The 111,787-nt window shown below is 42.7% G+C and overlaps 11 protein-coding genes across 14 annotated transcripts; 3 read left to right on the plus strand and 8 right to left on the minus strand.

The window, feature by feature from the left end:
• Positions 1-735: 735 nt before the first annotated feature.
• On the minus strand, positions 736-1,560 carry LOC141009075 (CD48 antigen-like). The gene has a single exon (XM_073481484.1). The coding sequence runs from the start codon at positions 1,558-1,560 to the stop codon at positions 736-738; it is 825 nt and encodes a 274-aa protein (XP_073337585.1).
• Positions 1,561-4,203: 2,643 nt separating this feature from the next.
• On the plus strand, positions 4,204-6,360 carry LOC141009429 (nuclear factor 7, ovary-like). Its single transcript, XM_073482056.1, has 2 exons — positions 4,204-4,328; positions 4,424-6,360. The coding sequence occupies exon 2, from the start codon at positions 4,441-4,443 to the stop codon at positions 5,833-5,835; it is 1,395 nt and encodes a 464-aa protein (XP_073338157.1). The 5' UTR covers positions 4,204-4,328; positions 4,424-4,440; the 3' UTR covers positions 5,836-6,360.
• Positions 6,361-11,135: 4,775 nt separating this feature from the next.
• LOC141009324 (E3 ubiquitin-protein ligase TRIM39-like) lies at positions 11,136-13,224 on the plus strand. Its single transcript, XM_073481874.1, has 2 exons — positions 11,136-11,264; positions 11,360-13,224. Exon 2 carries the CDS (start codon positions 11,377-11,379, stop codon positions 12,769-12,771), a length of 1,395 nt encoding a protein of 464 aa, XP_073337975.1. The 5' UTR covers positions 11,136-11,264; positions 11,360-11,376; the 3' UTR covers positions 12,772-13,224.
• A 7,085-nt stretch (positions 13,225-20,309) lies between these two features.
• Positions 20,310-21,134, minus strand: LOC141009076 (uncharacterized). The gene has a single exon (XM_073481486.1). The coding sequence runs from the start codon at positions 21,132-21,134 to the stop codon at positions 20,310-20,312; it is 825 nt and encodes a 274-aa protein (XP_073337587.1).
• Positions 21,135-22,961: 1,827 nt separating this feature from the next.
• Positions 22,962-35,322, minus strand: slc22a15 (solute carrier family 22 member 15). Its single transcript, XM_073481515.1, has 13 exons — positions 35,150-35,322; positions 33,881-34,015; positions 33,660-33,792; positions 32,644-32,808; positions 32,260-32,389; positions 31,775-31,835; positions 31,474-31,640; positions 30,691-30,831; positions 29,866-29,951; positions 29,000-29,108; positions 28,763-28,835; positions 25,547-25,705; positions 22,962-24,521 (listed from the first exon to the last, which is right to left on the minus strand). The coding sequence occupies exons 1-13, from the start codon at positions 35,231-35,233 to the stop codon at positions 24,477-24,479; spliced, it is 1,488 nt and encodes a 495-aa protein (XP_073337616.1). The 5' UTR covers positions 35,234-35,322; the 3' UTR covers positions 22,962-24,476.
• Positions 35,323-35,371: 49 nt separating this feature from the next.
• Positions 35,372-37,865, minus strand: LOC141009107 (T-lymphocyte surface antigen Ly-9-like). The gene has a single exon (XM_073481516.1). The coding sequence runs from the start codon at positions 37,741-37,743 to the stop codon at positions 36,625-36,627; it is 1,119 nt and encodes a 372-aa protein (XP_073337617.1). The 5' UTR covers positions 37,744-37,865; the 3' UTR covers positions 35,372-36,624.
• A 1,586-nt stretch (positions 37,866-39,451) lies between these two features.
• On the minus strand, positions 39,452-50,626 carry kif11 (kinesin family member 11). Of its 2 annotated transcripts, none has more exons than XM_073481275.1 (27): positions 50,478-50,626; positions 50,216-50,331; positions 48,785-48,914; positions 48,458-48,555; positions 48,265-48,343; positions 47,981-48,166; positions 47,552-47,676; positions 47,344-47,434; positions 46,939-47,084; positions 46,616-46,712; positions 46,395-46,490; positions 46,202-46,290; positions 44,893-44,980; positions 44,407-44,480; positions 43,519-43,633; positions 43,068-43,139; positions 42,374-42,509; positions 42,043-42,215; positions 41,832-41,957; positions 41,592-41,747; positions 41,270-41,409; positions 40,983-41,143; positions 40,778-40,896; positions 40,458-40,680; positions 40,203-40,372; positions 39,926-40,036; positions 39,452-39,743 (listed from the first exon to the last, which is right to left on the minus strand). In XM_073481275.1, the coding sequence occupies exons 2-27, from the start codon at positions 50,287-50,289 to the stop codon at positions 39,630-39,632; spliced, it is 3,189 nt and encodes a 1,062-aa protein (XP_073337376.1). In that variant the 5' UTR covers positions 50,290-50,331; positions 50,478-50,626; the 3' UTR covers positions 39,452-39,629. The 2 variants fall into 2 exon arrangements, with proteins under 2 accessions (XP_073337376.1, XP_073337377.1); XM_073481276.1 differs by having other exon boundaries at positions 39,452-39,740; positions 50,478-50,568.
• A 13,151-nt stretch (positions 50,627-63,777) lies between these two features.
• Positions 63,778-65,158, plus strand: LOC141009077 (early growth response protein 2b-like). The gene is made up of 2 exons (XM_073481487.1): positions 63,778-63,934; positions 64,104-65,158. The coding sequence occupies exons 1-2, from the start codon at positions 63,778-63,780 to the stop codon at positions 65,156-65,158; spliced, it is 1,212 nt and encodes a 403-aa protein (XP_073337588.1).
• A 5,034-nt stretch (positions 65,159-70,192) lies between these two features.
• adob (2-aminoethanethiol (cysteamine) dioxygenase b) lies at positions 70,193-72,463 on the minus strand. The gene has a single exon (XM_073482639.1). The coding sequence runs from the start codon at positions 72,374-72,376 to the stop codon at positions 71,615-71,617; it is 762 nt and encodes a 253-aa protein (XP_073338740.1). The 5' UTR covers positions 72,377-72,463; the 3' UTR covers positions 70,193-71,614.
• Positions 72,464-82,475: 10,012 nt separating this feature from the next.
• Positions 82,476-92,599, minus strand: znf365 (zinc finger protein 365). 3 transcript variants are annotated; one of them, XM_073482197.1, is made up of 7 exons: positions 92,468-92,599; positions 90,417-91,077; positions 90,006-90,315; positions 89,713-89,884; positions 89,266-89,312; positions 87,971-88,183; positions 82,476-85,192 (listed from the first exon to the last, which is right to left on the minus strand). In XM_073482197.1, exons 2-7 carry the CDS (start codon positions 91,066-91,068, stop codon positions 85,156-85,158), a joined length of 1,431 nt encoding a protein of 476 aa, XP_073338298.1. In that variant the 5' UTR covers positions 91,069-91,077; positions 92,468-92,599; the 3' UTR covers positions 82,476-85,155. The 3 variants fall into 3 exon arrangements, with proteins under 3 accessions (XP_073338298.1, XP_073338299.1, XP_073338300.1); XM_073482198.1 differs by lacking the exon at positions 92,468-92,599 and adding an exon at positions 92,291-92,332; XM_073482199.1 differs by having other exon boundaries at positions 82,476-88,183.
• A 1,545-nt stretch (positions 92,600-94,144) lies between these two features.
• On the minus strand, positions 94,145-107,170 carry sult6b1 (sulfotransferase family, cytosolic, 6b, member 1). Its single transcript, XM_073482196.1, has 7 exons — positions 106,802-107,170; positions 102,738-102,850; positions 98,346-98,435; positions 98,098-98,224; positions 97,253-97,347; positions 96,479-96,632; positions 94,145-95,082 (listed from the first exon to the last, which is right to left on the minus strand). Exons 1-7 carry the CDS (start codon positions 106,995-106,997, stop codon positions 94,955-94,957), a joined length of 903 nt encoding a protein of 300 aa, XP_073338297.1. The 5' UTR covers positions 106,998-107,170; the 3' UTR covers positions 94,145-94,954.
• Positions 107,171-111,787: the final 4,617 nt, after the last annotated feature.

Consider the following 111,787-nt stretch of genomic DNA (forward strand, 5'->3'; position numbering starts at 1 on the left):
ACTTCAACCTTTTTATTGTCTTTACTCGTCACAGAAGCACATCAGATGACATCTGTTCAGTTCATACCATTTACAGACAATAACATATTATTTGATGCAGAATACAAACATTGATGATTCAAACAAAGAAATGTAATAAATGTTCTCAGAGCGACTGCTTCATCACATGTTCATCCACCCATCTACTTCCCTCCATCAGTTCCTCAGATATATTGTTGGCAGAGTGACCGAGCCCATGATCAGACTATAGGAAGACATCCTGCACGGTATAACTGATCAGACAGTACTGATCATTACTTATCAATGACCTTTAAAACTCCAGCAGCTGAGATGAGAACAAGCTAAAAAGCACCAGACATCATACAAACCACAAAATGTTAATAGAATAGGAGGTGGGCAGGCCTGGATATCAACATACTTTTTAATTAGCGGTTACATATAAATGAAGCCATTTGAAATGCAATAAAAAAAAAGCTTGCCTTCATATTTTACCCTCTTCCACCCGAAGCAGCACTTCGACTGCCGACTTCCTTTAATCTTCACGAGTACATTAGGTGGTTCAGCCATTTTTGTCTTGACGTCGACAGATCAGTTTCCTGGTGTTGCTTCTGTTTATCCACAGTACGCATCCAACAGACAACACCCAGAAGACAACATGTAGCGAGACCCTTAAGTGGACTTTCCAAACTTCAGGTTTTACATTAAGGAGCCTGGAGACTCAATGTAAATGCTGCTTCAATGTTGAGCGATCAATCCCCTGATGAGGTCTGGCTTGCATTTCCACAACCCGAACGCAGCAACCACAACCACAACAAGTGTCCCTACTACTCCTACTACCCCCCCTGCAGTGATGCCTGCAATCAACCCACCAAGGCCACCACTGTCAGGCTCTTTACACAGCAGGTTTTCCTCTGGTTCACTGTCTTCCTGATTGACTGGGTTCTTCACTGGTTCACTGTCTTCCTGAATGACCGGGTTCTTCATCCGACAGGAGATTGTTTTGTCATGTCCTGTCTCAGCACTGGTGATGGTTATGTCCTTCGTCAACTTCTCCCAGTCTTTCTTTCCCATCTTCCAGCTGTACTCGATCGGTTCAGCCTCTGTCAGACTCTCAGGTTCTTTGCCATCACAGCTCAGCAAACAGCTCTCTGAATCAGGGTTACATGTCAGTGTTCTGACCACAACTGAAGGCTTCGGCACTTTGGTGATGGATTTAACAGTGTAGCTCTGATCATGGAACCTGGTGTTGATTTCCACTGTGTACAAACCCTGATCACCTTTGTTCATGTTTTTGATTACCAGACGTCCAGAGACCGGGTCCAGGGTTGTGCGGCCATTATATTTGTCGTAATAAGTCAACTCAACCTCATCCTTCACCCATTCAGCCAGCAGGTTCCCGTTGTATTTCCACAGGATGTTGGTGATAGTCTCAGTCACAGTAGGCCTCAGCTCAAGGTTTCCACCAACCACGAAGTAAGACGGTATAACTCCGGCTTGAGAACAGTCCAGGGCCGCCCACAGCAGAACCGCGCCGAGCCAGAAGGTAATCTGTTTCTCCATGTTCACGGATCAATACAGGACTGAGAGAGAAACATAAGATCAACTTCACTAAATGTTTCAGAGGGCGTAAACCTCAAATCAGCAGATATTAAATGTATAAGTTCTTTGTAAGTCACCACAGTTTTACCTCTTCAGTTCCTCTGATGTTCTTCCTCTGCAGTGTACTTCTGTCTTTACCTTGATCAAGTCTTTCAACAAGCCGTTCTGAACTTCCTCTTGGTGTGATGCAGTACCTCCAGCCAATCACAGTCGTTTCTAAGCTTCGTAATAGCTCATGTTGAACTCTGAAAACTTAAGTTTTTGTTACGCTGAGAAAGGTTTGTTAAGAAACTGTTAATGTCCTTTGTTCTGTGCAGATTAAAGCATTGGCTGCTGAAACAGTGAACACAGGAGTGTATCAGAGTTTAATCCAGCACAGATTCACCATGTCGCTGTGCCGCTGCTGCTTATTTCAGTTGAAATCCCCATACACAGTCAAACAGGAAGTGGCTGTGGTCAAGCCTTCATATGTTTGTGATGTCGTTCTACAAATAGCAATGTTCTGTATGTCAGTCAGTCACCACATCAGTTCACATCCGTGTGAATGGTTTGCTCACCCAGCAGCAGCTGTCGTGTCACTTTCAAGTATTAAGTGACATCGAAGGATTTAAAAAATACTCCATTACAAGTAAAAGTAATACATTCTACATTTCACTCAACACTCGTGCAACTGGTAAATAATTAAAAAGGATAAAATATTTAATAAAATATAGAAATACTCACACATTTGGTGCAAAAAAATGTTCCATGTCAAAAACTGCCAAAAAAAATACTAGATATTAATATTTTCAACCTTTACTGTGTTAAATTTTTCAACCAACATCAGTCCTGATAATAACCATCAAATATTCATTCATGTTCAAGATTTTAACCCTTTAAACACCAGTTTGTTTACATGATGCCACTGTTTCTTTAAATGAAAAAAAAACACACAAAATGTATTTTCCAGATACTTGATATGTAGTATTTTTATGGCAGTTTTTGACATGAAACCTTTTTTTTTGTACTAAATGTGGTCTTTCATCTACGGAAAAGTATCAGGGTCATAGGTGAGAAAGAAATGAGAGGAGGGAGTTTATTTTTCTAGAAAAGAGTCGATAAATAAAGTTGAATACAGTTTGGTGCAGCCACCTCCTCCAAGCTTGTGTGTATTTTACTTCTGAACAGACGGTTTTCAGCACAATCTCTTCAAAGTCCTCAAAGCTTCGAAAGTCCATTTTAGCTCATAAACACCGTGTAGTTGTCACAACTACACGGTGTTTATGAGCTAAAAGAGAGATAATGTCTTTGTTACTAAAGCTGATTATGAACAACAGTGTCACCAGTTCATCTACACAAGGCATTTTGTTTGGCGTCGTCTCAAAGGTCGACTTTTATCTCCACATTTCGACTTTTTTCTTGAAGTGCATAATGGAAATAAAAAAACTTCCTCCTCTAATTTTTTTCTCACCCCTGGTCCCATTTCATAGATAAAAGACCACATTTAGTACACGTTCCTTTTTAAAAGTATATGGAAAATAACATTTTTGTGTTTTGATTTTTTACATTTAAAAAAACAGTGGCATCATGTAAACAATGGTATTTAAAGGGTTAAAATCCTGAAAATGAATGAATATGTGGTGGTTAATATCAGGTCTGAGTATTTTTTTCTTCATCAGTTGCATGAGGGTGAAGTAAAATGTTGACTTCATTACTTGTGTTTGTAATGGAGTATTTTTACAGAGTACTCCTGTAATCACAGCTGGTATATTACGGGGTTAACGAGGTCAGGAACCTCTTGGTGTAGTTACACACAGTGACCACTAAGTATTTTCTTTTTTCCTCACCCCTGGCCCTGATACTCTTCTGTTTGTTTTCAGCTGCATGAGGGTGAAGCTTTATTATCAGGCAAAGCCTCCTACAGGACACATGGGGAATAGTTTGTAACAGCCTCGGGGCCAAAATACAAGAAAATTGTCATATCTTGTGAAAAATAGTAAAAAAAAAGATTATAAAAACTCATCCAGGAGCACAGAATGAACGCCTGATAACATTTAATGCTGTAATGAGTTTTAATGGTTCATAATATGTACAACAGTTTCAGCTGTCTGTAATATACACAGTGTGTTATAGACATATTATATGAGCTGAGGTTGAAATTACATTTTTGTCACAATGTTTGCATTAATAAAGATAAAATGATACAAAATGTATCAACAGTTGCACAAAGGTTCAGTTAAAGTACAACAGTATTCACCTTTATCATCAAAATGAACTTAAATGAGGCCTGAACATTATGCAGAGTGACACATTTTAGATTAATGTACATAATGTTATTGGATTATAATTACTGATGTATCAATATTTATATTTTTAGTATATTAATAGAGTTCAGGAAGTGCTGGCGCTGGTTCTGATGGACTACAGCCCCTCCAACAACAACAGCAAGTGTATCAGACTACATCTCCAGCAGTGAATCAGTACTTGGACTGAAACACTCCCCTGAGTCACATGTGAACCAACAGCATTCAGCAGAGGTCTGACAAAGCTCCGCCCTCACCTGACTCACCTGAGACAAACCAGAAAACAGTTTGTCGGTGTGTGTGTGTGTGTGTGTCTCTTTAGTACAGATCCACAAACAGACGATCAGATTCACCTTCAGACTGAACTAACAACGTCCTCTGAGTGAGTTGATCTACAGGAGAGAGGAGGAGGAAACTACAACACTGCAGACGCTCCACACACTGAAGGTGAGTCCGACTAGAACCAGAACTCAAAGCAAACTTCAGTGAAGTGAAGGAGGAAGTGGAGCTGTGACTTACTGTACTGTCTGCTGTGTTCACAGCGTCACTCACAGACAAAATGGCTTCCAGATTAGAGGAGGATCTCCGCTGTCCTGTTTGTCTTGACATCTTTAAAGATCCTGTCGTTCTGTCCTGTAGCCACAGCTTCTGTAAAGACTGTCTGCAGAGCTGCTGGGCAGAGAAAGAAATCTGGGAGTGTCCAGTTTGTAAGAGAAGATCTTCAAAGGAATATCCACCTTTAAACTTGGCATTAAAGAACCTGTGTGAGACCTTCTTACAGGAGAGAGGTCAGAGAGCTTCAGAGGATCTCTGCAGTCTCCACTCTGAGAAACTCAAACTCTTCTGTCTGGACCATCAGCAGCCGGTGTGTCACATCTGCAGAGAGTCAGAACAACACACCAACCACAGATTCAGCCCCATCGATGAAGCTGCACGACAACACAAGAAGAAACTTCAGGAAACTCTGAAGCCTTTAAAGGAGATTTTAAAGGTTTTTGAAGAAGTTAAAGTGAAGTTTGATCAGACAGCAGAACACATGAAGGTCCAGGCCCGACACACAGAGAGGCAGATTAAGCAGCAGTTTAAGAAGCTGCACCAGTTTCTAGAAGAGGAAGAGGAGGCCAGGATGGCTGCACTGAGGGAGGAAGAGGAGCAGAAGAGTCAGGTGATGAAGGAGAAGATGGAGGCTCTGAGCAGAGAGATAGCAGCTCTTTCACACACAGTCAGAGCCACAGAGGAGGAGCTGAGAGCTGAAGACGTCTCATTCCTGCACAACTACAAGGCTGCAGTGGACAGAGTCCAGCAGCGCCCCCTGCTGGAGGATCCACAGCTGCCCTCAGGAGCTCTGATAGAACAGGCCAAACACCTGGGCAACCTGAGCTTCAACATCTGGAACAAGATGAAGGACATGGTCTCCTACACTCCTGTGCTTCTGGACCCAAACACTGCTTATCCAGACCTGATCCTGTCTGAAGATCTGATCAGTGTGAGACGAGGAGAGAGACAGCAGCTTCCTGATAATCCAGAGAGGTTTGATTATCACTGGTCTGTCCTGGGCTCTGAGGGCTTTAACTCAGGGACTCACAGCTGGGACGTCGAGGCTGGAGACAGTACAGACTGGTTACTGGGTGTGTGTGCAGAGTCTGTCCAGAGGAAGGAACACATACAGTCTGGATTCTGGTTAATAGGGTTATACAAAGGTAAATATTCAGTGTGGTCACCACCAGCTCCACACACTCGTCTCGTAGTGCAGAAGAAGCTCCAGAGGATCAGAGTGAATCTGGACTGGAACAGAGGAAAGCTGTCGTTCTCTGATCCTGATACTAACACACACCTACACACCTTCACACACACTTTCACTGAGAGGATGTTTCCATTCATTGGCACTTTGGATAAACTCCCTCTGAAGATATCACCCCTGAAGGTGTGTGTGACACTGGAACAGAGCAGTTAAAGAAGTGTTTCATCTCTGGAAAGACGTCCTTAAATAAAACTGTCTCTCTCTGTATGAAAATGATTTGTCAACATAAAAATGTTGTCAACATGTTGTTTAAATTAAAAATCACAGAATTCAACCCGTTAAGCTGCAGCTGCTCCTCCTGCTGTCTCATTATTCACAAACACATGTTGATTTCTCTGTTGTTGTTTCAGTTTGACAGTTTGCTTTGTGTTTCTATTGTCGACCTTTTCATGTTAATGTGACTGTGTGTGTGTGTGTGTGTGTGTGTGTGTGTGTGTGTGTGTGTGTGTGTGAGGATGGGCACAAATTAACAAATCAATTAATAACTGCATGTTTTGTTGTTCAGATTCAAAAACTTTATAATCTGGACTAGAAATTGAAATAAAGTTTCCAAACAATAAAATCACATTTTTATGACATATATGAAATGTTTGTAATTAAATAAATATATTAAATGACCCAAAATACTGTAAATGTACCTTTTTTCTGCTTTTGATGTAATAAAGTCACAATGATTGTGATTCTGTGTGTTTTCAGTCTCATCAGTTGAACTCTGCTGTCAGTCGTTTGTTCAGTGAGAGGATGAGTCGTTCTGTATTTAAGGTGGACGTCTCAGTTTGGGTTTATGTGATGTTGCTGATTGAAGAACTGAATCTCTCTCTGCTGTTTCTCCCTTCAGAAAAGGTCAAAACTTCAAATATAAATATGAGAGAATATGTCAAATAAGCAAACAATGAGTAAAGACAATAGAAGAGATGAAAACAGAAACATAAATGAAGTGGCAGTGAGCTCCAGACATGTTTGAAAGCTGCCTGGATGTGATGAGTTGTGCAGGTTTTCTTTCTGCAGCTCTGGGTTGTGCAGCCTGCAGGAGGCAGCAAACATCAGCTCTGGTTACATTTACAGCTCAGAATTATCTGTTACACAACTTGTTGATATTATGAGGTTGAGAGATGCAACAAGGGTCCAAGTCAGAGTCAAACATGATTTTAAATTTAAAAAGTTTTTTTTCCCCGTCATTTGTAAGTTTGATCTGACTGAGCGAATGCTTGATGTTCTCCTCCACACTCTGCATCTGAACATGTAAAATCAGTGATGGCCACTTTTATAAATCAAACTGTGTTCCCGCTCAAAATATGACCCTGCTACTTCCTGCACATCCTGTTAAATAATGAATAAATGAAAATGAGATTTGTTATTGAGATGTGATTTAAAAACAAGAATAAGAATAAAAAAATAAGAAGGTTATTAAATTGTTGTTAGAATAAATATAATTTAAGCGTCGGACATTACGGACATTAAATTACAACACAATTTATACTTTCTTACTTTGTTTATATGTGGCGGACCCTGCCACCTTTCTAGCTTCAAACAGTGTTCTGGGACCTTATTTTCCACTGAGAACAGCTTGTTTATTCACTTATGGAAACAGTTTGTATTATTTCCTCATTAATATTGTAAATATTCAATTTCTGAGTCTGAATTTCTCCAGAACTACGTAGCGCCCCTTTAATGCTGTTGGGACCCACAGATGAGGTCGTTCATTTTGGATTTCAAAATGGACTCTGAACTGAACTCAGTTTCCCAGAATTCCCCATTCTTCCCACCTAGCTGCAAATTCAGCTTTAAGCTACTGTTGGTCAGGATGACAGATCCCCTCTGATCAGATAGTCAAAACTCCAGCTCCTTCCTTTGTTCTCTCGCTTCTCCACCTCTCTCCCCACGGGGCTGCCTGCCCTCAAGTCCTCTTCTCCTGGATTCTTCTGGGCCCAACAGTTGCTGAGAGCTGCAAGCTACATTTCCAGCAGGCTCAAAGAACTTCTCCTCACTGCAGCAACACAAGGTCCTGCTAGTATTCCAGATCTGTTAGCACCAGCAGCTGTGATGCAAAGCTTGTCAGCTAACTCCACAATCCGAGGAACACGAAGTAAATTAGCACCGAGCTGTTATTCCTGCAAAGGAAAGGAGCGACCAGTTTCCTCCACCTACTGTCTTTTATCAAACTTTGCACAGCAAGAACAGCACTGTTCAACATTGGAATTACAACCTTCTCCTGCTTGGCTCATCAGCCAAGGAACCATCAGCACCTTTTCTTCAAGGACTGGTAACTGGTAATCATTAATTATTATTGATAGCCAAATGTAACCCAAATCTCCTTATTAACGTAGCACGAAGCACTACATATGGTGCCCCGTGTGAGACACATATGGATTCCCGTGTGAGGCAGTGTACTGTTGGCAATCATTCATAAATGTGCAACATTAATTTAAGCATAATTTGGACAGTGCTAAAATTTGGGATTCACACATTTGAGAAAGAAATGAGAGGAGGGAGTTTCTTTTTCTAGAAAAGAGTCCATTAGTAAAGTTGAAATACAGTTTGGTGCGGCCACCTCCTCGAAGCTTGTGTGTTTTTTTTTACTTCTGAACAGACAGTTTTCAGCACAATCTCTTCAAAGTCCTCAAAGCTTCGAAAGTCCATTTTAGCTCATAAACACAGTGTAGTTGTCACATAACGAGGTCAGGAACCTCTTGGTGTAGTTACACACAGTGACCACTAAGTATTTTCTTTTTTCCTCACCCCTGGCCCGGATACTCTTCTGTATGTTATCAGCTGCATGAGGGTGAAGCTTTATTATGAGGCAAAGCCTCCTACAGGACACCAGCAGACCTGGGATCGAAGACCATTTCTTTAGTTTTTTTTAACGTTTAACAGCAGGTTGTGCCCCCCACACCACTGCACAGCCTCTTCTATCTCTGACTTATACATGGCAATGTCTGAATCTTTTGTCAGTAAACTGAGTATGGCTGTATCATCACAAAACTTGATAATGTAGTTGTTTGTGTACTGGTTTCTACAATCATTTGTATATAATGTGAAAAGAAGGGGAGAGCTAACGCAGCCTTGAGGAGCTCCAGTATTTATAACCTATATGTCAGTACAACAGTATTCACCTTTATCATCAAAATAAACTTAAATGAGGCCTGAACATTATGCAGAGTGGCACATTTTAGATTAATGAACATAATGTTATTGGATCATAATTACTGATGTATCAATATTTACACATTTTTAATGCAAATAAAAAGACCAGGAAAATACATTTTTTTAGTAAATTGGTACCTTGTGAATTTCATTAAAGGTGCATTATGTAAAGACAAAGATCCTCATTGGCTGATTTTAAACAAACTGACCTTAAAGAACAAAAACACAATTTATACTGTTTTACTTTTTTTATATGTGGCGGACCCTGCCACCTTTCTAGCTTCAAACAGTGTTCTGGGGCCTTATTTTCCTCTGAGAACAGCTTGTTTATTCACTGATGGAGAAAAGTTTGTATTATGACCTCATTAATATTGTAAATATTAAAATTCTCTCCAAAAGTACGTATCGCCCCTTAAATGCTCATTATTAAACAGTCGCACTTGTCTTCAGTCAGTGTGACTAAACTCTCAGTCTCTTACTGACGACACTCTTTGTAAATATTTGTAGATTTACTTACGGACTCAAATGAATATTAAGTGAACAAAACAGATTCTGTGTTAAAGTAACTGGTCAACAGAAATACCTGTTTCACTGCTTCCTGTCTGTCAACACAACAAATATTGTCATCTAAATATCTCAGTGTGGCTCAATCTGAATCCTTTCATAAAGATTGTAATAATATAAATGAGTTATGTTAAATAAATGCTTGTAAGATGTTTTTGGATCAAGGCTGGACAAACAATAAACACAACATGAAGATATTGGTGCCAAATAAATGTGACGATATTATCAAGTTAATATATTTTGAGGTTAATACTTCCTCTTGTCAGGTTTCAGAAAATGATGAACCTTTAAAGCAACACTAGGTAGTTTGGACTCATTACTACCCCCAGCTGGTTGAGAAGTGCAATTATCTGTTACCAGTGTCGTAAATACTGTCGTTGGATGAGCATCCCTGGGGAAAATAAATACACGTGAATCTGTTGACGGAGCTGGCGAATCACGAAATTGTCTGAAAAAACCTCAATCGAATGCCAACAAGCTAGATTCAGAGATAGCAGTTGGTAGTTTGATAGCATATAGGCTGCACAGCACATTAGCATGCTAGAATTACTCTCATACCGAGTTGGTTATAGTGATTGCACCGACTAAGTTACTTCCAAAACACGGCGCTTGGGCGTGAATGTGTTTAGTAACGTCTGAAAATATAACTATGTTTTTGGGAGTTACTAAATACAATCGCAAGTTGACATTGTGTTTGGTGTAATAACTACAACCAACTTGGTACGGCAACAGTAAGTAGCATGCTAATGTTACAGATAACAACAATAGCCTAAGGAATCTGCAACTTTTCAAGACAAGATGTTCATAGTGTTTTAGTAAGTTAGTCATCATTTACAGTCGCTACATGAAAACGTGCAAGCTATCGAAACGGACAGCATTAGATTATCTCCCGGCTTTATTACGGTTATAAACTGTGGACAAATAGTGCCCCAATGAACACCACATAACAACAAATCAACTCAAAGTAAAAGTCGGTAAGATAATAAATATGTATATATGTAATATATGACTTACAAATCCAGTAGCATCAAGGCTAGGCTAGGTTGCCATCAGTCTTTAAACCCATTTCTTACTCAGCTCGCGCCACCGTGTGTAAGCTAGTCCAATATTTATCCGTGTCCGGGCTCCTGTTCTATCACTTTCTCTTTTTCTTTTCTTCACCTCCTCAGACGATACCTTCGTGGCTTTTTTAGCTGGCTCGGCCATGGCACTGGTTTAAGAAAAATCAGAGTAGCTGCTGGCTACATCCACCAATGAATAAACGTGTGACGTATGCCGTAAAGCAGGTTGCGCTAGACGCCTTTATGTCAGACAGGTTCCTACCCGCTCTGGGAAGTTACACAGTGCGGTTTCTGCCAGCGCAACCCCCCTCAGGCTGCAGAGCCGTCACCATTCATCCTATTAACCGTTTTTCTACCACTTAACTGAGTTTAGAAACATTATTTTAAGGTCGAAAAACTACCTAGTGTTGTTTTAATATAAGTAATATAATAGAGAACACTACAGTTCAGGCAGTGCTGGCGCTGGTTCTGATGGACTATAGCCCCTCCAAAAACAACAACAAGTGTATCAGACTACATTTCCAGCAGTGAATCAGTACTTTGGAATGAAACACTCCCTTGAGTCATGTGTGAACCAATCAGCATTCAGCAGAGGTCTGACAAAGCTTCGCCCTCACCTGACTCACCTGAGACAAACCAGGAAACAGTTTGTCGGGGTGTGTGTGTGTGTGTGTCTCTCTCTCTTTAGTAAAGAAGCACAAACAGACGATCAGATTCACCTTCAGACTGAACTAACAACGTCCTCTGAGTGAGTTCATCTGCAGGAGAGAGGAAGAGGAAACTACAACACTGCAGACGCTCCACACACTGAAGGTGAGTCCGACTAGAACCAGAACTCAAAGTAAACTTCAGTGAAGTGAAGGAGGAAGTGGAGCTGTGACTGACTGTACTGTCTGCTGTGTTCCCAGCGTCACTCACGGACAAAATGGCTTCCAGAGTAGAGGAGGATCTCTGCTGTCCGGTGTGTCATGATGTCTTCAGAGAGCCTGTCCTTCTGTCCTGTAGCCACAGCTTCTGTAAAGACTGTCTGCAGAGATGGTGGACAGAGAGACAAACACGTGAGTGTCCAGTTTGTAGGACAGTATCTTCAAGAAGATCACCACCTGTTAACTTGGCGTTAAAGAACCTGTGTGAGGCTTTCTTGTTGGAGAGAGGTCAGAGAGCTTCAGAGGATCTCTGCAGTCTGCACTCTGAGAAACTCAAACTCTTCTGTCTGGACCATCAGCAGCTGGTGTGTCTCGTCTGCAGGGACTCAGAACAACACACCAACCACAGATTCAGACCCATCGATGAAGCTGCACGACAACACAAGAAGAAACTTCAGGAAACTCTGAAGCCTTTAAAGAAGAAGTTAAAGGTTTTTAAAGAAGTTAAAGTGAAGTTTGATCAGACAGCAGAACACATGAAGGTCCAGGCCCGACACACAGAGAGGCAGATTAAGCAGCAGTTTAAGAAGCTGCACCAGTTTCTAGAAGAGGAAGAGGAGGCCAGGATGGCTGCACTGAGGGAGGAAGAGGAGCAGAAGAGTCAGATGATGAAGGAGAAGATGGAGGCTCTGAGCAGAGAGATAGCAGCTCTTTCACACACAGTCAGAGCCACAGAGGAGGAGCTGAGAGCTGAAGACGTCTCATTCCTGCACAACTACAAGGCTGCAGTGGAAAGAGTCCAGCAGCGCCCCCTGCTGGAGGATCCACAGCTGCCCTCAGGAGCTCTGATAGACCAGGCCAAACACCTGGGCAACCTGAGCTTCAACATCTGGAACAAGATGAAGGACATGGTCTCCTACACTCCTGTGGTTCTGGACCCAAACATTGCTCATCCACTCCTCATTCTGTCTGAAGATCTGAGCATTGTGAGAGGAGGAGAGAGACAGCAGCTTCCTGATAATCCAGAGAGGTTTGATCTTCACTGGTCTGTCCTGGGCTCTGAGGGCTTTAACTCAGGGACTCACAGCTGGGACGTCGAGGTTGGAGACAGTACAGTCTGGTCACTGGGTGTGTTAGCAGAGTCTGTCCAGAGGAAGAGACACATACAGTCTGGATTCTGGTTAATAGGGTTATACAAAGGTAAATACTCAGTGGTGTCACCACCAGCTCCACTCACTCATTTCGTAGTGCAGAAGAAGCTCCAGAGGATCAGAGTGAATCTGGACTGGAACAGAGGAAAGCTGTCGTTCTCTGATCCTGATACTAACACACACCTACACACCTTCACACACACTTTCACTGAGAGGATGTTTCCATTCATTGACACTCGGGATAAACTCCCTCTGAAGATATCACCCCTGAAGGTGTGTGTGACAGTGGAACAGAGCAGTTAAAGAAGTGTTTCATCTCTGGAAAGACGTCCTTAAATAAAACTGTCTCTCTCTGTATGAAAATGATTTGTCAACATAAAAATGTCGTCAACATGTTGTTTAAATCAAAAATCACAGAATTCAACCCGTTAAGCTGCAGCTGCTCCTCCTGCTGTCTCATTATTCACAAACACATGTTGATTTCTCTGTTGTTGTTTCAGTTTGACAGTTTGCTTTGTGTTTCTATTGTCGACCTTTTCATGTTAATGTGACTGTGTGTGTGTGTGTGTGTGTGTGTGTGTGTGAGGATGGGCTCAAATTAACAAATCAATTAATAACTGCATGTTTTGTTGTTCAGATTCAAAAACTTTATAATCTGGACTAGAATTTGAAATAAAGTTTACAAACAATAAAATCACATTTTTATGACATATATGAAATGTTTGTAATTAAATAAATATATTAAATGATCCAAAATACTGTAAATGTACCTTTTTTTGCTTTTGATGTAATAAAGTCACAATGATTGTGATTCTGTGTGTTTTCAGTCTCCATCAGTTGAACTCTGCTGTCAGTCGTCTGTTCAGTGAGAGGACGAGTCGTTCTGTATTTAAGGTGGACGTCTCAGTTTGGGTTTATGTGATGTTGCTGACTGAAGAACTGAATCTCTCTCTGCTGTTTCTCCCTTCAGAAAAGGTCAAAACTTCAAATATAAATATGAGAGAATATGTCAAATAAGCAAACAATGAGTAAAAACAATAGAAGAAATGAAAACAGAAACATAAATGAAGTGGCAGTGAGCTCCAGACATGTTTGAAAGCTGCCCAGATGTGATGAGTTGTGCAGGTTTTCTTTCTGCAGCTCTGGATTGTGCAGCCTGCAGGAGGCAGCAAACATCAGCTCTGGTTACATTATTATTATTACTACCTCATTAATATTGTAAATATTAAAATTCTGAGCTTGAATTTCTTCTACAAAACTTCACAGTTCAACTTTAATGCAAATAAAATAGGAAAATAAAAATATTTTCTTTGAGTAAACTGGTAGTTTGTGAATTTCATGAAGGGATCAATGAAGTACTTTATCCACACATCTTACTTCACTCCTTGGTTGTATTTTGGTTGTATTCATTTGAATCTACATAGTAAAAAATAGTACAATATAAAGCAAAATAAAAATGAAATACTCAAGTACACCATGACAAAGTCTAGTTCACCACAACGACAGTCGAATTAATGGCATTAATAACATACAGTATTAACTGCACTCAGTTTTTCATCCTCCATCCAGGATATAATAGTCTATATGTGACTTTTATAGATGATACTGATTATATTCACCTGACATATAAGACTAACTTTTTCTATCACCTCATATCTGATATCTTTTATGTTCAGCCAGGTTCTGTTAGTACAAAGGGTTAGTCTTCTCATCTTTTCATCAGTCCTCTTCATATTTTATGTTCATGTTTTTAATGAAAACTCTGCATTTTTTTGTCAATAGCTTCCAGGTCATGTGACCCATCGACTCAAAGTCAATGCAGAAATGTCACATGTGTCACACCGCGGTGAGGTTGTCTCGTCTTGGGTTATTGTCTGGTCATTTCCTGTTTTATTTTGAAAATCTAACTCTCCTCTCGTTTCAGATCACTTGCCCTTCCTCTTGTGTCACCTGCCCGTCTCCCTGATTCCTGATTGTGTCCACCTGTGTCCCATTTCCCTCATGTGTTTAAAAGTCTGCGTTCCCCTTTGTCTTGTGCCAAAGTGTCTCGTTCCATGTCCGACCACAGAAGCCTAACCATAGTCCTGATTCAAAGCCACAGCGTATTCGTGAGTTTTTGTTGTTTCCTCGTGAGAGTGATTTTCTGTTAAATTTTCATAGTCATTAGTTCAGTCCTTTTGTCAGCCTCCTTTGTGAGTGATTTTCTGTTCATGGTTTTTATGGTTAATGTTTTGAAGCCTTTTGATTTCCTCCTTGTGAGTGATTTTGATTTTGATAGAATTTGTACTTCGAGTTTCCTCCTTGTGAGTGATTTTGATTTTGATAAACTTTGTACTTCGAGTTTCCTCCTTAAGAGTGATTTTGATTTTGATAACCAGTTTTCCTCCCTAGGAGTGATTTTTGTTTTAGCCTAGTTTTTCCCTCCCGATAGACCCTCTTAGAGTAATTTTCACAGCACTATTGTTTTGAAATCACTCTCTCGAGAGCCTTGTCTAAACTCAATAAAAATCGCTCACTGACACCTCAGCAATTGAGTCCTGTATTGAGTCTCGGCCTGACAGTACACTTTGGCCAGAATGGACTCAGCAGAGGCTGGCCAGTGGGCGGCTACGTTACAGGCTCAGGAAGCACGCATCTCCCGTCAGGAGGATCTTCAGACGGTGATGGTGGCTCAGCTGGGTCAGCTTTCATCCCAGGTGAGGGAGCTGGCGGACCATCTGCGGCAGACAGCCCGGCCGCCCGCGGCGTCGGAGTCTCCAGCCGCTGCAGCGGCTCCGACCCAAGGTGCTCCCATGACCGGGATGGGCATCAAGTTGGCCTCCCCGGAGCGTTTCTCTGGGGAACCAGGACAATGTAGGGCTTTTCTTATCGACTGTTCGATACATTTTGAACAGCTCCCACAGGCATTCATCACAGATCGTTCAAGAATTGCATTCATGATTTCCCACCTGACGGGGAGAGCCAGAGCTTGGGCCACCGCTGAGTGGGCTCGTGACTCTCCGCTTTGCTCATCCTTCACAGACTTTAAAACTGCTCTCACGAAAACATTTGACCCTGTATCTACAGACAGGGAAAAAGCCAGGGAGCTGAGTAGACTGACTCAGGACCGGGACTCGGTGTGCGATTACGCCATCCGCTTTCGCACCTTGGCGGCGGAGAGTGGGTGGAATAACGCCGCCCTGTACGACGTGTTCCTGAAGGGGCTGGCGGCTCACATCCAGGAGCTGCTGCTGCCAGTGGATCTGCCTGCAGACCTGGACTCGCTGATCTCCCTCGCCATCCGGACAGACAACCGGGTTCGTGAGCTCCGGCAATCGCGGAGCAGCGGCCCGACGACGGAGAGGTATCCACGTTCCCCTGCCCCGGGCAGGCAGGTTCCCCGTTATTCTCCGCCTGAGCACCGTCTTCCCTTCCCCATCGCTAGGGAGGAGGAGCCCATGCAGCTGGGAAGGACGCGGCTGACCCCGGAGGAGCGACGACGACGCCAACAGGAGGGCAGCTGTTTTTACTGCGGCCAGACTGACCACCTCGTCGCCGCCTGTCCAGCCAAAAAACCCCGGGAGGTGAGTCAACCCCCAGCCACAGACCCCGCTCCGCGCGGCCTGACACCTGTTAAGGTAACGCACCATGCCACCACTATTGACATTAAAGCGCTCATAGATTCCGGGGCTGACGAGAGCTTAATTGACTGGGGTTTGGCGGAGACATTGGGGTTAAAATCGGAGCCCCTGGCCAGCCCCATCAGGGCCAGAGCCCTCAACGGCAAGGAACTTTTTATGATCACGCACACTACAGAACCACTGGAACTACAGATCCAAGAACATAGGGAATTCCTGAACTTATATTTATGTAAATCCCCCTCTCAGACTCTAGTCCTTGGAAACCCCTGGTTATGTCAACACAACCCCCACATAAACTGGAAAACAGGGACAATCATGGGATGGGGGGATGAATGGAAAACAGGGTTTAACACTCCTAGCGGCCACTATGAGTACTTGGTCATGCCTTTCGGACTCACTAATGCCCCAGCCGTGTTCCAAGCCATGATCAATGATGTGCTCCGGGACTTTTTAGACCGATTTGTCTATGTTTACTTGGATGACATTCTCATTTACTCACCCGATCTAGAAACTCACAAAAATCATGTATCCCAGGTTCTCCAACGTCTGCTAGAAAACAAGCTCTATGTTAAGGCAGAAAAAACTGAGTTTCATGCCGACACCATCTCCTTCCTGGGCTTCATCGTAGCCCCTGGAAAGGTGCAGATGGATCCGGCTAAAGTGAGCGCTGTGGCCGAGTGGCCCACGCCTGATAGCCGCAAAAAGGTCCAGCAATTCCTCGGTTTTGCTAACTTTTATAGGCGGTTTATCAGAAGCTTCAGCGCAATAGCAGCTCCGCTCCATGCACTCACCTCTACGAAGGTGCGCTTCCTCTGGTCCCCGGAGGCGGAGGCAGCCTTCCAGCACCTCAAGACCCGCTTCACCACGGCTCCCATCCTCACGATGCCTGATCCCCAGCGGCAGTTTGTGGTCGAGGTGGACGCCTCCAACGAGGGGATTGGAGCGGTCCTGTCCCAGCGGTCTGCACAGGACGGGAAGGTGCATCCCTGCGCCTTCTTGTCGCGGCGTTTGTCCCGAGCGGAGCGGAACTATGACGTCGGCAACTGGGAGCTGTTGGTGGTCAAGCTGGCCCTGGAGGAGTGGAGGCACTGGCTTGAGGGAGCTGAACACCCGTTTATCGTCTGGACCGACCATAAAAACCTGGAATACATACGTAAAGCCAAGAGACTAAATTCTCGCCAGGCAAGGTGGGGGCTTTTTTTTAACCGCTTCTCTTTCTCTCTCTCTTACAGGCCGGGGTCCCAGAACGTCAAACCCGACGCCCTGTCACGTCTCTACGACCCCGAGCCTGTTGCCAAAGAACCAGAGCCAATCCTTCCACGAACCTGTGTGGTTGGAGCGGTAATTTGGCAGATAGAAAAGGAGGTTAAGCAGGCAAACGGTGAGAGTCCGCCACCTAGTGGGTGCCCTGAAAATCGATTGTTTGTCCCGGCTGAGCTGCGCCCACAGGTGATCCACTGGGCTCACACCTCGCTGCTTTCCTGTCATCCGGGGGTTCGGCGGACTGTGTTCGCCATCTCTCGGAGGTTCTGGTGGCGGTCCATGGAAAAAGAGGTCCAGGAGTACGTCGAGGCTTGTTCGGTCTGCGCCAGGAATAAAACGTCCTCCGGGCCACGGATGGGACTCCTACAACCGCTCCCCATCCCCTCCAGACCATGGGCCGACATCTCCATGGACTTTGTCACGGGGCTCCCGGTCTCCCAAGGTAACACCACGGTTCTTACGGTGGTGGACAGATTTTCTAAAATGACAAGATTCATAGCCTTGCCCAAATTACCTTCAGCCAAAGAGACAGCTGAAATTATGATTAGCCATGTCTTCAGAATCCACGGTTTTCCTAGGGACATCGTTTCCGACCGGGGGCCCCAGTTCGTATCATGTTTCTGGAAGGAGTTTTGTCGGCTCATCGGGGCCACGGCTAGTCTCACGTCAGGCTATCACCCGGAGGCCAACGGCCAGACCGAACGGCTCAACCAACAGCTGGAAACCGGTCTCAGATGTCTGGTGTCCCAAAACCCCTCGACCTGGAGCCGGCACTTGGTCTGGGTCGAATATGCCCACAACTCCCTCCCCACCTCAGCCACAGGTTTCTCACCATTCAAATGTGTATATGGTTACGAGCCGCCTGTCTTCGCAGACCAGGAACCGGAGGTGTCGGTGCCCTCCGCCCATGCCATGATCCGCCGTTGCCGACGTATCTGGGCGGCCGCCCGGCAGCTCCTCATCCGCCAGGGAGACCGGGTCAAGAGGGCCGCGGACCGGAGACGACGACCCGCTCCTGCATACCAGCCGGGCCAGAGGGTGTGGCTCTCAGCCAAGAACCTCCACCTCAAAGCCCTCTCCCGGAAGCTGGCGCCGCGCTTCGTGGGACCTTTCCCCATCACCAAGATTATCGGACCCGCAGCGGTTCGCCTTCGTCTGCCCCGCTCTCTCCGTGTCCATCCCACCTTCCATGTCAGTCAGGTCAAACCGGTCAAGGAGAGCCCCATGGTCCCGACCCCCCCGCCCCCTCCTCCCCCGGAAGTGGTAGACGGGGGTCCCGTCTACAAAGTCAAGAGGCTACTGGCTGTGCGCAACCGGGGTCGGGGCAAGCAGTACCTGGTGGACTGGGAGGGGTACGGACCGGAGGAGCGACAATGGGTCCCCTCCCGGTTCATACTGGATCGGTCCCTCATAGATGACTTCGTGAGGGCCCATCCTGAACTTCCTGGGCCGTCAGGAGTCGGCCCTTAGGGGGGGGGGGTACTGTCACACCGCGGTGAGGTTGTCTCGTCTTGGGTTATTGTCTGGTCATTTCCTGTTTTATTTTGAAAATCTAACTCTCCTCTCGTTTCAGATCACTTGCCCTTCCTCTTGTGTCACCTGCCCGTCTCCCTGATTCCTGATTGTGTCCACCTGTGTCCCATTTCCCTCATGTGTTTAAAAGTCTGCGTTCCCCTTTGTCTTGTGCCAAAGTGTCTCGTTCCATGTCCGACCACAGAAGCCTAACCATAGTCCTGATTCAAAGCCACAGCGTATTCGTGAGTTTTTGTTGTTTCCTCGTGAGAGTGATTTTCTGTTAAATTTTCATAGTCATTAGTTCAGTCCTTTTGTCAGCCTCCTTTGTGAGTGATTTTCTGTTCATGGTTTTTATGGTTAATGTTTTGAAGCCTTTTGATTTCCTCCTTGTGAGTGATTTTGATTTTGATAAACTTTGTACTTCGAGTTTCCTCCTTAAGAGTGATTTTGATTTTGATAACCAGTTTTCCTCCCTAGGAGTGATTTTTGTTTTAGCCTAGTTTTTCCCTCCCGATAGACCCTCTTAGAGTAATTTTCACAGCACTATTGTTTTGAAATCACTCTCTCGAGAGCCTTGTCTAAACTCAATAAAAATCGCTCACTGACACCTCAGCAATTGAGTCCTGTATTGAGTCTCGGCCTGACAACATGACAAGGAAGCTATTGAAAAAACTGTCATTTCTATATTCTAATATTTCTGTTATGTCAATTAAATACACATTAACAATCATAATAGATATGTTACATGGATCCAGAGCGAATATCTGTTGAACATCCAACCTGAAACCAACTTCATCGAGTCTCTGACCGGTGGTTAACATGCTGTGAGACGGGCTGAAGTCAGTGTTGAACGTGCAAATCGAGTCGTCACTTCAACCTTTTTATTGTCTTTACTCGTCACAGAAGCACATCAGATGACATCTGTTCAGTTCATACCATTTACAGACGATAACATATTATTTGATGCAGAATACAAACATTGATGATTCAAACAAAGAAATGTAATAAATATTCTCAGAGCGACTGCTTCATCACATGTTCATCCACCCATCTACTTCCCTCTATCAGTTATAAATATATATAATTTTATATTATATTTATTTTTATTTTTATATAATAATATTTTTTATATAATATAATATAAATAAATATAAATGTAGCCGTTTTTAATGCAACAAAAAAAAGCTTGCCTTCATATTTTACCCTCTTCCACCCGAAGCAACACTTCGACTGCCGACTTCCTTTAATCTTCATGATTACATCAGGTGGTTAAGCCATTTTTGTCTTGATGTTGACAGATCAGTTTCCTGATGTTGCTTCTTTTTATCCACAGTACGCATCCAACAGACACCCAGAAGACAACATGTAGCAAGACCCTTAAGTGGACTTTCCAAACTTCAGGTTTTACATTAAGGAGCCTGGAGACTCAATGTAAATGCTGCTTCAATGTTGAGCGATCAATCCCCTGATGAGGTCTGGCTTGCATTTCCACAACCCGAACGCAGCAACCGCAACCACAACAAGTGTCCCTACTACTCCTACTACCCCCCCTGCAATGATGCCTGCAATCAACCCACCAAGGCCACCACTGTCAGGCTCTTTACACAGCAGGTTTTCCTCTGGTTCACTGTCTTCCTGATTGACTGGGTTCTTCACTGGTTCACTTTCTTTCTGACTGACCAGGTTCTTCATCCGACAGGAGATTGTTTTGACATGTCTTGTCTCAGCACTGGTGATGTTTATGTCCTTCGTCATCTTCTCCCAGTCTTTCTCTCCCATCTTCCAGCTGTACTCGATCGGTTCAGCCTCTGTCAGACTCTCAGGTTCTTTGCCATCACAGCTCAGCAAACATTTCTCTGAATCAGGGTTACATGTCAGTGTTCTGACCACAACTGAAGGCTTCGGCACTTTGGTGATCACTTTAACAGTGTAGCTCTGATCATGGACCCTGTTGTTGATTTCCACAGTGTACAAACCCTCATCAGCTTTGTTCAAGTTTTTGATTACCAGACGTCCAGAGACGGGGTCCAGGGTTGTGCGGCCATTATATTTATCGTAATAAGTCAAGTTAACCTCATCCTTCACCCATTCAGCCAGCAGGTAACTGTTGTATTTCCACAGGATGTTGGTGATAGTCTCAGTCACAGTAGGCCTCAGCTCGAGGTTTCCACCAACCTCGAAGTAAGAAGGTATAACTCCGGCTTGAGAACAGTCCAGGGCCGCCCACAGCAGCACCACGCCGAGCCAGAAGGTAATCTGTTTCTCCATGTTCATGGATCATTTACAGGACTGAGAGAGAAACACAAGATCAACTTCACTAAATGTTTCAGAGGGCGTAAACCTCAAATCAGCAGATAAATCAGTTCTTTGTAAGTCACCACAGTTTACCTCTTCAGTTCCTCTGATGTTCTTCCTCTGCAGTGTACTTCTGTCTTTTCCTTGATCAAGTCTTTCAACAAGCCGCTCTGAACTTCCTCTTGGTGTGATGCAGTACCTCCAGCCAATCACAGTCGTTTCTAAGCTTCGTAATAGCTCATGCTGAACTCTGAAAACTTAAGTTTTTGTGACGCTGAGAAAGATTTGTTAAGAAACTGTTAATGTCCTTCGTTCTGTGCAGATTAAAGCATTGGCTGCTGAAACAGTGAACACAGGAGTGTATCAGAGTTACTCATGCACAGTTTAACCATGTCGCTGTGTGTTGAACTCTAGAAACTTAAGTTTTTGTGACGCTTTTGTCACCCTTAATATTTCACGTGTCCCCTGCGGGATTAAAGAGCTCATTTTAATCTTTTCCTTTTATTGGACAGTCTCTGATTTGGCTTTTTCTTTGCTACTCTGCCCAGAAGGCCAGCATCCTGGAGTCGTCTCTCCACTGCTGACGTTGAGACTGGTGTTTTTGGCGGGTAACATTTAATGAAGCTCCCAGTTGAGGACCTGTGAGACACCACTGTCTTCTTGCTCAGTTGTGCAACGGGTCATACCACTTCTCAAGGGCGTAGAATTGGGTAGGGACGCTAGGGACATGTCCCTACCAATATTCAGCCGCTACTGTGTAGTCACTATCAATACAACCGCTGTCCGCAGTGTTTAGTCAAACACTTTAGTCTTCTGCTTGTAAAAAAAACTACCTGCAACCTGCTGGTTGGACCGGACGAGAGGCAGCGCATGTTATCTGCAACTGCAAGTGTAAGTTGTCAACATGTTTGGCATTTGTTCTTCCTGGGTCACGTCAGCTGGATGGATTTTAATGTCAGTGGCGTCATTTACATTTGTGTCTGTTTGCATGCGTGTACGTGTGTGCGTGCGTGTGTGTGTGCTGTATAGGATTTGAAGCATGTCGAAGAAAAGAAAACTGGATATAAGAGACTTCTTTAGGGGTCAAAGTGTAAGTTACTTCAAGGGTGTATAGGTAGAGGCTCAACAACACAGATACTGAATAAAAGAGAATATTTAATGCCAAAGAGAAACACTTTTTTACAGTTATTTTTAATTCTTATTTTCATGTATTTGTGTAGAAGAGAGCAACGGTTTAAAAACACAAATAAAGAAAATTTCTGGTGGAAATACAATGAAACCTCACATTCTAGATGATCATGTGATTTTATAATTATAAAATATAATTAATTAATATTAAGTAATCTTAATATTTAGTAAAAGCCTTTTTTGCTACTGTTTTACTGTGAAGCTCCAAATAACTGAGAAAATTGAAATAGCCTTCATCTCTCAGAACAAGAAAAGACGAGTTTCAGAACAAAGTTGTGTTTTTTTTCTGTCCATTTTGAGTCTAAAATCCAGCCCACAAATGCGGATTCTCCAGATACTTAACTTGCCTGAGGAAAGCCCATAAATCTGATCAATTAAATGTTATTTTGATTGAAAAACATGTGTTTTTCTTTAAAAAATGAGGACATTCCTACGTCCTGCGCGTTAAATTATGGGTTGACTGTAAGATCAGTTTAAAAAGACACAAAAGCGTGGCATGATGGGAAAACTGACGGAAGAAAAATTAATTATCAAGTGACACAAAGTTAAAATGCACTTTATAAAGACATCAGTGTGTTCTGTACATCGCGATGAACAAAATGAGACGTCCAATTATTGTCGGAAGTGTTTACTGCCTTTAACGTACATGGTTTACATTTTAAGCACCCATAGATACAACATATCTACATGGTAAACATTGTAATAGTACGACTGTAAACACGATACAAAATTATGGCATAAAAATTCATCTCAGGCAACATTTGTTTTCTAATATCTTAATATCTTTAATTACATCTCAGTAATATCTCATAATATATTTTCAACAGAGTTAAAGGCACAGACGGTAAAATGCTGGTCGAGTGTTTCCATCTGCTGTCGTCATTAGTGGAGAAGGATGTTACAGCTAATGTGACCCAAGATCAGTCTGACACAATGCTTTTGTCTCAGTTTGACACCAAAGACACACTTTTATATTTTGGTCCAGAGTGGTGGTTTGATTGATTTCTCACACATTGGTCCCATTATTGATTGAAGTATCAACCTGTCGTGTTAACTCGTATGAAGCTCTGGCTTGTGTCTTTTCAGGAGTTCGAACAAAACCAAATGTTTGTTGCACACGCCGCAGAAATATTCTCGCTCACGACCACAAACACTGGCGGGTTTCCTAACTGACTGTAAGTCCGTCTCACACTAAACAGCACTTTTTGTTTTGTGGTAAACATCTCGTGTGCAAAGCTTCTTCCTCTTTCACATGAATGAGTCGTTCTGATTACAAATGTGTTGAAATATACAAAGTTTTCATCCATCTTGTGTCATAACGACACAAACAAAAACAGACACAAAAACCTTGATAATAGTAGAGAATAAATAAATATCTCTGCCCCACAGCTGGGGGTTAAATGCCACAGTTGGTCCCAGAAAAATCCCAAACCTTCCACCTTTTGTCTTCACAGTAAATTAAAGATTGACAGACGATGAGAAAGTCTAACGCAACCTCTGATTTGCAGCGCAGCGTTGAAAAAACGCTGCAATATCATCAGCTCCTGTTCCCATCATGGTGATACGGCCAATAAATTAAATAATCTTAGAAACTATAAGCAGGTACTGAACAGCTCTGGTTTGTCTCTTGGGCACTTGAAGCGCTCTACGCTAACTCACTAGCATGTGACAGAGCTACGTGCCAGACACACAAGAGCAAGTTTTCATGGTTGACAACATTTCCTGCTCAAAATCAGCGCGGACCAAAACAAATAAAATTGAAATTTTGAGGAATGTTTTTTCCTTTTTTTGCTACTGGGAGAGCGAACAGTGAGTCACACGATTGCTAGCAGCAAGTTTGGTTTTCATTTCACTTCCCGGCATCTCTGGAGTGTGAACAACTGAAGCACGAACACTGTGAACATATTCAGGAAATGAAATAAAGGCCGGGGATCGACCGTCTGGTGGGTCGATAACGCCCTCTTCCTGAAGGCATCGCCTCGGTTGGTCAACCCTTTTGAAATGTCACAATTCACAGACATTACAGTGATCAGTCCTTCAAGTTGATTAAAGGGACAGTTCACTTTTGCTTTGGAGGCAGCAGCTCCACGAGGAATGAGTCGCTGAGTTGCTCCGAGCTGCTTGGCTTCATTTGTGGTTTGATTTCCGCTTGTCATCTTCATACAACAGAGGCTGGGAACAAAAAGAAAAAGTACAACATCGTAAATGAAACGAATGCAAATCATAACTGGTGATGAAGGTAAGCGGTGCTCTCGTACTGACAGGATCTGGTTTTGTCTGACGTGCTTTGATCAAACAGCTTCAGTAGAATTATTCATTAAACCTTTAATCATTTTTTAAAGATGTGAGACAGCGTCCTTTGCAAACAGCACTGAAGCATTCTCCTAAAAAAAGTAAACAACCGGAAATAAACAACTAAACAACATTAAATGGCTCCATACAGCTCTTTTCATTTTAAATCATCTCTCCAGCTGCTTCAGTTGTTTAGCAAAATGCTGCAACTCTGTTTTACTGTGAAGCTCCAGAAATGTTTGTGGACTTCACCTGACTTTATATCATCAGGAGGAGACGATGGCTGAGCCTGACTTTATATCATCAGGAGGAGATGATGGCTGAGCCTGACTTTATATCATCAGGAGGAGACGATGGCTGAGCCTGACTTTATATCATCAGGAGGAGACGATGGCTGAGCCTGACTTTATATCATCAGGAGGAGACGATGGCTGAGCCTGACTTTATATCATCAGGAGGAGATGATGGCTGAGCCTGACTTTATATCATCAGGAGGAGACGATGGCTGAGCCTGACTTTATATCATCAGGAGGAGGTGATGGCTGAGCCTGACTTTATATCATCAGGAGGAGATGATGACTGAGCCTGACTTTATATCATCAGGAGGAGATGATGGCTGAGCCTGACTTTATATCATCAGGAGGAGATGATGGCTGAGCCTGACTTTATATCATCAGGAGGAGATGATGGCTGAGCCTGACTTTATATCATCAGGAGGAGATGATGGCTGAGCCTGACTTTATATCATCAGGAGGAGATGATGGCTGAGCCTGACTTTATATCATCAGGAGGAGACGATGGCTGAGCCTGACTTTATATCATCAGGAGATGATGGCTGAGCCTGACTTTATATCATCAGGAGGAGATGATGACTGAGCCTCTCTACCAGCACAGCGTTCGGTCACCTTGCTCTCCAGCACTCGGCTGCGGGTCGGGCTGCTCAGCTCCTCCAGAGTTTCTGCTGTGGGACCGTTGAGGGTTTCAGGCAGCAGGAGGCCGAGACAGCCTGCAGACAGACCGCTCAGACAGAACACGGTGAAGGGCAGGGAGGTGTGGAGAGCCCGCTGCAACACACACACACACACACACACACACACACACACACACACACACACACACACACACACACACACACACACAAAGGCATCAGAAAAACAAAGTATCTCTGGTGTTTTCTGGGGAAAGAGTAAACACAAATCTTCTGTACAGAGTCAGATACAAATCTACTAAATTGCAGTGAAAACGTTACAGAGAATAAAGTTCATTATAAATAAGTGATTACTTGTCTATGGAAATAATTTGGGCTGCAGGAATTGATTAAAATATAACGTCCAAGTGTAAAAAATGTCACTGCAGACGTGTCCTGACCCACAAATCTTCTCCAGATGGAAGAAAACATGTGATTATCGGTCAATCATCAGGATTTTAATAGTTTAAGTTAAAAAAAAAACAATTTTGAAGCAAAAAATTCAACTAATCGTGAACCATCAATTATAATATCCCACAAAATACTTGCAATTCCTTTTTTTAACCATATCGTGCAGCCCTATAAATAACCAACTACAGCTGATTTTATTAACTTGATCTATCTAATTAAACACGTTGTAAACAACCTATCAAATCTGCACATGAACAATAAATACAGTTTAACTGGTTTAACTCGACAGTGCACCTTCATTTAACACAAATATACACATCTCTGTAAATACAAAGACTGAAATCTTGCAGTTCACACTAATTAACTGACCCGATCTCTGATGAGGAAAGTTTAAATCTGTGTTTAAATCACAGCAGCTCTGTTATCAGACGCTGTGGTTCAGACTGTACCTGCGGTTTAGTTGCTGCGTCTTGTTGAAGTCACCTAATCCACCACCAGGTGTCAGTATATCTCCAGGTTTCAGGCTCAGCCGCAGGGTTAACTGAGGCGACGCTCAGAGTTCAGTCCGACTCCGTTTCTGCTGCCAAATGTTTTTCTCTCTCTGTGATATTTTCAGTATCGTTTCCACCCTGAACAAACATTTTTATATCTGACTCACTCATCTGTTTTCATTTCCCACTCATCTAATCTGGTTGTGACCAGCTTTGAATTTGTTTCTTATCTTAAGCTTCATGTGTGTTTTTGTTCCTGTGGCAGCGATGATGCATGAATGACCGAGGTATTTGTATTGTACTCGAGTATTTCCATTTTCTTCCACTTTATACTTCCACTTTTCTACATGTTGGAGGCAAATCATGTACTTTTTACTCCACTATCTTTATTTGATGACTTAAGTTACAAGTTACTTTGTTTTCAGGTATTTAAAAGAATATTTCCACTTTTCAGTTGAAGTTGAAGTTTTGAAAAGATCAAATTAAGATTAAATTAATAAGGAACAATAAAAATCATCTCTGTTCGACCTTACAAGTGACATGTAATATCAGATACTATTCATGCGGCTCACTTTCGCTTTTACCAAAGTAATTTATTAACTTTTGGGTACTTTCCACAAAGCTGCCTGATCAGATATCTTCCTCTGTACTTTATTAAACTTCAGAAAAGTCCTGACTGAGCGCAGCTTTGTGTCACTTTGTCCTCCCTTCTCCAACATCTTAAACCAGCATGAGTCAGCCGTCATGCTAAAGTCATTTTAAAAAAAGCAAACGAAGGGTTACTGAGTAAACGTGTTCACTAATTAGACTCTCAGTGAAGGAGGCCGGTCCATGATGACATCACATGTAAAGCATTTGATTAATTTAAAGTCTGAACACGATTGAATAAAATGTATTTTCTGATTCATTTCCTCTCTGGTTTCATGTCGGATAATAAAAGGTATTGAGAGCTGCAAAGAAAACTTCCTGTTTCTAAAACCGTCTCCATGACAACCCAGTCAGCTGAGTAAGACGACGACGAGGTGAAAGCTTGTGAAAAGCCCGGGAAACCCCAAAGGCTCTTTAGCCACATTGATTCATCAAGTTGAGCCGTTTTTAAAAATGAATCATCAGTTTGCATTTCCTCTTTCTAATGAACTGAATGGTGCCATTTATTCACTTTACTGAAATCATTCACGTGTAAACAGACTTGAATTTTCAGGAAACTCCAAGTTTTGTCGCTTCTTTTGTACATGTCAACCTCGAGTTTTCGTATCAACAGTGTCTGAATGAATTGCTGATTTTCCATAGTTCAACATTCACCTGCTACAAACCTACACACTCTTACCTAACGCTGTAAAAAGTCCCCAAAAGTCACACTCGATTAAAAGTAAATATATTGCGTTTAATGTTGTGATTTTAATATAATTAAGCATCTCAAGAAATGTACTTTCACTGTGATCTTCAGTCTGACACCAGGCTCAATCTTTCCTGGAAAATTAAAGGTCGACTTCTGGCACAGAGGAAGTTTCACAACCAAAACATTGTTTTCTCCGGGTCACCAGAGGTGCCTGAAGCCCACACACTCTCTCCTCCAGCAGAAGAAGAAGAAGAAAAACAGACTCTGGTAAAAGCAGAAGTACTGATTCAACTTCTTTACTCCAGTAAAAGTAATCGAGTACAGGCTCTGACATGTACTCAGAGTATCAGAGTAAAAAGTCTCCCTCTGAAGGACATTTGTGGTCAAAGCTACTGAAGCTCACGTCACATTAATATAATTCAAAGACTATTAAAGTTAAAGGTAGAGTCAGTAGGATTTGTCCCAGCTGTTCCTGAACGCACCACAAAGATAGTTGATAGTTGAGTCTCATTCCCAGGACGTCAAACAGCCACATGTTGGGTTGGTAAAGCGTCCGAGCAGCAACAAAGAGAGAAAATAAGAAACTCTCTGCAGATACGAGACACTAACACGTCTTTTCTCCCCATTCAGCCTCCCTCTCTGTCTGTTCACGTCTTTTACGTCTTTTACGTCTTTGTCTCGTCTCGCTGCGTCTGCCGTGCGTGATGTGCTCTGATAGGCTGACTTATTAACACAACGGGCTCTTTGACTCTGACTGTTCACAGACCTGAGATCAGAGTTTCTGGATCAAACTGAGATTCACACGGTTGGTTTTTGCCTCGGACAGGAGCCAGGCTGCCAGCTGTAGTCAAAACTGTCTTTGTGTACAGTACTCGAGTAAATGTACTTAGTTACAGTCCATCACTGCTCTTACCATGGAAGGAACAAATGGTGCGAGGATCCCTCCGACTCTGCAGGACATGGAGCAAACTCCCAAACCAGCGTTCCTGAAACACACAAAAAATAAATCACATATAAATTCTGACAATTAGAAGAAACACTAAAGACACACACCTGGTCAGCTTCAGGCAGTGTGTGTGTGTGTGTGTGTGTGTGTGTGTGTGTGTGTGTGTGTGTGTTAATAATTAAACGTGCAGGTGAGTCAGTTCACCTGATGACCGTCGGGTAGAGCTCAGACGTGTAGACGTAGGCGATGTTGAACGCTGCGCTGACCATCAGTTTTCCCAGAAGCGCTAACGACGTAACGCTCAGGAACGTTCCTGCAAACACAAACAAAACCAACAGTCCAACATTTTCCTTCATCATCACTTCATCAAAAATACTGTGAAAGACAACAAGTGACTGAATATTTGAGTGGATTCAGGATGTGAACTCATTGCTCGATCTGGTCTCGTATATTTTGATCCATGTTTTGAAGAATAAGTGTGAAACATCAGACAAGGAACTGGTTTTCTTTGAGCTCTGACGGTTCATCAGAGAAGCAGCTGCTGTTCTGATGCTGCAGCGTTTTCAATTTGTGTTTATTGTGGAAATTTATATCCCATTAACGAAAGAAACTGGGCAGCAAAGGCCAGTGAAACTCCCAACAGGATCATTCCTGGTTTTCACAGCAACATCAGAAAACTCCAGCTCGGAGCAGATGTTCCTTTTTACTGCTGATAATGTAAAAATATAATCCAATTTAATCTTAATTCAATGTTGAAGGTCGAGGCCTCAGCACGACCAAGACCGAGATGTTTGAAGCGGATCATCAGTGTCCTTTTTAAAGTGTGATTTTTTACAGTTAAAACAAGCTGCTGGTTCAACTCTCACAGTCACACACAGATCAGACTGCAGGTTTTTATGGCAGCTTGCTGACACAGTTCTGCAGGGTGGTGCAACAAGCCAAGGCTGTAATCCCACTTCCTTCCTTCACATTCTCTCTGGATTGAGTCACTGTTCAGGACCTGTTGGGTTTGTTTTGTTTCCACAACACATTCAAGCTGACACAGACGTAAGTGTGCGTCGCTTTCTCACCCGCGTTTTCAGGGACAAACATGGTGAAGAGGCAGGCGGATCCAGCCAGACACAAGAAACTGGCCATGCTCTTCCTCCTCCCGGCCCTAAAAAAACACAACACACAACTCATCAGCAGAGGCTCAACGCTTTCTGCCTTTTCTTTATGCAAACAAGAAGAAGAACAGAAACTAAATTAAGAAAAAATAAAACTGTTTCTAATGAAAATATATACATCTGTAAACCAGCAGATCATGAAAAAGATAGAAAACATTGATTTAAAGGTCTGATCTCAAGAGAAAGAAATGAATGTTAAACACTTAAAGTTAATAATGGAACAATTTGCAGTCCTTTACTTTTATTAATCACTTTCTTATTGGTCACATGTGAGCGGATTGTAACATGAGGCCTTCCCCGTCTCTCTCTCTCTCTCTCTGTTGTCTATACAAGCCTGTGGATGATTTGTTGAAACTGTCCACACAGTCCACAGGATGTGACATTACGCATGTTCTCGTTCTCGACCGGCTTCCAGCACAACACAGAAGTTACAGTTATTGATATGACACACTGACGCCTCATGCTCATGTTTCCACCAGCTACACCCACGGACCGTTTCAGCAGCCGGTCTATTCATAATGGAAATGGTCCACAGACAGGAAGTCAGACAGCGTAAAAGCATAGTACATTCGGTCAATTTTCAAAATAAAACACCCTGTGCAGACTCGGGATCTGCAGCACAACAACGATGGAAATAAAAAAAAAAAACAATACACACACTTAAAACATAGCATATTATAGTGTGTGTGTGTGTGTGTGTGTGTGTGTGTGTGTGTGTGTGCGTCTCACCAGTGTTTGTTGATGAAGTATATGCAGAGCGGGTAGGCGGGCAGCTCCACCAGGCCGTACATGGCTACGTTCATGTAGCGGCTCCCAGACGTGTCACCGGCCCCCAGAGTGAGACCGTAATACACCAGACTGCACGCATACCTGCAACACACACACACACACACACACACACACACACACACACACACACAGAGTGAATATGATAATGTGCACAGAGCTTTACATTACTGACTCAGCAGCTCTTGATGTAGTTTCTGTTTCTAGAAGCTTGTTGACTGTGAACTGATCTGAAGTGTCCTCGGATCAGCAGGAAACACTGCGACTGTTTGAAGTGTGAGAACATCTAAAGTACCATCTGTAAACTGACCCCTTCTCTAAAACTGAGAGAGAAAGCTTTCAGTCATGAACATGAAAGTGTAAGAGGTGGACGTGGTCGGGCAGAGTTTCCGCTATAAACACATAAACAGATCCTCACCACAGTGACCTTTATCATTTCTTATCAGTGCAGCATGATACCGGCGTGGTACCGGTGTGGTACCGGCCACAAGCTACATGCTATTTTCTTCAGCATTTGTTAAAATAAACAGAAGCAAACGTCCTCTTACAGACAGGCTGAAGGACTACGCAACATGTTTAAATGTACGAAACACTTGAGATACTGTAGTTGAAGTTATAGTCATTGTAGCAGCAGTAATGACTTTAATTTTCAGCAGGATTTGAACCAGCAACCCTGTGTCCATCAGTCTGTTTTAGCAGCTGTTCCTTCTGTGGTGGTACACTCACCAGACATACATGAGCACCATGGTCCTGAGACGGAGGACCGGATGGATCACCAGCTGCAGGACCCCTCCGCCCCTTTTGCCATGGTTACCGGCTTTAGCAGCGCCGACGCGTTGCAGCATCAGGTTGTTCGCAGCGTTGCCGTTCCTCAGCGCCATGTAGCGAAGAACCTGCGAGGACAGAAAAGAAAAAAGGGACATTTTTTGACTCTTCTGCTTGAAAATATTAAGACACACCTCAGCGCTGCAGCACTGTTGCAGAAACTAAACCTACCGAGACACAACTTTAGTTTGAATGTATTTACCTCCTCCGCTCGCTCCGTCTGACCCTGAGAATACAGCCAGCGAGGAGACTCTGGCAGAGTGCTGCAGGAGAGACGAACATTAATACGTTAGAGACGTGCAGCTCGTCTTATAATCGGTTAAAACTCGCTAATACTATTGTGTACTATCACTGTTACAGCACATAATCTTTGTTATCAATATCTCGCATTATCAAGACTGTGTGGATTAAATAATATATATTTACTGACTATGCTGGTTACATACGTCAATTACTTGGATTATAATCCCAGAGACCTTCATGAGGCATCTTGTGACTGCCTGTATTTATGTTACTGCCTTGTAATGGATCCAAATTTTAAAACAAACACCCTGGCATGGTTTGGTTTTAAGATCTTCACACTGGTGCTGATCGACGTCACCTCTCAGAAGACATGTCTCTAAAGATCTCCAGGATATGTGATTTGTTTTGGTTTTTATCTGGATGCAGGCGGAGGTTCACACTCACACAGACAGCAGGAAGAACAGGACACCGGACGAGTTGGCCGCCGTGGCCAGGCTCCTCCACGGCTGGATGAAGTAGCCCAGAGCTCCGAACAGGGCGATGCCGACGGCAAATATCATACTGGTCAACGTCCCTGAAGAAGAATAACCAGTCAGGGAACAGGGAAGGAAAAGTGAGTCATTTAGTGGTCAGAGTGACCACTTCACAGGTTTTATCTCTATATTTAATCTAAATGATATTAAAGAAGAAAGCAGCAGATCCTCTCATTATCTGATTAATAAGCTAAACAATTCCTCGACTCATAATCTTCATACCAACTTGGCAGCAGTGGAAAGCCCAGTCATATAAAATGATGCCTGACAGGATTGTTCTGGTGTGTTTTCGTACCAGTCATGGCCCAGTACGACTTCCCCACGTACTCCTGAGTGAGGACGAAGCACACAAGGCCGATGCCTCCGTTCATCAGCCCGACCAGGAGACGCGACAGGGCGAAGATCTCATAGCTGGGAGCGAAGGCGGTCACGTAACCGAAGATCACCTCGAAGAACAGACCTGGAGGGAAGAGAAAGAGAAAGACGAGGAGAGAAAACAGATGAGGATGACGAGGAGCGGCGCTCAGAGGTTAAAGTTTGGCATCTTTATTGTCGTTTTCGTGTCTCTGCATGAAGCGTGAAGCTGAACTCAGCTCCTGAACGTGTGTGAGATCACTAGAAACATGCACAGCATCGAAATTAACATGTATGCGCAGGTTTTTTTAACGCAGGTGATCAACTCCTTTTACATTGACAGTGGACAAGTTCTGACATTTCTGTTATTTTCTCTTTGTGTCTCCTGTTCGTCATGAAAACAGGGAACAGTAGAAAGCAGCAGATCATTAACCTCATCAGAGGATGTTAAACTTTAGACACAGTTTTCTGAGACATCTCGCTTCTTTCTGATCTCAGTTGAGAGCTGCACGTGCTCAGTACCGATCAGGCAGCTGACGGACGACACGATCAGCGCTTATTTTTTAAACATTTTTGAATTTTCTGTCTTTCAAACTCAGCGCCGACTGAGCGATGGTCAGGCTGCTTGACAGAGACAGATGAAACTTCAACACACGTCACAGCATCGCGCCTGAAATTAGCGTATTCAGCCAGACAGCTCACAGACATGCATGTAATTCCTCAGTTTGTCAGCACTCTCTCATAGCCCTTATTACTGAAACTTACTATTTAAAGCCATAAATTAAAATCTGTGAAATCTAAAGTAGGACTAAAATAACCTCTTCTTTTATAATTCTTTTAAACGTTGTCCATTTTTTAAATCAGGCCCTTAAATGTTCATGTATTACGAGACAAACAACATCAGGACAACGTCACTGAGAAAGGATCTGTCTGGTTACAGTCTGTGGCGTTTCTCACCCGTCAGGTAGACGGGTCTCCTGCCGATCTTGTCAGAGAGCGGCCCAAAGACGATGTTCCCGACCAGAAGCCCGGCGAAGAACAGCGATCCAGCTAGACTGACCTTGTAGGCCTGCTGCTTGATGAGAAACCACTGGGGAACACAGAGACAAGCAGAAACCACTTACAGTCTTTGTAAGCTTCACTCACGCTGAATCAGAGGCCTCTGCCGGCTCCCTCACCTCGGTCACGATGGTGTCGAGGTCCTCCGTGAAGACGACGCGCTGGCTGGACGAGACGCCGTCCTGCTGCTCGATCTGGTACTTTGGTGTAGATCCAATCAGAACAATCAGCATGGACTGACAGGCCATGTACACCTGGAGCACACAGATCACTTCAGTACCAACCAGCTCACAGACACTAATCACACACTACTACTGTAACTAAGGGAATTTGACCATATACTGATTTTCAAACCTGGCAACCACATTTTAGGTGTCCTGTGTCCACATCCTGAAACATTTTATGACCCAGAAATAGAGAAAAAAACTAAAATGCATCTCTCAAATCTGCTTCTTGTGAAAGAAAGTGTCTGTAATCAGCATTTAGGCAAATTCATGACAACTAAAACCCCCTAGGAAGCAGTTTCAGGACAGCTGGCAGCTGTTTACTGCAGCTGGGACAGACACATCTGGCAACAACAGGCTGAATTCACCCTTTTATAATTATAAACATGGAGACAATGTGTTACAGAAGTGGTTTATTGATTATGAGTAAGACTGTGTGGTGCAGCCTTCACACTGGACCCCCGTTTACCGTTAGCAGCTGCTTGCTAACGTGTTGTTTGCTAGGGGGAGCGGTTAGCTTTGACAAACTTCCTGTTGTGGACATTTCGATTAAATTAGATATTGGTGTTAGTTCAGACCAGAAGGGAGATTAATTCAAATGGTTTAATGAATCGTGGGTTGTGGTGATGAATTCGGCATATGTGAGACATCCCTGGGAGCTTCACCCGCTCAATAAATGTAAACAACGTCGACCTGCTTCGCGGTGCGTGTCAATGCGGGGATTAGCCGCGGCGCGTGTTATTTTCGCCATTCGGCAAATGGAGGTTCGTTACGATTAATGTATGTTTAAATGAATTTGTATGGTCAGCCGAATGATGAAATAGCTCAAATAGATATAGAAAATATATTAAGTTATAGGCTGTCTTGTTTGTAAGCTTGGCCATAAGCAAGACGATGCTATTCTCTCCTTTTTTTAGTGGGAGTCTGGTGTACGGTTCTCTGACGTGCACTCGCAGCTAACTTGACAGCAAGTGTTTCCAGCTGCAACGTTAAAGTGTTGTAGCACTGAAACTTATCGTGTGTTTCCACCGTTAAACTTTTTTAAAAAGCCCTGAAGCAGAGTCTGAAAGCCACGTCGCGCTAACGTTAGCACCGCTGCTCCGTAGCTGCAGGGACGCTTCCTGTTTCTCACGTTTAAAACACACATTTTTGAACTAAACTAACCTGCGTCAGAACAAGGACAGCCACCGCCCGCTTCTGGTAGGGTCCAAACTCGCCAACAACTTGAAAGGCTTCTTCTAAATCCATCCCAGGTCCCCACCTGGCGAGGCTGCTCTCCGGCGGAGCATCACCACAACAGCGGAGTGTGATCCGCGCCCACTTCCGGCTTCGCTTCTCACTTCCGGCTCCATTTGTGACTCATGGGAAATAACGACAAGTCCTTCGTCTGGTTGGGCGGTGACAGATTTATTTAAACTTTTTTAAAAAACAAACGAATCATCGCCGATCGGCACTTTAAAATGTTCCTAAAATAAATTACATATAGTGGCATAAAGGAAGCATGTCCACATAAGGCACTTGAGCAAATTAAAAAGGGAGAAAAATGGCAAAACATTTAAAAAAAACAGCAATAACAGAGGCCAGTGGATAAAAAACAATAACATTTGAAGCACATTGTTTTGTTTCTGATCAGGACAGATGGACTAACATGTGGATTGATTGACATCAGGGAAAACATTTCACAGAAGCATGTTTGATATAATATTCAGTACATTCACTGGACCCTCTACTGCTTAGTGGGCCATCTAAAAAAACACACATTTCAAACACAGGCTAAAATAATGTCTCTCCTCAGCGAGTTCATCAGCACTGTTCCTCATGCACACACCTGGCAGACAGCCCGGCTCATCATGGATCAGCAGATATAAAAACATGCGCTGTTTTCTCAAAGCCGGCCGGTAATCTGATATTTCACACTTTGAGTATATTGTTTGGATCCTATGAGATTGTCGTAATACTGTGAGACTGCTGCTGAAATGTTGCTAAAAGGACAGTGAGAGACATCTAGCCATTCAATCCATCTTCCCTTCTTCACCATCACAGATTTATTTACATATCTACACCGCCCAGCTCCATTAGAAACAACCTAAATACCTGTGGTATCGAATATAATCGATCAATTACCGGCCCGGCATTGGGAAATTCATATAATCAGCTGTATATATTGGTATCGGTGCAATTATACCAGATAAATGGAGCCAAATTGCTCCGATTGACTTAAGGCAGCAACAACACCCTCCAGCTGTGTGACGCTCGTCTACAGAGGATGTGTCGTCTGTCAATGACCAGAGAAGAAGACAGAGCACTGTTGTCGCTCGTGACCTCAGATTGCTGCAGTTTTTTTTAAGACGACATTCTTAGCAACTACTTTTTAGAAAACAAAAGTGTTAAAAGGGTCATCAGTCATGAACAGCAGGTTATTATTTGTGATCGGCCGGGTGGAAGAAAAACACGCACGCTGTGCATCGCAAATAAAATATAACCACGTTTTTCATGCTGTTGTTCCTGCGACTCCGCTGCTAGTAACAGTCGTTGATACAAAACACACACACGTTAAAAAAAGCAAAAAAAAACCTGACAGCAATCGCCAAGAACAGATCTGATAATGTTCACATGAGACAACAACATCCACAGCTTCACTAAGATGCAGGGGGGTCTGTTGCTGGGCCAGGTGGGTTGGGCGGTTCAGTGTCAGGTGTGTTGTTGGGTTGAGCATCAGGTTTGTTGTTTGGTTGAGCATCAGGTTTGTTGTTTGGTTGAGCCTCAGGTGTGTTGTTTAGTTGAGCATCAGGTGGGTTGTTTAGTTGAGCATCAGGTTTGTTGTTTGGTTGAGCATCAGGTGTGTTGTTTGGTTGAGCATCAGGTGTGTTGAGTGGTTCAGTCTCAGATTTGTTGAGCAGTTTAGTCTCAGGTGTGTCGTTTGGTTGAGCATCAGGTGAAACAAGTTCTTTACCACCTGGAGACTCAATGTCGATGCCGCGTCTACGTTGACAGATCAATCTTGCGATGAGGTCTGGCTTGAATTTCCACAACAATACGAACACAACCACAAGTGCCAGTATTAAAAGCAAACCAAATACGATGCCTGCAATCATCCCAGAGCCTAACCCAGTGATCACAGGCTCTTTGTACATCGGGTTGGTCACTGTTTCACTGTCTTGCTCACTGACTGGGTTCTTCATCCGACAGGTGATTGTTTTGTCCTGTCCTGTCTCAGCACTGGTGATGGTTACGTCCTTCGTCTTCTTCTCCCAGTCTTTGTCTCCCATCTTCCAGCTGTACTCGATCGGTTCAGCCTCTTTCAGAGTCTCAGGGTCTTTGCCATCACAGCTCAGCAAACAGCTCTCTGACTCAGGGTTACATGTCAGTGTTCTGACCACAACTGAAGGCTTCGGCACTTTGGTGATGGATTTAACATCATAGCTCTGATCATGGACCCTGTTGTTGATTTCCACTGTGTACAAACCCTGATCACCTTTGATCATCTTTGTGACTTCCAGACGTCCAGAGACCGGGTCCAGGGTTGTGCGGCCATTATATTTGTCGTAATAAGTCAACTCAACCTCATCCTTCACCCACTCAGCCAGCAGGTTCCCGTTGTATTTCCACAGGATGTTGGTGATGGTCTCAGTCACAGTAGGCCTCAGCTCGAGGTTACCGCCAACCACGAAGTAAGACGGTATAACTCCGGCTTGAGAACAGTCCAGAGCCGCCCACAGCAGCACCGCGCCGAGCCAGAAGGTAATCCGCTTCTCCATGTTCCCGGATCAATACAGGGCTGAGAGAATATCGATCTTCATATCAGTTTAAAAAAAGACGACACCGCCGCACGGTCGCAAGGCGCCAACACCCTTCCCTTCCGCCTGCTTCGCTCTGCGATGGCTTCTACGCAGCGGAGGGAACGAAGAGGACCCAGAGGCATTTAGCTGTCCGTAGCAGTGCCCGATGGATATTCGATACATTTTAAAATAGATTATAAGAAAAAATAACCCGCTGCCACGACTACATATTATATAACTACCAGTCACTTAGCCTGTTTATTGTAGATATTGTCGCTAGTGTCGAATAATTACACGTTTCGCTCAAAGCGTCAAGGCAGTAGCGTTAGCCGGCTATAGCAACGTTAGCTAACGTCCCAACGGAAGAAAAGTTGTTTTAACCAATTTTAACCAATTTGGAGTCAGAAAATAAAAAAGACTTTGATACAAGAGGCACAAAACTGAAATGACACTAAGTATTCTGGTAAAGATTTTACTGTTTGGTGTTGATTTAATGGAGGTTAGAGCTGTTGGCACACACACACACGGGTGTCACCAGTGGAACGTAATTGTTGGGGGGACGGAATTCATCGTAACACCGGTCGAAACCGAAAGTAAAGCTCCAGTCCCCTGTGTGTGTGTGTGTGTGTGTGTGTGTGTGTGTGTGTGTGTGTGTGTGTGTGTGTGTGTTGGAAATATTTTAAAACTTGCGTCGTACAGGGTGTATTCACAGTTACACCCAGCTGACAGAGGGAAAACAAGCCTTAAGAGGGCTGAGGGAATACAGTAATACAGTAATACAAGAAAAATGTGTTTAAACCCTGCATGGATCAGTGCAGAGGACATGAATAAGAATATAATCAACAGAAACAGACTTTAATTAACAAATATTTGTGACTGTGTGCGACAACTGAAGATGCATTTGTTACACAAGTCTATTAAAACTGAACAGTAGGTTTGACTCTATGTATAAGTGGTATTTCTAGCCATAAATGTGTTTTTCATTGTGTTGATAAGAAACTTCTACCAAAGTCATGAATTGTATGGTCATTGTATCTTTTCCTCAAACACTGGAAACGGCTGTCCCCATGTTTAAGATAAACAACTTGTTTTTGGCGGAAGAACGACTTCCCAACTCAGGAAATGGGACAATGTGAAGAGCACGTGAAGATTAAATTTAAATATAAATGTTGTTCTTTTGTTGCTGCCTTCGTCCTCTCAAGATTACAAGAAATATTTCTTGGTAGTTAAAATTAAATCGAGTAACTGCTCGATTTTGAAACGCTCCATTTAGAAAATAAATCTTCATCTTGTCCTTTTTAAAAGACAGAGCGACAGATATAAACATCTAAGGGTCTGTTCCACCTGATCTACAAACACTTGAGCGCGAGGTGCAAGCTGGAGCTTTATCATGGCAAAGATACGAACTGAATCAGAGCTACTTGTTTCAGACATTTGGAACAGAAGTTATTGAACGTCACTACTTGAATCATCTAGAAATTTGTTCCATCAGTTGTTTTACTCGATGCAGAGCGCCTGAACAGCTTGTTCCCCAAAAACTTTGCCCCGTAGAAGTGTGAAGGCTTGGTACTGGGGCGGATCCGGTTGCTTCACCAAATTTTAGTTCCTCATTTTGGACAATTCTCAGTACAAAGTCAAGTGCACATCACTGTATTCTTCTACTGGAAGTAATAACAACTAATAAAAGTATAAAACAAGTATAAATCTCTTTAATTTTACAAGCGACTTGAAAATATCAAGACAGTTCTGATACTACAACAAGTGACAGCTCATGAAACAACATCCCAACACTTCGAGGACACGATTATTAAAAGCATGACAGAGTTAAACAACGACAACAGTTTAAAAAGAAGATTAAAACAGTTTTAGTTCTGACAGCGGAGCGGGAGTCTGGACTTCTGAGGCGTGGACGCAGCTTCGTTATCTGATGCTTTGGGCCTGGCAGGGATCTTCGTCTCCTTCTTACCGCCCTTCTTCTTCTGGGAAACACAAAGGACAAAATTGCAGATTCATTTTAACAGCTGGGTGAACAGTCCTGTGGAGGCCCAGTGTCCATTGAGCTCATTCAGCAGAACAGCTGGACAGCTGGCTCGCTCCTTGTGTTAAATTTCTGGACGTTTCAAGAAAGTAAATCGAGTTAAATATTTCTGTCGTTGCTCACCTTGAAGAAGGGAACGCGTTTGCTCTCGTTGAAGACGAGGTTCTCGTCGATGAAGGACGGCTCTGTGGCCACGCTTTCGTTACAAGTGCTCAGCTCTTCCTCCAGAGAGTCCTGGACACAGTGAAGAGGAGCAGAGATTAACAAGGGTTTCATAAAAATGAAATCAGTGATGTAAATGATAGAGAACAGAGAGTAAACCAACAGTAGACAAGTAACTGACAGATCAGAGAGTGTCGCTGCCTCCAGGAGAAAAATAAAGAACTTAAAGTGAACGTACGTGGTCGACCTGGCTGTGTTTGTCCTCCTCCTCCTCCTCCAGTTCATCCTCGTCCATGGCGGCCTGCAGCTCCTCCTGCTGCCTCCTCAAGCTCTCCAGCAGCTCGCTGCGGCTCTGCAACTTCATCAGCTTCCTCGGATACACAAACTCTCGCCGCTGAGGGGTTGCACCTGAAGGCAGCAACAGAGCCGAGTATTAACATCTGAACCCAACGAATACAAACAGAACCGGACAGGGAGGTTAAATCGTGTGTACCGGTGGGAACGTCCTGCTGCAGCTCCTCCTGCAGGAAGCCGTGGACCAGCTGTTGGCACGTCTCCATGTGGTCCTTGAGCTCAGCCTGCTGTTTGTCCAGGACCGTCCGGTTCACGGCGGTCTGGTCCTGTACGGCCGCCAGAGACTGCTTCACCTCCTCCTGCTGACCGGACAGCTCCTGCTCGGCAGCTCGGAGGTGTTTAGTGCAGCGCGTCTGGACGTTCTGGAAAAGAGATGAAGGATTAAAGTTCAGTTTAGAATAATTAAACCTGAAAAACCTGCAGATAAAACTCAAAAGATAAACAGAGGTTATTTTTTACCTGATGAAGAGTCTGAACTTCGGTTGAAATCGTCCCCATCAGCGAGAGGTGTTCCTGGGCTTGAGTCTCTGCGTGCTCCCTGACTCTGGAGCTCCACTGGAGGTCACGTTCAACCAGACCTGCAGTCACAAATCCACGTTAATAATGTCCTGTACGCACGCGTTTACGGTTTGAATGATAACTGAAGACGTGATGAGTTTGTTACCGGACACAGAGCTGTGGAGGTGAGCGCAGCAGCCCGTCATCTCCTCTAGCGTCTGTCGGCTCTCGTCAGCGGTCTGACGCAGAGAGGAGGCCAGAGAGGAGGAGGTGGAGGAGAGGAGGTCCGCCTGGGCCGAGGCCTGGTGCTCGACTGAACTGCACCTGCTGCACAGACGCAAGAAAAGATGATTTGATGAATCTAAAACCTCCTTTTCTAGATCTTCTGAACAGGGAATGATGATGTCGATCCTAAACTTGTGTTTGCAGGTCAAATGTTTCACTCAGACTCACCTGCTGATGTTCTCCTGCAGGGTCTGCAGAGGTTTCTGTAGAGATCTGGAGGCAGAGCGCAGGTCAGTGAAGTCCTTCTCAGCCTCCATGGACAGCAGGTTGAGCTGGTCCTGCAGGCACTGGATGGTCTGCTTCATACCCTGACAGAAGGAAACACATGTCGTGTTAGTTCAGTAAGCTACAAAAACTCCTGGAAAGCATTTTGGAAAAGCTGCAGGGGAGAAAAATGTCTTTCGGGGTGGACAGAGAATAAAGATGAGTTCACCAGCTCAGACAAAATGACTTCCTCTCTTCTAGCATCAGTCTGCTTCACGTCTCTTACCGTCTGGTGTCTCTCCTGAGCTTGTCTGATCTTGTCCTCCAGCTCGTCCTGTTCAGCCTGCAGTGAGCTCAGGCCCGTCACGGCGGCCTCCCTCAGCCCGGCCAGCTCCTGAACCAAGCCACTGAAGAACACACCCACCTCCTTCATCGCCTCCACCTGAGAGAGAAAACCATCAAAATGATGAGGATGGTGAAGGAGTTTGGCAGAGGTGAAAGAAGACCGATCACAAAGAGGACCGACCTTGTCGGCGAGAGCTCGCTGCGTCTCCACGGCGCCTCTCAGACTGTCGTTGAGCTCCTTGACGGCTGACAGACCCATCAGAGTCCGAGCCACCAGGACCTCCTCCATGTCCTGTCGATGCTCCTCCTACAAACACAAAATCAAAGACAGGCGTCAAATATACGTCTCCTTTAGGCCACGTTAACAGACCCAGAGGTCGTCCTGTCCTCACCAGCAGCTGCAGCATGCTCTCCTTGTCCTGCAGACACAGCGCCTCCTGCTGCTGCACTTTGTCTTGACAGCGAGCGACACCCTCGGCCACCAGCTGCCCGACTCCACCTGCCAGGGACTCCACGGAGGTCAGAGCTCCCTTCAGCGCTGCCTCGTTCATCACGAGCAAACCGTCTGTTCAGGAGAAAGGACAGAATTACAGAGTTAAACACACTAAATAAATCCTAAATGTTCAGTTATCACAAATCTTTAATGTGCAAGTTCTGCAATGATAACTTGGTCCTAACTGCCTTCTCTCCCTCTCTCTGGACCACACTGAGCCGTGGACTTACCGACGGCCTGTGAGTAGCTGCTCAGCATGTGGTGGTGTTTGGTTCCTTGCTGCTCAACGCGGCGCTGCATGTCGCTGAACGCTCCGTCCATCCGCTGAGCAAAACTCTGCTGGATCTGACTGTTGTGCTGCTCCACCTGCAAATTCAAACAGGTGTGTGTTAGTCTGGATCAACTGTTTTTACTGTGTGCTTTGTCTCAGTTTGGTGAATAAATCACCATCAAAACACGCGTGTAGGGAAGCAGAGCGAGTGAAACGCTTACATCAACTACTGGATTACTAGTGATGAACTCAAGAAGCACAAGGTCGAACATCTTTGCTGGATTATTGAGATGATTTTAACAGATGTGTGTTACTGACACAACATTAATATCTCATTGTTTTATATGATGCTTATCATAAATATCTCGACACCCCAGACAAAGACTCCCACACACTGTCCACTTTATCATCAGGTTATTATTTATGCATCAAAATAACCTGATGAAGGTCTGAGTACCGAAACATTGTCATCATTAAACTTAACTGCAGCGTGCAGGAGTGCCGGTCTTCTCCTACACTGTGAATCCTCTCATGTTCTTAAAGATAAATCAATTAATCTCAGAAATATTCTATATATCTCCTCTTGAGCGAATAGCGCCGCTTTGAGTCAGAGCATTTATCAGATAAGAAATGGTGACGTTTGTAAAAATGACCTTTTTCTTCCGGTCCAGCTTGTCATGGAGACCCGACACATCACTGGTGCTGACGTCCGCTGTTCTCAGCAGCTGGACGAGGAAACACAAAACACAAGTCTCAGCAACAGGTCAAAAAATATGAACCAACATTTTAAATTCTCATCAAAAACAAAGAATTATGAATGAGTCGTATTAACGTGATCGTCACACGACTTGTAAATGTTTGACTTATTTCTGAAAATCTGAGTACAAACCAGATAAAAAGGAAGTTTGGTCAAAAAGAGCCAAAACAGGAAGTTACAGCATCATCAGAGAAACTATTAATAATGTGGAAAGTACACGAAGAGAAAAGAGGAACAGGTGGCAGAAAAAGAGGAGGAAGAAAGCAAATTTAACCAACGAGCCGACACCTAAATATAGTGAATGACACGTCAGAACCTGAACACTGACAGGTCCGGTGTTTGTGTACCTGTCCTGCGGTGCTGTACAGGGTCGTCTGGACGGAGCTGAGCTCCGAGCTGATGAACTCCTCCTGACTCAGCTTCTCTTTGGTCTGATGCAGGTCCTGACTCGTCTCCTCCAGCCTGAAATCAACAGCGGAGGAGATGTAACTAAGTACATTTGGCCATTTGGGCCTAACTCCGTCCTCAGGAGAACTTTCAGTCCTCTGGTTTTACTTCAAGGATACAAATCATCATCCTCTTCAACAGGTTTAACTCAATATTCACCCAAATACTCATTTTTACTTTCTCACATCTCAACTCGACCCATTTGTTCCAAATTAGGTTGAATTTATCTTCATAGATCCTCAAAGGATAATTCAACCTTAAAATTACTCCATAATAATCTTGTATAGTAGGCGGCATCATGTTTTAAAAAGTCCTCTTCTTTCTGATCCATTAAATTAACCGAGGATCACTGAAACCTGCAAACCGGTTTTCATTATTCATGGAAACTGAGATTCAGGTTTTGGTCGCATGTGTAACCACAGTCGGACCCGAGGCCTTTGAAGTGCAACTAGAAATTCTCACTGGTCGCATCAGTGAGCCTGAAACTCAGCAGGTGTGATTCAGAAAGAAAATGTAGTGCATGTCGTGTAAAATGTGAAATATAACCAACACCAGCCGGGTGTGTCAGCTGCTGTCAGCATACAGCAGCTTTACTGTTCAACACTGTAAACAGCTGTTTGCATCTTTATTTACTAAACAGTCTAAAGGTTAAAACCATGAAGGGAATCTCAGTTTCCTGTTGCGGTTGTTCTGATACAAAGGAAGGAAAACATTTAACCGCACCTTATTCCTGTTTAAACGTGAAGTCATCTTTCTGTTGACGTGTCGTACAGTAACGGTCGACTCACCTCTGCTGCTTCTCGTCCAGCTCGACGGCACACTGCTCCAGTCTGGTTTTACTGTCCACGAACAGCTCGGTCACCTGCAGAGAAGAAACACTGGTGAGGACACCTGCTGCAGGTGGAGATTATAACAGTTAAACGTACTTTCCCTTCCCTCCGACGCCTCCACAAAAAAAAAAATCCAGCAGCTGAATGTAACTAATCATTAATTCAACACCAGCTGCTGCTTCGTAAATAGTTTCACACCGACGTTTTTGTTTTTATTGATGCTTATCTTCATTTTATCTTTACTCTCCTCTGTGCTGCTGTAAAAAAACACAGTGAATATTTAACTTAGATGATTCATCAATTACCAACGTAGCTGCAGTTGAATTGTCTGTAGACTGACTGTTGTTGATTTAACTTATATCTTTATACTTAAAATCTCTCAGACTACATTCAAACTGCCTCGTTGTGACTCCATCCTGCTACAGAAAAAAAGACCCGTTGTACCTTCCTGAGCTCCTCCTCCATGGCAGCGATCCGCTCAGTGCACTCTGTTGTTTGCTCCTCCTGAGAGGTGATCTGACCCATCATACTCCTGACACACACACACACACACACACAGCTGTCAGTTCATATCATCACACACAACCAGCATCTCTAAAAGTGAACGTACATCTTATTAAAATACTGTTCTGAATGATTATACCTTCACTTCTTTGTTGAATTAATAAAACTCCTCACTCACAATTATATTATGGCGTCTGTTTGTTATTAGAGCTGCTGATCAGTCGATTTATTGACTAGTTGATCGAAAGAAAATTAATCTCCAACTATCTTGATATATCAATTAATCATTTTTTAAAAGGAAAATATTAAACATCGTCTGGTTCCTGCTTCTTAAACGTGACAGTAGATGAAGAGTTTTTGGGGGTTTTGGACAAAAGAAGCAGTTTGAAGACGTCGCTTTCAGCTTTTTAAAACAACGAACCACCTCATGAAATATCAGCCTCTCCGAGTGCCACTAATGAGAGAGACATTAAAATAAAATAGCGCAGGCCGACTCTATTAAGTTTACTTTAAAAAGCCGTTTCCTGCCAACGTTAACAGGAGCTGCTGACGCTTCAGTGATCCTGCTTCTGTAGCCACCAGTGCTTGTAATGCTCAATTTTAACTCAGCAGCTGGAAATATTCTTTTCCTGATAGTTTTTGTTTGTAGACACGCTTGTTTTTTTGAGTCGACCTTCAGTTAATGAATAAAAACATTTTAGTTTAAGTATTCTAATTTTAAATTCTGCAGTATTTTCATTGTATTATACATTTTTAAATGAACTTAAGCTCCCTCTAGTGGCACAGTGTGAGAATAGTGGGACTCAACTATTAAATCGATGAAGTAAGCGGCAGATTAATCGATTATTAAGATTATAATTATATAATTAGTTGCAGCCCTTTGTTAGAAAAATAAAATGCAAAATTTAAAACATTATCCAAAAGATCTATAAACTTCCTGATGTCTTTTCTCTGGTTGCAGCTTCATAAACATGAACATTTTCCACCTTTCCCTCACTGACAATCAAGCATCTTTTACTTTTTGACTGTTGGTTGAAGAAAGTAAAACAATTGGAGGTGTTTACAGATAAAAAGATAATAAAAATAAATCTGTAGTTGAAGCTTCATCCTAAACTCATTGATTTGAGACCTCCTGACAAATCATCAACCACAGAAACAGGGAAGAAAATCTAAGAGACTTTTACATGAGTTTGGTGATGAACCAGGTGTTTTACAGTTAAAAAGGATGAAATAAATTTGTGTGACTTACTCGTAGTTTTCTGCAGACAGATAAACTCCGTTCTTGTCTCGAGTGGCGGCCAGGTCGCGCTTCAGACGCTCGATCTCCTCGGTGTATTCCTGAGAGGACACAAACACAAATCAATCATTAGCTGCTCTGATACAAAACCTTTTAATTGATCCTGAAGAGTGAGAATAAAATCTTGCGTGTGAAACTCATCTACCTTGATGAGCGTCCTCTTGGTGAGCTTCTGGTTGACTTCAGGTTTGTTCATGATGTTCTTGGCTCGGCTGGCGTACTCCAGCGTGCTCAGAGTCTCCTGCAGAGACGGAGATCAAATCACAACCGTGAGCATGAAGAGGAGGAAAACTTAACAAACAGGTTTAAAAAGAATAGAAACGTAATATCTCAGAGCAACATAACAGCTGTGACAACACGACGTACCTCCAGGTTGCTGGAGGACGGCGACACGGTGGCGATGATGGAGGTTTTTGTTCGTCCTCCCAGCGAGTCCTGCAGGATTCTGGTCAGCTTGGACTCTCTGTGGGAAGAGATTCACAGGATGAGGATGATGAGAAAAATCAAGGTGGAAAAACAAGTTGTGGGTCGGTTTGTACTTTGGAGACACATAAACGCATAAAACCTTCTCATCCGACGAGAGTGCTTTTTTCCCAAAAATGTCTAATTTCTTTCTTTAACACATCTCAGGCTTTTCTAAAAACAGCCAGGTTTCCTGCATGTAATGTTTTTGGGTTTCGTGTCTCTACCTGTACGGGACGTGAGGCCGTTTCTCCACCAGAGCGGTGATGACTCTGCCCAGTGTCAGCAGAGACTGGTTGATGTTTCCCGCTTCGCGAGCTCGCTTGTCCACCGCGCCTGAACGCCCGATGTTCTCACTGCCGGCAAGATCCACCTGGAGGAGGAAGGTGACACTTTGTTACTGCAGTGAAACGTGGAGGGGATGTCTTCTAATCTTACTTGGGTTCTGCAGTCAATATGTTATTTTCTACTTGTAAAAGACACTTTTTCCATCCTTATGATTAATGTCCAAGGAGCACTACTGAGAGATTTTATTAAAAGATCTGTGTTTTGTCTTATGGAAAGGTATCACAGGTACATTAACAACTTGTGATGTACAGTCTTCTCTCATATTCAACATGAAGACTAATTACCAGATTGAGTTTGCCGATCTTCACCAGCTCCTCTCCGTCCAGTGTGATCTCCTTCATGTGGATGGTGACCGAGAAGACGGAGTGGGAGCGACTTTACAGAGACACAAGAGGGAAACAGTCAACAAACCAAACGCAAGTCTGACATAGAAAGTTGTGAATGAAGCAGGAATCATCCAGAAGGACGATCGCTCGCCAGAGGACAGTTTACCTGGAGTAGGCGTTCATGAGCGTGGAGGCCGTCCTCCTCTTGGCTGATCCTCTCTCCAGGATCTGATAAACTTCATCTTTGTTGTGAACCGTCACCTCCTCCAGACCCTTGACCACCACACCTCGCTGCAACACACGACACGGCGGCCAGAACAATGACACACAAGATGAAACAAAAACTAAATGTCTTAAGCGGCACATGTTTTATACGACAGGCGTAGATGAGGTTCTGATCCTTCCCAGTAGTCGAACACGCCACAGAGATCGATTAAAGGAATAGTTTTGGAAGCATTTTTTAATGTCTTGAATGTAAAATAAGCTAAAATAGCACATTTAGATTAGCTGTGTAAGAAAAGAAAACCTTCCCAAAATGTTTTCCTTGAGGCCGAAGTAACAAAAGAAGCCACGTCCACATTTCTTAAACTGTCACCTTGTTGCGAGGGTCGTCGAAGAGCTGCAGCCGCTCGTTGACGTCCTCGGTGGGGCTGAGCAGGTCGAACAGCTCCTCGTTGTAGATCTCCAGCAGGGAGACTTTGACTGAGAACTCAGTGCCGTTCTCAGAGAGCTTCTCAAAGATCTGGTGCAGCGTTCTGGGGATGATTCCAGCCAGCGGGTCCTAAAAAACAAAGTTCAGTTCAGTTTCTGCTGAATACAGCTCTGTTACTGCCCGAGAGTGATTTTCATTACATCCATGTTCCCTTTAAACAGACTCACCTCCTCCCAGGTGAACTGCTCGTTCGGACTTCTCTCTCCCTCCATGGTGAACGTCTTTCCTGTTCCTGTCTGACCGTAGCTGCACAGAAAGGATAAGTTGTTAATGATCAGTTGTTGTTTTATCATGTTAGTTAATCACAATGTTTCTGCACAGTTCAGAGCAGAACAACATGACATTTAAGGGCACACTTACGCAAAAACAGTGCAGTTGTATCCCATAATGACTTCATCCAGAATGGGACACACAACGTTCCTGTACACTTCAATCTGTTTGGCAGCTGGACCGAAAACCTGCAGGGAAAATACATAAGACAGAGACAATTAACCTCCAGTGCACGTCTGGAATATTCTCACTTTTTCCCCTCCGACTCTTTGGACTCTTGAGCTGTTGTAACATGTGAATCTCATCAATTAAAGATCATTAAATCTTATATTTCCGTTGCAGATCTGTTAAAATTCACCCGGATCAGCAGCGATAAAGATCTTTAGGATCAGCAACACAGCGTCTGCACCCACTCACCATGTCGAACGTGTAGGTCTTTCGTGAGGCTTTGTCGTTCACTCCTCCCGTCTTCACCATCACCTCCTTCCTGTTTGAATCGCAGTCGATGACCCCGTAGGAGGACTTGCGCTCCATCGTGTTGAAAGGCCTGAAAACAAAAAGACACCTCTGATTGACAACAACTCATCATCGCCACAACTATGAGTGATCATCAACCACAGCCAAAAACATACAACAATAATGTACATTATGCATGAAGGCTCAGACAAACAAGAAATGCAGAAAACATGTCACAACACTTTCTCTGCAAAACATTTAAAACATGCTGGGAAAAGCTCTGAGATACTGTGACAGACTTTAACCACCGAGTGACCACAACACAACCAATCAACAACAATACACTGAAGCACGGCCTCTGTTGCCGTCAGACTCCTTTAATTAAAATCCAACTACAGATCTCAGACTAACAGCTGCGATTAAAGCTTTAATCCTAAAAGGTTTCGTTAAAGAACAAAATAACGAAGCCTCAGTTTATGTCTCAAGAAAACCCTTAAGAAACTATTAGTCTGGATGAAAAACAAATATTGTGATTAGATTTATTAACATGACTTTTATTCCCAAATCCAAACAAAGACGGGAAACAGAAATAAGAGTTTTAAAGAGCAGGTTTTAACTCCATCCAACAGAGAATATGTTTTTAAAAAGCTACGCAATTTCCTCCTCTATGACATTAAACTAAGTATTTTTGGGTTGTGGACAAAAAAACAAACAAAAAAGACATTTGAGGACGTCATCTTGGACTTTTATCGACCAAATAATCAATTAATCAACCAGGAATAATAATAATTGCAGCCCTTAAAATGTGTTTATACCTTTAAAACATCAGTAGGTGTTGTTAAAGAGCCTTCAGGGTGTTTTATAAAACACTGTGACTTGACTTTATTACATCACATGACACAAAATGGGAGTAGAAATAATGCTGCCTCAGTTTCAGCGTCTACTTCCCAAAATACGAGTTGTAAAGCTACTGTGGTGTGAAAATTGACCGATATCTTACTATGTACATTTGCTTATCTGTGCTTTTGAGTTCTACTATATTACTGTTAATAAATATGTATATATTACAGGTTTATATCAAGTTTCATATGTGTCAGGACTTATTATTATTTTGAGCCACTATAATAAAGTGATTGGGGCAGATTTAATTGTGTATGATGGTTATCTTTCAGTGCAAATCTCATACCAGTGCAACCATATTTAGAGGTATATTCTGATACAATTTCAAGCTAAATATTACTCAAAACATGTCGATTATACAGTTTTAAGACACTAGTATACCATGCCAGGCCTTTGCCACAGTTTAGCAGGTTTAAACCCCGACTGTCAGCATGTGAAGTAAGTTTTTAACCCCAGAAACATAAATGAAAGAGGGTTTTTTTCTCTCCGTACCTGCATCTGACAACCACCTGGATGTTTCTCCCCTTCTCCTCCCGTTTCACGCCGCTCAGGTTGTGTGAAGCCATGGCCGCAGGGAGCTGTCCTCCTCTGCTCTGGTGCTCGGAAGACTTTAACAGACTTTAAATTAGCACACAAACAAAACAAAACAACGATGCTTCACAGCTGCTAAAGCTATGAGAGCAATGCACAGCTAGCATGTTAGCTAAGTTAGCGCTAGCCAAAAATGACCCGGCGTTACTCCAAAGTAACTTACCGGATGACGGTGAACGCTTCTTCTTCTTCTTCTATGAATTATCCGCTTTTTTTTCCCAGCACCAATATAAATTATAAGTTAAATATATATGTATCGTGTTGCTCCTCCTCCGACAACAGTCTGTTTCCACGGTCTCTCTCTGGCGCTCTAACACCTCCGACCAGAAACATTTCAAACAGTACTTTTAAATTTTACTCAGCCAATGACAGGAGAGCAACGGCCAAACAAACGACGCCATTGGCCAGAAGGACACGTGACGTCTACAGCGCAGAGCATCACGGGAGACGAGCGGCGTACAAATACCGCCATTTTCCCACAAGATGGCGGCATTGTTGTGAAAACGGTTTAACGTTAAAATGAAGCCGCCGGCAGGTAACGAGCGGTTTATTCAGCTTTAAATAGACTATTATTGTGTTTAAGTTACATAAATAAGTTATTTTGAGTGATTATTTATGAATAAATTAAACAGTTGAGGAATAGGAGTGTTTTTCAAGCCATTATGAATGTGATACTTGAGTAAAAGTAACGATATTGTGCTGAATATATACAAAAAAATCACCCATGTGAGCGGTATTTGAGTTAAAGTCTTAAAATATCTGATATTTAATGTACTTGAGTATCAAAAGTACAAGTAAAAGTAAATCATACATACCTTTACATGTATGTGTAGACTGTATACAGGCTTGGGGAGTAACGGAGTACAAGTAACGGGATTATGTAATCAGGATACAAAGAAACGAACTGCATTCCGGTAAAGTTACAGAATAAAACGATGTAACTAGTAACTAAAACTAGAAACTAAACTAAAGTTTACAATAAAGAATGATAAAAGTAAAAGACAGTAATCATGATACATTACTTTAATATTGTGATACTTACTTACGTTACTGACTACATTTTTTAACATGTAATTAATAACTGTATCAGAATAAAAATGTTTAAGTAATTTTCTGATTGTCAGAGTATTTTTTACAGATTGCCAAAAAAAAAGAATCAATTTAAAAACGTGCTACTTTAGCTGCAGTATGTAATCTGCAAAGTAACTAGTAACTAAAGTTATCAAATAAATGTATTTAAGTAAAACCTAGAATACTTGTGTCCAAAATGTGGTGGAGTAGAAGTATAAAGTGGTAGAAAATGGAAATACTCAAGTAAAGTACGAGTACCTCAAATTTGTACTTAAATGGAGTACTTGAGTATGTAATTAGTTACATGTACATACCTGCATAAACAGGCAGGTCGGCCAGACAGAGACAGAGACAGTGTTTTATGAAAATGGAAGATCTACGGTGGAAAATATTAAAGGTAAATAAGCCAAACTGCTTAAATTGAACATTTGGCTGCAATGTTTATATTTTATTTCAATTTTCTGATTTGAATTAAATTTACATTTTAATATCGTCCACTGTTGAGCAGATTAAGTGCTTAAAAATTAAATGTCAGACAGCTTTTCCATTATCAACACCCATATAAGTGTGTGACGATGAAAACGCAAACTGGATTATTGCATTTTCACTTTAATTATTACTCAATAATTTTGTATCCTAATTATGTAATCCCATTACATTTATTCCATTCACCCTCGAGCCTGGTTATAAAAGCAGAAAATGATCTCGGTGATATTCAGGTTCTGTTCTGATGTGTTGACGCAGATTTTGGCCTGTTGTTGATTAAACTGCACACAAAAAGAAACATTAGAGAAATGGTAAATTAGAAGTAAGGATGTTGAACTAATCAATGAGAGTATTAAGATTAATTCTCACTAATAATCTGTAAAAACACACAAACACAAACAATCATGTTTATGAAAAGACACAATATGATACAGTTACAGCAACACACATATTATCATAAATGCAAAGATGTTTTTCTTTTACCGCTGTTCATATTAATTTGTACATGCAAACAAAACAGAATGTCATGAATTTACATTTAAATAAAGATTCATTTGATAATACAAACACAAAAAACACACAAAGGACCGAAACATTTTAAATAAAGAGACGTCACAGTGAAGACGCCTCTCTCTCTCTCTCTCTCTCTCTCTCTCTCTCTCTCTCTCTCTCTGCACAAACACGTCTCAGACGCTTCATTTCAATCCAATGAAAATAAAAAAAAACATTTAAAGAAATAAACCAAAATATTAAATTATTTCATGTATTCAGTCACTTTGTCTGTTTCAGGTTTTTATGAAGTGACCAGTGGCGAGCAGCAATCCATCTGCTGAGGACCGTCCGCCCACTCAGCCCCCCGAGGAGGACGAGGGGGTTGCCCTTTTAGCTCTGGCAACCCCTTTAACACACACACACACACACACACACACAACTCCACTCCTTTTGTTGTTTCCTCACATCTTACAGTGATGATGTAATAATTCTGATCCAGCAGCCAGAACTGAAACGGATCATTTGATCACTGATTTTATCCAACACATATAATTCGCAGGACTTCAGAATCAAAATGTCTAAAAACGACTCGACCTTTGTTATATTTTTTTGTCGATATGTGTCCTGACATTATCCCAAATGTTTCCAACAATGTTCAAACCAGAGGAATCTGTAATTTTACTCGAGGTAACGCTGTGTTTCATTTGTGCTGCAGGGATGACACATTTTTTTGGTCCCATCAACAAAAGGCCAAGTCCACTCCTTCTGTCCTCCAGTAGAAGTTCAGATAAAAAACAGACTCTGGTAAAAGCAGAAGTAGTGATTCAGCTTCTTTACTCCAGTAAAAGTAATAGAGTACAGGCTCTGACATGTACTCAGAGTATCAGAGTAAAAAGTCTCCCTCTGAAGGACATTTGTGGTCAAAGCTAACTGAAGCTCACGTCATATTAATATAATTCAAAGACTATTAAAGTTAAAGGTAGAGTCAGCAGGATTTGTCCCAGCTGTTCCTGAACGCACCACAGAGATAGTTGATTGTTGAGTCTCATTCCCAGGACGTCAAACAGCCACATGTTGGGTTGGTAAAGCGTCCCGAGCAGCAACAAAGAGAGAAAATAAGAAACTCTCTGCAGATACGAGACACTAACACGCCTTTTCTCCCCATTCCAGCCTCCCTCTCTGTCTGTTTACGCCTTTTACGTCTTTGTTTCGTCTCGCTGCGTCTGCCGTGCGTGATGTGCTCTGATAGGTCGACATCAGTCTGGTGATGTTGAGAAGGCGGCGTGCGATGACGCCAAATAACAATAATCCACAATTCACCTCAAATGCATCAAACTAAAGTAACGAGGCTGTTTGAAGCTGTGAGGAGGAGAAAGTTCAGATGTTTGTGTTCAGATGTAGAGAGGGAAAGTCTCAGAGATGCTCAGGTACAGGACAGATACCTGAAACATGTACTCAAGCAGCCGTTGTACTTCACGTTGTACTTCGCTGTTTGTTTAGTGACAGCAGACATGAAAACTGAATGTTCCTCAAACTACTTAAAGTCGTATAACTTTACCATTAATATGCAGAAACTAACACAGTGTACAGAGGAGGCAGTAAACAATGCAGTTTGGCTGAAGAGTCTGTGCAGCCTGTCATGAAAGTCTAATGAGCTTCATCTCTTTGTCCATGAAACCCACGATTATACTTCTGCAGACACATCAAGTTCAGTTTCCTCTGAGTAAACTTTTAGCCTCCGTAACTTGTTGGTGTCGAACAGGTTTTTGAAGTTAACAGTCGTACTTCAGGGTCGAGAAGTATTTATACCAAACTGAGCATAGAAAGCATAAGCTGAGAGAACATTCATCTATAAAGTTTAACTTGTATATTAAAAGATACTGTAGATGTTACGATGCCTCAGCCAACTGAACCCAAGCCGCCTGAAGCTCCACAATCTATGAGGCAGGATAAATGTTCAAAATTAACATTTCTTCATGTTGCAACTTTACGTATGTTTGGGTTAAGTTTTTCTGGAGATCGTCTGACTCCCAGTGAAAAACATACCTCAAAAAATGCCTGAAGATGGTCTGACTTTCCATAAAACATAGATGGTTATGGTTGGCAAAAATCCCCCCCTGGAGATGGTCTGACTTGCCGTCTAAAACACCCAATTTTGGTGCTACAAAAACGCTAGGAGATGGACGGAGATCCGACTTCCTGTGAAATACAACCAGTTTTGGCTGCGAGAAAACGCCTTTAGATGGTCCAACTTTCCTTGAAAATCACCTCCAGCTGCTTCAGTTGTTCAGCAGAATGCTGCAACTCTGTTTTACTGTGAAGCTCCAGAAATGTTTTGTGGACTACGAGACTTCACCTGACTTTATATCATCATGGAGGGAGGAGATGATGAGTTTTTCATATTTATGATGAAATTATCCTTTAAGTCCGTCATTAAAAACTCACACTGTGCAGTCAAACATGGTCCAATCTCAAATAATTATATTTTAAATTCGAGTGAAGATTCAGAAGTTTCCAAATTTATAAACTAGATGAACTGAATTTTAGTAAATGTGCATTAAATGCTGCACAAAACAAACTCCACTTTAACAAAACTTCTACCTAAATATTTAGTGTTTGTACGCGTCCTCTATCATCATCACCATCATCATCATCATTAGCGGCCCGAACACCTCCGGCCTTCAGTCAAAGAAACATCTCTCTGTTACAATCTGCTGTCCGGCAAAAATCCACTTCATTACCATAACAATTTTAACTGCGAGGGTGGAAGCAAAGTGAGGAGGGAACAATCGTATTGTTTCTCCCCCCCACACTCTCCCTCTCCCTCTCTCTCTCTGCCTCTCTCTATCTTTTTGTCATTGGCAGCCCACTCAGACCCCGGGTGATGATGACCCTTTCCGGGGGCGAGGCAGAAATCCAGAGCGGGTAACAGACGTCGAGCTTCATTCACCTCCAGAAACATCTCGGACCCCTTCTCCATCGCGACCCTCTCTTTTCCCTTCCTGTTTCTCCACCCGTCGCTCCGGAGAGCGAGGAGCAGGAGGCCCGCTGGACGTCGTCTTGGTGGGACCCTGACGGAGGACGAGGAGGATTTCTTCTTCACTGAGGGTTTAAAGTGAGTTTGGTTCTCCTTCTTTTGTCAGGAGGGGTGTAGATCCACATCAGTTGTGTATGAGCAGGAAGAGACACCCAGAGTTACTTCAGATTTTGTTTTTTACTCTGAGAAATACAAAGATTTCTGACAATAAATAGAAGAAATCACGTCGAGCAGCATCAAAAAGATGGAAAATATTTATACAATACATTTCAGAGCTTGATTTCTCTCATTCTGTGTCTCCTGATGATTTACTTTAAGATTTCTTCATTAAGTGTGAAAGGATTTAAAGAACGATCCAAATAACTTAAAGTCTGTAAAATAAATGTTATCAAAAAGGGAATATTATAAAAATGTATCAATATAATCTGTGTTTTCTTCTCTGGTCGTCAGTTTTCAAGTTGTGTCTTTGTAAAATGTGTTTTCTTTGCAGTTCTGTGCAGTCAAAGTGTTTTCTGGGTGAAATATGTAATAATATATAATATCGTGTCCACGTTTCTCTGCATTGAAGCTTAATGCTGAGATTTGGCCTCACGTTAGCTGTTAGTTGTCTGTTCGGATCACTTTTTTTTGGCAAAGAAAAGATATTTGATCGACTGTAGAGCCGAACGATTAGTCGATTAGTCGATCTACGAAAAATCTGCAAATATTTTTGATCTGCAGCACGTTTTTGTTTTCTAGCTAAATATCTGTGTTTCTGATGGTTCACTCTGAGAAATGTTGTTGTAACTGAGAAAATAATCAGCAGAGACGTTTAATGATAATAATCATTAGCTGCAGACTTAATTTGACAGAGAGATGATTTGTGTCATCAACAATAGAGACAAAATTACCATTTTCTGTCTTCATCACTTTTTAAAAGCATAATTAGTTAATAATTAATAAGAAAAAGTGTACACAGAGAAATGCTGACTAACAAAGAAGATTACATGAGTTTTCAACACAAAGTGACTCCTTTGTTCACATTTAATGCATTTGCATTAAAATCTTTGTTAAACTTGTTAAACACCTTTAATAAGAAGTAACTTTATCATTAATTTCACTTTTTACTGTTAACAAACAATAATCTATTTATTAGGTGGTTGTAAAGTTTATAAAACATCAGTTGCAACGTTATAACAGCGAACCACTAATGTTTATAGATGAACTACACAGTGTTCATTAACCATTAACAAAGTATTATAAACATCAGATGCAACTTTAAGACAAACAGCTGCTAGTTTATGAAGCATTTCATTGTTAACAGTCAAAAATTAACCATAAATTTACCATTTAATACAAAGTGTTACCAAAGATTTCAGTACAGATGCATCAAATTTGAATTATTAGTGTTAATTCACACAAAATCATCCCACAATCAAACTACAGCTGCAGCTATTCATACACGACCCCGCATCAGTTCTCCATCCTGAACCGTCCAAAACACACATATTCAGTTTATTACCACAGAAAAACAAAAAAATAAGCATCAAATCATCACATTTAAGGAGCTGAAACTGGAGAAAAATAATGAAAAACTGACCGAAATGATTCATCAGTTATCAAAATATCTGCAGAAGCTTCTGTGGATCGATTAGTTGTCTAATCATTCAGCTCTACAGTTAATCAAATATCTATTCCTACATAAAAAGTCACGTCTACTCTTATTAATAATAAAAAACAACAATGACTCACGCTGACTTCATACTTTAGAAATATCAGCATCAAGCTTTAATACAGAGAAACACGTTAAAACAACATTAGATATTCTTTCATACGTCTATTAACTATAAATCTACCATTTAATAATGATGATTATTATAAAACGTTACCAAAGATTTCAATACAAATGCATTTATGCAAAATCTCTATTAAAAAATCATCCTACGCTCAGATTAAGGCTGCAGCTATAATTACTTTGATTAAACTTCACTCTGCTGATTATGTTCTCAATTACAACAACTCCCCAGAGCCTGAACGATCCAAAACACAGATATTTAGTTCATTACATTAAAAAAGACACAAATCGTCTCCTTAAAGAAGCTGAAACAAGAGAAAGTTATTAAAATATTTTTAGAATTATTTGTGGATCGACTAATAACGTCTTCTCTTAGAAAATGATGAAAAGAAAACAGCTACCCGCTAAAGTTTTGGCCTTTTGCTTCATACTTCTCAAGAAATCTCAGCATCAAGCGTCAGCAGTGAGAAACACGTGGAAGAAACATTATAAATCAGAGTATATTTCATTGTGTGAGCGTTTAATTGTTTGTTAACCGTGAAATAACATGTTTTAACCTCCTCAGGCCGAGCACATCTCAAACTCAGGACACCAAAGAACAAAACACTCACCAGCCAAATCATAGGCAGATTTGTATAAATGATGCAAAATATCTAGAAAATAATTTACTGTTGTCTCACTGTATCCTCATCATTTCAAACTGATCTGCTGAGTTGAAAAAGATGCAGGATGTGTCCAACACAAGCTAACAATGAATGCTGCTGCACAGAAAGGTTATTTAGGAACGTAGATACAATGGATAGAATGGATATTATAAAGACATGCAGACCAGAAAAAGCTTAAGAAACAAAGTCTCATTTCATGAAAACGTGAAAAAACATTTGGATCCTCAGAGTTCAAGTGCTTAACGATGGTGATTATAAAGTAAATCTTGTGATCGAGGCTCTTTTCTGGGAGCAGCGATGTTGGAAGTTTATCCAACGTGGAAAATAAATGGAAGGAAGTGATTTCTGCAGCTGCACGACTGAAAACATTGTGAAACCTTTTATCGGACGCGGCTCCACAGAATCGTCCCCGATCGTTTGGAAAGCTAATTATCCTCATGTGATCTCGGTCGACGAGCTCCGAGAGGAGCCGACGACACATTCTGGGTCGCAGAGATACTGTTGAAGCCATTCAGCGCCGCTCCACGGTCATTGACACGCCTGTCTATTATCCGACACTCAGCAGTCAATACTTTTCCCATGAATATGCAATGGCCTCTATTGACGGCTTGGTTACGGGTTCATCGCTCGAACCTCCCAAACCCCTGACTCATCCGCAGGTTGATCGAGAATTTCATCCCCCAAAAACACAGAAATCAGACAGAGACGATTAAATCTGCAGTGATTCATGTGCTTTGTTTGTGATCCAGTTAAACAACGCCTACGGGTCTAAGATAAGTTCACCATGAGCTGCTTTGAGACCTTGACGGATCATTCATCAAACTTTTACTGGTAGTATTTCATAATCTGACTCTGCTGCAGGGTGAAAGGCGGGAGAAGCGTTTGAGTCACCCAGCGTTTAAAGAAACACCTACCGCTGTGGCACAGAGAACTTCAGATGATTTATGGTGTTTGTTTAAAGTCGGAGCGTCTTTTGTTTGAAAGTAATGATTCAACCGGGATCATTTCTCTGTCAGAGAGCCGGGATTTCTTTTTCCAGACATGGATTTGATGCAGAGGACACCCAAACTTACAGATCATCTTCTCAAAGTACAGAAGCCTTAAACGATCATAGGTCGAAACATGTTATTTACCAGTTACATTTAGTTTGTGTTCTCGAGATCACAAGTTATTTGTGTCATTATCAAGATAAATAAGATAATCTATGATGAGAAAACGTGGACCATCCCACACACACTGCTCTGTAGGCCGGGTTTTAGGCATTTCAAAGCAAACTATACAAACTTTTTATACATTTTTGCCGTTAATACTGGGCAATTATCTTTTATTTCGATAATGACTTAAATAACTTATCACAGGAAAATATAAGAAGTATAATATGTTCGACTTATAAACGTATAAAAGGCAAAATTAAGATTAAATTCTAATGATCCATGTGGAGAAACTGGATTACGGCACCAACAATGTGGATAAATTCAGTTTTAAAACATCTGCAACTCACATTTTAGACCCTTAAAATCATAAATGTACAAATGTGGAGATAACTCTCCTCTTATGTTTAAAGTTCGTTCCTCTTGGAAAAGTATTTTTCACTATTTAACTTCTTCTGCAGGCCTTAATCAGAGTAATCAACATTAAGAATGATACAGTTCTGGTCCATTTGACCCGGCAGTGAAAGTAAAAAGCTAAAAGGGGACAGAAGTGTCAAATTTAGACGGTTTCTTCCTTTGCAAACATAATAATTGTTCATTTCTGGTTCTAAACATTCAAAATATTACAAAATTATTAAAGGAATACTTTTTTATACAAATCCTTTGTCTTGATTTTGAGTTAAAGAGTCACTTTGAGCCTCAACAGACGAGTGAGACGAGTTAATTGTCTTCATGGACCCAAAATCTGTGAATTTCAACGACACCACATCGGTAAATATTGATTGAAATGTTCGTAATAGTGTTTGTAAAACAATGTGTTTCAATATTTTTTGTTTGTTTCTGACGACTTCAGCTCGATTAAACATGCAACATTTTTGCTGTTGCTGTAAAATTAACACATCAGGATCAGTTTTAAGACAAACGTGTGGAAAATATGACCAAAGAAAACATTTCTCAGCCTCTCACACACATCTGCGTGGATTTGATGTCATAAAACTGCTCTTATCAAGTCTCAAGAGGTGGATTACTGTGCGAAGCAGCTAGCAGCAGTTAGCTTTAGACAAATGAGAGAAACGTGCAGTAATGTGAGAAAGAAGAGGAGTTTCTTCATGAGGAGGGAAGAGAAAGAGATCTATTGTTGTTTCTGCTCTCACAGTTTTGATGTTACGAAGGTGAGGTGTCACACTGAGGTCATGAAGGTCACAGATTTCGCTCGAACAGCAGATGACTTCATGAAACCCTCAGCTCGGAGAGTTAAAGCCTCAGTGTTGGTTTGTTTTTGTTGTTTTTCGGTGACGTTTGGTTCCAAAAATTGAGACGAAAGTGCAGAAAATATGAACAGATTTTGTGGAGGACTCTCAGATATGTCCGTGTAGATTTGATGTTAATAAAAGGCTCAAGAAGTTCATGAAAAGGTGTCTCACCGTGCTGAACAGCTAGCAGCAGTTAAATGAGACAAACTGCAGTGATGTGTGACATGAGAGGAGTTTCTTCATGAGGAGGGAAGAGAAAGATCTATTGTTGTTTCTGCTCTCGTAGTTTTGATGTTATGAAAGTGAGGTGTCGGTATGAGGTCACAAAGGTCACAGATTTCGCTCGATTAGCAGATGACTTCATGAAACCTTCGACTTGGAGAAAGAAAGACAAGAAAGGGGCAGTTTGTGTCGTTTTTTGTTGTTTTTCGGTGACGCTCGGTTGCAGAAATGGAAAGCAGGGCGGCAGGCGGTGAGCCGGCCGGCCGGGCCGACCCGAGCGTCGTTTGACGACGAAGACAAAGATCCATATTAACAAAAAAACGCAGATGACAGATGATTAATCGGCGTGGTGGGGTCTGCCGAGCCGCCGGACCCCCGGCTGACACCCCGAGCCACCAAACACAAAACCAAAAACCCCCCAGAGCCTCGACGGCCTGGAGGAGCGTGGGCGAAGGGTGGAAGCAGGGCAGCGTCCCCAAGGAGCTGTGTGTGTGTGTGTGTGTGTGTGTGTGTGTGTGTGTGGAGAGAGAGGAGAGAAAGATTTTGTGTGTGTGTGGGTGGATTTGTGTGTGTTTGTTCGACAGATTCTGACAGAGAAAGTGTGTGTTGGTGTGTGTGTTTGCTGCAGAGACTCGGTTAAAAACCAAGTGAAAGTGTGTATTTGTGTGTGTGTGTGTGGGAGAGTTTGTGTTTGTGCATTTCCTAAATGTGTGCATGTGAATCCTGAGTCTGTTCATTGCAGTGTGTGTGTGTGTGTGTGTGTGTTCATGTGTGTGTGTGTGTGTGTGTGTGTGTGTGTGTGTGTGTGTGTGTGTGTGTGGACCGACCAAACCCCCATCTGCCACAGGGTGGGCGGCTCGCCACACAACGACAATACACACCAACATTTTTGTAACTGTGGGCGTTCAAAAGGCTTCGGAGAGCTGCAGTCCTCCTGCTCGCTCTGCTCGTCTCCACAGCTCAGCGATCAGCACGACGCTTCGTCTTCATCAGCGCTCATCAGCACATCAAACGGCCTCAATACGTTCTGTTCGCGCTCAGAGTCGGATCATCTCGATCTGCATTTTTATTTTAATGTGAATAAAAAACTGTGAGCTGGAGGTGTTGTGAGAGGAGAGATTCATCCTCTGCAGACCATGAACATCTACAGATCTGCAGCAGTCCACACGTCAGACTGTTTCTAGGTGTTACTACTTCTTCAGACAAATGAAGTCAGATAAATGTCCTCAGGCGATGTCACCTGAGTCAGCGCCGCTTCAACACCACACATTTTAAAATGAAACGGTCGGTGTGAGTTAGAAAGAAGTGAGCTGAGCAGCAGAAACACACCTGAATCAGACCAAACCGTGCAGGCGTGTTGCACTGTGGGTAATGTAGGCACAGTGTGTTTTGAAAAAGAAGGACAGTTAGTGGGAAAAAAGGAGAAATCTCTGGTTCTGCTGCATCGATTATGATTCTTGTTCTTTAATGTCCATCATGAGTCGGACAGTTAGCTGACCTGGTGGAGTGTGTTTACATTCAGTGTTATCGCCAAATCACATTTTGTGTATCGATGACGTCTAATAAACATGTTTAATGCATTCCCTCTTAAACCTTTGACTCGGAGAGAGAGAGACACCAGAGGAAGTTTGTTTCTAACCTTCTGAACTTAGAACATTTAGACTTTTATGTTTCCAACAACATTCAAACCAGAGAAATCCTGAGTTTCCTCAGGGTGTGTTTCATTTCTGTCGCTGTAACTTCAGGAGTCAGAGAACGAGATGAAACATGATGGAGAAGAAATCTTTAAACACCTCGTCCTGAGATATTCATCAGCAGTGGTGGTTTAACGGTGTGTTCAGCACCAGCGATCGAGTTTGATCGCAGGATCTTTTGTGTTTATTTGCCTCCAAACCACCAGATGACTTTACTGAACATTAGCTGGAAGCTATCGAGCAACAACGAGCTCCAAAACCTCTGAGTGAAGTCAGCACTCAGCAGAGACTCTGGTTCTGGTTCTGGTTCTGTCTCTCCTCTCTGTAACATTACGTTCATGAAGTAAAGTTCATTTCCCCTCCAGCTCCAGTCAGCAGTCGACAGTACAGAACCTGGAGGTCACCTCCGGATCACTGCTGCAGTCAGGTTGATAAACAGGAGTGAAGATAAATCACCTTTTTAATCCCACAAGTTAAAAACTCATCTCTGAGCTCTGCTCCCGTCGGATCAGAGCAGAATCTGATGAGACTCCGGGTGTTTAGTCCTCCAGAAGGTCTGGATCTCCAGACATCTGTTGTTTTGTTTTGCTGCAGAAATTAAATATTGTGCGTTTAAAGTCAGATTGTTGTCTCAAAAGTGACCTCTAAGTGAATTTTGGGGAGTGACGACACCATCAGAACACTTAACCCTTAAAACTAAGATGAAAACAAGATGTGTGTGACGCAGTTTTGTCGCTTTTGGACAAAAAACAGAAACATACTTTGGAGGATTTGACGTCTGTCAGAATATCTGCAGCTGCGGTAACAAATCTCAGTCATAAATAAACCAAACTTCACTAAAAAACAATCGTGCATTGTTGCCTTCTCATTAACCCGAGAGTCGAACAGGGTCGAGCATCAAGACGAACCAGCTCCTCCAGGAAATAAATCAGAAGATTATTCCCTCACTAATCACCTCATCTATCTCAGCGGGGCCAACAATAGCGGGACTCAGTCAGAGCAGTAATCTGTTCCTGACAAGGCAACAGAGAAAACAAATGGGTCTGTGCAGTCAGTGTGTGGGCTCAGCTGGCACAAAGACAACACAATGTAACACGGTTTTACCCGGATACCGACCCATATAAGCAGCGCGGGATCCTCTCACCTCACCGGAGGATCCTTTTATGGAGCGAGTGTGACCGGAATTCCGAGTGATGATGATGATGATGATGGTGATGGTGATCTTTCTCTTCTTCACGAGAGCAGCATGTTTGTGATAATGTTGAAATAAAACCCACAGATTCTGGTTCTGATACCAGCAGGATTTGGTGCTTTTCGTTAAATATTCAGGTGTGATTTGTTATGTTTCCACGTGTCGTCACGGCGCCTCCATCAGTCCTATTTCTGGAGTTCCCTCTCTGTGTTTTTTTTTAAAAAACTAAGTCCATATTTGGTGAATGACGTAACGGGACACCCGGAGATCCCCTTTATAACCATACTGCACCATCCACGAGCTATTTGCAAGAAATGAGAGGCGGGACAGACTACAGGGGTTAACAGGAGGGAGAAGATTCATCATGTTAGAGACGCAGCCGCGCACAAAGCTGGAGGCTAATTAGTTTAAAGACTCGCAGACAGGATGAGCGCTAAAGTGGCGGAGGAAGTTTCCGTGTCTCTCAGCAGCATCGTGGACGGTCTTCATAAAGATGTGTTCGCAGCGGAGGGGGGGTTGTCCTCACAGATGGTTTTTAAAGAGGAGGCTGAGGAGCATGAAGGGAAACCCGAGGATGAGAGCGGTAAGAGGCTGTGTGTGGGGTGAAAGTGCAGGAATCTGACTTTAATTGCGCCAAAATGTTCAAATGTAATGATCGTGACGAGCTGCGCGTCACAGAGCAGAAGACACAGATGTTAAGATGATGTTTTATTTTCATTCTAACCGAGTGAACTTCTCCACATGTTCTCCAGGTGACCTTCTGTCTGAGGAGAAGAGCGCACCTGAGCTGCTCCTGCAGGGCGACTTGGCGCAGTACGTGGCCTCTTTACGCACGCACCCAGTGGCGTTCACGGGCAAGTTCTCGGTGGAGTCCAGAGGCGCAGGAGGACCTTGGACACCGGGGGACGTGATCAACGTGGTCAGCGCTGACATCGGCACCCCGGGCCCGCTCACGGTGTCTGAATCACCCGCTGCATCCCCCGGTATTTACGCAGGAGGAGGAGGAGGAGACGCAGGGGAAGGCACCATGGCGCACGGCCACCCGGACATCAGCCACATGTACGCGCCCCCTCACCCTCACCCACACCCGGCCCCCTCCTACACCTGCAGCGGGGACATGTACCAGGACCAGTCGGCAGGGGGATACCTGGCGACGTCCTCCTGCGCCGTGTCCTACCACCCGCCCCCGTCCTACAGCTCGGTGCCCAAACCGACTGTAGACGGCGCCGCGCTGCTCTCCATCATGCCCGACTACGGGGGCTTCTACCAGCAGAGCTGCCAGAGGGAGATCCAGACGGGGTTCCCGGAGAGGAAATCCCTCCCGTACCCGCTGGACTCCCTCAGGGTGCCTCCGCCTCTCACTCCTCTCAACACCATCAGGAACTTTACGCTCGGCGCTCCCTCACCGGCCGCCGACGGTCCGATGGCCGCCGCTTTCCCCAGCCACCAGAACCTCCCTCTCAGACCGATCCTAAGACCCAGGAAGTACCCGAACCGGCCGAGCAAGACCCCCGTCCACCAGAGGCCGTACCCGTGCCCGGCGGAGAGCTGCGACCGCAGGTTCTCCCGCTCGGACGAGCTGAGCCGACACCTGCGCATCCACACCGGCCACAAACCCTTCCAGTGCCGCATCTGCATGAGGAACTTCAGCCGCAGCGACCACCTCACCACCCACATCCGCACGCACACCGGCGAGAAGCCGTTCTCCTGCGACCAGTGCGGGAGGAAGTTCGCCCGCAGCGACGAGAGACGGAGGCACATGAAGATCCACCTCCGGCAGAGGGAGAAAAAGTCCTCTGCGTCCTAATCCGCACCGCGCACGGCCCGAAGCTGCTGAATGTAAACTTTATGAACCTGAACATGAAACTCCTGCCTGCCACCAGAGACACAACTTCATCCTGCAGCTCAGATTGTCCTCACACACACACAGAGAGGAAGAATCAGAGACAGAAGTCAGTCTTCATTATTTATCAGTCTCCTCACACTGTCCTCACACTGAAACATCTTCACTTGTCAGCAAACGCTCCACATCGTGTTAAATTATAAGAAATGTGAAGGGGGTTTGGTGCACGCTCTTTAAAACACAATCAGTGTCAGAACCGCTACAGCTCGCTTTAGTGCTCTGTGGCAAGGCATCATGTCGACAGTCTATGCTTCATATTCTCAGGGATTCAGTCACAATTCAGGCTGCGAAAGATGAGACCAAAATTGTGCAGGAGGGTTCAACGCTGCTGCTGCACCTCCTCCAGCTGTTCATCTCAGATTTGATACAAGAAGTCTCAGTGGAGGCGACTTTTGGACCCTCAGCTGAGCTCACACACAGAATTTCACTAAAACAACCTGTTCACAAACTCACAATCAGACCAGTTTCACTTTAAAACTACAGTAATGACACAAAGAAGTTTTGGCTTCATCCTCTCCTCCTCCGTCTACGTTCAGCACCACAGCTGAGAAGATGAACTCGATCAGTCCCTCCAGGAGTTCACAGGCTTCTTTTGCGACCCAAAAAGTCCGATTTCGCGGCAGCATTTTCTAAGAAAATCTTGCTGCATGTTGCAAAGTTTTTAAGCGTTTTCTCGCAATGAAATCGCAAAAATAATTGCGGTTTATTTTAATGTATAATCACCTAAAACACGCTCAGATCTCAGATCTCATCTTGATATGTCGAATAAAACTTTCACACCGTTTCTGAAGATTTTATTTGGGTTTTTATCCCGAAAAGTTAAAGCTACTACAAGGAACAAACAAACGTGGTCGTGTTTCCATCGTCAGAACCACAAAATATAATGTCAGGAATAAAATGAGCCTCCGGCTTCTTTGTAACTGGCTGCTGACGTCCTGCTGACTGTATCTTCGTCTGGGAAACTGTAAACACAGGCTCGCCCAGTCCGTCCAAACTAAATATGAAATAGTTCATCTCTCTCTGATGGTCTCGTTTGCTCATAAAGGTCACATCCAGGCCGCAGTATTCAATTGAGACTGTTTCATGACCAGTTCAGTTCTTTGTAGTGGCTTCAGATGGATGCATCAGCCTCCCGGGTGAGTTGATCTGTGGGTGTTTTTATGTAGAAACATTTGACTGTTTTCCACCACATTGTTTCACACGCTGTCGAGACGAACGTCAGGAAATTGCGCTGCACGGTTTATAGCTGAATGTTTATTGGTCAACGTGAGACGCTCGTGTCATTTCTGCATCCGCTGTCAGTAAAACTCGTGAGGAACCGAGATAACTGGTCAAAAATGTGAAAAATGTTGTAGTGAACACGCAGAATCGCAAGTTTGTGCAGAATTCACAGGGACTGTTTGAATTTTGTGCTAATTTTTGCGACCGACACCAGAATAAATGTTGGCTAAGCTAAGCACGTTTTCCTAAAACCACAGATGAACGTTTCTTTGTGTCGCAACTTTACGTTTGTTTAGGTTGAATTTTCTATTTCTCTCTCGTCACAGCGCTGAGTTTGTGCTCTGGTCAGGTTCAGGCACGAAAAACACTTGGTTAGTGTTAAAAAACATCACAGTTCGGATTGAAATACCTGTTTGAGTCGTCACGATCACGGCTGGAAATGTCCGCAGGTGTCTTTAAAAATACCCGGTGGTCTGACACGAGCTGTGATCGGCCTTTACGTCTCCATCCCGATGTGAACGTCAGCTAATAATCATAAAATGTGAACATGATGTGACACGTTGGATACAGATGTCGACCCAGACGTATCTGTGGTTTGTAGAAACATTAACTAGCTAACATTAAATCCTGGAGACGGGGCTGGACGCTCTTTATCTGTGGTGTTTGTTGGTAAACGTGAGACGCTCGTGTCATTTCTGCATCGTCACCACCAGCTGCTGCAGGTGAAACTCGAGGGAAACTGCACTGATTCGTCAAACGTGATGGAAAGTTTCAGTGACTGGACAAAAATCACAAGGCCACAAAGAATCTTGTGTTAATTTTGTGCGATTACAATTCGCAACTTCCTGGAGGGACCGCCAAATTAAAGTTACAAGATGTTTTACATGAGACAAAAACACAGACAACACAAACTAAACCCCACTAATGATGTTTCTCCATTTAAAGGTGCAACACGTACGAAGAAATAACAGTTTGGACGTCATGTTAGAAGTTTGTGAGGACGTTAGCATGCTAACCAGCTAGCCTTGGGTGGGCCTGAAATCCTCTTTCTCTCCCTGAGCTAGCTGCACGGCTAACTGAGCTAACAGTAGCTACAGCCACTGCTGATGTGCTGCCCCGTGTGTGTTTGGAGGATGAACTCAAGTCGACCGATTCTTACGTATTGCACCTTTAAAATTTCTTTCTTTTACACTAAAATACATCAGTAACTGTTTGAATGCGTGTCGGAGGCGATGTGTGATGTCAGCGTGCACCCAAGAGATGTTGTGATGTCATAAAACAGGGCGGGGCTAAGGTGGGAAGCTTTTTTTAAAAACCAGGTTTTGTATATTAGAAAATGTTGGATGATGATATATATTAATATGTTTCACCTGAAGAAGAGACGACTTTGGTTTATACGTGATGACGAACAGCTCGTGTAACTTTATGAGACCGTAGCTGGTAATCTATTACTTGTAATCTGTTACTTTCTGCGTGCAGGTCGTTGATATTTGTATCATTTCTACCTGATGAATGTGAGAGAAAGAAACGAGTCACTGGACAAAATTCAAGTTAAAAAGTTTTTCTGTGTTTTATAATTTTTATGCAAACGAGTCGAGCACTAAAGCTTTTATTCTGCCGGACCGATGACGCTTCCTGTCGATGCAAATAAATGTTGACTTGTCGAGTTCCTGCTGTTTGTTCATTTGTTGGTTTTAGTGTTTTCAGAAAAAAACGTACACACACGAGCGGCTGACCAGCTGACACCGCAGCACTTCACTAAACTCGGGGCCGATGACTCGTCCACAGTCTGGTTCGCTTCAATCGGACCTGAGCCCACACACAGTGATGATGACCACGAGTTTCTCAGTGACATTTCAGGGGGAAGAAGATAAAAATGTTAATAAACATCACCATGAAACTTCCTCACATTAAGATAAATATTTTAAGTTTTCTGAAATGAGGCATCATCTTATGAAATTTGCATTAATTTGTCCGGACCAGAACAGAAACCTGAACGTTGGATGAAGCCGGGTTCTTAATTCATGTTTCATTTTAAAGCTGCTCGATCCGTCGGTTCAGCACCGACACCGCAGGAAGCGTGAGATCAAGTAAGGCCGTCTCTACTCTATAATCCATGCAGCGACACATTAAAGGCACTTCAGTCTAAAAACAAACCTTACCTCTCTGTGTTCTGATCCGTACTGTCACACTGTGTAGTGTGTCACAAATACCAGGATGTCCGACTTACACCCGGTCACATTTTACTGTATGCGAGCCGGCGTGCTCTTCACGGTGTGTCACGCCAACACAAACAAAAGTGGAGGGAGCAGAAACATTTGACAGTTTACTGACAGACGACGACTCATTTAAGTGTCAGTACCGAGTTGTATGTACTCAGAGATGTTGTACAAAGGCTGCGATGGATGTAGGAGCAAGAGAAACACAAAATACTGCATGAATAAGTACGTACTTTGACAGGGAGGCTGCAGCGTGTACCAACAGTAAAACATCCTGAGAAACGTCTGGAAGTGAACAGAGCAGATTATCTGCACACCGGATGTGTCGTCATCCACGACAGCAGAGATCAATGCAGCCCTCGATCTTCAAAGTGAGTCACGAAGGTTCTGGTGGATCAGTAACCATCAGTGTTCACGCTATCTTTAAAATAAAGTATGTAACTATTTAATTTTTAACTGTTTACAGGAACACACAGACTCAAAGGCAAAACACAGCTGTTCAAGTCATCCGGTGAAGATTTCTGTATTTTTCATAGTCAGTTTTCTCCAATATTTCATTTTATACCTCAGAACTGTACTCAAGTACAATACCTGTGTAAATGTACTTAGTTACATTCAACCAGTGCAGGTTTATAATATACTTGTGATGATGTTTCAACTTTTATAAGTATGAAACTACTGGATGTCTCATGAAATTTAAGTAATATATGAAATATGCTGAATATTTTTCCTTTTAGCAGACTGTTAAACCCTCTGACGTGATCTGTGTGTGACGTGAAACCAGAGTCGGCTACGTTAGGAGATGAAAGAACAGATCGATCAAACAAAAAGTTATTGAATTTTAAATGAAATGACACAAAATAATGACTTCATGTTGATCACAGAGCTCTCGTCTGCCACTGTCCAACAACTGGAGACAAAACCCAGCGACACCGAGGCGACTAAATGGATCAAATGTTATAATATGTTTGTGCAAAATGTCTTTTTGTATTTTAATTAAACACATTTTCTCACACCAGTATTTTTCTGTTGACACGGCGATTAATGATTAATGATTACTATCTGTAGTCGGGACACTTTCCAGCTCTATTTTAAGTCGCTCCGTGTCGTCCGAACACTCACCAGGTGGTTTTTGTGCCTGAACCGAACCGGAGCAGAAGCAAAGCGCTGTCACAACGTCAGACTGAACATTTAACCAACAGAATTCTTTCAAAAGCTGCAGAACGTTCTTGGTTCGGTCCGATGTTCTGTCTCCCGACATCTGCGTCTCTCTGCAGAGTCGTTTGCACGGATCTTTACACTTCCTGCATCATAACTTTTACTCTCATAGCGTCAGAACCCATCAAACAGCTGCTGTGTGGAGACATTTTTCCATTTTTAAGCCTCCAAACTAAAGACACAGATGGTGACGGAGGCACTTCAGCGGCAGCTTTCCTCCATCGACCCGATGAAGTACAACAGAGTTTAGATCAAGGAGAGAAAAATAAAACGAAACACGTTTAAGCAAAATAAAACTGCACGTTTTATATGAAATCCTTCATTACAGGCAGAACACATGGATACAGGTACTGCTCGTCACACACACACACACACACACACATCTGATCAAAACGTCTGATGACTATAAAGATCTTTACTGTCAGAATAATCAGAATAAGCATCATTTTCCAGCAGCGCAGACACGAAACAGGAACTAGAACATTATTTTACTGCAGACGTTCTGATTTTAAAGGAGCAGAGAATTCATTCAGCTTCACTTTCACTTTATAAAACTCAAAAAACTTGCTGTGATCCATATTTTGTAACGGTGCCGACGTGTTTTGAAACCTCTCCGTCCTCGTGTGGTGAAAAGTTAGTGCACATCTTTCAGTGTCGGTGAAACGAATCACAAACAGCCCTGAGGGTCAAACTTCTGCAGTCCTGAACGCACCGCGGGAGAAACAATAAAGCTGCAGTTTGTTTTTTTTTTTGTGTTTTTTTATCCGACTGGGACAAACGTCAGGAGGGCTGAAGCGGGAAGACGGTGAGGAGACGTGGACGCGGTCGCTCTGCGGGCTCAGGTAGACTATTTACATCTTTAACGCTGCGTTCAAGGTGCAGAGCAAGTCTGGGATTCACAACCAGCAGATTATAAAGTGAGATATTATGTTGCCGCAGCGTGCAGGAGACGATTTAAATAAGCATTTAACCTTTTATTACCGGCAGAGAGGAGTTTATATGGTGGATCGAAGGTCATGCAACAGTGAGAGAGAAACTTTAGTGTGTTTAACAATCCGCAGGGACCCCAGACTTCCCCATGCTTCTTGAACGCAGCATCAGCACCCTGCACATCATCAATTTGTCATTTCCTGGCAGCTCCAGTCCAAAATACCTTACTGGGTCTTATTTTAGCCGCTCACGTCACGTGAGACTCCACATTTTGGTTTCCTTTTTAAGTGTTTTTTTTAGTTTTAACTCTTTCAGCTGGTTTACAAAACTACTCCACCTTTAAAAGAGACTAAATCCAGATGTGCATGATGATGATGATGATGATGATGATCAGATGTTTCTCCTCTGAATATCCTGAGATTTAGTTCACCTGGCTGCAGGTAACAGATCGCTGCCCTCAGGAGAAACACTACAAACAGTGAAACTACTCAAACATCAGCTGTGACCTCCTCTCACAGGAGCTCTGAGGATGGAAACCTGCAGCTGCTCCTCACCTGCTGCACAGGTGAGTCCTTTACCTGCAGGCCCAGTTACAGCCTCGCAGTTGGACCCTGCGCGTCCTGCAGACACGTTATTATTATTATTATTATTATTCATGATTACAGAGACCCTTCAGTTCAGTTTGCCCACAGGCCCGGAGCCCCAGCAGGGTGCACCAACCGGCCCGAAGCCCGAGGAACAGAAGACGTGTGGCGGCTGCAGGTCGGTCCAGTCAGAGGCGCACCTCCGGGCCCGGGTACGGTTCCCCTCCGCACCAGAACTCCGGCGGCTGTGAGATCTCCATGAGCCAGACCTCCTTCTGCTCCGTGCCTTTGCCCTCCGCCTGGGTCAGAACCTTGTAGTAGTGACAGTCCCGGCCGTCGTCCGGGTCGTACGGCGGGGCCAGGATGTCCATGAACGCCGTGGGCCCGTCCACGGCGTCGATCTGGTGCAGGTTGTCCCGGTCCGGGGACAGGACGCACGGGCCGCTCTCCTCCGTGTACTCCGCGGTGGAGCGCAGCACGGAGCACCGCACGGCGTCCGTCTGGCCCGGCGGCACCGGGGGCGGCACCGGCACCGGGGGGGACACCTGCTCCAGCCGGTCGAAGCAGCTGATCCGGACCTTCCCGTACATGACTTTGAGGATCCCGTGCATGCCCGGGTGGTCGTGCAGCGGGATGGAGGCGCCGCTCTTCAGCAGGAACACCCCCATGCTGAAGCGCTCCGTCTCGCAGATGTGCATGTAGGTGACCGGCGGGGCTCCGCGGTGCGGCGGCGGCGGCGGAGCGGCCGCGCTGCCGCCGTCGCCCCGCCGCGGGACGAGCTTCAGGTCCGCCGCCCGCACTTCCGTCATCAGCCGCTTCAGCTCGCTGTGGTTCTCCAGGAAAGACTTGGCGGCCTCGTCGCCGAGCCGAGCCGGGCTCCGGTAGGTGAGCAGCGCCTGTCGGGCGATTCTCTGGACGATGGAGGCCATGTCGCCGTCACCTGGCGTCATCCCGGGGCGAGCGAGCAGCGGCGGTCCGGTCCGGTCCGGTCTCCGCTGGAGCCTCGTTAGCTGTAGCGCTTTAGCTAGCGCCCGAAGATCGTCTGGTGGCGAGATGACTCACTCTGCGGACAGTTTCCGGACTGTAGGCTCAGGAATTGTACGGACGTGAATAAAAATCAGTCAGGTGTTTTTTTTTAAACTGACAGAAGGACAAAATAACAACATTATAATAACTTAGACTGCAAATTAGAAAATATTTGTCATTTTTCATTTGAATATATTTGTTAAGTTAATTCAAATCTCAAGTTGAACAACTTTCATATTTCCCAAATCTGCATGTAATGGAGAGCCATTACCGTCATTATTATTATTATATATATATGTATATTATTGTGATTATATAAATAAATACAGATGCACATGAAATAGCCAAAATAAATAAATAAATGGGGCATTAAATAGATAAATAAATACCTAAATGTACATATACAAATGAGTCAATAAAGTTCACTAAATAAATAACCTTTCTTTCGATGAGAATATTTATTTATTGAATATTCATGAAAATGGCATCCCATAAATATGAGCCCAAGTGTAAATAGATGTTGTGTCTGTGATGTCTTGATGATTAAATCCAGTGCAGATCTTGAGCATTTTTTATTCATTAATTGATCTATTTGTTTATCCAAGACACATAAAATTAATGGAATTGTCTCTATAGAAATTTAATGATAATAGAGTGAATTCCTCAAATAATCAAACACGTATTATTTTGCTTTTGTTTGTTTGTTTCCAGAAATCGCCAGTCAGGCGTCGCGCTTATTGATGACGTTGCGGTAGCCCGAAACGACAGCAGAGTGAGCCCTCGCTTCATTTTCGCCCCGTCTTCGGTCGGCGGGACGCCACGCTCGTGCTCTCCTGTAACCGCCGTCTCTCCGCCGCCGCACGTGCTCACTTCTCCCGCGCTCACGCGAACATTACACAATAACTTTAAAGCGAGTGACGTCACGAGCGCGTCGCAGGTGGGTTTGGGTCGGATGAGGTCACTCTGACGGACTCCAGTGCCCCATTTTTGAATAACTGTCACACACGTCCGCACCACGGTCGACACCTGGTGCATTGTGGGACATGTAGTCAATCCACCGACGGTGCTGAGCTCACAGACACTAAATAAAGTTTAATTCAGATATTGAACGAACAGAAGATGTTGCTGTTGTGTTATTCCTACATTTACCCACACGCAGTCTCCCTGTGAGGTAATGGATTACTTTTAAATCCATCTGCCAGGACAAGGCACTACAATACCCAGCATGCAACAGAATATTTAACTTTTAATGATCTTTGCCCCCCAGTCATCACTCAAATACAATCAGCTGTACTGACTGTGTGGAAACACCCAGCAGAGATTAAATCTGTCGGACCTGGACGGGAACATTCAGGCTCCGCTGCACGTTTCACTGTTTCATCTGAAGTTCATCCGTCGATACATGAAAAACACACAAAGTTAAAGAAAGTCTTCAAAACGAGATCACTGCACCTCACAGTGCTGGATTTAAATACAAGGAAGCTACGCACAAAACACTCGAGCGCTCATTGACTGAGTTGTCTAAAACACAACCAATAAACACAAAATAAAACCTTATATTTAATTCACATATTAAGCCGCTTCTGTCATCGTGTGTTTAAAACAAAGTGTGTGAAAGCTAAAGCTAGCTGGAAGTATACCTGACACATTATTCATATAAGACGAAAGCCTCGGCAGCTTTACGGTCCTGGTACTCTGCGCTAAATACATCCATCATGTTTTTCAAGGTCGACAGGCGCATAGTTTCTGTCGAGGAAACAAAAAAATGGTACGACAGAACCAGAGGGAGGGAGGTCAGTGGGCCACGATTCATTTACTGTTTAATCACACCACAAATGAGACAAAAATGAGCTAACTAGCATGCTATTTCACAACTATGGCTGTGTCCAAATTCAGGGGCTGCAGCCTTCAAGGACGCGGCCTTTGCAGACCACGAGGGCCGGGTCCTTCAGAGACCTTGAAGGCCGCATCCACCGCTGTTAAATGGGACGGTCCAGCCTTCGGAGTATTTCCTGGTTGCGTCACCAGGTGTTCATGCATTAAAGTCTGTTTTGGTTCAAATCTATCAAACGTGTACATTTATTTGTGTGTGTACAATGTGTCAAATCTGAATTGAATTATCAACATTACAAAATAAACATTAACCCATTGGTGAATAACAACTATATTTACCATAGCATTACCAGCTTCACGTATTTTAACTGAAAGTTAAACTTTGGAGGTTTTATAGTCTCTTGAAGTTTAACATATCTGGCGTTGGATAATCAAATGAGTAAAAACCGAGTATAAACCCATTACTTAAATTTAAATGTCATGTCTGCGCCACTTGATGTCGCCATTTTCTCTTGCTTCCTCTTCTGTTTCGGGACTGAGCAGCGGTGCGCAAAGGATCTTGGGATATGTGAGGCCGCGAAGGATAGTAGCGGTGCGTCCTCCTAAACGAGGGTGGGGAAGGCTGCATTTGTGGGCTGCATGTGGAGCAGCCTTCGAATTTGGACAGCCTTCGCGCAGCGTTGTGACGTAATTGGCCTTCAAATGCGCCCTTCCTGGGCTGCAGCCCCTGAATTTGGACACAGCCTGTATGTTCAGTGAGTGTGAGTTGTAGTTTCCCCTGTAAACACTCCACCCTCTTCCCCTCGAGAGGAGCAGCAGCAGACGGGGAGGAGGCCAGAGAGGTTGCTGTGTTTACTGGGGAAACTAACCTACAGCTCATAAACTGCCGGATCAGTACAGCAAGAAAAAGAAACAAGTATAGAGAAACCAACCGATGGAGGCATCCAATCATCTTGCAAGAAAACTAAGCTCTAAGTGTTGGATAAACAGTTAAAATAGTTCACTAAAACTGATGGGTAAACAGTTAAAATCTTGAGTTTTAACCAGATTAAAATCAGTTGAAATGAACAGTTTGGACTGTAACATTAGCTGAAGGACACTGACTGACTGGATGTTTATTACACTGATGCAACAGAATTAATCAGAAGACTTTTATGTCCATCCAAGGACTGAAATCATCCAGTAAACAGTCACCTACAGTCACCCCCACCCAGAAGGAGACGTCATCTCCATCCACAACATTTGTCATGAAACGCTTCGGCTGTTTGGGGTAAAAAGGTCGAGTGGCCGCTGATCCAGCTGGAGGTCGGTAAAACGAAGCGGTAATGAAACACAGCAGTCAGATTTCTGTGTTCTCGTGGGTAAGAAACACACTTCAGTCCCCACAAGATCAACAGTGACTCATGTATGTGAGCGTGACTCACTCGTTGTGGCATCCGTGTTTGGCATTTTCTCTCCGAAGACGTAGGCAGTTCATTTGGACGTCTTTCTGCTGGGAAACACCCACCCACACACGCTCATAAAGAGAGCTGACAGCCCAAACTCAACCTGATAAAAGAGATTTGTTTGGGGGAACTGTCGGCCTATTAAAAGATTTATTTGTGTTTATTGCTGCGATCAAAGCAGAGAGAAACAGGAAGCAGTGGGAGGGAGAGGACTGATGTGACCCCGGTCAGACCTGCAGTTTTGTTTCCAGATCACAGAGATCAGATTTTGGGATTTTGACTCTGGATTGATTTTATCTGAGAGGGGAAAGAAAACACCTCCGCTGGGTGTCAGACGTGACTGCAGGAGCTATTTTGTTCCTCAGCTCACGATGTCAAAAGCAAAGTGTCTGGACAAATATTTCATCCATTTTAGACGATGACAGACTGTCGCTACAGCTGCAGCGGTGTGGTTCTTCTGTTAAACGCGGATCAATGACCAATAAGCAGAATCGATGATGACACTGGTATCAATAAAATCGTATTGATGCCGTCCCTACTTAGGCAACTAAAACATCTAATTAGTGACGGTGTATGTGGGGCAGGAACCTGTTTAATTGCTGCCTTAATAAGTCAAAAACACACTGAATGAACGTTGGTGAATAACGAAGTCGAGAGCACGACTGATAAACTCGTCCTCCAGTGATTCCCTGAGACACGTCTTAAAAACAAAGGTCTAAATCGATGCAGCAGAGCTCAGATCTGTGGACTTTTAGCCCCTCGTATGAATCCAGCTCATAGATTTATGAGAAAAACTTGATACCAGATGCAAAGACGGCGTCCACTCGATCCAATGAGAACTGTATAAACCATGCGTACACATGAAAAATGTACTTACGCAACTTTCCACGCAGGTTTACAAATACACAGAGGTGAGAGTGAACCTGGGCCCGTTTTCATAAAGCTTCCCAGGACGAAGAGTCGCTCTATGTAATGACACTCAAAGACTTTTACCTTGAGATTAAGGAAATTAAAGAAAACAGTTACTCAGGAAGCATCTCAGCCCTAAAGAGAGCTCTGGAGGTGTAAAATCTGTGAGCAGCAGGACTTTTAAGAGCCGAATCTGAATCAGAGGAGAACAACGACAGAGAGGAAGGAGAAATTTCTCCAAACGCTTGGAGAACGTTTGTGGTCGATCTCAAGAGATAAGACCCAACACAATAACGCTCTGACGCCAGACACTAAAGTGATCACAACCCTGAGATATTGAAGATTACAACATCGATACTCTCCATCAATAAAGCGATCACACAAACAATCACAAGTCTCCCTCTCGTTATATAAAACTCCTGACTGGTGAAGCTCTCTTTAAAATAGTTTCTACACTTGTGTCATTAAAGTCGGCCTCCTAAAATCACCTGCATGTTAGCAAACAACAATCAGCACGTCAACACAAGCCGCTCTGTGACTACAAACCTTTTTAAAATATCGATTTCACGCTCCATTCTCTGCCCATTATTAGTCTGACGGACTGGAGTTATTGTGAACTCGTCCTTTAAATTAATAAAGTTGTGAATTTCGAGTAACGTGACAAAACATCTGCGACACGACAGGAAAACCTCAGAAGTGTCACAACAACACACACACCTTCTGCTGTTTACTGTTGTGATATAAATATACAAGGCTGTGAGAGTGTGTGTGTGTGTGTGTGTGTGTGTGTGTGTGTGTTGGCCCGGCAGCGACAGCCTGTTGCAACATAATAATTCATCCTGTTTATTTGATTTGGAGGACGACCTACGCAGGGCTTCCACAGTTTGGCTCCGCATCAGGACTAAAAGCGTCCGAGCTCTGAATCACGCCGGCTATTTTCAGCCCGCCTTCACTTCCTACTAATGAAAACACAACGCTGCTTCAGGAGAACTGCAACGTCACGAGCCCACCGCACACACACACACACACACACACACTGCTAACGAGTGTACAAACGAGGCCTCGGTGTCACTCTGTGAGGAGGTGGGTGGGTGTCAGTCTGATTTCATCTCCACAGACGGAGGATCACCGCAGCAGACTATCTTTATACTGTGGATGATGAAGAGTCAACGTGAGGACGTCCTCGTGGGTCGGTGGGCAGGAGGAAGCACCACATCCTGGATTCAAATCCGGCTTCACACAACAACGTGTACCTGACAAGTAGACAGCTACAAATAAAAACCAGCAGGGGTGGGGCGCTTTTATTATTTGATTCATGACTCTCAAATTACTTAAAATAGACGTGAAAAAGTCGGGTTCAGATCCAGAATAAACAGTCACATCAGATTTACCGACGGGAGGAGAGCTCGGTTATGAAAAAATGCATGTTTGTTTTTGATGTTTTGTATATTTATGATTGAGATTTGTTACCACAGCTGCAAATATTATTAAGTATTAAGTATGTTTCTGGTTTTTGTCCATAAACAACAAAACTGCCAAAACACACATCTTGTTTACATCTTAGTTTGAAGGGTTAAGCGTACTGATGGTGTCGTCACTCCCCAAAATTAACTTAGAGGTCGCTTTTGAGACAACAAAAACTTTAACACACAATAATTAATTTCTGCCGCAAAACAAAACAAAAGATGACTGGAGATCCAGACCTTCTGGAGGAATAAACACCTGGTTCTGCTCCGATCGACGGGAGGAGAGCTCAGAGATTAGTTTTGAACTTGTGGGATTAAAAAGTGGATTTATCTTCACTCCTGTTTATCAACCTGACTGCAGCAGTGATCCAGAGGTGACCTCCAGGTTCTGTAGTGTTGACTGCTGACTGGAGCTGGAGGGGAAATGGACTTTACTTTATGAACATGACGTTACAGAGAGGAGATACAGAACCAGAACCAGAACCAGAGTCTCTGCTGAGTGCTGACTTCAGTCTGAGGCGACCGGTGACTAAATGAATCACACCGTCACCTTCAGGAAATTTCTCTGGTTTGAAAATTGTTGGAAACATTTGGGATGATGTGAGAACACGACGCGACAACATGCAGAAATGTTATATATTATATCTTTAAATCATCATTTTTCATTGAGGTGGAAGGGGAAGATTTATTTTTGGTTTGACTCAGAAATGGATTGTTCTGGTCTGTTTTGCGGACTACAAAACTTCACCTGACTTTCCATCAGCGTGGGGGTGAGGAGACGATGACTGAATATCATTTTTGGGTGAATTTATCCTTTAAACTGATTTGTGATAAATGGTTTTGTACAAGGAAACATTCTCACAGCCTCCAGGTACAGAGGAAGGTTAGACCAAGTATTTAACATCTCGTTTGTTATGTAATCCAGATTTTTATGTACCAATAAAAACATTTTAGATCCCTGAGTGTCGCTTTATTCCTTGTTTTCGTTTATTTCCTCTGATTAAAGACGGCGCTGTGTCGATCATAGTCTCTTTCCCTAAAACTGAAGAAGGCCTGATCTGAGGTTTGCGTGCCATTGTCCCTGAGACACTTCAGCTTGAGTGGATCCAAATGTGTTTTCTGACAGAGGCTCGGGTCCACAGGGTATAGACAGGAAACTGGATCCGGAGGCCAAACGGTCCCACAGAGAACCTTCGCATGGAGCCGCTGACATCACACATAACCCTGCGTTTTACTCTGGAAGGACGATGAACTGGAGTTTATCCCAGAAAAGACTTTCACAATTGTTGGGCCATCAATAACGCCAGCGTTGATGTTTTTACGGTTTGTTCTCGGGGTTGAAACTGCAACGAATATACACAAATTAGAAATCCAAAAAAAGCCTCTACAAAGTGCTTTTTGAGTGAAATCCTGCATCTCCTCATCTCTCTGTGCAACAGCTCAGGGCTTCATGTCGCCGGGCCGTCTCTGCTTGTTGAAGTCTGTTATCTGCGGCCCACATGGCCTCAGATGGTCGTCGGCCTGCGGGGTGACGATCTGTAGATGCTCGCGCTGATACGGACGCGTGACAGTTTGAGAAAACATTCTTTGCTCCGACGTCAAAGCGATGATTTCACGGGCCGATCGTGTCGACTGAGAGCCTCCGCGGTGACGTCAAAGAGTCGCGTTATCGTGTTTACTCTCTCCACGAAAGATCAACACACGCCCGCAGTATTTATTGACACGCCGTAATGCAGTTAGAAACCGTAACATAACAAGTCATTTAACATTCTGCTCTGCCCTCCAGTTCATCTCCCAGCTATTTTCCCCCCCCGAAACACAGATGGTTTCCTCAGTGAGGGCAATAAGAAACAAGAACACATAAATACAAACACACATGCAGCCGACACCTGGCCGTGTGATAAGCTCGCGCAGCCTCACGCCGACGTGAGCAGAGCAGAGCTGTGGGTCTGAGACAAACACGACGCTGGGAAAAGAAAACCAACTGTCGATCTGTGGAGAGACAGACGCTCGAAACAGAGAGGCAGAAAAAGAAAGAGTCGAATCAAAGCTGCCGGAGAGCGAAGTAAAAACCGAGGATGTGGAGTTTTATCACTTGAACATATTTGTGTCTCCCTCAGGCTTTGGACAGTCTGGACTCGAGAAACAGTCATCAGTGCCTGGGAGGGAAAGAAAAACTGTGTTGTCATGGTAATCACTTCCTTATGGTCTCTCACACACACACACACACACACACACACACACACACACACAGCAGCTTCATGATATTTTGCCGACAGCCCCACAAACTGATTCTAGTCTCATTAAACACACATTTATCTGGTAATATGCACCAAACATATAATAAACATCCATATTTATGTATCGGACAAGAAGATACTACTGATCAGTTTCACTTCACTACATCTACCAAGGTGGTTATGTTTCACCTATATTTGTTGTTTGTTTGTTTGTTTGTTTGGTTGGTTTATTTTGTTGGTTGGTTGGTTTGGTTATTTGTTGGTTGGTTGGTTGGTTGGTTTATTGGTTTGTTTGTTTATTGGTTGGTTGGTTTATTGGTTTGTTTGTTTATTGGTTGGTTGGTTGGTTTATTTGTTGGTTGGTTGGTTTGTTTATTGGTTTGTTTATTGGTTGGTTGGTTGATTTGTTGGTTGGTTGGTTTATTGGTTGGTTGGTTTATTTGTTGGTTGATTGATTTGTTTATTTGTTGGTTGGTTGGTTGGTTGGTTTATTTGTTGGTTGGTTGGTTGGTTTATTGGTTGGTTGGTTGGTTGGTTGGTTTGTTTATTGGTTGGTTGGTTGGTTTGTTTATTGGTTGGTTGGTTGGTTTGATGGAGGATGGATCTCCAGAATAGACCCCATTAGGTTTTGGTGCTGTCTGAATTGAGGGATGGATCCAGGTTTTTTTCTTCTTCTTCTTACTTTCTTGGGAGATAAGGCTATTTTCCACATTTTCATTAATTTCTGAGGGATCTCTGAAAAATATCAGGCGTATTTAGGTGGCTAATATCTATGAGTGAGTACAAAAGAGGACTGTAAGGTATGCACTCTACTGAGTTCATTTTTCAACTCTAAAATGACTTCCTTGGTACATTTCTCTGTCAAAACTCTCGAATAACTACAATTTAGGAATCCTTATCAAAAACCTTTGTTATGTGTTCATGTTAAATATCATTAACTTACAAATATCAAGTACTGGTCTTAAAAAAATTGTTGGAAGAGAAATAAAAACTCAGGGTCAGAAAGATCTCAATATAATGTTGTAATGATTCACGTTTCCAAATAAAGTTGACACAAAGTGTAATTTCACAGTCAGTTTCCTTCAGTTGCACGAGAATGTTTGCAATTATTGGTATTTTTAGAAAACGTGTGTGTGTTTGTGTGTGTGTGTGTTTGTGTGTGTGTGTGTTTGTGTGTGTGGGTGTTTCACTCTCTGCAGTCGTGTAATTAGCTGATGGCAAATATAGCCGATGTGGAAACACTGTCGTCGTCATCATCATCATGTGGGTTCCCGTGTGTGTCTGCTGATAAATGCATCCTGTTTTCATCATCATCATCATCGTGACAGATGAAATGCTGAGATGCCCTCACGCTCCGACACAACACATCTTTGACTGACAGAAACATTTTGTGTCTCTACAAAAGTTTTTCTGTGCATTTGCTAATGAAATAGCACATTTCTGACTAGCCACAGATTTCTCTCCACTGTGATCGGAAATTAAATTACTTGAGAAGAAGAATGAAAAGTCGAGTCATGATGTCGAGGCAAAGTGTTGAAAAGCCTGTGAGTCCTGATGCAACCCCTCGGTGAACAAGTCTCTGCTCCACTGTTGCAGAAGAGCGACACCAAGTGGTCACTTGTAGCTACTGCAGCAATGAAAACACAGGTCTGAATTACAGGAGACGTAAATGGGTAGATTACAATACATACAAATAACAAATTAAAGGTCCAATGTGTGAGAAAAGTTGATTTCTGAGTCTCATTCCCAACTCGTCAAATACTTTGGGATTGTAGGACGGGTCGGCCGCCATCCCAGTGCGTCAGTGTTTGATGAGTAGTATCAACTTTTCTTACAAACAGGACCTTTAAAGGTTCAACTGAACAAAAAAGGAGATGGTGCACGTGCAAACCTCAAAGAAGCAGAAAATAAAAATACTCAAGTCACAAAAAAATGGAAAGTTTTTATTATTTTTCAATTAATGGCACTGCTTTTAAAATAATTTACATATGTAATGTTTTTAGTTTCTCCAAACTCAACTGAAAAAATGACCTTGTTACCAACTTAAAAAGTCTCAACTCTCACTGGACGTTGCAGGTTACAAGAGATAAATCCACACACACTTGAATAAAAACAAAATACGGTTCACGATCTTGGTGTCATGTTTGTTCTTTAATCTTCGATGGTTTTTTCACACAGACCGACAAGTTTCAACATAAAAAGATTTCCAGTTCTTCACAGTATTGCATTTTGCACAGTGTTATACAGACTACAGAGTTTTTCCAGTGAAGGCACAAAACTAGAGATTACTTCTGCAAACGAAATCCCTACAGACGAACGTGATGAACTGAAGGATATCAAAGTTGGCGCGGAAACAGATTTACACAACATAAAACTAACTTTATCTCTACCGACTCACGGCAAGAAGGGTAGTAGTGTCATAATCAAACTAACATTAACTCCAGTTAGATTACTTGTTCGGTATGTTGTCACCCACTTCTCCAGCTGGTTTTCTCTCAGAGCTTTTGCACATTTTCCCCAAAACGTTTCAGAACACAGAAGTCATTACATTTATTTTACAAACCTGTGCATGAACCCTGCTGATTGTCCAATAAACAACACTCTCTTCATATGAAATCCAACAGCTCCAAGCGAAGTGCTCCGGGTTGGTTTAGTGCAACTTTCCTTCAAATACTGTACCATTAAAATAGACCTCGCTCTGCTACAAAAGTACACATAGTAGTACAAGATAACAGTATTTTATAAGTACTTTGCTTTTTTTTTTTTTTGCTACATATGAAGCATGCTTTCACAGTAACACAATAGCTACATATGTAGTAGTAGTAGTTGGGCCGATTCATGCATCTTCCACCACCTTCCAGTGACCAGAAACACCCGACAGGAAGCAGCTCGATGGAGGCAGACCTGCAGCACCGCACACACTCCTCCACACACACACCTGCACACACACACCTCCACACACACACACACACCTCCACACACACACCTTAAGAGTTACGCTGCTGTTTGCATAAAAACCCCACTTTGATTTGTGATTTATCGTTATCGTGATGTGGTCTCAGATTCTGGTGTGATCAGCAGAAGTTGACAGAAAATAGCTGAAAGTTTCCTGATAATGTCTCAGGTAAATAACCAGCTATATATTAAGATAATTCTTAAATAATGTTGGGGTGATTTTCAATTAACTTTGAGGTAAATACTGTGGTAATTTTGGGGTAATTTAAAATACATTTCAAAAACGTTCCTTGGTCATTACTATGTATGACCATGAAACTTTCAGACTGTTCACATTTTTCACAATATTGATTTTTGGCTCTTTCAATTGCTCAATAATCAAAGAGAAACAGTTTTTACCTGACAGCAGCAGTAACACTCGGCTTTAAACTCACAACGTGCTGAAGGTCTCAGGAGTCTGATCACACATCGCTCTCTGGATACTCAGTGGGCAGTTTGTCCAAATTTATCTGGATCAGGTTCGTACGTGTTAACAAGCAGCGGACAGTTTTCCTGACTAAATTCACATTTGTTCGACTGCTGACAGATAATACGGAATATTTGGCTTTGAAATTGGCAACTTCCAATAAATTTGGAGCAAATCACAACTGACACAAATGCTTGTCAGGTCTTTGGAGAGGCTGCCTGAAAGCTTTATTTACAAAGACTTAATACTTTATGATATCACTGAAGCCAATTAGAGCTTTGACTAACTATTTCATTAAAATCAAACAACTTGAAACAACTGAAACATAAAGAAGAACCACCATGAAGTATGTTTAGGATTTTGAAAACTGCACAAAAGTTTCTTCAGCTAGATAAATCCTGGAAGGCCTTGAATCTACATAACTTTGTGTTTGTGACCCAGATAAATGTTCTGCCAAGTTAAAGTACTGTAGGACTACTACTTCCACTTGACGACACATAATAGCTTTGTATACAAAATATCTATTAACACCGTCAACAAAACCTAAACCACCGACAGCAAAGATACATTTTACACCGAGTACTGTCTTTAACATTTACATTCTTATCATTGGATGAGTGCAAAAATGGCGTGTAAACAGATCGTACAGGATGATGCTGCAGAGACAGGAATGATTCGATTAAACAAGCCGTCATGAGCTGTTTAGTTTACTGCAAATGGACTGTATGCGTTCACGGCACTGTAAGTCACTTTGGATGAAAGCGCTGATACGACGTCATTCATTTTGTGATCGGAGAACCTCCACCCGTTTCTGTGTGAACGAGCGCCGGTTATAAGCCCGAAAAGTCGGGTCTTATGACGCGGCAGCTCTTCAGTGTGAGCTATTACATTAACTCAAGAGTACATTCGTTATATGTGTGGTGTCCTCCAGACCCGGGACACACTGTACCTGCATGTACATGGCTCGTTCTGACCGGCGATGTAGTGGAGGGTAAAATATGCAGCTTCCCAAAGACTGGAAGGAGAAACTACCTTCCAAACTCTTTCTCATTCGACTGTGGCCAAGACAGAGAACAAGCATACCTCCAAAAATGTTTGAAATGCTCCTTTAAAAAGGTGGACTATAAACAAAACAAACAGCAGGCGGTTCAACCTGCGCTACATCCCCGGTTTCATCCTGCTTCGGCAGCAGATTGGCGGCTGATTGGTTGCATGAGACCACGACCGCCAGAAGAAAAATGAAAATCACAATAAAGTATTTCCAAGTCAACATATTTAACTTTTAAACTCTATGTACATTTACAGGACAGTCTCTGAGCTGGTCTCAATGCAGCCAACCTCAGAGCCATGAAGTATATGCAGAGTGTATCTGTCTCAGGTCCGGTGTCATCAAACGTCTGTCTGTGCTTCACAAACCAAAGCAGAGCTGCGAGGGCGACACGACAACATCTCAATCACAACATACGTTCCTCTACAGATAAGATCATTAATCACCATTAGATATACAGCCAACAATCATGGCTACGTGTTTTAAACACCACCAGAGACGAACAGGCTCAGCTTTGGACGACGGGTCTGACAAAATCGTGTCCGATATCTGTTTTGAAGTATAAGTTTATAACTACACTGTTTTTAAACCGTCTCATCGGCCAGATGATGAGCTTCTGATGGGAACAGAAGAAACCAAAGTACGATCGTGGCCTTCCTCTCAAAGCAGCGAGAAATCTGAATCAAAATAAGACCTCTGGCTGACTTTGAAATGTTCTGAACCGACTCGTTTTTATTCTTAATTCCGTAAAGGGGTCTTAAATATGCACATGATAACATGCTAAAAGACTGATGCTAAAGCTAAAAGACCCCAGGTAAAGAGTCATCCTCACCTGTTAAAGGTGTTATTTGGAGAATATGCTACCGTTAGCTTATTAGCTCATGCTTCAGTTAGCCGATGAGCAAGAGTTTGAAAGTGTGTTTTTACGATGAGTAAATTAAGCTCGTCTTGGTGAATATTTTGTTTATTTATCACACTAAAATCTAAGAGAGGTTATGAAACGTAACAGACTATAGTTTAAGTCTAAGTATTATTATGAGATGGGAGGCTGGGGCTAGCTGGTTAGCATGCTAACTTCAGTAGACAATCGCTGCAACACAGAACAAAAATCCTGGCCACATCTTACAAGATGCTCCTTTAAAGATCCACGTAGAAAACATGGAAATAAAGAGACAGCATTGTTGGCTAACAATTGTTCTTATCTTCAAACTGTGTGTAAGAGAAAAGGCTACTAAGATGATGATAAACCAGTTTGTTCAGATAACGAGCTTGGTTGGAGTTGCTGGAGTGTAAACTAAATCCAATAAAGATCAGGACAGAGCGGCTAACGTTAGCCTAAATAGCATAGAGGACCGGCTCTCACACAGTAGGTAGTAAGCTAGCCAGACATGCTAACGTTTGCAGCCTATATTTGAAAAGACTTCCCTGTAAACCGCTTCAACATGTGGAGAGACTCAAAGCTCAGTCACGGTTACTAAACGACCCTGGACGAAGGGTTTCAGCGAACGTTTGGCCTTTAAAGCACAGACAGAGACGAGATAACTGGACTGAAGGGGACTTTTCCGGAGGAACCAGGCCGAGATGTAAAGGTTCGACCCGAGGAGAGGACGTGTCATCAACATCACCGGTAAACTATTTATCCTCGTTCCATCTGATTCAGGAAGACAACAACTTGTTTCCAACATCGGACCTCGACTGTAATTAAATCTGAACTCAGGAGATGAAATACAAAAGCACATTTTTACCTGAAGTTTCTCTAAAGTACAGAAGAAGAGGATTCAGAACGGAAGTTTCACTAAAGACTGAGATGACCGATGATGCTGCGTTAGATATCATGAATTGTGCTGACGAATGAGAGTAAAGACGAGAAGCTGTTATTCATTTATATGTTTGAATACTGAAGTTTACCCACAGCCAGTGTAACACCTCATACTGGTCTATTTCAGTACAGTAATCTATGGAAAAGTACGAAATATGCAAGAAAACAGCGCTGGTTATAAAAAATCTTGAATACAATGTGGTCATGCTGTAATATTTGTTATTGCATTATGTTCATAAACCCTGTTAGACAGTGTACTTCACAGTTAATAGTTACTGTACCGTGTTTTCTGTAATCCGAAGCTAATGGAAAAGTTACTTTTGTATTTATTGTTTTGTATTTGTAGTCTTGTTTATACTTTATGTGACTTATCTGCTATTTTCTGTGTTTTTCTTCCTTCGATTTAGAAAAATAATTGAGTAAAAATTGCGAAGGAAGTGTCGTTCAGGAGGAGCACACGTATCCAATCATGCTACAGACATTTGATGTGATATTTATACAACTATTTTACATAATAAATGTATAAAGTAAATGTTTTGTCGAGGAAAAAAAAAACTTCTTTAAAGTAAAATGTTATTTTTTCCCCAATTAAGTTTATAAGTTGCTCCAGTTGTGAACAGAAAGTCACCAACATGTTGTTTAAATTTGCAGAAGCTCATAACTTTTCCTCGTCAAAATAAGATTTTATAAACGACTTGATTTCCTCTTTCTGCCAAAATCATAATCTAATGGGAAATTTCAAAAATGTCGCCATCACCCAGAGGTCACCGCCGTCCAGAGGTGGGTAGTGTGGCCACTCACTGTACTCAGGTAGTGCAGTGAGTAGTTACTTCTCAAAAACAAGTACTCGAGAAGAAGCTCAGGTAAAAAAAGGAAAACGGAAACGTAAAAGTCAATAACTAAGTTACTTAAGTAGTCAGTACCTTAAGATGTAAAACACGATTCCTCAGGTAAAAAAGCGAACACACACCTGTATTAAATAATGATGAACTGTGCGTTATTAACTCATCTGTAAAAGCAGCTCGATGAACGAACCACAAAGTAAAAAGTAATGGTTTTTAATAACATCTTGTCTCCACCCACCTCTGCTGCCGTCCTGTCAGATTACAGATTTTAGTCAGAACCACGTCTGCTCTCCTCTCGCTGAATCAGAGTCCAGACTTTGTTACTGTTTCTACTGAATAAATGGACCTCGGCGTGAAGATAAACGGCTCGGTGTGAACGTGACCTCGCAGTACTTTTCCATAGGTTAACACACTGGAATACAGTTGAATAGAGTTTGACCCGCTGACACCCCCTCTCCCCCGGTGTTTCTTTTACAGTTCTACGCCTCGTACCCGGCAGACCGGCGCCGCTGGTGGTTCCAGATGTCGTCTCTGTGTTCGGGTCGGCAGAACAGCCTGGACGACTGGGCCAGACGCTCCCGGTGCTCCCGCTCCCGGTCTCGCTCCCCGGCCGCTTTGGAGAACAGGGGACGTCCGCCGAACTGGGAGGAGGAGTGGGTTCTGCTGTCGTGAAGTCCAGACGAGGAGAGCTGACCTCCCGCTGACCTGGAAACGTCACGGACAGGAACAAATAAACAGAGGAAGAGGACAGTTTATACACAAGAGCTTCAAATCAGGGTCTTATTTGGACTTTTACTGTTCGTTAAACGCACAAGATCCCAAATATTAACTTGTGGGATTAAAAAGTGGATTTATCTTCACTCCTGTTTATCAACCTGACTGCAGCAGTGATCCGTGGAGGTGTTTATCGGCCGGTACTGAGAATCCGTCCGATAGCAGTGCATTAAAAATAAAATCTGACTGGTGCATGTACTCGCCGATACCGATTCCAGCAATTTACACAAGATCGGAGGCACTTCTGGTTCTGGTATCGGTCTCAGAACAACCCCAAACAAATCCAGGTGAAAGCGCTGAACTGCAGTAAAGGAAGAAGCAGGTGTTCTTGATCCACAGACAGCAGACAGCAGACAGGTAATCTCACTCCAGTGACTGAGTGGAAGGACAAAGTGTCTCACGTCTAACGATGAATTAAACATGAAGTCAACACAGACGCCTCATGAATGATGGAGCAGCTGCTGTGTGACCTTCTGGACCAGCAGCAGAGCAGCAGCAGCTCACCTGCCGAGCAACAACCAGCCTTTTATCAGCTGAGCGGACGCCAACGTGATCTCTGACTCGTTCTTCTGTCAGAGGTCAGAGCTGTCGAGGAGCGAAACGTGTTCGACGTTTCTGCAGTTATTCAGACATTATATATTAACAGATATGTGATATGACAACAAAATTATAAAAGTTAGACAATTAAATGTTTAAACTCGGCTCAGTGTCACGACATGTGATGTAATCCTGTTTCAGAGGTTATTGCAGCTCATTTTTATTTAATGTCATTACCACAAAGTTTTGTCTCTCAAACTAAAGATGATCTGATTATTAATAGCCAAATGATCCGTTATCAAAAGTTATCAAATTATCTATATATTCATATGATCACTTAACAATGTTGTATTCATTTATTTAACATTTAAATCTGCCCATCAAACCGTCACAAAGGTGTGACCCGGCCCAGGTGTGTCCTACAGATTAGACTCAGTACCTCAGTGATTCATGTGACTCATGTTTGAGGAACTCACCTGCTCTTAGTGATTCTGTGAGGTCCATTATCAGTGGGCTGCTGGTGCTGATAAGGGCACAAAAAAGGTCAAAGGTCAGGTGTTATTTTCACGACAGCACTGAACAACCACGGAACAAAACACATAAATAAACGTACAATTAATTCAGTGTTTACTTGAGAATCAATACTCAGAGAGTAGCCTTTACTTCACAAAGTAATCGGTAACTATTGCTTCCACATAAATGTAGTGGAGTAAAAGGTTCAGTATTTCTGTCTGAAGTGAAGGAACATGGAGACAGTTCTTCAAAATTGTGCTTTAAGGGACAATTTGTAAGATAAAACTAACACAAACAAGTTACACCTTTAATTTTAGTACTTGAGTAAAAGTACTTAGTTACTTTAGGGACTCTGTGTGTGTGTGTGCGTGCGTGTGTTTGTGTGTGTGAGTGTGTGTGTGTTGTTGTACCTTGTAGTGGTTGCACTGTTGCGGGCTGCCGTTGACCTGGTAATACTCCACCAGTCTCTCGGCCAGAGCGATGCGTCTCAGCAGATTCTCGATGAAGTGCTGGATTCGAACTTTACCGCACGTCTCCTGTCGAGCCGCCGCCTCCAGAAACTTCTGGATGGTGATCACCTCCCTGGAAAACAAAGATCATATATCTAAGTACAGCACTTTTACCTAAAGATCGTAATTAAAGTACTTAGATCCCCTTTAAGGTCTTCAGAAGCTCAAATCATTCAAACCTGCTGCCTGGTTACCTCTCTCGTCGTTCCAGCTCGTTCTCCGAGGCGTTGAGCTGCTCCCTCAGCGCCGCGATCACCATGACGGCCACGTCCACCTGCCGGCTCAGTGACCGCTCCCTGTTGGCCACTTCCTGCCTCTCCTGGGCCAGGTGCTGCGAGTGAGCGCGCTCACACAGGAGCTCTGTGTCGGTCTGGGCGAGCTCCGTGCTCACCTTGGCCAGCCGGCGCTGCATGGTGCTGTCGGCCGCCCGCAGGATGCTGGCCAGCCGCCGGCGCACGGCGGCCGAGGCTGCTGCCGTCTCCAGACCCGAGTACGAGTTCTGCTCTGGTGGTGACAGAGAAGGAGACAGAGATTGAGTTACGTACTCACTCTCATAATAAATACAAGTCTTCTCCAAAACACAAAGAAAGTAAACCTGAACGCACCGACCAGGTCCAGGTCCAGGTCAAAGTCCAGGTCCGGGTCTAAAGGTGGTCCAAGAGGAGCCGGAGGAGGGAACGGGAGGTGATGGTGGTTGATGTGATGACAAACGTCTGACTTTCTGATTTTGATGTCCTCCTCATTTCTTCCTCCACATCTCTCTTCACCCTCATCCTCATCCTCGTCTTCTCCCACGTCTTCATCTTCTGTCCCTCCCTCCTCTTCGTCTTCCTCCTCCTCGTCAGCCTGCGTCCCCACCCCGACGCTCTGAGTGCGTCTCCTCACCGAGCTGTACGAGTGGAGGTAACTGCTGTCTCTGCTGTCGCTGAGCGAGCGGGCGTGCGGCGGCCGCCCCGCGCTCTGCTGCCCCCTGCGGGTCGGGAGGCTCATGTCGTGCCAGGGGATGGCCGCCGTCAGCGGGTCGGGGAGTTTGCCGGTGATGCTGAAGCCGCCGGTGATCACGTCCGGCGAGCGGTACGAGTGGTGGTACTCGAGGTGGGCGCGGAGCGAGGCCAGGCTGCGGAAGCGCTCCTGCTCGCCACAGCGGGGGCAACGGAAGGGGAGGTCGCAGGAAGTGACGGTGACGGCGCCGCAGGCCTGTCCGTTCCTCTCCAAGAGGAAAGAGCCAGAACCTCTAGAACACAACTTCTGCTGCATCACTTACACCTGAAACACAGAGAGACACGAGGTTCAGCTGGTTCAGATACTCAGATGTGAGGATCGTCTTTGTTTTACGTCAGTGTGAACGGAAAATCTTTGAGTCTGTGATTGTTGGTTTGATAAAAAAGGAATTTAAAAACAATCATCTGAAACAATATCAACAAAACAACAGTCAGACATCGTCAGAGTTTAAACTGAACCAATTCATCAATGTGTCAATCAAGAGAAACGATCTCTGATAATAATTTACTGAGGAGAAAAGTTAAATATTCTTTGTTTAGTTTCTTTAGTTATGAAGATTTGCTGCTGTTAATTGTATTATCTGATTATTATGACTGAATATCTTTGAGTTTTGGACTGTCGGTCGTGTAAAACAAGACTTTAGATGACATATTGGGAAAATAACAGAGAAAATGATGGATAACTCTCGGTTGGAGCTCTAAAACTGCTCTACTAGTTATTACAGATAATAATTACAGCAGTAGAGCTTCGGTATTGTTATTTGTTATTGAATAAAAAGAGGTTTGTTGTGCCGTTTGTAGGATAATAATGGCTATTTTGTGGTTTGTCTTCATTAATAGTCTACATTTAGCAAAAACAAACAAAAACCCAACAAAATCAATGTTATAGATGGATGGATTTAGTCTCTCATGCTCTCTCCTGTGTGTGTGAACTGAATCTGCTGTGTGTTTATTTATTATTTACTCTTTTATCTCCTTTTGTTTATGAATACTTTGCTCTTAAACACACGCCTGCTGATGTCTCCATACATTACTCTGCTAGCTGTGGTCGAGGTTGCTGCTAACATTTCAGTGTGGGAAAGAATAAAAGCACGATTTAGAAAAGAAAACCTGACATCACATATCACTTAAAATGAAAATACTACTTGTAGTGAATGTGTTTAGTCACATTTCTCTCATTTAATCCAATTTAAATGTATAATTTCAGACTGAATTGGATGATAAAGCTCTCTATTATGTCAGTAAACCACACAGAAGTCGTACATGCGTGTTAAATATATATAATTAGTTGAATAAAACCCCTGATTAAATCAAAATGTGCCTTCATGTATGATGTTGTGCTGAGCTGTGACTTGTCAGTGAGCAGGCTGGGTGACAGCAGGTGAGCCGAGCAGCTAACAGCAGCTTTATTTCAACACAAACACAATAAACAAGACGGTTTTTTTGTTAAATTCCGCACTTTTTTTTTTTTTTTTTACCTTCAGAGTTCATCTCAAATAAACCGAGTAACAGGTCGGCTCCCCTCCTCCGCTAGCATCGTTAGCCGGCCGGACCGCTAGCCGCTCCGCCATGCTAACGCTAAGCTAAGCTAAGCTAAGCTAACAGAAACAATCGCTGAATCACTGCCGGATGTCGGTGAACGCGCTGCTTCTTACCGCGTGCAGGTGACCGGCCGGCGGGCTTCACGGCGGCCGGTGCCCGTTAGTGTCGCAGGTGGAGACCGACAGCAGCCCGCATGATGTCATTCACTCACTCACACACACTCACGCACACACACACACACACATACACACGCGCCGTCAAGCTTAGCCACGGAGCTAACAGCCGTCACATCCGGCCAACCCCTTCAAAGTAAAAGCATTAAAAAAAAAGTGGGGCGTGTGGCGGCTACTTCCGGTAAGGATTTTTATTTATTTATTTATTTATTTTTAATCATCATACTTTTTGATCTTTCTCTGCTGAAAGTGGCGATCTCGAAGATTTTCCAGAAGCAGCAGCTGCTGCGGTGTAGTTTTAGACCTCGCTGCTTCCTGGAGATCCTGTGTGACGTCAGTCAGTCGCTCAGCTCTGCCACGCCTCCATAACAACGTCACATGACGTCACATTTATCTCATAATTTATCTGACTGTGACGCTTCGTCCGCCTGCTCACCCCCGAGTCCGAGGACACTCGTTTATTGACGTTTATTATCGTTTATCGTTTATTTTTTTGACACCGGCGGCGCCTACATTTGTTTTGCAAGCAGGAAGGATCTCGATGAGGTCATGATGAGCACAGTCATTAATAATAACTATATAAAAATAGTTGTATATAATAATTGTTTGCTGTTACAGGTAATTTATAATTATCAGAGAACTCACAAGACTGTTTTGTTAACGCTTAAAAGTTCCTCGTAGTCACTTTAAAAAAATCTCTATTTAATTGTTCTATAGAGGTTATTTGAGCATTTTGTAACTAAAGTTAATTTTCGCTCTAAGCAGACAGTAATTACGTTAATATTAATATTACAGTATTCTAACGTAATATATTACTTTAAAATGAAGGTAACTAGTAATATATAATATATTGTGTTTTGAAAGAAATTTGCCCAACACCGTCCATAAGTAGCAGCCTTGTTCTATATGAGATAAATGTTTAAAAACAAAATGGAAAGGAAAAATATATCTTTTAATTAAATGTAGCTTTTAGTGAACTGGTTAGAATTTAATTTTATTATTTACAATATTAATGAGGTAAATAATACAAACTAAGAATAAGTGAATAAACGAGCTGTTCTCAGAGGAAAATAAGGTCCCAGAACACTGTTTGAAGCTAGAAAGGTGGCAGGGTCCGCCACATATAAACAAAGTTAAACAGTATGAATTGTTTATTCAGTCATGAAAACAAAGAGAGTTTGTTTATTTAGTTTGTTTGGACAGAAACTACAGACTGCTCCTTTAAAGGTTTAGACCAATGTTGCTCCTTATGGAGGACTAAACCTGTCAAAATCAGAAATAAATAAATAAATATGTAAACATCTCAATAAGTAAGAGTTCTTGTCCTACCTGCACCTCTTTGAATCATTCCTGAACTGCATGTACACATTTCTATTAGCTCAAGAACTAAATGCCAAGTTTATGAATTCACCGATTAATAATTTAAAATATGAACGAGGGTCAGAAGCTGCCCTTTCTTTCCTCACTCCAGTTCTTCACCGGGAATTTAATAATTACAAATCAACTCAAGCATCTTTTTCTGCGTTATGTTCTGTAAATACGAGACAACACCCGTCTGTCTGTGTGGACGAGTCCTGAACAAGATGGAGTCAAACAATCTGAGATCAAATACGAGAATCTGGAAAAAGAGTTTTATTTCTCCTCGTGATCGTGTTCAGTGATGTTCTGTATGTAATGTACAATATTTACACACAAACAGTGAGTGTGCACATTTATAATCAGCCCCGTGATGTTCTCAAAGCACCGTTTCACAACCAGAGATGACGTCTGTGATTAGCTGCCGGTATAAAGATATAAAGTCCAACTGTCGTGTGTGAGAAAGTCAAACCCAGAAGGCAAACAAGGGATTCTGATCCACTTTGGTTTTGATAAACACAAAATCTGACAGAAAAACCAACACGGCTGAACGTTTAAAACCAGCATGAGGGATTAAAACTGTTAAAATGTTCAAGTAAAGTTTGTGAACTTGTTTGATTTCACTGATGTTCAGTCAGACTCGTGTCGAGTGTTTAAAGGAAGCGTTTGACGAGAGAAATACTCTTGTTCCCTTTCTGGCAGAGAGTTCGACGAGAAGATTAATGCCACTCTCCTGGTAGATGTGAAGCTACAGCCAGTTAGCTTAGCTTAGCATAAAGACCGGAGCTGTAGTCTGGTCTGAAATATTAAGCAGAAATAACCCATAGACAGTAACCCATAATGCACTTCTTCCCTTCCTGCTCTTTATACATTTTCTACCTTCGTCGTCTGTTGTTTCTTCTCACTCTGTTGATCATGTTTTTTAATTAAAATTCTGATGGTTGAGTCCAAATCGATGCCCGAGGACGACGTCTGTCAGACTCGGCTCAGGGCAGAAAAGTTCCCTTTAGCTTGTCCTCTACTTCTATTTTCAATCTATTCTCCCTCCGTCCTCTCTCGCCTCCTTGCTTCCTACTGGCAGTGCGCTTGGTAGTTGAGTTTGGCTCCCAGCCTGGTTCCTGCCAGGTGTTTGTTGAAGGCGTCGTCCATCGCTTTGCTTTGTTCTGGTGTGAAGTGGTTCTTCCAGTCCCCGACCTCGCCTACCCAGGGACAGAAAATACGATCCAGTTACAGTCTCTGTGAGCTCTCTTAACCTGCAGGTGTTTGTGAACACACCGTCTGTTTCATTAAACCAGTGACCACAACATCACCAGACTCCCTTAACAAATGTGGTGATTTTAAGAGTTGGTGAGTGAGTTGAGAAACTTAACAAACTTTGTGAAACGGCTACGACAAATTCTGAATCATTGTCTCCTTCTTGTAAATTCAGCATTAAATGTAATACATGAAGCCAACTATTAACCACAATTTCACCAGACTCCCTTAACAAATCATCTAATTTTAGGAGTTGTTGAGTAGCGTAAAACTTAATAAACTTTGTGAAACTCTGTCTCTGACAGATTCTGAATCATTGTCTCCTTCTTGTAAATTCAGCATTAAGTGAAAACAGTAAGTTGTTTGTTTCCTTGTAGAAAGTGTCAGTTTGTGGCAGCATGGCTGCACCAGCCTGTCTGCTTCTGTGTCTAAAGTGCTAAAGTCTGACCTGCCAACATTTAGCAGCTGTTTGAACACACTGTTTACACTGATTTCACCATTTACACTCAATTTATGAAGGAAGAAACATTTTATTGATCTAAACATGTCACATTTTACAGATACACTAAACAGTAACCAGTATAGGCGACTTCTTTGTCCCCAGACTCCCTTAACAAATGTGTCAGTTTAGTGAGTTGTTGAGTTGGAGACACTTTATAAACTGTGTGAAACTCTGTCTCTGACTAATTCTGACTTATTTGTTCCTTCTTGTTAATTCAGCAAATGTTCTACATGAACTTCTTTCTTTATTGTTGTTGAAAACATTGTGAAACGTCGACAGATATTAACACGTTTGAACAAGCTCATAGACGTTAGATTGATATCCATCACTCTAAAAATCTGAAATGCATTGTGCCTTTAAGTATCTCTACTTACTTTATGTGTTTATTAGTTATTTATGTATTAAAGGTCACATACCTGCAACGCTGCTTTTCAATATGATTATGTAATTTTCCATGACACACACCTGAGTAAATAGGACTTATTTGCACTTTACAGCAGTGTTTGCCTTCAGAGCACTTGGACTCAGCTGCTTTACTGTAAGTAACTTTGATGTTTTTGGACATATTGCACAAATACAAGTTGCAAAGCCGGGCGTTACTTAAGGTTCTCAAGGTAAAAGATAGCGTAGATTAAAAAAAAAACTGTGTCAGGAACAGGAGCTCTATAATATTTATTTATATCTTTATTATCGTGGCAACATGTTTCGACCACGAGGTCTTCAACAAGCCCTGATGTTTGGAGATGATTTCTCATATTTGGAGAGCCTGGACTGCCTTCTTAAACAGTTAACAGTTTCAGCAAAAACAAAACTACCAAAAGATGATCTAAAGTCTGCACCTTTTCTGAAGATGATGTTTCCGATGGCGTGGTCGGCTGCGGAGCTCTTCTTCATGGCGCTGAAGGTGCTGCCCTCTGAGATCTGCTGGACCTGAGCCTCCGTCAGTTTAAAGCCAAAGAAGGTGGAGATCTCAAGGACGCCCTTAGTCAAGTCCTGCAAGACGGGAAGCAGAAGTGGAGCCGTTACAGACAAACACTCCTCTTCATCAGCACGGACTGAACAATGACCCATTTTTAAATAGAAATGAAGTGAAACCAGCGGCTGCCTCTGAGGAAGGAAATCAGTTTTAACACTAAATGATTTCACCATTTACACTCAATTTATGAAAGAAGAAACATTTTACTGACGCTAAACATGTCAGATTTTACAGATGCACTAAACAGTGTGTAACCAATATAGGCTACTTCTTTGTCCCCGTGGAGAAAGTCACCAGACTCCCTTTAAAAAATGTCTCCGTTTAGTGAGTTGTTGAGTTGGAGACACTTTACAAACATTATGAAACACTATCTACAACAAATCCTAAATCATTGGTGCCTTCTTGTAAATTCAGCATTAAATCAAAACATGAATCCAACTATTAACTACAATTTCACCAGACTCCCTTAACAAATCAGCTAATTTTAGGAGATTTTGAGTAGAGTAAAACTTTATTAACATTATAAAACACTATCCATGACAAATCCTAAATCATTGTCTCCTTCTTGTGAATTCAGCATTAAATCAAAAACATGAAGTTGTTTGTTTCCTTGTAAAAAGTGTCGATGTTGATCTACCTGTTTTAGTTCTTCATAGGTGACGACCATGACGTTGGGGTCGTCCATCCTCTTCTCCCAGGCCAGAGCGTGATCGAAGTACGAGCCCCAGGGAACTAAACACACACGGATTGGATTGGTTGAAAGATTTCGTGCAAAGTCACACAGTGAAAGAGAAGTTTATAACCAATCTAAACTGTGGTTAATGGTCTATAGTTATTACCTTGTGCAATCAACATTTACATCATAAAGAAACGTTACAGTGTCTATTGCCGGTTCAAGTACTGCTCACATGTTCATGCATCAGTAATAATCCAATAATACATTCAGAAGTTTATTCGGTTCTTTCAAGGTGAGATCTCTGCACTGACAGGTCTGAGACCGCGGGAGGAAACTAGTCAGTAGTCAGAGATGCAATCCTGCAGAAAAGATTGGAAGTAAGCTGTACAGAGGTCAGGAGAACAGGTGTGCAGGTAGGAGGTGGGAACGGCAGTAACAAGTGTTAATCCAGGACACCGGGGGAGTGTCAGGACCTGTAATAACCCCGGAGTTTCTACGTGGCGAGGAACGAATCAGAGTGAGATCCAGAAGATTGATAGTGTGACAGTCTGTGCGTGAGACGCTCGCTGTAAAACTAACCTCTGTACACAGCTGTGATCTGTGGGCGGTGATTCATAGTGACAGTGCTAAAAGTGACGGAGTACAGTGAAGGCATCGTCTCGACTTCAGCTGCTGACTGATTCTCTCTGTTTCCACCAAATGTACTTTAAAACATTCAGATATCCTCTGAACAAACAGCACAGTCAGACCTTTTCATCTAAAGGCCTGACGAGTCATTAAATAAGGTCCGGTTAAGTTTTTCTCACCGTCTCCGCTCATGAAGTCGGAGTAGAAGGTGTCCCAGGACCGTCCCGATGGGAGGACGGGGTTGTTGTTGGAGAAGTGAAAGAAGGAGACCAGCGTGTCCTTCGGGTTCCTGAAGATCACCAACATCTGGACATAAACACATAAAAACACTGAACTGGTGCTCTGTAGAAACCATTAAAGAAACAGAGACAGAAAGGACGAGTGGAGAGTAAACAGAAAATCATCCTGCAGGTGTTTGCAGACTTACTTTGGTTTTCTTTTCATAGAAGGATTTTGGGATGTTGTCGGGGTGCATGTGAGTCCCCAGAAACCTCGGAGAGGGAGCTTCATCCATCATCTGAGGGGAGAGGAGTCAGATTTATCTGTTTCTGATTACTGTTACATGCTAGAGAAAAGTTAACCGTCAGCACTCGTCACCACGTCTTCACACCTGCGAGCAGATCATTTGTCAGTTTTGTCCAAACGACCTGAAAATGACTGTTTTCTGTGGGAAAGACGGTGGTTCTTTAGCGTTAAAGTCGCTGTCGTCGTGTCGTTTTTTGTAACCTCAGAAAACGTTCACCACAGCTCAGCTCCGAAGCAAATCTCCTCTGAAGTGTGCGTGACAACCAGAAACTAAAGCACTGACAGCAACTGCTTTCACTTATTTGATATTTGGAGTGTTTTCTTCGATCAATGTCAAGAACTTTCAACCAAAAGGACCAAAAGTTGATGTTAGTCAGAAACAACTTCCCAAATTCTCTACAATAAAACTTCACGGAGCTCCTGAGACGTTAAAAAAAGAGAAACGAGGCGAGGAAACTAAACACATCGATCAAATGTGAGGAAAGAAAAAGTTTCTTCTTTTAAATCTCTCAAAAACACATAATTTAGGATGTCTTTCTCCTGAACTGCTCATTTTTTAAATCATATTTTTAATGTTATTCAGTCAATTTTACCCCGATTGTTTGATTTGTACTGTTGTTTATGATTTATCTGTAATTCTTCCTGTTTTTGTTCTTCGTAACTGTCTAATTAAATATGATCGCTCTCAGTTAGTTTATTTTATATTTCTTTAATCCATAAAGTTGACTTTTCTCTCTCTGGACTTATTTCTGTACTCGTTCCGCTGCGACAAGATCAATAAAAGATTCAAAAATACACTTTTTTTTAACTTTCGAGACCACAGACGCTGAAAAACTCCTTTGGGTTTAGATTATTACTGTTGGAGAGGAAATAACGGCTGTCGACACAAGTTTTACAAAGATAGATCAAATGAAGACAGACGGGACTGAAGCAGCTCTGCCTCCTAGAAGTGATGCTTAAACAGCACTAATTTGAAACAGCAGGAAACATCCTGTATCGCTGCCCAGGTGTTTTTTATCAACATCATCAGGAATCGTTGTTAATAACGTACATACGTCATTTGTTTTCCTCTGATTCTGCCTCGGCACAGCGACTACAGCAGGTCTACAGCAGTTGGTTGGAGACAGATGTTGGTCTCAGAGAGGACTAACAGTCTCTGATGTGTTTATTTTATTAACGTTTAGCCAAAGCCACAGTCGTCCCCTCAGCTCAACCAGAGGTTTTTGTAGTCCAAACCCGAGCACTGCGGGCTCCGGTTTAAAGTCCTGAATATAATCAGCACAGATTAGTGGATATAAACATAATTAGTAGGAGAGAAAGTTGCCTTCAGCTGGAAACAGACTCCACGTGTGACGGCTTCTTTCCACCAACATGAACAGAGAGTTTAATCTGCGCAGTCAGAGGAACGACTGATCTACAAACCAACTCGCTTTTACATTTTCTTCATGTTTCCTTGATCTTCATTTTTCAGTCTGTTTTGAGCGAATGAACTCGGCTACGTAAAGCGTAAGTTGGTCAGAGGATGACGCGGTGTAGGCTACGTGGCTACGTCACGCGTGGACGTGGAGGTAAACAATCCAGGAGACAAGATGCAAAATGTCCCAGGTTTGTCAAATCATTTGGCGAGCATCTCCTTTCTTAAATCCTGGTAAATTGTGGCATTTCTTTGCTGCTTGCCACGTAAAATGACACGTGCCGACTGCTTACAGACACGTTTTTGCAGAGTTTATTCTGCAAATCTGTTTCCATCAAACATTTTTGCACTTCACAAAAGACAAAAACAACGTCAAGCGAGCGTACAAACTTTTTTTTTACGAATTTTGCAGTGTCCATAAAATTTCTAATGTGATATTCTTCAAAGCTACAGGTATAGATGAGGAAATCTAAGTGGAGCTGCAGGAGGAAGCTATGCTAACCTGCTCGAACCCTGCAGCTAATTCCACCTCAGCAATGAGGCGCTGCAGCTCTGGCACTGATACGTGAAACAAGAGATTAACAAGTCTAACTGGACTGAAGGCATCTTGGGTCGTCGTGCAAATCTGCAGTAAAACAAAGCTGACTAATGTTGAAACACGGTCTCCAGCTGTGGTCATTGGCTCGGCAGCCTTCTCTCCTGTAACTCCCGATATGAAAGTCTGGTGATAAACGTGCGATGTGAATGTGATGTGGCGTGTTTTTTGTGAAAGTATCTGTTGTTTGCAGAAAACACCAAACTCCAAACATGGAGGGAGCAGAAGAGAAATACACAAGAGACGTATAACTCCTCCATGTGACCGCTGCATGACGTTTTTTAATCATGTGCTGGTCACTCTCCAGCAGAGCCAGAGCAGCTGTTTCCCCTTGTTTCCAGTCTTTATGCTAAGCTAAGCTAATGGCTGCTGGCCAGGGTCTTTACATTAAGCCTTGTGTGAGTTTAACCCTGATGAATTAGACCGAAGCGAACGATTCACACACGTACGAACACACTGAACAACATGTTCCTGACTGTACAGTTGAATCAGACCCAGCAGCGATTCTCCTCACAGAGCTCTCCAAGAAATACCAACAGCATGCAGTTATTTACAGATGTTTGAGTGTGTGTGTGTGTGTGTGTGTGTGCTGATCAAACATCTGTCTCTGATGAGTGATTTCATGCTGTCGTTCCAGTGACAGGAGCTCCCGGCAGGTTCAGACGAGGCTCGTTATCTCGCTCTGATTACAAACTGAACTGAACTTTGTTTGACTTGTGACGGACGACACGTGAACGCGCGAAACATCAGTTTGCTCAGCGAGGTTTGGTCTGTTTGATTTGCTCTGCGGGCCAAAGAGGAGGGAGGAGACATGAGCGTTTATAAGAAAGGAATAACCTTCAACACACACTGATAAACGATCGGGTATTAAGTGGATGTTAGCTGCAGGTCTCAGATGTCGGAGACTTTCCTCTCTAGAAACAAAATGTCCGACTTTAAAACGAGAGACCGCCGTTCATTCATGTTGGTTTCTTTTAATCACGACCACCATCGCTCCCAGACATTTACCCAGTCCTCACCCGAACCCAAACCAGGCTGCTTATGTCCTTTAACCACAGCCGAACCACAGTGATTTATTTAATAAACGTCGACGTTCGACTGAAGCGTCAGCTCTGAGAAATGTTTCATTCAAACGGGTTTAAAAGTGTTTTTATTCGGTTTCTGTCTCAGTTTGGATCCATGACGGACAGACGTGTGAAACTATTTCTGGGGTTTTCAGTTTGTTCTTTGTGTTGTGCCAAATAAAAGTTTCTCCGCCGGTGTCGTGATCGACTACATCGCAACGCTTCAGCGATCGATCACACATATACAAGTAAATGTCAGCGTTGTGAGTGATTTCTTAAATATTGATATATTTAAAGTTGTTCAACGCAGGCAAAGAGTTGAGATGTGACGTTTTGAAATCATTAGTACTTTCTTTCTTTTATTTGGGTAGACCGACACGTTAAACAAACAATATGAAGTGAAATCTGGACAGTTTTTGTCTTTTTTGTGTTTTTGATCAGCAGTTTTGTTCCAGTTTGTATATTTGTGGTCAAAACTTAAGTTTAAGGAGAATGTGTTAGCTTCAGCTTGTCAAAGCTACGGAAACTATTTTTGGGGGATTGTTTTAAAATAGTGTTTTTATGCCTGTTTTGCTGCCTGAAGCTGGTTTTAAAATGTAAGGTCAGAATGAACCCAGTGAGCAAAAAGTGGTCTAGATCACGTCTTTTAGACGTCTTTTATGGACATCCAAGACGTCTAAAAGACGTCCTCTGGGGAGCCAGAATGAAAGTTTTTTATACGTCTTTTTCTGGACGTTGTATAGACGTTTATATGTCATTTGTCGACTAATTCTGGCTGTCCGTGGACGTCCAGATCATGGCCTGGCCCGACGGACATGATATCAACCCTATTTGGACGTCCACAGACGTTGCCTGCTCAGTGGGAACATGTAAAAATCCACTCCTGATGAAAAGCTCCTGAGTACCGTAAAGCCTAGAAAAGCAGCGCCAATCAAAATGTAATAATTGTCTATTATTTAACAGTTACAGGTCTGGGTCAGGATGGGAAGACGTCTGACGACTATAAACGACTCCTTTCACTTGAAGCAGTCGTGACATAAATGTTGTTGTTATCACTTAGATAATATTTGATGGTGGTGACTCGACAGAAACATCACAGACAGACTTTATCTCTGTCCGTCTATCTGCAGGGCTTAGTCTGTCACATACACACTATCTGCCCTCAACTACACACACACACACACACACACACACACACACACACACACACACAGTGAGTACCTTTATGGCTTCTGGTCCAAAAAATTCGATCAGCGGCGGCATCTTGGATTCAGTGTCCATCCCTGTGGCCTGAGCAATGATCTTCCTCACCACCCCCACCATCCAGTTAAAACCTGCACACACACACACACACACACACACACACACACACACACACACACACACACACAAATTACAGAGAAATGTTAATGAAATGCAGATACTGAATATACAGTCTGATCTTTTCATACTTTGTAAAAACATGTAAATCTGCAGCTACGAGGTAAAACTCTGATTCCTGATTCTGAGCTTACATTTATAAAACAACAGTAAAGTTTATCAGTGTACAGTCGGGGTTGCACTTTAACTTATATTGTGTTCATTGTTACAAACCCAGCTTGGTCACACTTTGAGTTAAAAACCACACGACACACTGACTTCATTCACTCTGGACTGTGCAGCTGCTGCAGGTCGTTTCTCTTCTGTCCTCCTACTCTTTGTGTTGGCAGCGTGCCGGCGTGTTTCCCCTCCAGCTTCACTGCGGTGTTAATCCTGTTTCCCTGTCAGATCGCTGTTAAATAATGAGTCTGAGAGAAGAAAGTATCCTTGACTTCCCTCCATGTGTTTTATGTGCTGACTAAATGCTAAAGATTTGCAGTTTTTCTGAACCGGGATGTTTCCCACAAATCTTTAAAAACTCATCACATAACGACCGTGTAAAGCTCATCCAAGCTTTCACTGTACAGTGCTTTTTAAAGAGGTCATATTCTGCTTTCTGGGGTTTTTCCTGTCCTTTATTGTGTTATGAGGCATTTTTGTGCGTGTAAAAGGTTTGTAAAAGTGAAAAAGCCCAAAGTCCACGCCAAAAGGAGTTACTCTCTCCTGCTCTGCCTGAAACGCCTCGAGCCTTTACTTCTGTAACTTATGTGCGTCACATATATATTATAAAATATATACACTCCAGTCAGTCAGCAGACATACAGTTCCTACTGCTGTAGCGGCGTTATTTTAGATCACACTACCTTGACCAGCATGACCCACCCTACTCTGCCTCTGATTGGCTACACCCTGCCCGTTAAGTAAAATGAGAAGTATGTAAATCTGTTCGACTAGGACCCCCAAATAAAAGTATGAACCCGAAAATGTGCATAAAATGACCTCTTTAATGCAAATTCTAGTGTTTTTCTTCTGTAGTTTGACCATTATTAAGTATTTTTTTGGTAGTTTTGTTCAGGGGAATTGGAATTTTTTTTAATGTTATTAAAAAACTTACAGTGAGACGATTATTTTTGTGTTTTCTGAACTTTCATGTTGCTGACATATTACAGTCAAAGGTTTTTACAGAGGGAAGAAGAAGAATCTTTATTTGATCACAATGTACAACAAAGTGAAACTGGTGCATTTAAACCCGGAGGAGCAAACCTAACGTACATGTTTTCATGGTGGGGGGAAACCGGAGCACCTGGAGAAAACCCACCCAATCACGTGGAGAACATGCAAACGGACCTCGCACCGGCAGGATTCAAACCCAGGACCTTCTTGCCTTTCATACAACAGTACTAACCACTGTGCAACCGTGCTGCCATTTGGATATCTCTAGGAATAAAAACTTCAGCGTAAGCAAACTTGAAAATGACTCCTGGCTACTTGAGATCTAGAAATGTCATCCAGGCACAGAAGAAGAAGAGAAACACACAGTTGAACACACAAACAGAGGAGTGACGGGAGAAAACATGACAGCCAATAAACAGCAGCAGATTGTAAATATGAGCATTAACTCTCTGTCGATGACTCCAGGCGGTCATTATCTGTGCAGCTCTGATTTAACTTCCTGTAATGCCAGAAGGGAAGTTTAAAACAGAGGCTGTCATTGGCTGAACTGATGGAGGGCATGTGGAGTCACACCTCCACAGATAAATAGTTGTGTTATCCCCATGTGGGCCCCCGTGCGAACCAGCCCGCCTGCATGAAGATCAGTTATCTAACATTCCTCCGACTCGTCTGTCTTCATGTCGTTTCTCTCGAAGGGAAACACCCCCAAAAGAAAACATGTCGCATTCCTCGAATGCACCGCGGCAACAGCAGGCACGTCACGCTTTTCTTCTGTAGAAACCAAACTGTGAGCACTTTGTGTTTTTAAGAGAGAGGGATAAAAGGCGGTGCGCAGTATGTGTTGCCTTTTAAATATGAAACCATCACCAGATTCATTCAGTCACTACAGTACGCAGAATTCCTGCAAAAAAGTGATGTCAGTAAAGCCTCACAAGTGAAATCATATATTCACTAGATCTTCCAACTACAGTGGTAAAGTTTAAAGTTTAATATAAAGAGTATAAGTAAATAAATAAATGTGACATTTTCCAGCTGCTGAATCTCAAATCTCAGATGTCTGCGAGTCCGTGAATGCATCACCATGAAGCCGCTAACAGACGGTTCCTGCTCACGTGTGCATCATCACCATCAAATATGTAATGTCAACGCTGATATTAGTTGGAGCGAGGCCAGAGGAAATCTGCAGAGTCACTAACCTGTTTGTCAGGAGGTCTGTCAGCGCTCTTACATCCACTCATCGCCTCTTTTATTCTCTTTTTTTGTGCAAACGTTCGTTGGGAGCGCTGATTGTGGTGCGACAGCTCGTCAACCAGAGAAGGAAGTCAGGAACAAAACAAAGGAAGTTTGTAGAAGAAGCAGAAAATGCTCTGAGCACTTTCTGTTTTGTACATTACTGTACGTCATGGTTTATTTTCTTAATAATAAAGAAATATATTTACTTTAATGTGTCTGCATTCAGAGTTATTTAAGCTTTCATTTTGTTGTTTTGTTGTAACATTTTTGGAAACAAATACATTGAGTATCTTTTCAACAAGAAATGGTTAGAAAGTTTTACACAAACTGTGATTTTTACGTCTCTGTTTGTGTTTATAGATGAAACAAAATGAGATCCAGCATGTTAATTAATGAGCTTTAGATGTGTTGGAAGGCTGACTCAGGCTTAGCTGTTTCCCGCTGCGTCCAGTCTTTATGCTAAGCTAAGCTAACTACATCCCGACTCCAGCTCACACAGACATGAGACTGAAATCCATCTGAACATCTTATTCCTCAAAATGTTGAACTTTTAAAGTCTGTTTTACCTTTATTTTATCAAATTAACCCAACAAATGCCTTTTATTATTCACTTTTCTGGACAGATCAGAAAAAGACTCTCCAGTTGTTGAGCTCTTTACATCAGCGGCCTGTCTGTATGTTGACTTTAAAGGTTTAGTGACCACCTCAGTTAAATATTCCCTTCAACAGAAACAGACCTGTGGGATAGTTAAAGGAACAGTTCACCCCAAAACTGTGAATCCAGTCGTTATCTCCTCACCTCCAAGTGGATGAAAAATGGGAAAAAAAACAACAACCAGAAAAACACAAAATGGCTCCGTACAGCTCGTCTGCTGTAATCCAAGGCTTTATTTACGCCCTCGAGCTCGTGTAGACGGGGTGCGTGCTAACACTTGTAGCTCAGCAGTGACAGTGAAGATTTCAATAAAGTGTTTAAACATCTTTTCAGTTCAATTTGTGATCTCTGAGCTTCTGCAGACTTGGATTACAGATTTTTTTCCCGTTTTAAAACAAGTCTCCAGCTGCTTCAGTTGTTTAGGAGAATAAAACGCTGTTTTACTGTGAAGCTCCAGAAATGTTCACCTGACACGTCTACGTTTTCAGTTTTGCGCAAACTTTTCCATTAAAATGTGATTTTAACGGCAAAATGTGTTTCGATTAATTTAGAACAAGAAAAAAAAACAACTGTTGAAAAAAGTTACGATTTTTGTTTCGTTTGCACATTTAATTCTGTGTTTTCTGCAATTTTAAAGATTTTATATTTACAATTCTACACATTTGTTGATGAAATCTGTCACAAGCTTCACTTCCACCAGAGTTACGATCATCAACACAAGCGGCTCCCTGTGCAGAGTTGGTCAAAGGTCAGAGGTCACAACAGCTGGACCAGATGTTTCTGTGACCCTTTAAAACTTTATGAATCATTTTTATAAATATGATTCTGCCTGACGGTTGTTTCTCTCTGGATCTCAGTCACTCACCACATTTTGGATAAGCCACCAGCATGATGTCGTCCTCTCGGGCCGTGATGTTCCCCAGAGCCTTCAGATGCTCCTCGGGACACATGATGCGAGGGTACAGGATCCCGTTGTATCTGTACAACTTATCCTCGTCTTTGACGTCCTGAGCCATCTGCATCTTGGACTGCACGTTACTGGGGAAGGGTTTAGAGCTCATGTTGATTCAGTATATATGTAGCCACACTGACGAGAGCACTCCTCCTTCTTGTCAAACTAACCAAAGAAGCAGATATCGAGAGCAAATCTTAACTTTTTAAACAAACAGTCAGAGTCGACAGGGAGGAGCCGAAGAAAAGAGCTTTCTGTGCAGCTGAGCGTCCATCTGCTGCTGCTCCTGCAAGTCTGTGTGCAGTCGTAGTAAAGGAAGAGGGAGGGGCCTGGAGCCTCCTCCTACTTTAACAACACACACACACACACACACACACGTGCTGAAAAATGTGTGTGTTGGCAGAGGTGCGACTGATGAGATGTTCAATGTTCACCAGATGGGAGGTACACGCTGACAGACAAACTGCACACACCCCTCTCTCTTTAACACACACACACACACACACACACACACACACACACACACACACACACACACACACACACACACTGCATGTACTCATCATGTCACTTGTGTCTACAGGCTCTGGAGCGAGTGTACATGTGTGTTAATGTTGCCAGATACAGTACATCAGTCTGTAATGTTAAGCCCAGATGTGAGTGCTGCCAGATGTTGAGGTGCTGAATCATGATAAGCCTCGAGTTAAGTATAAAAACAAATACATAAAAAGTTTATAAGAAGATCTCAAAAGTTGGTACAGAGTACAGAAAATTGTGATTATGAGCTCTGAGAGAGTGAAAGCTCTGACAGTCGCGGCTGCAGACGAGTCTTTATGTCTTCCTGTTGTGTAAGCTGCACTCTTGTACTCGGATACAAGGTTTAAGCCATAAAAGACTATTTAAACTGCTCTCTCAGAGGAGATCTTATGACCAACAGGGAAACAACTCCACAGGATTTATTCTCCAGCACATCCAGACGAATTCCCTGTGTGTGAAAACTGACCTGGCAGTCGAGCTGATTCTTAAATGGGAGTTCCTCGATTACTATAAAGTTAGAAACTGGCAACAGTTCTTGCCAAAAACACTGGATCCTGTATTTCCAGAAGAAGAAGTACAGATTGTCAAAACAGACTCTGGTTAAAAGTAGAAGTACTGATTCAGCTTCTTTACTCCAGTAAAAGTAATCGAGTACAGGCTCTGACATGTACTCAGAGTATTAGAGTAAAAAGTCTCCCTCTGAAGGACGTTTGTGGTCAAAGCTAACTGAAGCTCACGTCATATTAATATAATTCAAAGACTATTAAAGTTAAAGGTAGAGTCAGCAGGATTTGTCCCAGCTGTTCCTGAACGCACCACAAAGATAGTTGATTGTTGAGTCTCATTCCCAGGACGTCAAACAGCCACATGTTGGGTTGGTAAAGCGTCCGAGCAGCAACAAAGAGAGAAAATAAGAAACTCTCTGCAGATACGAGACACTAACACGCCTTTTCTCCCCATTCAGCCTCCCTCTCTGTCTGTTCACGTCTTTGTTTCGTCTCGCTGCGTCTGCCATGCGTGATGTGCTCTGATAGGTCGACATCAGTCTTGTGATGTTGGGAAATAACAATAATCCATAATTCACCTCAAATGCATCAAACTAAAGTAACGAGGCTGATTTGAAGCTGTGAGGAGGAGAAAGTTCAGATGTTTGTGTTCAGATGTAGAGAGGGAAAGTCTCAGAGATACTCAGGTACAGGACAGATACCTGAAACATGCACTGAAGGACAGTACAGATACCTGAAACGTGGACTCAAGCAGCCGTTGTACTTCGATAGTGGACCTACAATCCCACAGCGTCAGTATTTGACGAGTTGGGAATGAGACTCACAAATCAACTCTCTTAGGAAGTGGATATATAGCTATGAAAATACACCAGCGTTTCTACAATATTTACTCCATTCTCGGCCACATGTTTCATATTAGCGTAGCATCATAAAGTCAGAGGTTTTATAGTCGACCTCCACTTCAGACTGACTGCTTTCATATTAAACCTCCACAGAGGCACAAAGAGCAGGACGAGGGTTGAAGTCCTGTGGTGACATTAACAGATAAAGCTGGCATTAATGTCTCTTCTTATTAGAGGCTGATCCTGCTGACACGTTTATGACTCTCTCATCTGTTTCTAATATTGTTAATTGGACTATGGAAGTTTAATGGTTGATCACAGTTATATATAAGACAAATAAAACCAGTTTATCTTTTAACTTTGTGTTCTGTTGACACTGTTGCAGGTTATCTGAATAAGGCGACAAAGGACCTTGTTATTACACCAAATCAGGGATTATGTCCTGCTTTTATTAGTGATATGAGTTATGCACAAACAAATATACAAAGCTTTTGTTTGCCGTTCAAATGTAGAACAACTAATATTTGAGATGTGGGAGAGGTAGAAGGTGAGTCAAGCCGAGCTCAAGTGTTACAGCTGTCCTCTTCTGAAGTGGACGTTTGAAACATTTCATCAGATTAAAATCAATTCTCATAAAAGTAGGAAGGTTAAGAAGTATAAAGAAAAAACGACCATACAGCTCGACTGTGAAAGCAGCTTATCAGGACCCATATTTACGTGTCTTATTGAGTGTTTAAACAACACGCTGACAGCTGTTTCCAGTATTTGAGGAAACGATATAATGATTATACAAAACATGAATTTGAAGTTTCTTATAAACCTAATGTTTACTTTCATCCGCATGTTTCAGCGTCATGTGACGTCGACTCTGCAACACGTGTGCCAACATTTTCTCCGAGTTGCTGCTCTGACTTGAAACAGCTTTCACATGAATGTTCCCAGAAGGAGAAAACGTTTTTTCCTATAATCCTGACAGCACATGAACGCACAGTTAACGCCTGCTTTCAGTCAAATCCCGTCGCTCGCTATTTTCTCACACTTTAAACCCTGAATATTGCCAAATTAGCAAACTGGCATTCTTCTCAGAAACTCCTTCATGTCTGTAAGTTTACATTCATGTGAAGGTTTTGCAGATTAGTTTCAACATATATAATAAATGTTGGAAAAAACTGTTTTCATGTTTAAGATTTTTGGGGGCGGGGCTAAACTCATGGCTCGATGACGCACTCAGCGTAACTCCTCCCCCTACACTGTAGCGTTACAAAAACTAGAAGCATCGTTAGCATCGTCGGTCCTCCTGCTCGATCTCGAGTCTTTTCCTGCCGTCTTTTCGTGAGCTAACTACGCCTTCGCCTCGCAAATGCATCTTTCCAGGATAAAAGCCTGAAGATGCCGTACCAGCTGTTCGATATTCGATATTGTGAAAGATATTGACGTAAGATGCCACATTATTCAGTAATATCTAAAGGGAACTCGAGCCTCGACACAATGAGCTGCTGTCATTACCTGCTCTGTTTGCAGCCTGAAAAGTGCAGATTTACACGTCATTATCGAACTAAAGCCAGATGCTGTTGTGATGTTTAAAGCTTCCCCGTGCTGTACGGTAACTATCAGCAGCATATGAGTGAAGGCGCGGGGGGAATGTATGTGATTGTTAACAAATGTGTTGAAAGGGATCCAGAGGCCGTTCAGGGCTGCGAGCCAGATGGAGGAAATATACTGTAACCGTGTCCGACTGCAGTCTGCAGAACTTCCTCCGGTTTTCTCCTTTACTCTCTGTATGTCTCTTGTTCCTTCGGACGCACATACGATTTTAATTTTATGATCCCCGTCTCTTTTTCCCCTCTTTCCTCTCGTTCTCAGCCTCCCTTCCCCCCTCTCTCTCTCTTTCTCTCTCTCTCTCTCTCTCTCTCTCTTTCTCAATCTGTATTCATCTCAGTGTCACTCGCCCAGGACCCCTCTCGGCTCTCGGGGGGCCTCGTCGAGTTGCTTGACAAACAAAAATGTCCATTCATTGCCCGTTCAAATGAGCAACCACATATTCCACTGCACACAAACAAACACACTCTCTCTCTCTCTCTCTCTCTCACACACACACACACACACACACACACACACACACACACACACACACACACACACACATTTCCACACTTGAATCTGTCTCACTTCCTGTCATCCTTCTTGTACTTCTTTATTTTAAACCCTGCTGACTGTCTGAACAGTCACACATCCACATTCAGACACTTCGTTCCCTCAGCTGCGTTACAACAGTTAATTAATTGTAGATAAAGTTGTTTCTGTCGTATCTAAAAGTAGCTGGAACTGTCGATATCTTTAAATGAAAACCTAGACTTTCAACCAGGCTTTACTTATTTTTGATTTCATCTTTATCCTTGTTTGAGCCTTTAAAAGAAAAAAAAAATCTTTTTAATCTTCAAAAATAATCAGAAATATGGAAAATTGCAGACAAAAATAAATAATGAGATAAATTCATAATAAAACAAAATAACAAAATAAACCACAAGCGGTCAATCAGGAATAGATATATTTATGAAAAATAAAATATAGATAGAGATTTTTAAGAAACGACGAGTATAAAATACTTTGCCAAGATGATTAAATTATTATTCCCAAAAGTTTTTTGTCCTCAATTTGAGACAAAACTATGTTTTCATTTATAAAATCAGAATATTTTGATCGTCCTTGTTTGAGTCTTTCACCTACTTTGTCTCTATTTGTTTCTCTTTTATAAATTTATTTACATTAAAATCTGTGATTTTATTTGATCATTTTGTGTTTTTTTAATGTTCACCTTATTTTAACATATTTTCAAATTAACTTACTTCATGTCGTTAAAATGAAAAAAATATGAGGTACACATTTTGTTTAATCTATTTTGTCTTTATCTATAGTTTCTTCTCTTCTACATTGGATTTCAGATTGATCTGTTTTGCCGCTAAAATGATGTCAAAACAGATATCATGTTTCAAAAGTTAGACTTTTTAATGTAA

The sequence above is a fragment of the Pagrus major genome, chromosome 15 (genome assembly GCF_040436345.1).
Source record: "Pagrus major chromosome 15, Pma_NU_1.0".
NCBI classification, from domain to species: Eukaryota; Metazoa; Chordata; class Actinopteri; order Spariformes; family Sparidae; genus Pagrus; species Pagrus major.

Bases quoted from the DNA above. Each gene is read 5' to 3' on its own strand.
- LOC141009075 (XM_073481484.1), bottom strand. From the start codon at position 1,560: ATGGAGAAACAGATTACCTTCTGGCTCGGCGCGGTTCTGCTGTGGGCG.
- LOC141009429 (XM_073482056.1), top strand. From the start codon at position 4,441: ATGGCTTCCAGATTAGAGGAGGATCTCCGCTGTCCTGTTTGTCTTGAC.
- LOC141009324 (XM_073481874.1), top strand. From the start codon at position 11,377: ATGGCTTCCAGAGTAGAGGAGGATCTCTGCTGTCCGGTGTGTCATGAT.
- LOC141009076 (XM_073481486.1), bottom strand. From the start codon at position 21,134: ATGGAGAAACAGATTACCTTCTGGCTCGGCGTGGTGCTGCTGTGGGCG.
- slc22a15 (XM_073481515.1), bottom strand. From the start codon at position 35,233: ATGGATTTAGAAGAAGCCTTTCAAGTTGTTGGCGAGTTTGGACCCTAC. The intron at 34,016-35,149 runs GTTAGTTTAGTT...TGTGTGCTCCAG, and splicing joins CTGTCCTTGTTCTGACGCAG to GTGTACATGGCCTGTCAGTC. The intron at 31,836-32,259 runs GTGAGTGTGAAC...TCTCTCCTGCAG, and splicing joins CTGTTCTTCCTGCTGTCTGT to CACTCTGCCAGAGTCTCCTC.
- LOC141009107 (XM_073481516.1), bottom strand. From the start codon at position 37,743: ATGGAGAAGCGGATTACCTTCTGGCTCGGCGCGGTGCTGCTGTGGGCG.
- kif11 (XM_073481275.1), bottom strand. From the start codon at position 50,289: ATGGCTTCACACAACCTGAGCGGCGTGAAACGGGAGGAGAAGGGGAGA. The intron at 46,491-46,615 runs GTACGTCGTGTT...CCGTCTCTGCAG, and splicing joins CGTCCTCCAGCAACCTGGAG to GAGACTCTGAGCACGCTGGA. The intron at 42,510-43,067 runs GTCATTTTTACA...TTGAATTTGCAG, and splicing joins AGCTGGACCGGAAGAAAAAG to GTGGAGCAGCACAACAGTCA.
- LOC141009077 (XM_073481487.1), top strand. From the start codon at position 63,778: ATGAGCGCTAAAGTGGCGGAGGAAGTTTCCGTGTCTCTCAGCAGCATC. The intron at 63,935-64,103 runs GTAAGAGGCTGT...CATGTTCTCCAG, and splicing joins GAAACCCGAGGATGAGAGCG to GTGACCTTCTGTCTGAGGAG.
- adob (XM_073482639.1), bottom strand. From the start codon at position 72,376: ATGACGCCAGGTGACGGCGACATGGCCTCCATCGTCCAGAGAATCGCC.
- znf365 (XM_073482197.1), bottom strand. From the start codon at position 91,068: ATGCAGCAGAAGTTGTGTTCTAGAGGTTCTGGCTCTTTCCTCTTGGAG. The intron at 90,316-90,416 runs GTGCGTTCAGGT...TGTCACCACCAG, and splicing joins CCTGGACCTGGACCTGGTCG to AGCAGAACTCGTACTCGGGT. The intron at 89,313-89,712 runs GTACAACAACAC...TGCCCTTATCAG, and splicing joins AACAGTGCAACCACTACAAG to CACCAGCAGCCCACTGATAA.
- sult6b1 (XM_073482196.1), bottom strand. From the start codon at position 106,997: ATGAGCTCTAAACCCTTCCCCAGTAACGTGCAGTCCAAGATGCAGATG. The intron at 97,348-98,097 runs GTGAGAAAAACT...GTGTGTGTTTAG, and splicing joins CGACTTCATGAGCGGAGACG to TTCCCTGGGGCTCGTACTTC. The intron at 95,083-96,478 runs GTGCAGACTTTA...GTCCCTGGGTAG, and splicing joins AAACATCATCTTCAGAAAAG to GCGAGGTCGGGGACTGGAAG.